General features: G+C 37.4%; 1 protein-coding gene across 1 annotated transcript; it reads left to right on the forward strand.

Annotated features, from left to right (window-relative positions):
• Positions 1-60,459: 60,459 nt before the first annotated feature.
• QRFPR (pyroglutamylated RFamide peptide receptor) lies at positions 60,460-114,710 on the forward strand. The gene is made up of 6 exons (XM_002745437.6): positions 60,460-61,164; positions 101,626-101,784; positions 105,318-105,379; positions 109,292-109,527; positions 111,785-111,882; positions 112,601-114,710. Exons 1-6 carry the CDS (start codon positions 60,825-60,827, stop codon positions 112,999-113,001), a joined length of 1,296 nt encoding a protein of 431 aa, XP_002745483.3. The 5' UTR covers positions 60,460-60,824; the 3' UTR covers positions 113,002-114,710.
• The last annotated feature ends 29,469 nt before the right edge of the window (positions 114,711-144,179 follow it).

Below are 144,179 nucleotides of genomic sequence, written 5' to 3' on the forward strand. Positions count from 1 at the left end.
GGGAAAAAATAAAATAAAAAAAGGTTTATGAGTTCTGCTGCAGCAGACTTAAACGTACCTGCCCAGCAGCTCTGAATGAACAATTGAGCTCACAGCTCAGCACTTTAGCTCCTATAAAGGACAGATTGTCTCCTCAAGCAGCTCCCTGACCACTGTATATCCAAAGAGTCACCTCATAAAGGAGAGCTCAGACTGACATCTGGTGGGTATCATTCTGGGACAAATATAGCAGAAGAAGAAACTGGCAGAAACCCTTACTGTTCTGCAGCTGCTGCAGGTGATCCCCAGGCAAGCAGGGCCTGGAGTGAACCTCAGCAGTCCTATAGCAGAGGGGCCAGACTGTTAGAAGGAAAACTAAGAAACAGAAAGAAATAACTTCATCACCAACAAACTGGATGTCCACTCAGAGACCCAATCTGAAAGTCAACAACTACAAAGACGACAGGTAGATAAATCCACAAAGATGGGAAGAAACCAGCACAAAAAGGATGAAAACACCTGAAACCAGAATGCCTCTTCTCCTATAAGGGATCACAACTCCTCACCAGCAAGGGAACAAGGCTGGATGGAGAATGAGTGTGATGAATTGACAGACTCAGGCTTTAGAAGGTGGTTAATAAGAAACTTCTGTGAGCTAAAAGAACATGTTCTAACCCAATGCAAAGAAACTAAGAACCTTGAAAAAAGATTTGATGAAATGCTAACGAGAATAAACAACTTAGAGAGGAATATAAGTGAATTGATGGAGCTGAAAAACACAACACGAGAACTTCGCGAAGCATACACAAGTTTCAGCAGCTGAATTGACCAAGCAGAAGAAAGGATATCAGAGGTCTAAGATTAACTCAATGAAATAAAACAAGAAGGCAAGATCAGAGAAAAAAAGGGTAAAAAGCAATGAAGAAAGTCTCCAAGAAATATGGGACTATGTGAAAAGACCTAATTTACATTTGATAGGTGTACCTGAATATAATGAAGAGAATTAATCCAAGCTGGAAAATACTCTTCAGGATATTATCCAGGAAAAATTCCCCAACCTAGCAAGGCAGGCCAGTATTCAAGTCCAGGATATACAGAGAACACCACAAAGATATTCCGCAAGAAGAGCAACCCCAAGGCATATAATCATCAGATTCACCAAGGTTGAAATGAAGGAGAAAATGCTAATGGCAGCCAGAGAGAAAGGTCAGATTACCCACAAAGGGAAGCCCATCAGACTCACAGCAGATCTCTCTGCAGAAACCCTACAAGCCAGAAGAGAGTGGGAGCCAATATTCAACATCCTTAAAGAAAAGAACTTTCAACCCAGAATTTCATATCCAGCCAAACTAAGCTTCATAAATGAAGGAAAAATAAAATCCTTCATGAACAAGCAAGTACTCAGAGATTTCGTCACCACCAGGCCTGCTTTACAAGAGCTCCTGAAAGAAGCACTACACATAGAAAGGAACAACCAGTACCAGCCACTCCAAAAACATACCAAATGGTAAAGAGCATCAACACAATGAAGAAACTGCATCAACCAATGGGCAAAATAGTCAGCTAGCATCAAAACGGCAGGATCAGATTCACACATAACAATGTTAACCCTAAATGTAAACAGGCTAAATGCCCCAGTCAAAAGAGACAGACTGGCAAATTGGATAAAAAGCCACAACCCGTTGGGTTGCTGTATCCAGGAAACCCATATCACATGCAAGGATACACAAAGGCTCACAATAAAGGAATGGAGGAAGATTTACCAAGCAAATGGAGAGAAAAAAAAAAAAGCAGGTGTTGCAATTCTTGTCTCTGATAAAAATGGACTTCAAAACAACAAAGATCAAAAGAGACAAAGAGGGACATTATATAATGGTAAAAGGATCAATGCAACAAGAAGAGCTAATGATCCTAAATATATACGCACCCAATACAGGAGCACCCAGATACATAAGGCAAGTTCTTAAAGACTTACAAAGACTTAGAATCCCATACAATAATAGTGGGAGACTTTAACACCCCATTGTCAATATTAGACAGATCAACGAGACAGAAAATTAACAAGGCTATCCAGGACTTGAACTCAGACCTGGACCAAGCAAACCTAATAGACATTTACAGAACTCTCTACCCTAAATCCACAGGATATACATTCTTCTCAGCACCACATCACACCTACTCTAAAATTGACCACATAATTGGAAGTAAATCACTCCTCAGCAAATGCAAAAGAATGGAATTCATAAAAAAGAGTCTCTCAGACCACAATGCAATCAAGTAAGAACTCAGAATTCAGAAACTAACTTGGAACCACACAGCTTCATGGAAACTGAACAACTGGCTATTGAATGTTGACTGGGTAAACAATGAAATGACGGCAGAAATAAAGATGTTCTTCAAAACCAATGAGAATGAAGACACAACATACTAGAATCTCTGGGACACATTTAAAGCAGTCTCTAGGGGAAAATATATAGCAACAAATGCCTACATGAGAAGCAAGGAGAGATTTAAAATCGACACCCTACCATCAAAATGGAAAGGACTAGAGGAGCAAGATCAAAAAAACTCAAAACCTAGTAGAAGACAAGAAATAACTAAGATCAGAGCAGAACTGAAGAAGATAGAGACACAAAAAACCCTTCAAAAAAATCAATAAATCCAGGAGCTGGTTTTTTGAAAAGATCAACAAAATAGACAGACCACCAGCCAGATTAATAAAAAAGAAAAGAGAGAATAATCAAATAGATACAATAAAAAACAATAAAGGGGATATCACCACAGATTCCACAGAAATACAAACCACCATCAGAGATTATTATAAACAATTCTATGCACATAAACTAGTAAACCTGGAAGAAATGGATAAATTCCTGGACACTTGCATTCTCCCAAGCCTAAACCAGGAAGAAGTCAAAACCCTGAATAGACCAATAATGAGGTCTGAAGTTGAGGCAGCAAATAAGAGCTTACCAACTGAAAAAAGCCAAGGTCCAGATGGGTTCACAGCCGAATTCTACCAGACTTACAAAGAGAAGCTGGTAACATTCCTTCTGAAACTATTCCAAACAATCCAAAAAGGGGAAATCCTTCCCAAATCATTTTATGAGACCAACATCATCCTGATACCAAAACCTGGCAGAGACTCAACAAGAAAAGAAAACTTCAGGCTAATATCCATGATGAACACAGATGCAAAAATCTTCAATAAAATACTGGCAAATGGATTGCAACAGCACATCAAAAAGCTTATCCAACATGATCAAGTAGGCTTCATCCTGGGGATGCAAGGCTGGTTCAACATACCCATGTCTATAAACATAATTCACCGCATAAACAGAACCAAAGACAAAAACCACATGATTATCTCAACTGATGCAGAGAAGGTCTTTAACAAAATTCAACGGCCTTTATGCTAAAAACCCTCAATAACCTAGGAATTGATGGAACATATCTCAAAATAATAAAAGCTATTTACGACAAACCAACAGCCAATATCGTACTGAATGGGCAAAAACTAGAAGCATTCCCTTTGAAATCTGGCACTAGACAAGGATGGCCTCTCTCACCACTCTTATTCAATATAGTACTGGAAGTCCTAGCCAGAGCAATCAGGCAAGAAAAAGAAATAAAGGGTATTCAAATAGGAAAGGTGGAAGTCAAACTGTTTCTATTTGCAGATGACATTATTGTATATCTAGAAGACCCCATCACATTGAGATACCATCTCATGCCAGTTAGAATGGCAATCATTAAAAAAATCTGGAGACAACAGATGCTGGAGAGGATGTGGAGAAATAGAAACACTTTTACACTGTTGGTGGGAGTGTAAATTAGTTCAGCCATTGTGGAAGACAGTGTGGGAATTCCTCAAGGACCTAGAAATAGAAATTTCATTTGACCTTACAATCTCATTACTTGGTATATATACAAAGAATCTAAATCATTCTATTATAAAAATACACGCACATGTATGTTTATTATGGCACTGTTTACAATAGCAAAGACTGGAATAAACTCAAATACCCATTGATGATAGACTGGACAATGAAAATGTGGCACATATATTCCATGGAATACTATGCAGCCATAAAAATGATGAGCTTGTGTCCTTTGTAGGGACATCGATGAATCTGGAATGCATCATTCTTAGCAAACTGACACAAGAACAGAAAATCAAACACCACATGTTCTTACTCAGAGTTGGGTGCTGAACAGTGAGAACACATGGACACAGGGAAGGGAGCATCACACACTGGGGTCTGCTGGTGGGGTTAGAAGAGGGACAGTGAGGACAGGGATGACATGGGGAGAAATGCCAGCTATAGGTGATGGGGGAATGGAGGCAGCAAACCACATTGCCATGTACATACCTATGCAGTAATCTTTCATGATCAGCACATGTACTCTAGAACCTACAGTACAATTAAAAAAAAAAAAGATGAACAGAGACTGAAAATAAAGTGACAAAAAGATATTCCATACAAATAGAAAGCAAAAACAAGCAATAGCAGCTATACTTACATAAGACAGATTTTAAGTCAAATACTATATAGAGATAAAGAACTAGTTATTATAGAAAGTTAAAGGAGTCAATTCAGAAGGATGTAACAATTGTAAATATATATACACCCAACACTGGAGCACTCATATATATAAAGTAAATATTATTAGAGACAAAAAGAGATATAGCCACCAACATAATAATAGCTGGAGACTTTAACACTTAACTTTTGGCATTGGACAGATTTTCTAGACAGAAAATAAACAACAAAAAATCACACTTAATCTGCACTATAGACCAAGTATCTAATATCTAAAAGATATTTAACAAACATTATATTTAATGGCTTCAGGATACACACTTTTCTCATTCTCAAGGATAGATCATATGTTAGACCACAAAACAAGTCTCAAACAATTTTTAAAAATTGGAATTATATCAAGCATCTTCTCTGATGGCAATGGAATAAAACTAGAAATCAATAAGAGAAATTTTAGAAACTATACAAACACAGGGAAATTGAACAATATGCTCCAAAATGACCAGTTGGTCAATGAAGAAATTAAGAAGAAAATGGAAAATTTTCTTGAAATAAATAAAAATGGAAACACAACATACCAAAACTCATGGGATATAGTGAAATCAATACTAAGAAGAAAGTTTGTAGCTATAAGCAGCAACATCAGAAAAGTAGAAAAACTTCAAATATACAGCAAAATGATGCAACTTAACTAGAATAGCAAGACCAAACCAAACACAGAATTAGTAGACTAAAATAAATAATAAAGATTATAGCAGAAATAAATGAAATTGAAACAAAATATACAAAAGATCAATGAAACAAAAACCTGTTTTTTCAGAAGAGATAAACAAAATTTACAAATCTTTAGCCAGGCTAAGAGAAAAAGAAAAAAAAGACTCAAATAAATAAAATTAAAGATGAAAAAGGAGTCATTTCAACTGATACTGTAAACATTCAAAGGATCATATATATGCCAATACATTGGCAAACCTAGATCAAATAAATACATTTGTAGACACATACAACCTGCTATGATAGAACCATAAAGAATTCCAAAATCTGAACAGATTAATAACAAGTTATAATATCAAAACTGTTATAAAAAGTCTACCAGCAAAGAAAAGCCTAGGACCCAGTGGCTTCACTGCTGAATTTTATACAACATTCAATGGGGAGCTGATGCCAATTCTATTCAAACTGTTCTGAAAAATAGAGAAGAAGGGAATACATCCAAATTCATTCTATAAGGCCAGTATTACTGTGACATTAAAACCCGAAAAAGATGTATCAAAAACGCAAACAAACAAAAAACTACAGGCCAAAATCCCTGATGGATATGAATGCAAAAATTCTCACCAAAATACTAGCAAAGAGAATTCAGCAACACATTGAAAAGATCATTTATCATAACCAAGTGGGATTTATCCCAGGGTTACAAGGATGGTTGCACATATGCAAATCAATTGAGGTTATTCATCATGTCAACAGAATGAAGAAAAAAAACCCATATGATTATTATAATTGATCCTGATGATCAAATTCCACATCTCTTCATGATAAAAACTCTTTAAAAAACTGGGTATGGAAGGAACATACAGCACAATAAAAGCTGTGTATGACAGACCCACAGCTAGTATTATACTGAATGGGGAAAAACTGAAAGCCTTTCATCTATGATCTGGAATAAGATAAAGGTGCCCATTTTCACCACTGTTATTCAACCTAGTACTGGAAGTCCTAGCTAGAGCAATCAGACAAGAAAAAGAAATAAAGGACATACAAATTGGAAAAAAAAGAAGTCAAATTATCCTAGTTTGCAGATGATACAATTTTAAACTTAAAAATATTCACAAAAAAACCTACAAGAACTGATAAACAAATTCGGTAAAGTGCAGGATACAAAATCAGCACAAAAATTAGTAGCATTTCTATATACAACCAGTGAACAATCTGCAAAAGAAATCAAGAAAGTAATTATATTTACAACAGCTACAAATAATATAAAATATGTAGGAATAAAATTAATCAAATAAGTGAAATATCTCCACAATGAAAACTATAAAATGTGATGCAAGAAACTGAAGGACACACACACACACACACACACACACACTCCATGTTAATTTGGAATGACTGGAAATCAATATTGTTAAAATGGTCATACTACCCAAAGCAATCTATGAATTCAATGCAATCTCTATCAAAATACCAAAGATATTCTTCACAGAAACAGAAAAACTGTACTGTAATTTATATAAAACCAGAAAGATCCAGATTAGCCAAAGCCATCCTAAGAAAAAAGAACAAAACTGAAGAAATCATGTTTCCTGCCTTCAAGTTATACTACAGAGATACAGTAACCAAAACAACATGACATTGGCATTAAAAACAGGCACATAGACCAATAGAACAGAACAGGGAACCCAGAAACAAATTCACACACCTATGGTGAACTCATTTTTGACAAAGTTACGAGGAATGTACACTGGGGAAAAGACAATCTCTTTAATTAATGGTTCTGGGAAAACTGGGTATCCATAGCAGAAGAATACAACTAGACACCCATCTCTCACCACATGCAAAATTTAAATTAAAGTGCATCAAATAATTTAAGACCCAAAAGTATGAAACTACTACAAGAAAACATTGGGGAAACTCTCCAGGACATTGGACTGTTTAAAGATTTCTTGAGTAATACCCCACAAGTACAAGCAATCAAAGCAAAAATGAACAAATGGGGTCACACCAAGTTAACATGCTTATGCACAACAATGGAAATAATCAACAAAGAAAAGAGAACTCATGGAAAGGGAGAAAATATTTGCAAACTATTTGTCTGATAAAGGATTAATAACCAGAATGTGTAAATAGCTCAAACAACTCTATAGGAAAAAAAGATCTGATTAAAATATGGGCAAATAATCTAAATAGACATTCCTCAAAAAAAGACTTACAAATGGCAAACAGATATATGAAAAAGTGCTCAACATAATTGATCATCAAATAAATGCAAATCAAAATTAAAAAGAGATATTATCTCACCTAATTAAAATCATTTTTATCCAAAAGACAGCCAATAACAAATGCTGAGAAGGACAGAGAGAAAAGAGAACTCTCATACACTGTTGGTATAAACATAAATTAGTGCAATTACAATGGAAGACAGTTTGAAGGTTCTTCAAAACACTAAAAGTAGATCTATCATAAGATTCAGGAATTCCACACTTAGGCATATACCCAAAAGAAAGAAAATAGGTATACTGAAGAAATATCTGTACTCCCATGCTTATTACAGCACTATTCACAATAGCCAAGATTTGGAAGCAAACAAAGTGTCCATCAACAGATAGCAAGATAAAGAAAATATGGTACATTTACACAATGGAGTACTATTCAGCCATAAAAAATAATGAGATCCTGTCATTTACAACAACATAGATGAAACTGGAGGACATTATAATAAGTAAAATTAGCCAAGCACAGAATGACATATTTTTCATTTTTCACTTAATTGTGGAAACTAAAAATTAAAACAGTTGAACCTATGAAGATAGAGAGTAGAATGATGGTTACCAGAGACTGGGAAGCATTGTAGCAGGGGGAATTGAGAACATCTAATTGGTACAAAAATACTGTTAGATAGATAGAATGAATAAAATCTAGTATTTGATTGCACAACAGGGTAACTGCAGTCTACAATAATTTATTGTATATTTTAAAATATTTAAAAGAATATAATTGAATTGTTTATAACACACACACACAAATAAGTGCTTGAGATGACAGATGCCTAATATAGTTTGGCTCTGTGTCTCCACCCACGCATTTTGTAGCTCTCATAATCCCATGTGTTGTGGGAGGGACCCAGTTGGTGATGATTGAATCATGGGGGCAGGTCTTTCCCATGGTATTCTTATGATAGAGAATAAGTCTCACAAGACTTGATGACTTTTTTTTTTAAAATGGGAGTTTCCCTATACAAGCTCTCTTCTCTTATCTGCTGCCATGTGAGACATGGCTTTCACATTCTGCTGTGATTGTGAGGCATCCCTAGCTGTGGGGAATGCTCCCGTGTGAGGCCCCTAGGAAATGGGCCTCGCCATACGGTAAGCTTGAGCCCGGACACAGATCCCCGGTTGGGGGAAGTTGAGCTGAGGGAAAGCAGGAACCGAGAGAGAGACTATGCTACTCAAAATAATTAACAGACATTACTTTATAGATATGAGGACATGGGAGGCATTGTGTCCACTTTTGGTTCTTTATGGTTTATTGCTTCATTGTGTTCATTTTTGGATCCTTGCTACAATAGTTGTAAAATAATAACTTAAGTATTTACTGGGTGTAACTTACCTTGTGACTTAACTTAAGTATTTACAATTCTTAAGTATTTACTGGGCATAACTTACTTACCTTGTGACTTAACTTAAGTATTTACAATTGTTAAGTATTTACTGGGCATAACTTACTTACCTTGTGACTTAAGTATTTACAATTGTTAAGTATTCACAACTGTGTGTAACTTACTTACCTTGTCACTTAATTATTACATTATACTTATCTGATGTAAGGAGACTTGTGATTTTATGGTAAAACTTTGTGTTCCCCTTTATCTCATGGAAATAACTTTTGTGTTTTATGTAAGCAACTCTACTTGTAACATATATAGCCAGACCCTGAGCGCAATAAGGTTGTTGGTGCAGCATAGCTTCTCAACCCTCCAGACCTCATCTGTCTGTCATCTTTTATCTTCCGTGCACCCCCCTCTTCAGGTTGGGACCCTCTTGCTGGCCAAGAGACTCCAGCAGACGTGCTGCTCTTCTCACCTAGCGACGTGGAACTGTTAAGTTCATTAAACTATTTTTTCTTTCCAGTCTTGTGTATGTCTTTATCAGCAGTGTGAAAATGGATTAATATAGTAAATTGGTACCAGCAGAGTCAGTTGTTGCTGAAAAGATACCCCAAAATCTGGAAGCAACTTTGGAACTGGGTAAACAGGCAGAGGCTGAAATTGTTTGGAGGGCTCAGAAGAAGAAAGAAAAAATGTGGGAATGTGTGGAGCTACTTAGAGACTTGTTGAATGGCTTTGACCAAAAGCCTGATATTGATATGAACAATAAGGTTCAGGCTAAGGGGGTCTCAGAAGGAAATAAGGAACTGGTTGCGAACTAGAACAGAGGTGACTCTTGTTATGTTTTGGCAAAGAGACTGGGAGCATTTTGCCTCTTCTCTAGAGATTTGTGAAACTTTGAACTTGATAGGGATGATTTAGGGTATCTGGTGAAAATTTCTAAGCAGCAAAACATTCAAGAGGTGACTTGAGTGCTGTTAAAAGCACTCCGTTTTAAAAGAAAAACAGAGTAAAAGTTTGGAAAATTTGCAGCCTAACAATGCAATAGAAAAGAAAATCCCATTTTCTGAGGAGAAATCCAAACTGGCTACAGAAATTTGCATAAGTAATGAGGATCCAAATGTTAATCCCCAAGACAATGGGGAAAATGTCTCCAGGGCATGTCAGAGGTCTTCATGGCAGCCTCTCCCATCACAGGCCCAGAGACCTAAGAGGAAAAAGTGGTTTAGTGGATCAGGACTATGGGCTCCATGCTGTGTGCAGCTTAGGGACTTGGTACTCTATGTCCCAGCCACTCCAGTCATGACTGTAAGAGGCTAATGTAGAGCTTGAACCATGGCTTCAGAGGGTGCAAGCCCCAAACCTTGGCAGTTTTCATGTGGTGTTGAACCTGCCAGTGCACAGAAGTCAAGAAAAGGTGTCTGGAAACCTCCACCTAGATTTTAGAAGATGTATGGAAATGCATGGATGTCCAGGTAGAAGTTTGCTTTAGAGGTGGGGCTCTCATGGAGAACTTCTGCTTGAGCAACGTGGAAGGGAAATTTGGGGTTGAGGCCTTGCACCATGCACCTGGAAAAGCTGCAGAAACTCAATGCCAGCTCATGAAAGCAGGCTTGAGGAAGGCTGTACCCTGCAAAGCCACAAAGGTAGAACTTCCCAAGACTGTGGAAACCTACCTCTTGCATCAGCATGACCTAGATGTGAGACATGAGACATCTAATCAAAGGAGGTAATTTTGGAGCCTTCAGATTTGACTGCCCCATTAGACTTTGGACTTTCATGGGGCTTGTAGCCCCATTATTTTTGCCAATGTCTCGCATTTGGAATTGCTGCATTTACCCAATGCCTATACTCTATTTTATCTAGGAAGTAACTAACTTGGTTTTGATTTTAGAGGCTCATAGGTGTAAGGGACTTGCATTGCCTTAGAGACTCTGGACTATGAACTTTTGAGTTAATATTGAAATGAGTTGAGAATTTGGGGGTCTGTGGGAAGGCATGATTAGTTTTGAAATATGAGGACATAAGATTTGGGAGGGTCCAGGGTGAAATAATATTGTATGGCTCTGTGACCCAACCCAAATCTCATCTTGCAGTCACCATAATTTCCACATGTTGTTGGAGGGACCCAGTGGGAGGTGAGTGAATCATGAAGGCAGGTCTTTCTTGTGATGTTCTTGTGATAGTGAATAAGTCTCATAACACCTGATGGCTTTAAAAAAAAAATGGAGTTTCCCTGCAGAAGCTCTCATCTCTTATCTGCCCCATGTGAGATGTGTCTTTCACCTTCCATGGTTTTGAGGAGACCTCAGCCAGTCTATTAAACCTTTTTTTCTTCTCAGTCTTGAGTATGTCTTCATTTATTTTTATTATACATTAAGTTCTGGGTTACATGTGCAGAATGTGCAGGCCTATTACATAGGTATACATGTGCCATGGTGGTTGGCTGTATTCATCACCCTGTCATCTACATTAAATATTTCTCCTAATGTGATCCCTCCCCTATCCCCCTGACAGGCCCTGGTGTGTGATGTTCCCCTCCCTGTGTCCATGTGTTCTCATTGCTCAACTACCACTTATGAGTGAGAACATGCAGTGTGTGGCTTTCTGTTCTTGTGTTAGTTTGTTGAGAATGATGGTTTCCAGCTCCATCCACGTTCCTGCAAAGGACACAATCTTATTCCTTTTTAATGACTGTATCATATTCCATGCTGTAAATGTGTGCCATATTTTCTTTATCCAGTCTACCATTGATGGGCATTTGGGTTCATTCCAAGTCTTTGCTATTGTGAATAGCAAAACAATAAATATACATGTGCATGTGTCTTTGTAATAAAATGATTTATAATTTTGGGAGATATAAACCCACTAATGGAATTGTTGGGTCAAATGGCATTTTGAGTTCTAGATCCTTGAGGAATTTCCACAATGTCTTCCACAATGGCTGAATTAATTTACACTCCCACCAACAGTGTAAATGTGTTTCTATTTCTCCATATCCTCTCCAGCATCTATTGTCTCCTGACTTTTTAATGATCACCATTCTAACTGGCTATCTCATTGTGCTTTTCATTTGCATTTCTCTAATGACCAATGATGATGAGCTCTTTTACATATGTTTGCTAGCTGTATAAATGTCTCCTTATGAGAAGGGTCATTCACATCCTTTGCCCACCTTTTAATGGTTTTTTTTTTTTTTTGTAAATTTAAGTTCTTTTTAGATTCTGGATATTAGCCCTTTGTCAAATGGGTAGATTGCAAAAATTTTCTCCCACTCTTTAGGTTGCCTGTTCACTCTGATGATAGTTTCTTTTGCTGTGCAGAATCTCTTTAATGAGATTCCATTTGTCTATTTTAGCTTTTGTTTCCATTGCTTTGGGTACTTCAGTCATGAAGTCTTTGGCCATGCCTATGTCCTGAATCGTATTGTCTAGATTTTCTTCTGGGTTTTTTAAGTTTTAGGTCTTACATTTAAATCTTTAATCCATCTCTAGTTGATTTTTGTATAAGGTGTAAGGAAGGGATCCAGTTTCAGCCTTCTGCATACAGCTAGCCAGTTTTCCCAACACCATTTATTAAATAGGGAATCCTTTCCCCATTGCTTGTTTTTATCAGGTTTGTCAAAAATGAGATGGTTTTAGGTGTGGGGCATTATTTCTGAGGCCCTCTTCTGTTCCATTGGTCTATATCTCTGTTTTGGTACCAATACCATGCTATTTTGATTACTGTAGACTTATAGTATAGTTAGAAGTCATGTAGCATCATGACCCCAGCTTTTTTTTTTTTTTTTTTTTTTGGTTCAGAATTGTCTTGGCTATGCAGGCTGTTTTTTGGTTCCACATGAAATTTAACACGTGTTTTTTTTTTTCAGTTCTATGAAGAAAATCAATGGTAACTTTATAGATGATGGGCATAGCAATGAATCTATAGATTACTTTGTGCAGTATGACTATTTTCACAATATTGATTCTTCCTAACCACGAGCATAGAATGTTTTTTCACTTGTCCTCTCTTATTTCCTTGAGCAGTGTTTTGTAGTTCTCTTTGCAAAGGTCCTTCACATCCCTTGTTAGTTGTATTTCTAGGTATTTTATTCTCTTTGTAGCAATTGTGAATGAGAGTTGACTCATTATTTGGCTCTCTGTTTGTCTGTTACTTGTGTATAGGAATGCTTATGATTTTTGCACAGTGATTTTGTATTCTCAGACTTTGCTGAAGTTTCTTATCAGCTTAAGGAGATTTGGGGCTGAGATGATGGGGTCTTCTAAATATACGGTCCTGTGGTCTGCAAATAGAGGCAATTTGCCTTCTTCTCTTCCTATTTGAATACCCTTTATTTCTTTCTGCTACCTGATTGCCCTGGCAAGAAGTCCAGTACTATATTAAATAGAAATGGTGAGAGAGGGCATCCTTGTCTTGTGCCAGTTTTCAAAGGGAATGTTTCCAGTTTTTGCCCATTCAGTATGATATTGGCTGTGGGTTTGTCATAAATAGCTCTTATCATTTTAAGATATGTTCCATCAATATCTAGTTTATTGAGAGTTTTTAGCATGAAGGGCTGCTGAATTTTGTCACACGCCTTCTCTGCATCTATGGACATAATCTTATCATATTTGTCTTTGGTTCTGTTTATGTGATAGATTATGTTTATTGATTTGCATATGCTGAACCAGCCTTGCATCCCAGGAATGATGCCAACTTGATCATTTTGATTATGCTGTTTGATGTGCTGTTGGATTCAGTTTGCCAGTATTTTACTGAGAATTTTTGCATTGATATTCATCAGGGAATATATTGGCCTGAAATTTTTTTTTTAGTAGTGGCTCTGTCAGGTGATGGTATCAGGATGATGTTGGCCTCATAAAATGAGTTAGGGAAGATTTCCTCTTTTACTATTGTTTGGAACAATTTCAGAATAAATGGTACCAGCAACTCTTTGTACCTCTCATTGAATGCAGCTTGAAGCCGTCTGATCCTGGAATTTTTTTTTTTGGTTGGTAGGCTGTTAATTGCTACCTCAATTTCAGAACTTGTTATTGTCCTATTCAGGGATTCAACTTCTTTCTGGTTAGTCTAGGGAGGGTGTATGTGTCCAGAAATTTATCCATTTCTTCTAAATTTTCTAGTTTATTTGCATACAGATGTTTATAGTATTCTCTAATGGTAGTTTGTATTTCTGTGGGATCGATATCCTCTTTATCATTTTTTATAGTATCTCATTGATTCTTCTCTCTTTTCTTCTTTATTAATTTGACTAGCAGTTTATCTACTTTGTTGATCTTTTCAAAAAACAATCAGCTCCTGGATTCATTGTTTTTTGAAGGGTTTTTAGCATCTCTGTCTCCTTCAGTTCTGCTATGATTTTAGTTATTTCTTGTCTTCTGATAGTTTCTGAATTTGTTTCACCTTGCTCCTCTAGTTCTTTTAGTTGTGATGTTAGGGTGTCAATTTTAGATCTCTCTTCCTTTTTTTTTGGCTGGTGTTTAGTGCTATAAATTTCCCTCTACACACTCCTTTGTATGTGTCCCAGAGAGTCTGGTATGTTGTTTCTTTGTTCTAATTGGTTTCAAAGAACATCTTTATTTCTGCCTTCATTTTGTTATATATCCAGCAGTTATTCAGGAGCAGGTTGTTCAGTTTCCAGGTAGTTGTGTAGTTTTGATTGAGTTCCTTAATCCTGAGTTCTAATTTGGTTGCACTGTGGTCTGAGTGACTGTACGTTATAATTTCCATTCTTTTTCATTTGCTCAGGAGTGTTTTACTTCCAATTATATGGTCAATTTTAGAATAAGTGTGACGTGGGGATGAGGAGAATGTATATTCTATTGACTTGGGGTGGAGAGTTCTGTAGATGTCTCTTAGGTCTGTTTGATCCAGATCTGAGTTAAAGTCCTGGATATTCTTGCTAATTTTCTGTCTCAATGATCTGTGTAATATTGACAGTGGGGTATTAAAGTCTCCCACTATTATTGTGTGGGAGTCTAAGTTTCTTTGTAGGAGACTAAGAAATTGCTTTATGAATCTGGGTGGTCCTGTATTGGGTGCATATATATCTAGGATAGTTAGCTTTTCTTGTTGTATGGATCCCTTTACCCTTATGTAATGCCCTTATTTTGATCTTTATTAGTTTAAAGTCTGTTTTTATCAAAGACTAGGACTTCAATCCCTCCTTTTTTTGCTTTCCATTTACTTGGTAGATATTCATTCTTCAATTTATTTTAAGCCTATATGTGTCTTTGCATGTGAGATGGATCTCCTGAATACAGCACACCAATGGGTCTTGACTCTTTATCCAATTTGCCAGTCTGTCTTTTGATTGGGGCATTTAGCCAATTTATATTGAATGTTAATATTGTTATGTGTGAAATTGATTCTGCCATTATGATGCTAGCTGGTTATTTTGCTTGTTAGTTGATGCAGTTACTTTATAGTGTTGAAGGTCTTTACAATTTGGTATATTTTTGCAGTGGCTGGTACCAGTAGTTCCTTTCCATGTTTAGTGCTTCCTTCAGGAGCTCTTGTAAGGCAGGCCTAGAGCCAACAAAATCTTTCAGTATTTGCTTTTCTGTATAGGATTTTATTTCTCCTTCACTTATGAAGCTTAGTTTGGCTGGATGTAGAATTCTAGGTTGAAAGTTCTTTTCCTTAAGGATGTTGAATATTAGCCCCCACTCTCTTCCAGCTTGTAGGGTTTCTGCTGGGAGCCACTGTGAGTCTGGTGGGCTTCCCTTTCTGGGTAACCCCCTGTTTCTGTCTGGCTGCTCTTAGCATTTTTTCCTTCATTTCAACCTTGGTGAATCTGACAATTTTGTGCCTTGGGTTGCTCTTCTAGAGGAATGTTTTTGTGGTGTTCTCTGTATTTCCTGAATTTAAATGTTGGCCTGCCTTGCTAGGTTGGGGAAGTTCTCCTGGATAATATCCTGAAGAGTGTTTTCCAACTTGATTTCATTCTCTCCTTCACTTTCAGGTACACAGATCAAACATAAATTTGGTCTTTTCATGTAATTTCATCTTTCTTGAAGGCTTTGTTCATTTCTTTTTACTTTTTTTCTAATCTTGTCTTACTTTATTTTATTGAGTTGATCTTCAATCTCTGAGATCCTTTCTTCCACCTGATTGATTTGGCTATAGAAATTGGTGTATGCTTCACAAACGTCTTGTGCTGTGTTTTTCAGCTCCATCAGGTTGTTCTTGTTCTTCTCTAAACTGTTTATTGCAGTTAGCATTTCATCTAACCTTTTTTCAAGGTTCTTAACTTCCTCTCATTGTGTTAGGGCATGCTAATTTAGCTTGGAGAAGTTTGTTATTACCCACCTTCTGAAGCCTGCTTCTGTCAATTTATCAAACTTATTCTCCATCAAGTTTTGTTACCTTGCTGGAGAGAAGTTGTGATCCCTTGGAGGAGAGGAGGTATTCTGGTTTTTAGAATTTTCAGCCTTTTTGTGCTGGTTTCTTCCCGTCTTCATGGATTTATCTACCTTTGATCTTTGAGATTGGTGACCTTTGGATGGGGTCTCTGAGTGGACACCCTTTCTGTTGATGTTGAAACTATTTCTGTTTGTTAGTTTTTCTTCAAACAGTCAGGCCCCTCTGCTGCAGGTCTGCTGAAGTTTCCTGGAGGTCTACTCCAGACCCTGCCTGCCTTGGAGTTACCAGCAGAGGTTGCAGAACAGCAAAGATTGCTGCCTTTGGTAGCTTCATCCCAGAGAGGTACCTGCCAGATGCCAGCCAGAGCTCTCCTGTATGAGGTGTCTATTGGTCACTACTGGGAGCTGTTTGTCAGACAGGATACATGGGGATCAGGGAGCCACTTGAGGAGGCAGTCTGTCTCTTATCAGAGCTTGAATACTGTGCTGGGAGAGCTTCTGCTCTTTTCAGAGCTGCCAGGCAGGGACATTTAAATCTGCTGAAGATGTAGCCACCACTGCCCCTTTTCCCAGGTGCTCTGTCTCAGGAAGGTTGTAGTTTTATTTCTAAGTCCCTGACAGGCTGCTGCCTTTTTTTTAGAGATGCCCTGCCCAGCGAGGACATCTACTGAGACAGTCTGCTTACAGCTGCTGAGCTGTAGAGGGCTCCACCCAGTTTGATCTTCTGGCAGCTTTGTTTACACTTTGAGGTTGAAACCACCTACCCAAGTCTCAGCAATAGCAGAAGTCCCTCCCTCCACTGAGCTTAAACATCCTAGGTCAAGTTCAGACTGCTGTGCTGACTGTGAGAATTTCCAGCCAGTGGATTTTAGCTTGCTGGTCTTTGTGGGGGTGGAACCTGCTGAGCCGTCTGGCTCTCTAGCTTCAGCCCCCTTTTCATGGGGGTGAACGGCTTCAGCCCCCTTTCCAGGGCAGTGAATGGTTCTGTCTTGCTGGCACCACTGTGATATGGAAAAAAAATCTGCAGTGTCTAGCTCAGTTTCTGCCCAAATAGACACCCAATTTTGTGCTAGAAACCCAGGGCCCTGGTGGTTGTGTAGGTACTGCAGGAAATCTCCAGGTCTGTGGATTGTGAAGACTGTGGTTAAAGCACGATATCTGAGCCAGAGTGCAGGAAATAGTCCCTAATGACTTCCCTTGGCTAGGAGAGGGAGTTCCCCATCCCCTTGCTCTTCCCAGGTGAGGCAACATCCCACCCTGCTTCAACTCTCCCTCTTTGGGCTGCACCTACTGTCCAACGAGTCCCAATGAGATGAACTAGGTACTTCAGTTGGAAATGTGGAAATTACTCACCTTCTGCATTGATCTCACTGGGAGCTGCACACCAGAGCTGTTCCTATTCAGCCATCTTGTCCAGGGAAAAACTATCAAGTATGTCTTTATCAACAGCATGAACATGGACTAATACAATACCCTATTTACTCTGATATGACCAGTGTGCCTTATATGCCTGTATCAAAATATCTCATGTACTTCATAGATATATACACCAATGTCGTCACAAAAATTTATAAAAATTTTTTAAATCAGTAGTGTTTCTGTATACCAATAATAAATTGTCTAGCTACAAAAATGAAAAAGAAAATACCTATGAATAAATTTAACCAAGGTGATGAAAGAAATTCACAGTGAAAACTAGAAAACAGTGATGAAAGAAATGGAAGAGAACACAAACAAATGGAATAATATACTGTGGATCATAATAATTAATATTTTTAAAATGATCATACTACCCAAAGCAATCTACAGGTTCAAGGCAGTCTCTACCAAATTACCATGTCGTTATTCAGAGAAATAGAAAAATTATCCTAAAATTTGTATGGAACCACAAAAGACTCCAAATGGCCAAAGAAATCTTTTACACAAAGAACAAATCTGAAGGCATCATATTACCTGAATTCAAAATATATGATAAGCTATCATAACAAAAACAGCATGGTACTCATATAAATACATACACATAGACCAATTGAACAGGACAGAGAACCAAGAAATAAATCTATGTATTTACAGCCAACTGATTTTCAACAAAGGCATTAAGAACATTCAAAAAAAGTCTCTTCAATAAATGGTTCTAGGAAAACTGGATACCTATATGTAGAAGAATAAAATGACCCCTATTACTCACCATGTACAAAATTCAACCCAAGATGGATTAAAGACTTAAATGTAAGATGTGAAACTCTAAAACTGCTAGAAGAAAAAATAGGTGAAACACTTCAAGACATTGTCCTAGGCAACAATTTCATGGCTAAGACCTTAAAAGCGCAGGAAATAAAAACAAAAATAGACGAAAGGGACTGTATAAAACTAAAAAGCTTCTGTACAGCAAAAAAAAAAAAAAAAAAAGAAAAGAAAAATTGACAGTGAAAACTGTTGAATAGGAGAAAAAATTGCAAACTATTTACCTGATAAAAGACTAATATGCAAAATATATAAAGAACTCAAGTAATAGTAAAAAACAAACAAGGAAGCAATAGAAAGGGGATAAAGGGCATAATAGACCTTTCTAAAAAGAAGTCATACAAGTGGTCAACAGGTATATGAAAAAATATTCAACCCCAGAATCACCAGAGAAATACAAATCAAAACCACAATGAAATATCTTCTTACCCTAGTTAAAATGGCTATTACTAAATAGATGAAAAAAAAAAAAAAAACAGATGCTGAGGAGAATTCAGAGAAGGGAACACTTATATACTGTTGATGGGAATATAAATCAGTACAGCCATTATGAAAAACAACATAAAGGTTTATTTAAAAATTAAAAAACAGAACTATCATATGATCTAGCAATCCTACTATTGGGTATTTATCCAAAGGAAAAGAAGTCAGTTTATTAAAGGGATACCTGCACTATTATGCTTATTGCAGTGTTATTCACAATAGCAAAGATATGGAGTCAACCTAAGTGTCCATCAACAAACACTTGGGTAAGGAAGATGTGGTATATATGCACAATGGAATGTTAATCAGCCATATGAAATGAAATCATGTCATTTGCAGCAACATGGGTGGAAATGGAGGTAATTCTATTAAGCAAAATAAACCAGGCACAGAAAGATAAATATCACATGTTCTCATGAATATGTTGGAAATAAAAAAGTTGATTTCATAGAGGTAGAGTAGAATGATCCCAGATGACAGGAAGGGTGTGTGGCTGGGAGTGGGGGAGTAAAAGAGATTGGTTATGGGTTACAAACATGCAGTTAAACAGAAATAATAATTTTCAATGATCAATAGCAGAGGAGAGTGACTATGGTGAACAACAGTGTTATCATTTATCTCAAAAAGAAGAAAGGATTTGGAATGCTCTCAACACACAGAAATGATAAATATTGGAGGTGACAGATACATTAAATACCCTGACTTGACCATGACACATTTTTATGCATGTAACAAAATATTATGTATGCCTCATAAATATGTAAAAATATTATGTATCAATAAAATTCCATCAATCGAGTTCAGTAAACCATAGACTTTGTTGTCCTCAGCCAGAAGGAAATGATGAAATGTCTTTTCAGAAGAGAAATGAAAAGAGGTTCTTTTTTTTTTTTAATTTTTTATTGGATTATAGGTTTTGGGGTACATGAGCAGAGCATGCAAGACAGTTGCGTAGGTACACACATGGCAGTGTGCTTTGCTTTTCTTCTCCCCTTCACCCACATTTGGCATTTCTCCCCAGGCTATCCCTCCCCACCTCCCCCTCCCACTAGCCCTCCCCTTTTCCCCCCAATAGACCCCAGTGTTTAGTACTCCCCTTTCTGTGTCCATGTGTTCTCATTTTTCATCACCCACCTATGAGTGAGAATATGCGGTGTTTCATTTTCTGTTCTTGTGTCAGTTTGCTGAGGATGATGTTCTCCAGATTCATCCATGTCCCTACAAACGACACAAACTCATCATTTCTGATTGCTGCATAATATTCCATGGTGTATATGTGCCACATTTTTCCAATCCAGTCTATTATCAATGGGCATTTGGGTTGATTCCAGGTCTTTGCTATTGTAAACAGTGCTGCAATGAACATTCGTGTACATGTGTTCTTATAGTAGATTTTTATCCCTTTCTAGATTGTAGATCTGATAACCATTTTTAAACTTTTTTTTCAGATATGGAAATGGAAGCTCTGGGAGCTCAGTTGTCTTTACTTAACAAAGCTAGCTTATGGCAGTTTCCTGCTAAAGCTAGGTATTCTGACTCTCAGTTTGGTCTCAGACTAGGGCTCTCTCAGCATTATATCCTGTTCTTATTCCTGATCAACTGCTGGAAGAAAGTCCCAAATTGTAACCTAGAGAACAGGATGAGGGTAGGCTCCCGTTAATCTCTGACCCCAATCTTTATTATATGTGCCACAATTCTGCATAGACATTCTGTCTTTGAGAATCAGAGATTTTTTTTTTTAATTTGGGAAATTAAAGAACTCATTGGTGTCCTTTTGCTCCTTCAGAAATCCTTGTCTTCCCTTCTTTCATCCCTAGCTGCCTTGATTGTTCTAACCAATATCATGGCATGTGTGGGTACTTGTGAGTGTGAGAATGTTCTTTTCTTCTCATTACCATGAAATTATTATACTTGTTTTATTTTGATTTTTTATTAATGGGCTACCAGATCTAAACTTTGCTTACTTTTTGCCTGCAGATTATGCAGAGAAAGCAGCACTGTTTCTTAGGGTAATTGTACCTTTGTACATATTTTCACTTATTCTATTCACAAAAGGCTATCATATACTATGTTTGACATCTAGCATAAGGAATAATATCTCTATAGTCCACAAAATATCAAGTACAATGAAAGAAATATAGAATCTGAGGTGAAAGATCCAGATTCTAGTCTTAGCTTTTTTCTGTAACTGTTTTTTCTGGGTAACAACATCTGAGTTTTAATAAAAAAAAAAAAAGATGATTGAACTTGATAAGTCATTCTCAACTTAGACAGTGGCATTTCTGGAAGTCAGTGTAATTTTGTGGAATATGTATTCATTTAATTTTATAAAGTGAGTGGGTAACAAATTTACAAACAGAAAAGAGTAGGTTATATAATAATAAATAACAGTCATTAAAAATAAGAGAACACATTCATTCAATTAGTTATAGGATAACAGCAGAAGATAAAAGACTGAAAGCATGACCAAAAACTTACCAAAAATTATTATTTTCTTTAAAAAGCTTGAAATTCTGAAGATTTTATTTGGTGGTGAAATATTTCTTTGCATTGAAGGAAATGTCAATGTTCAACATGAGATTTAAATTCCTTTGTCCAATGTGCTGAAAACTAGTATTCTAAAGAAGTACCATTTAAGAACTTCTGAATAGCATCTCCCAGCTGTAAAATGTCTGTCTCTGTCCATTGCTTCTTGGTCAAATGTTACTTGTTCTGATTGTAATTGCTTTTCAGATTATGGAGACTGGGCAGGTATATTATAACTTTCTGTATACACTAACTCAAAGCTTTGAATGGGATAATCATTCAGAGTGTAAATTCAGGTAGAAATTGTGCTCTTGACCAAAGCTTCTGGAGCATAGTGCTATCTCCCAGTGCTGCTGAAATCTCTCCATGGAGAGATTTCTTCCTACAGAGGAAAGTAAAGGTGCACTCCACAGTTTAGGCATTCTGAGGTCCATTATAGGTATATGATATCTTTGAAATCTGGATTCTATCTTTAAAATTTATATAAAATTTTCTTACAAAAAGAATTATTCATCACTAGAAATTTTAAAAAGTATGTTCTTTACAGGTGAAGGCAATGTCTTCTTGATCTTTGTATATTTTTAACCACAATATTTTTCATTTAAGTGGTATTCAATTTGTGGACTTCATTACTATTTCAAAAAAAATTCTGAATCTATTATAAATTGTGAGTAATAACTTTGCTTTAACAGAGATCTTTCTTATGGGGTTAACTAAAGAGTCAGGTCTTTTAAGAACAAATTGACCAGTGATTCTCAAACTTTAATGTGAATAGAAACCAATTGTGGATCATGTTAAAATGTAGATTCTGATTCTATAAGCCTTGAGTCTCTGTAATTGTAAGAAACTCCCAGATGATGTCAATGCTGCTGATTCACCAATCACAGTTTGAATAACAAGGTCTTTCAGTTACAAAGAAGAAAAATAAATCACTCTTAACAATTTTATAAACTGCACCTATAATACCTGGCTGGATAATACCCCACTTTCAAGATGCTCACCACATTGCCTTCTGTTCTCTAGGCAAGACAATCTCTCAACCTTTACCTAGATAAGGAAAAATAACAGATTATCTTTAATCCACTCAGTAGATGTTCAGTTGCTACCTGCAGAACTTTAACAGAGAGAAAAATTCTATCTTCACTTACTTAGTACTACTTAATTCCTGGATGCACTGTATTTTCATCTTTGGAATAAGAACAATTAATTCAGTTTTGAAATTTCTTAAAACCTTAGGTTAAGTTTGCTAATAAAGTTTTACAGGCAAAAATAATTTGAAAATTTAAAACATATACAGTATAGTATCTACTAGGTATTATATGTTTCTCAATTTTAATTTTGGAAAAAGAATAGTTAAGATTTTTAAACTGTATTTGGGCATTAAAATGCTTTTAAGATCATGCTGTTTTTCAGTCAGGTATCCTGACAAATAACAGCCTTTCCCATGATCATCCGTGGATAATATCTTTTCCTTTTTATTGCCATGCTAGTGATTGACCAAGACTTGGAAAGCATTTTGGTGTTACTTGATGGAATGAGATAATATGCCCATTCACTGAACAAAAACCTAGACAAAATTTGGTGAAAAATCTCTCCTGCTCTTACATCCATTTACATTTTTTCCTATTTCCTCTAAAAAAAAGAAACTTAACCTTAGGAGTTATCTAAACCAAAGATATCCTGGAAATTCTGCATATACTATTGCATAGTCCTGAAATATAAAAGCTTTTAAATATATTAGAATATTTAAGGTACCACTTAAATATAAAATATAAATTTTTTAAAGACATATGGAATTGCAAAGCCTCTACCTCAGATTTGTAACTATGAGGATTCAACTTTAAGACAAGATAGACAGGATAATAGTGGCTGCCTAAATTTGAGCCTTTCCATCTATCTATCCTACCACCCATCTATCTATCCATCCATCTATCTTTGTATCCATCTATATATGTATGTATATTATCTTTCTCTACCTATATATCTATGGCAAGGGAAATAGCCGACTGCTACATAGCTAAGCCTTTGTAGCATAACTGAGAAACAAATTCTTTAAACTTCAATTTATTTTTGGAAGTGGAAGTAGTCATCCAAGAGCAGTAGAGTTGGCTCTGGGGCTGAGGATTATTTGAAGTCAAGTAGGAATGACACAAAAGGGAGGAGAACACAGATGCAAAGGGGTCATAGCACTAGTAGAAGATAGATAAAATCAATTAGGGTTTACCTGCAGAAAGAGGAGGTCCACTTCCATTGGAAAAAGAATACTGGAAACAGCTGAGCCCTGGTAGGACTTGGCAAGGGCTACAAAAGGAAAATGCTTATAAAGTATATGGAACTAGAGACCAGAGGCATCAGTCTGGAGAAACATGATAGATTGTTTCCGAAGGTGACCATAACAACTCTCCCATATCTCATGCTTTTTTTTTTTTTTTTTTTTTTTTTTTTTGTAATGTGACTTTGGCATTCCTTCCATTAGGAATTAGAGTCGTGAATCTGGGTTTGCACTGTGACTTGCTTTGAACAATAGAATGTGGTAGTGAGACTATACAACTTCTTAGACTAGATCTTAGAGGACTCTACAGCTTGCGTCTGTGCCCTGTTGGAGTTCTGATCACCATGTAAAGAAGTCCAGCTCTCCTGTTGGAGACTGCATGAAGACAAAAGTGACCTGCAATTAGAAATCATGAGAGGAGAGGAGAGTTTGAAAGTCTTTATCCTGTTGGATAAAGTCCTACAGGAGAAAGAGGCCCCAGAACTCCAGCCATCCAAGCTGAGTCGAAGCCATCTTGGATCTTCTAGCCCAAATTGCACTGTATGAATAGGCCCAGTGGACACCATGAGAAACAGAGGGAAGTTGCTCCAAAAAAGCCATGCCCAGATAGTCCACAAAATCATAAACAAATAAACTATTGTTTTTAACCATTAAGTTTTGGGGTTATTTGTTTGCAGCAATAGACAACTATTACAGGAAGATACTGTTTCTGGGATAAGTAGGCTTCTCAGAAAGAGAAGGTATTCTTGAATGTTTGGTGGTGAAGAGGATAAAAAAGGAAGTGATTAAGATGAAATCTTCTACCAAAACAAGCTAGAGTCAAAACTAAGAAAAATACAGAACAACAAAACAGAGGTATTTGTTAAAGAAACTGCACTTTGCTGTAGCAACATTAGAGGGCACTCTTGAAATAGAAAAACTGAGTTAAACTTCCTTGCTATTCTCGTTCATATAGTTGCTACACAAACATGAACAAAAACAAGCAAACAAACAATAAAAAACCACTCAGTACCCACTATAATTTCTGATAATTATAAAGCAGAAAATAATTACCAAAATGTTTTAATAAAAAGATAGAGAAAAAAGCAATAAGCAGAGCAACATTGCAACATAAACAACTTTAAATGTTATTTTATGTTATTGAACAAGCAATTACTAATATGAACAAATAGAAAAATTATAAATTCAAAGGCCAAAAATAGAAATGTAAAAACAAGGTATAAACAGATGCTGAGAAAACTTAAGAAAGAAATTTAGAAAGACAAATACATCTAAGAAATAAGCACTTAATTACAGAGTGCCCAAGGGAGAAAAGATACAATGAAAAGAATGGCAAAGAACAGAAGATGGGGAGAAAAAAGGATTTAAAGATGAAATCTCAGCCAGAGCAATTAGACAAGAGAAAGAAATAAAGAGCATATCAATTGGAAAGGAGAATATCAAATGGTCCCTGTTTGCAGATGACATGATCTTATAGATAGACTAACAGTAAACATTTAAAACTGATAAATTAAGTAAAGCTGTAATATACAAAATCGATCAGTAATGTTTCTATACACCAATAATTAACTGAAAAATAAATCAAGAAGATTCTTCTCTGAAGAAAGCAGATTGCTCAAACAGGACCTGGGAGACACTCCAAATTCAGTAAGTGTCCAAACTGTGGAAGTGAGAAAGGGGGATCATCTGCCCCCAAACACACACCCTCACTGGGGAATCTGAAGGTCTAGGTCACGGGAGAAGACTGTTACCTAGAGCGGAGTCAATTTAGAGACCCAAGCAAAATATAGGGGTAGAAGAAGCAATGGGAAAAGCCCTGTAGGCTTGCTGGCTACCCCAGCAAGTAATTTCTGCCTTGCTTCACAGGGGTCCCTGGGGTGGGCTGCCTGAGGTTCTGGGAGAAGAAGATAGGAAGAAGCAAACCTCTAGCTTAACTGTAACAACTTGAACTGATCAAGAAGTATCCTGGCCAGAACTCAGGAGAGAACGTGGATCTGGTGTGTAGACTCCACAAGTGAGGGAAGCATCAAAGCCCTACTGGCTTTTGCAGCTGGCAAGCAGATAGCTTAAGGAAAGTTCTCAGCCCTGCTCTCCCACTGCCTAAAGATTCGGTGCTGTTGGGGGTGACACAGTAAGAGTGAGACCAGCCCTCTGGGTTGTTTGGAAGCTGGGTGAGGCCTGTGACTGGTGTCGTTCCCCCACTTCCCTGACAACCTTCATGGCACAGCAAATGCAGTCATAATTCTCCGAGGAACATTACTCCATTGACCTCGGAACCTTATCCCAACCCCCAGAGCAGTCACAGCAAGATGCACCAAAGGAGAATCTGAGCTCAGACATGCCTAGCCCTGCCCCCACCCAATGGTCCTTCTTTACCCACCCTGGTAACTGAAGACAAAGGGCTTATACTCTTGGGAGTTCTAGCATCCCACACATTGCCTGTTCCTCCCCTTACTAACACAGTTGATGCCCTCTGGAAAGCACCATCTCCGGGCAGGTGGCCAACCAGTGAATACCCTGTGGGACAAAAGAATCTGAACATCAGCTTTCAGCCCTATACCTTCCCTGTGACAAAGCCTACCCAAATGAGAAAGAACCAGAAAACCAACTCTGGTAATATGACAAAACAAGGCTCTTTAATACACCCAAAAAATCACTCTAGCTCACCAACAATGGATCCAAACCAAGAAGAAATCCCTGATTTACCTGGAAAAAAAAAATTCAGCAGGTTAGTTATTCAGCTAATCAGAGAGGCACTAGAGAAAGACAAAGCTCACTGCAAGAAAATCCAAAAAACAATACAAGAAGTGAAAGGAGAAATATTCAAGGAAATAGCATAAATATTAAAAAGTCAAAACTTTAAGAAATAATGGATGCACTTATAGAAATGAAAAGGCTCCGGAAAATCTCAGCAGTACAATCAAATAAGCAGGAAAAAGAAGTCAGAGCTCAAAGGCAAGATTTTCTAATTAACCTAATCTAACAAAGACAAAGAAAAAATAAGAAAATATGAACAAAGCCTCCAAGAAGTCTGGGATTATGTTAAATGACCAAACCTATGAATAATTGGTGTTCCTGAGGAAGAAGAGAAATCTAAAAGTTTGGAAAACATATTTCGAGAAATAATAGAGGAATACTTCCCTGGCCTTGCTAGAGACCTAGACATTCAAATAAAGAAGTTTAAAGAACACCTGGGAAATTCACTGTAAGAAGATTATCACCTGGGCACATTGTCATCAGGTTAACTAAAGTTAAGATGAAGGAAAGGTTCTTAAAAGATGTGAGGAAAAAGAACCAGGTAACCTATAAAGGAAAAACCTATCAGATTAACAGCAGAAACCATATAAGCTAGATGGGATTGGGGCACTATCTTTAGCCTCCTCAAACAAAACAATGATCAGCCATGAAGTTTGTATTCAGCAAAATGAAGCTTCAAAATGGAAGGAAAGATAGAGTCTTTTTCAGACAAACAAATGCTGAGAGAATTCACTACTATCAAGCCAGCACTACAAGAACTACTAAAAGGAGCTCTAAATCTTGAAACAAATCCTGGAAGCACATAAAAACAGAACCTCTTTAAAGCATTAATCTCACAGGATCTATAAATCCAAAATACCATTAAAAATAAAAAATCGGAAAACCACAGTATTCAGGAAACAAATAGTACACTGAATGGAATGGTACCTCACATCTCAATACTAACATTGAATGTAGATGGTCTAAATGTTCCACTTAAAAGACACAGAATTACAGAATGGATTAGAATTTACCAATTCTTACCTCATGAGTCCTAATACATGAGGACTCACATAAACTTAAGGTTAAGGGGTGGAAAAAGATATCCATGTAAATAGACATGAAAAGCAAGTAGTATTAGCTATTTTTATATCAGACAAAACAAACTTTAAAGCAACAGCAGTTAAGAGACAAAAAGAGACATTATATAATGATAAAAGGCCTAGTCTAACAAGAAATTATCACAATCCTAAATATATATACACCGAACACTGGAGCACCCAAATTTATAAAACAATTACTGAGGAGGGGACTCAAGATGGCGCTGTGAGAACAACCCAGGATTGGAGCCCGCGTTGAATCCGCAAACAGTGAGTCAGTGCTGCATTTCCAGACTGATCTTTGTTGCCCACAGAACGGGGAAACTCCCAAGTATAAAAAGACACGGGACGCCAGGCAGTAGGTCTGCCTGGCGAAGCCGGCAGCCGGGGCGGCGGCGGCCGGCCCTACCCAGCAATCCCCACAGGGCGCGCTTGTCCGGGTGTCTTGTTGAACCGGCAGCCTGAGACTTGAGAGGGCTGGACGTGAGACTGAACGAGACTTGCACAGTAGCCCAGCCCAGGGGATTGCAGGGACAGATCGTTTGGGATACCCAGTGGGATGAACAAAACCGCGATTTCAAACTATCCCGGGCAGACGGTCCGAGACGCTCTGTGGGGGAGGGGCGTCCACCACTACGGAGGCAACCTGCCCCAACGGAGATACACGCCCACTGCTGACGCAGCCAGCCGTTGCCGAGGCAACCCATCCCTACTGAGATACACGCCCACTGCTGACGCAGCCTGCCATTGCTGAGGCAACACGCTACAACGAAGAGACTCCGCCGCAGGGCGTGGCGGAGACCACAGCAGAGCCAGCAGGAACAGCGCGAATCACACAAAAGCAGGGCGGAGCCTCGGCAGCCAAACAGTGGCTAGTCTGCCTTCGAGCTGGGCAGGACACCTGATCGGACATCCAAAAATAAACCCAAACCCCTCAACACAGAGCATTTGAGAAAAAAAAAAGGGTTGTTTAATGAGCTGTGTTGCAGCAGAATCAAACATAGCAGCCTAACAGCCCAGAATGAACAACAGAGTGCACAGCTCAGCAATTAAACCCCTATAAAGTACAAACTGTCTCCTCAAGCAGCTCCCTGACCCCTCTATATCCAAAAGACTGTCATTAGGCAGGCATCATCCTGGGACAAAGAGAGCAGAAAAAGAAACTGGTAGCATCCCTCGCTGTGCCACGGCTACTAGAGGTGCACCCCAGACAAGCAGGGTCTGGAGCGGACCTCAACAGTCGTACAGCGAAGAGGCTAGACTGGCAGAAGGAAAACCAAGCAACAGAAATACTTCATCATCAACATTCTGGGTGTCCACTCAGAGACCCAAACGAAAAGTCAGCAACTACGCAGACGACCAGCGGACAAATCCACAAAGATGGGAAGAAACCAGCGCAAAAAGGAGGAAAACACCCGAAACCAGAACACATCACCTCCTAGAAAGGACCAAAACTCCTCACCAGCAAGGGAACAAAGCTGGACGGAGAATGACTGTGACGAAATGACGGAATTAGACTTCAGAAGATGGATAATGAGAAACTTTTGTGAGCTAAAAGATCATGTATTAAATCAATGCAAAGAAACTAAGAACCTTGAAAAAAGATTTGAAAAAAGATTTGAGGAAATGATAACAAGAATGGATACCTTAGAGAGGAATATGAATGAATTAAAGGAGCTGAAAAACACAATACGAGAACTTCGCGAAGCAAACGCAAGTTTCAATAGCCGAATTGACCAAGCAGAAGAAAGAATATCTGAAGTCGAAGACCAACTCAATGAAATAAAACGAGAAACCAAGATCAGAGAAAAAAGTGCAAAAAGGAATGAACAAAGTCTCCAAGAAATGTGGGACTATGTGAAAAGACCTAACCTACGTTTGATAGGTGTACCAGAAGGGGACGAAGAGAATGAATCCCAGCTGGAAAATACTCTTCAGGACATCATCCAGGAAAATTTCCCCCACCTAGCAAGACAAGCCAACACTCAATTGCAGGAAATACAGAGAACACCACAAAGATATTCCGCAAGAAGAGCAACCCCAAGGCACATAATCGTCAGATTCAACAGGGTTGAAATAAAGGAGAGAATACTAAGGGCAGCCAGAGAGAAAGGTCGGGTCACCCACAAAGGGAAGCCCATCAGACTCACAGCAGATCTCTCAGCAGAAACACTACAAGCCAGAAGAGAGTGGGGGCCAATATTCAACATTCTTAAAGAAAAGAACTTTCAACCCAGAATTTCATATCCAGCCAAACTGAGCTTCAGAAGTGAAGGAAGAATAAAATCCTTTGCGAACAAGCAAGTACTCAGAGATTTTGTCACCACCAGGCCTGCTTTACAAGAGCTCCTAAAAGAGGCACTACACATAGAAAGGATCAATCAGTACCAGCCATTCCAAAATCACACTGAATGCTAAAGAGCTTCAACATAATGAAGAATCTACAACAACTAACAGGCAAAACAGCCACTTAGCATCAAAATGGCAGTATCAAATTCACACATAACAATATTAACCCTAAATGTAAATGGACTAAATGCACAAATCAAAAGACACAGACTGGCAAATTGGATAAAAATCCAAAACCCATCAGTGTGCTGTATCCAGGAAACCCATCTCACATGCAAGGATACACAAAGGCTCAAAATAAAGGGATGGAGGAAGATTTACCAAGGTAATGGAAAGCAAAAAAAAGCAGGAGTTGCAATTCTCATCTCTGATAAAATAGACTTTAAAGCAACAAAGATCAAAAGAGACAAAGAAGGCCATTACATAATGGTAAAAGGATTGATACAACAAGAAGAGCTAATGATCCTAAACATATATGGACCCAACACAGGAGCACCCAGATACATAAGGCAAGTTCTTAATGACTTACAGAAGGACTTAGACTACCACACAATAATAGTGGGAGACTTTAACACTCCACTGTCAATACTAGACAGATCAACCAGACAGAAAATCAACAAGGATACCCAGGGCTTGAACTCAGACCTGGAGCAAGCAAACCTGGTGGACATTTACAGAACTCTCCACCCCAAATCCACAGAATACACATTCTTCTCAGCACCACATCACACCTACTCAAAAATTGACCACATAATTGGAAGTAAAGCACTGCTCAACAAATGCAAAACAACTGAAATCATAACACACAGCCTCTCAGACCATAGTGCAATCAAGTTAGAACTCAGAATTCAGAAACCCACCCAGAACTGCACAGCTTCATGGAAACTGAACAACTGGCTCTTTAATGTTGACTGGGTAAACAACGAAATGAAGGCAGAAATAAAGAAGTTCTTCGAAACCAATGAGAACAAAGACACAACGTGCCAGAACCTCTGGGACACATTTAAAGCAGTCTCTAGAGGAAAGTATATAGCAATAAGTGCCCATATGAGGAGAATGGAGAGATCCAAAATTGACACCCTATCGTCAAAATTGAAAGAGCTAGAGGAGCAAGATCAAAAAAACTCAAAACCCAGCAGAAGACAAGAAATTATTAAGATCAGAGCTGAGCTGAAGGTGATTGAGACACGAAAAACCCTTTAAAAAATCAATAAATCCAAGAGCTGGTTTTTTGAAAAGATCAACAAAATAGACAGACCACTAGCCAGATTGATTAAAAATAAAAGAGAGAACAACCAAATAGATGCAATAAAAAATGATAAAGGGGAAATCACCACAGATTCCACAGAAATTCAAACCATCATCAGAGAATATTACAAACAACTCTATGCACATAAACTAGTAAACCTGGAAGAAATGGATAAATTCCTGGACTCCTGTGTCCTCCCAAGCCTAAACCAGGAGGAAGCTGAAACTATGAATAGACCAATAAAAAGGTCTGAAGTTGAGGCAGCAATTAAGAGCCTACCTCACAAAAAAAGCCCAGGTCCAGACGGGTTCACAGCCGAATTCTACCAGACACACAAGGAGGAGCTGGTACCATTCCTTCTAAAACTATTTCAAACAATCCAAAAAGAGGGAATCCTTCCCAAATCATTTTATGAGACCAACATCATCCTGATACCAAAACCCGGCAGAGACCCAACGAGAAAAGAAAACTTCAGGCCAATATCCATGATGAACATAGATGCAAAAATCTTCAATAAAATATTGGCAAGCCGATTGCAACAGCAAATCAAAAAATTTATTCATCATGATCAAGTAGGATTCATCCCAGGGATGCAAGGCTGGTTCAACATACGCAAGTCTATCAACGTAATTCACCACATAAACAGAACCAAAAACAAAAACCACATGATTATCTCAATTGACGCAGAGAAGGCATTTGACAAAATTCAACAGCCCTTTATGCTAAAAACCCTCAATAAACTCGGTATTGATGGAACGTATCTCAAAGTAATAAAAGCTATTTATGACAAACCAACAGCCAATATCATACTGAATGGGCAAAAACTGGAAGCATTCCCTTTGAAATCTGGTACTAGACAAGGATGCCCTCTCTCACCACTCCTATTCAATATAGTACTGGAAGTTCTAGCCAGAGCAATCAGGCAAGAAAAAGAAATAAAGGGTATTCAAATAGGAAAGGTGGAAGCCAAATTGTCTCTATTTGCAGACGACATGATAGTATACCTAGAAGACCCCATCGCCTCAGCCCAAAAACTCCTGAAACTGATAAACAACTTCAGCAAAGTCTCAGGATATAAAATCAACGTGCAAAAATCACAAGCATTCGTCTACACCAATAACAGACTTAAAGAAAGCCAAATCAAGAGCGAACTGCCATTCGCAATTGCTACAAAAAGAATAAAATACCTTGGAATACAACTCACAAGGAACGTAAGGGACCTCTTCAAGGAGAACTACAAACCACTGCTCAACGAAATCAGAGAGGACACAAACAGATGGAGAAACATTCCATGTTCATGGTTAGGAAGAATTAATATCGTGAAAATGGCTATACTGCCCAAAGTAATTTACAGAATCAATGCTATCCCCATCAAGCTACCATTGACTTTCTTCACAGAACTGGAAAAAACCACCATGAACTTCATATGGAACCAAAAGAGAGCCCGCATAGCCAAGTCAATTCTAAGCAAAAAGAACACAGCGGGGGGCATCACACTACCGGATTTCAAACTATACTACAAGGCTACAGTAATCAAAACAGCATGGTACTGGTACCAAAACAGAGATATAGACCAATGGAACAAAACAGAGGCACTGGAGGCAACACAACATACATACAACTATACAATCTTTGATAAACCTGACAAAAATAAGCAATGGGGCAAGGATTCCATGTTTAACAAATGGTGTTGGGAAAACTGGCTAGCCATGTGCAGAAAGCAGAAACTGGACCCCTTCCTGACACCTTACACTAAAATTAACTCCAGATGGATTAAAGACTTAAACATAAGACCTGGCACCATAAAAACCCTAGAAGGAAATCTAGGCAAAACTATCCAGGACATAGGAGTAGGCAAGGACTTCATGAACAAAACACCAAGAGCATTGGCAACAAAAGCCAAAATAGACAAATGGGACCTAATGAAACTCCACAGCTTCTGCACGGCAAAAGAAACAGTCACTAGAGTGGATCGGCAACCAACAGAATGGGAAAAAATTTTCGCAGTCTACCCATCTGACAAAGGGCTGATATCCAGAATTTACAAACAACTCAAGCAGATATACAGGAAAAAAACAAACAAGCCCATTCAAAAGTGGGCAAAGGATATGAACAGATACTTTACGAAAGAAGACATATATGAGGCCAACAATCATATGAAAAAATGCTCATCGTCACTGGTCATCAGAGAGATGCAAATCAAAACCACATTGAGATACCATCTCACACCAGTTAGAATGGCGATCATTAAAAAATCTGGAGACAACAGATGCTGGAGAGGATGTGGAGAAAAAGGAACACTTTTACACTGTTGGTGGGAGTGTAAATTAGTTCAACCATTGTGGAAGACAGTGTGGCGATTCCTCAAGGCCTTAGAAATAGAAATTCCATTTGACCCAGCAATCCCATTACTGGGTATATATCCAAAAGACTATAAATCGTTCTACTATAAGGACACATGTACACGAATGTACATTGCAGCACTGTTTACAATAGCAAAGACCTGGAATCAACCCAAATGCTCATTGATAATAGACTGGATTGGAAAAATGTGGCACATATACACCATGGAATATTATGCAGCAATCAGAAATGATGAGTTCGTGTCATTTGTAGGGACATGGATGAATCTGGAAAACATCATCCTCAGCAAACTGACACAAGAGCAGAAAATGAAACACCGCATATTCTCACTCATAGGTGGGTGATGAAAAATGAGAACACATGGGCACAGAAAGGGGAGTACTAAACACTGGGGTCTATTGGGGGGAAATGGGGAGGGCCAGTGGGAGGGGGAGGTGGGGAGGGATAGCCTGGGGAGAAATGCCAAATGTGGGTGAAGGGGAGAAGAAAAGCAAAGCACACTGCCATGTGTGTACCTACGCAACTGTCTTGCATGCTCTGCTCATGTACCCCAAAACCTATAATCCAATAAAAAATTTAAAAAAAAAAAAAACAATTACTAATAGACCTAGGAAATGAGATAGACAGCACACTATAATAGTTGGCGGGGGGTGGGGGACTTCAATACTCCACTCCACTGACAGCATTAGGCAGGTCATGAAGACAGAAAGTTAAAAAAGAAACAATGGATTTAAAATATACCCTGGAACAAATGTACTTACCAGGTATTTACAGAATATTCTACCCAACAAGTGCAGAACATACATTGTATTCATCAGCACATGGAACTTCCTCCAAGATAGACCATATGATAAGCCGTAGAATGAACCTCAATGAATTTAAGAAAATTGAAATTATATCAAGCACTTTCCCAGACCACAGTGGAATAAAATGGAAAATCAACTTCAAAAGGAATTTTCAAAACCATGCAAATACATGTAAAATAAATAACTTACTCTTGAATGAGCAAAGGGTAAAAACAAAATTCAGACTGAAATTTAAAAATTCTTTGATTTGAATGGCAATAGTGACACAACCTATGAAAACCTTGGGAATATAGCAAAGGCAGTGCTAAGAGGAGAGTTCATAGCCCTAAGTGCCTATATCAAAAAGTCTGAAAGAGCACAGACAATCTAAGGTCACACCTCAAAAACTAGAAAAACAAAAACAAACAATATCCAAATCCAGCAGAAGAAAAGAAATAACTAAGATTAGTGCAGAATCTAATGAAACCATAGAAAAAGTAGATAAGTGAAACAAAAAGCTGGTTCTTTGAAAAGATAAATAAAACTGATAGACTATTAGCAAGATTAAGAAAAGAGGAGAGAAATTCCAAATAAGTTCATTAAGAAACAAAATAGGAGATATTACAACTGACACCACAGAAATACAAGAGATCATTCAAGGCTACTATGAGCAACTTTAGATGCATAAACTACAAAACCTAGAGGAGATGGAGAATTTCCTGGAAAAATACAACCCTCCAAGCTTAAATCAGGAAGAATCAGATACCCTGAAAAGACCAATAACAAGCAGTGAGATTGAAATAGTAATAAAAAAATTACCAACAAGCAAAAGTCCAAGACCAGATGAATTCACAGAATTCTACCAGACAATAAAAGAATAATTGGTTCCAATCCTTTCCACATTATTCCACAAGAAAGAGAAAAATCAAACTGTCCCTAATTCATTCTATGAAGCCAGCATCACCCTAATACCAAAACCAGGAAAGGACATATCCAAAAAGAAAACTACAGAGCAATATCACTGATGAACATAGATGCAAGAATCCTTAACAAAGTACTGGCTAACCGAACCCAACAACATATCAAAAAGATAATCCACCATCATTAAGTGGGTTTTATACTAGGGATGCAGGGGTTGTTTAGCATATGCAAGTCAATAAATGTGATACACCACATAAACAGAATTAAAAACAAAATCACATGAATATCTCAATAGATGCAGAAAAAGCATTTGACAAAATCCAGCATCCTTTATAATTAAAACTCTCAGCAAAATCAACATGCAAGGGACATACCCGAAAGCAATAAAAGCCATCTATGATAAACCCACAGCCAACATAATACTAAATGAGGAAAAGTTAAAAGCATTCCCTCTGACAACAGCAAACAGACAACCTCAGAGTGAGAGAAAATCTTCACAGTCTATACATCTGACAGAAAACTAATATTTAGAATCCACAACAAACTCTAACAAATCAGTAAGAAAAATACAAACAATCCCATGAAAAACTGGGCTAAGGACACGAATAGACAATTCTCAAAAGAAGACATACAAATTTCCAACAAACATATGAAAAAATGCTCAACATCACTAATGATCAGGGATATGCAAATCAAAACCACAATGCAATACCATCTTAATCCTGCAACAATGGCCATAATAAAAAAAACAGTAGATGTGAGTGTGGATGTAGTGATCAGGGAACTCTTTTACCCTACTGGTGAGAATGTGAACTAGTACAGCCACTATGGGAAAACCATGTGGAGATTCCTTAAATAACTAAAAGTAGAACTACCATTTGATCCAGCAATCCCACTACTGGGTATCTACCCAGAGGAAAAGAAGTCATATGAAAAAATACTTGCACACGCATGTTTGTAGCAGCACAATTCACAATTGCTAAACTGCTAAAATAAATTGTGGAAGCAACCCAAATGCCCATCAATCAATAAGTGGATAAAGAAACTGGTATATACATACAATGGAATGCTACTCAGCCATTAAAAAAATGAATTATCATGTTCAGCAACCTGGACGAAATTGGCGACTATTATTCTAAGTGAAGTAGCTCAGGAATAAAAACTAAACATCGTATTTTCTCACTGATACGTGGGAGCTAAGCTATGAGGACACAAAGGCATAGGAATGATACAATGGAATTTGGGGACTTGGGGGGAAGTTTAGGAGGGGGGCGAGAGAAAAAAGATTACAAATAAGGTGCAGCATATACTACTCAGGTGATGGATGCACCAAAATCTCACAAATCACCACTTAAGAATAAGAACTTACTCATGTAACCAAATACCACCTATACCCCAATAACCTGTGGAAAAATAAAATCTAAAAAAAGACAAAAAAGAAAAGTAATAAAATAAAAAAGAAAGTGATAGATAATAGAAGATGGGGAAAGAAAATTCTGTTTATATTATATATAATTAGAGTTTCTAGAAAGAGAAAAAAATAAAATTAGAAAGAATACTGTATTTAAAACTATACTTGAACTCTTTATATATATATACTTTTTTATTGCACTTTAGGTTCTAGGGTACATGTGCAGAACATGCAGGATTGTTGCATAGGTACATACATGGCAATGTGGTTTGCTGCCTCCACCCTCCCTGTCATCTATATCTGGCTTTTCTCCCCATGTTATCCCTTCCCAACCTCCCTACTCTGTGCTGTTCCTCCACTATTCCCCCCAATAACAGACCCCAGTGTATGATACTCTCCTCCTGTGTCCATGAGTTCTCATTGTTCAACACTCACCTATGAGTGAGAACATGTGGTGTTTGATTTTCTGTTCTAGTGTCAGTTTGCTGAGAATGATGCTTTTCAGATTCATCCATGTCCCTACAAAGGACATGAACACGTTGTTTTTTATGGCTGCGTAGTATTCCACGGTGTATGTGTGCCACATTTTCTTTATCCAGTCTATCATTAATGGGCATTTAGTTGAGTTCCAGGTCTTTGCTATTGTAAACAGTGCTGCAATGAACATTTGTGTGCATGTGTCCTTATAATAGAATAATTTATAATCCTTTGGATATATACCCAGTAATGGGATTGCTGGGTCAAATGATATTTCTAGTTCTAGATCCTTGAGGAATTGCCACACTGTCTTCCACAATGGCTGAACTAATTTACACTCCTACCAACAGTGGAAAAGTCTTCCTATTTTTCTTTTCTAATGCACACACACATAGAGACACATAGCGTTACATTTACATGTTGAAAGTGCCCTTGTTTCCACTAAATACCTGATAATGATCCAGAAGTTCATTTCTGATTCATATTCTAGTAAAACAATGAGATCTCCAAGACAAAATAATTATCTGGCTTCTAAGCAAATAGATGAAGTTTCTTAGAAAGGAAAGAAAAACAGGTTTCTGTAAGAATGCTTTTCAACAGCAGCATACTAAAGGAGACAAAAGGTTTGTATGAAAGCTGTTATTTGCCCCCTCCAAACCTCATGCTGAAAGTTTATCTACGATGTTTTAGTTGGGACCTTAAGGCAGGTGTTTGGGTCATGGGGACAGATTTCTCATGAATTAGTGCCTTTCCGAGGGAATAATTTCCCACTCTATTAGCTTCTGTGAGAGCTGATTGTTAAAAAGAGAGTGGTACCTCCTACCTCCTTGTCTTGTTTCCTCTCACCATGTGATCTCTGCATGTGCTGGCTCCCTTGCACCTTCCACCATGACTGGATGCAGCCTGTGGCTCTCCCTAGATGCAAATGTACAATCTTGCACTTTTTCAGACATCAGAATTGTGAGCCCTATGAACCCTTTTTTCTTTGTAAATTATCTAGTCTCCAGTATTCCTTTATAGCTACATTGAGCAGACCAAGACAAAGGCCATAGTAAAACATACAAGAACTCAAGAATATATTTCATTTACATGTTCTTTCTAAGGAATCAACTAGATGAACTTCATCAGAGTTGATCAGGGAACCCTCTACAGAAAACTACTAGTGAGAACTTAGATTAAAACAAATGTGTAATAAAAGCTTATATGCTTTAAAAACTGAAAAAATGAAAAGAGAAGGGAAAAAAGGAGAAGACAAATTAGCTCATGGATTGGCACACAAATAATATATAGTATTTAAAGGATATTTTTTAAAGCTAATAAATGTAATAATAAAAGTCTGAATAAAGAAAAAGGAAGGCTAGAGAAATATATAAAAGTATTAGGCTAAAAATCATTGGTACAAAAATATGCTCATTTATGCCAAAATATTTAAAATAGAATAAACAAAACAGACTATTCAATGAAAGACACATGGGAAATACGACATAAGATAATTGGAAAAATAGAGATAAAAAATTGGTCATATTAATAAATGCAAATGGTTCAATTTACCTATTAAAATAAATAAGATCTTCTTAAAAGCAAAATTCAACTCTATGCCACATACAGACAATACACTGAAAATGAAATTATTCAGAAATTCTAAAAGTAGATGAGTAGAAAGTGTACCAGTCAAATGCAAATGAGAGTAGAGTTTAGATTTATAGTCCTGAAATCTAGGTAGTAGTCAGTAAAATCATTAATAGAGAAAAAGAATCTTTCTAATGTGAAAACTGCCATTTACAATGGAGATATAAATATCTATGCATGGTTTGATGCGGAAGCAATCTATATAAAGCAGAAATTTTGAAAAGGAATAGACAGAAAAACCCTAAAAGGTAGAGACTGTACCATACTACTTTTGGTCTGAAGATCAAATGGACAAAATACTAGGTAAGGATATAGAAGATCTAACAACATAATGAACAAAGAAGGTCTGATGAGTACATAGACTATTTTGAACAATAATAGAGAACAGAGCTTTCTTTTTCTAGTGCGCATGGGCTACTTTAAAACTTTACCATGTGTTAAGTCCAAAAGGAAACATCAATCAGTTCCTGTAGTAGGCAGAACGACCTCCAAAAGCTGTCTATGCCATAATTCCCTAAATTCTGTGAATATATTACATGGCAAAAGCCACTTTGCAGATGTAAATAAAGTTATAAACCTTAGAATAGGGAGATTATTTGGAATTATGTGGCTGTGCCCAATCTAATCACACGAACACTTAAAAGCAGAGAACTTTTTCCAGGTAAAGTGACGGTGACAAGGTAGAAGCTGAATTCAGAGAGATTCAAATCCTAAGACAGGCTTGCCTTGTTATTTGCTGGAAGAAGCCACATGGAAAGTAAGCATGAGGAGGAATATGGGCAGCCTCCAGGAGCAAAGACTGGCCTTTAGCCTCTAGCTACCAATGTCATCGGGACCTCAGTTGTATAACCACATGGAACTGAACTCTGTCCCCAACCTAAATGAGCTAGGAACCAGATTCTCCTCCAGAACATCCATATAAAAGCCCAGTCCAGCCGATGTCTTCATTTCAGGCTGGTGAGAACTCAAGCAGAGAACTCACCAAGCTTAACTTATGACATACAGAACTGTAATAAAATTACTTCATCTTATTTTAAGATGTTAACTGTGTGGTAATTTGTTATGGCAGCAGTAGGAAAATAATAAAATTCCATAAAGCAGAAGTTACAAACAACAGTGTGTGATCACAAAATATAGTAAGATTAGGTTGGTGCAAAAATAATTGTGGGTTTTGTCATTGAAAGTATGGCAAAACCTCAATTATTTTTTCACCAACCAATTAATTAAAAACAAAAATTGGGGGGTCAAAAGGCAAACACATCCCAAACTACAAAATTTCTAAAGCAAAGCTAAAATAAAAATCTGGTATATCTGAATCTTTAAAGCACTAATAAGAAAATCTAAAACCTTGAATAGTTATGTCAATAAAACCAAGAGTAAAACATCTAACTCATAAAAGTAAAAAAGAGTATCAAAATAAACCAAACAAATTAACAATATATAATAAATCTGATTCTCTGAAAAAAATACAATGGAAATTAATTATTAGTTTTCTTAACTAAGTAAAAATTTTAAAAATCCCATAAATACACAAAGAAATGAAAGGGGGAGATTACTATTGAAAAAAATCACTGATTCCATAAGAAACAATTTACACAACTCCTAGTGAATACATTTGACAACCTAAGAAAGCAGGCAGTTTTCTAGAAAATATAATGTATCCAAAATTGACAACTATAAAGATAGAAAGTTCAAAAATTTTTATTAAAAAATTAGAAAATAGAGAAAATTATGCAAGGGCTACCGTATTAGTTCTCACACTGCTAATAAAGACCTACCCAAGACTGGGTAATAAATAAAGGAAAGAGGTTTAACGGACTCACAGTTTCACATTGCTGGGGAGGCCTCACAATCATGGCGGACAGCAAAGGAGAAGCAAAGATACATCTGACATGGCAACAGGCAAGACAGCATGTGCAGGGGAACTCCCATCTATAAAACCATCAGATCTTGTGAGATTTATTCACTACCACCAGAACAGTATGGGGGGCGTGGAAAATCCCATCATGATTCAATTATCTCCACCTGGCCCTGCCCTCGACATATGGAGAGTATTACAGCTACTCTCCACCCCCACCAAAAGCAACAGGCTCATATGGTTTTATGGAAGAATTATGCCAAATATTTAAAGACCACATAGCTCAAATGAAAATCAAACTTTTCAAATAAAATAAAAGGAAATTTCCAAATTATTTTTATAAGAAAAGTTTGACAACTAAGCCTGATAAAGCCTTTTTCTCAAATATTAGTGAAAACTCCTAAAATAGAAGGTTGGCAAACAGAATCCACTAGAACATTAAACAATCATGAACCAAGTAGGCTGTCTTTCATTCTGCAAGAAATTTTTTAAATTACAAAATGTATTAATATAATCAATTATATCATTAGATCAAAGAAAAAATATTTTAAGATACTGCAATGATATAGAACTAAATTTAATATTTATTCCTGATACATTAGTAAACTAAGAGTCAGTGAATAATGCCAGATTCTCTCGTAATGTGGGAAAATCAGAAGCATCCTGCTAAAGCCAGGAACAAGAAAGACACCGTCTTCCTACCTTAAAGTTTTTTTTGTGATTGGATGTGAACATCCTTGGAATTCATTTGTTTAAATTTTCTAGTCAAAAATGTTTAGTGGGCAGGAAATCTAGCCTCCAGTTTTAGGGAAAAACCATAGACACATTTTAGAATATTTATTTGTTCATAAAAATATACATTATAGCACATGCTATATTACCTATTAGGAATAAAATGGTAAATTAGATACAACCTAATCCTAGATGGTAGAGCCTTTTTGCCTTCATAAAAATATTAGAGGCCTTCATATAAATATTAGAGACAAATTAGAATCACCTGGGGAGCTCTTAACACCAAAGCTCAGGCCCTACCTGCAGATGTTCTGAGTTAATTAAAAAGTGATTCAGGTGGCACTGATATGCAGCCACAGCCTGAATGTTTGTGTAGAAAGAAAGGAAGGTTTGAACTGGTTGGAAGCTAGTCAGTGATCTTAGAAGCGAATGGCTTGCCCTAGCAGATACAAAATCATAAAGCCTCTATAATTAACACAGTGGATATAGACACATGAAAAGACAGACAGACATCAGAGTAAAGGGCAAAGCCAAGAAATAGACCCAAGTACATATGAAGTAAACCCAGATACAAAGCAATTTAACACTATAAAGTACTGCGTAAGAAACCTTGGTAGACATATATAGAAGCATACATTGCCAATGAATGCTGAAGAGATGAAGACGATGTTTGATGATTGTGTACTCGATAAAGACGAACTTTTTAATTAGTGAGTTTGGGACAAGTAGTATCTTTCGAGAAAAAGAAAAAGTTACACTATAGATTAAATCTCAAATTGAACAGCAATCTAAACATTAAAAATGAAATCATACAAGTATAAGAATAACCCATGGGTGAATTTATTTCTTGGAAATGAAGACAGTCTTCCTAATATGACTCAAAATTGTAAATATGTAAAGAAAAGGTTATAAATTATTTTAATCAAGCTCCATATACATGGCTTAAAAACTGTTTAGCCATTTGCCTTAAAATACAATCATTTTCAACATGAGGCATGTTCGTTTTCCTTTTATCCTACTCGTTTTTTCTACAAATTGCAAATACTTCGCTTTTGTTAGACTATCTGTATATTTAGAAATCAATTAAAAATCAACCAATTAGGACATTTGTAGGCAAGTGATAACAGATAGTCATTCTATATTGAAATGGTTTATTTTTGCAAAGAATCATTGTGTTTTATGATTACCATAGTGCTTCAATTCAAATGAATACAATCCTTAAGGAAAGCAAGCTTACAAAAAGGCTTTTATTCTTTTACTTCAATCTTCAAATTAACATTTAACATATATTTTAGAATTAAAGTTTACCACAAATATCACTCCTCTCACTGAGAAGCAATACCTTTAATGAGTAGGCATGAGAATGTAGAAAATGTCTGACTCCCTCTTTATAGGGTAGATATGAAGACAAAAAAAATGATGCATATGAAAGCAATAGAAACACTATATAAAGTATTGGACAAGATATTGTGGTAGACATAATTAGAAGCTAGAAATGTCAATAAATGCTGATGACTCGGCTCTAAAATACCTTCAGAGAATCTAGACATATTTTATAACTTTGATACATATCTATTTTAATAAAAATATATTTATGTGCATAAAGCCAAGATGCTAATGCCATACTATTTTTCAGTGTAATTATAAATACTTACATTTGATAATATTAACTACTTTGTAAAATTAAGCAAAATATAAAATTAGGATGAAAATATGCTATTGTGCAAATATTTTTCCACTGTATTCAGTCCACACAAATTACCATTCTCTAAGGAAGAATGGAAACTTGCTAATTTAAAATGATGGTTTAGAATTTAGAAGCTGGGCAATAAGCATTATACAAAAAGTGATGTGTTGTATGTTCCCATGGTCCTTCCTATGGTGTAGGAGCCCAGTAATTAACCACAGACCGTGAATAATGATCTAAAAGGGAAATTTTGTGCCTAGAAAATAAAGCTTATTGGGTTGGCCAGGCCCTATAAGTAGCACAGTCTCCAGTAGTCATGATTTCATAAGCTTTGGGTCCAATTCTGGGTAAACTCAGTAGACTGGAACCAGCATTTTCAAAGCTGCCAAAACATTCATTTACAGCTCAAACTGGAAAATTTACTCCCTGATTTTTTTTTAATGAAACAAAGTAATTTTTGAGCTGCTTTCTTAATATAAGATCCATTTTCTAAGTGATTATTTTAACACAAACCAATCCCATTAAGTCTAGCTGGAAAGAGAAGAGCGAAGAGAGGGAAAGCAGATCCACTATGGGGTGGCAGGGCTCCAGGTCACATGCTCTTCTGGAAAGGTTCCCCAGAAACTCTGGCATCTGTGTTGACCCAGATTCTTGTTAACATTTGTATCATACATATTAAAAAGGAGGAAAACTTTAAAACACTAGTAGGAGGGGTCAGTTGCTTATGTCACCCAGAATACACGGTGCTGTCATGCCTGCCCTTCCTCCTTCTCCAGGCAGGTGTAGCTGGAGGAGGTGCTTAGACCCATCCTCCTGCTGTGAAGGTCTCAGTCATTTTCTCAGATGTGCTATCAACAGTGTCTTGCCACTAAACCTGGCATAGTCACTGGCCCATGAGAGACAAAGCTTGTTACCAGTTAACCAGAGCACTTTGGTTGTAAGATGTTACCAGGTGGTTCCAGGAACCCTTAGGTTCTAACCCCCAGATCAAGGTGAATTTGGGCTTCTGAGTGATATAGAAATACAGGCCCACTAATTGTGGGGATTTGGCCATTGTTTCTTTTCCTTGGTGGTGGACACTGGCCAACATTCATCATTGAAAGAGCCATTTCTGCCCTGAGCTTGCCAACCATAGAAAATACTGAGAAGAATAGGCTTCTGCAATTTCATGGCTATTCTGTGGGTCTCTTCTCAGACTGTAAAAGACCTAAGCATTAAACACAAATCCAAAAAAGCAAACTAACAAATCAATCATCTACCCAAACAAATGCAAACACTGGATATAGTTTTCAGGATTAATGGATAAATTTCATGTGATATTTGGTGTTCAGGGAAACTAAAGGAATGTATTTATAGACTATTTCCTGATACAGGAGAGTAATAGCAAATGACACCAACAGATTCCTAAATTGCATCACTGTCATCCTGGATGTCTCCTGAGTTGAGTGGCTGTTATAACACAGCCCTCACTAAGAAATAATTCTGGCAATATGTTTTCCAGCAAGAAGCAAGGCTTATTTCTTCTATTTCTCAATGCCAGACTTGGGACTTTAATTATCAAATGGGTGTCCCTGGTCCAGGTGTCCATACATAATACAGTCAGAAGGGAGTTTTTAATCTGGAACTTTGTGAAAATTTACTTAAGAAGAATTTCCATAGCTTCTTAAGTAAATTTAAGAGATTTAAATCTAGAAGAGATTCTTCTAGATGATTTTACAACTATGAAGTTATTTAACCCTCATAACACCTTTTTGAGAGAAGGTATTTTTATGGTCTCATTTTGCAGTTGAAGAAACTGTGTCCAAGTTTCCCCAGTGAGAGGATGGTAGAGCCAGGATGAAACCCTGGGCATCTGAGTCAGTTGTACCGTGACACCTCTGGCATGGATCTACTGAGTCTCACTGTAAATACAATCTGTGATGAGAATTACACACATTTAGTCACACATGTGATATACAGAAGATAATTCAGTGGGTGTAAATCATCTCCACCTCCTTCATATTAAAGAACTGGTGATAGGCTTTAGCCAGTGTGGCTAAAATCTCTTCTCTGTCCAATGCATTGGTTACTTCTCACTTCAGAATTTCTAATACAGGTTAGAGAAAATGCCTCTGCCTTTCCCTGTGGTTTCAAATTTGGTCTTCAAAGCATCATGCATTAAATTTCTTCAGAAAATATTTCTTCCTACCAAAATACTGCATGAAATTCTGGCTGCCTGCCTTGCTCACTAATGTCAGGAACTCTGTACATCCCAGCCCTCAAATCTGAACACCTTGTGTCTCCCTGTTATTTTGTGGCTGTGGTCTTTCTACAATCATCAGATTGTTCCATGCTAATAGGCAAAACACTCCCTTTGGTGGAAGAACTATTCGCTATTCAGACTGAATTGGAAACTGATTTTCCATTCTATGGCTCTGGCATTTTCTGGAAAATGGAGCATTAGTAATTATTTTTGTAACAGTACTTCCGAAGTGTCCCTGAGGGAGAATGTTTAAACTAGTGGTGTGTAGGCTACACTATCATGGAAATATGAGTAATTATGTGTTACCCTCATCTGAAACCAACTCAGGGGAGTAATACAGCCTTATTATGTTTATAATCTGCATGAGCACATGCACCATTCTAAGGAGAGGAGCCTTTTCCCTTCTGAGGCTCTCTTGACAAAACATCTGCTCAATCCATCTCTTGCTCCATCTATTCAGTCATTATTTATTGGTTTGCACCATTTTTATGATCCTTCTCATAATATGAGAATCCATAGAACAAGTATTATGGATTCAACACTGTCACCTCCCAAATTTGAGCCACAGAGCTGATTCTCTCCATTGGTTCTACATCTGTAGTTTGATTAGCTGCCCTTAGTGGATATATTAGATTCATTGCCTATTTTGTTATGAAAATTATCCATTTAATTCAATAATAGTCTCTAGTACTTAAAGCAAAGGAGTAGTTATTTATTATACTTTAGCAGCTCTCAAACTTAATTACCCATTAGAGTCATCTGGGGATCTTTTACCATCTCTGATGCTCATGCTACATACAAATTTGTTACATTGCTATCTCACAGGTTGAGATTAAGATATTATACTTGTTATAGTTCCCCAGACAATTCCAACATGGAGCTGAATTTTGGAACTACTGACTTACCGGGAGATTTTTTTAAATGATCCTGTTATTTAACAGGACATAATAGGGAGTATTTGTTACATTATTCTACACTGGCTCTATTACTACACCTTCTTTTATCTGCAATATCTGCATTTTATTATCATTTTATGAATATAACCTCATTTAATCCTCATTACAACGTATTGTTTTGTCCATATTACAGTTGATGAAAATAAGGGGCAGAAATTAACTTGTCTAAAGTTATCCATATGATAAGTGACAGCCATTATTCTTGTTGTCCATATGACTCTTAACCCCTACGCCAGTCTGCTTCCTGTTAAATTTTCCTGTTGTTAGAGCAGCTGTAGCAGCAGCAGCAGCTGGCATTCACAGAACACTACGGTGAATAAGCCACACTTCTAAGTGCTTTATATGGAGGACAATATGAAACTTCCTGATAAATGCCAACTCTTACTAGTAACTGCTTAATTTGATTCTATATTCTATTGTTCTGCACTCAGAAAATACCTCTTTTCCTCTCACCTGCAGTTGTACCACCATGGAATTGGAAACTGCTCTCCAGTGTTTCTTCCCTGTGCTGCTGGCATTCCTTTCTCATGCTCGCTGCCTTCCCGACATTCCTCTTTTACCTCCCTCAGCTTTCTTGACACCCAGTTTCCACAAAGAAACAAACTGTTCATGAGCCCTCAAGACCCAGGGAAGAGAGTTTGCCTTTTTCTGGTGTGTGGTAGGAGGAAGAAAGGATTCTCCTAGCCATAAGCCCTGAGAAGGGCAACTTCTGATTGCCCCCTCCTTCTTGGAATCTATTGCCACTCTGCCTTGTCATGACCAGCTGGGTTCCCTGACAGGAAACCCTTTTGAGGTCCTGCAGCTGGTGCCAATGGATCACAGTGCAGGCCCAGGGACCATTCCTGCACCACAAAAGACACCAGTCACTCAGTGTAAAGTGGATGTACAAATGCTCATGGACAACAGTCTGACCTTTAGCCCACTCTTGAGTACACTGTTGACTTATTTCTGTGGCCACACTCCATGTCTTAGTGTTAAGAATTGTGTCTATTTTTCTCTTCACTCTCACCTTATGTTCATGCCTTTGAATAGGCCCTGACCTGAGATAATGGCCTTGTCCTACTCCCTTAAGCTCCACTAAGGTCTGTCATCTAAGCCCCTAATTCCAGCCCCCAGCCTGGACTGGCCACCTGCCACAGATCTCCTTGACACCCAGCACCTAGTCTTGCCTTATTGCCTGTGGCCCCAGGTGCTCTGATTCCATTTGCCAGTCTCTCAGGGTGTTTTGCATGTCATTACTTACTGTTGACACTTGTCCTGTGACCTCTACCCTGGGCTTCTGGTGTATTTCTGATTATGGGTCTTTTCTAACATGACCTGTCCCAGCACCATTTGAGCCTGAGGTTTGGCAGCCTTCTATCCACTGGTGCTGGTGTTTGTGATAAATTATTTATATCCACATGGGAGCTTGTTTATTGCTGAGCTATGTCATAGGCTTCTAGCAGTTTTCCCCACCAATCTCAGGATGGCTGGCACAGACTGCTCCTTTATTAAAGGGGCCAGGTTTTTTTAGTGAAAACATTAAAAAACTATATTCAAATAAGACAAATCTGTATGCAGGTACACAATATTCCTTAGCTCATCAATGGGCATCATCCCTTCCTACACATCCCACTTCTCTCACCTGTCTCCACAATCGCTGACATCCTCCATCCCAGGCCCATCCTTCCCTGTAGCCCTGGGTGCCCCTCCTCATAGCCCTCATCTGTCAAGTTCAATATCCATTCAGCAAACATTCTACAGGCCGTGGCTGCATATTGTGCCACCTGAATCACTTTTTGATTAAATTAGAATCTCTGCAGGTGGGTCCTTGGCATTGGCGGTGTTAAGAGCTCCTCAGGTGATTCTAATGTGTCTCCAAGCCTGAGATCTTCTGATTTAGGAAAATTAGGCCTCAGTCTTTTATATGAAATTGAAAGGCTCTGCCATCCAGGATTAAAGTGCATCTAATTTACCATTTTATTCCTAATATGCAATATAGCACTTGGCATATCTTGGAAACAATGTGTGTTTGATGAATAAATAAACAGATATCCCAAAATGTGTTTATGACTTTTCTCTGAGGCTGGAAGCTAGGATTTCTGTCCACTAAACCCAATTGACTGAAAGTTAAAAACAAATACATTCCAAGCATGTTCACATCCAACTATAAAAATTTTAAATTTTGACATTCTTGACCCCTCTACTTTTTAAAAGTTGCAAAATTTTCTCGATATATATATATAACTTTATTGTAGGAAAAATAGAAAACACTTGTAACCAAAACAAAGAAACTAAAAAAATCTGTACTTATACCATCTAGAAATAAACTGTTAATCCTTTTCTGTCTCTTCATTCACTATGCATATGTATTCTTGAGTATATTACATTGAATCATCAATTTATTCACTCAGCAATATATAATATGAAATCTTAATCTTATTAATACATAACTTGTAGACAAGTCAGCTAACCATTAGGGTGGTGAAAACTTAAATGTAAAATCCCATAAAAAGACTGTGATATTGTTTGGCTGTGTCCTCACCCAAATCTCATCTTGAATTCCCACCTGTTATGGAAAGGACCTGTTGGGAGGAAATTGAATCATGGGGGCAGGCCTTTTCTTTGCTGTTCTCATGGTAGTGAATAAGTCTCAGGAGATCTGATGGTTTTATAAAAAGGAATTTCCCTGTACAAGCTCTCTTCTCTTGTCTGCTGCCTTGTGAGATGTGCCTTTCACCTTCTGTCATGATTGTGAGGACTCCCCAGCCACATGGAACTGTAAGTTTAATAAATCTCTTTCTTTTGTAAATCATCCAGTCTCGGGTATGACTTTATCAGCAGCATGAAAACAAACTGATACAAACTCTAAGAAGAACTTTCTAAAATTCAGCTACATTATCTCTTTTGTGCTTCATTAGTAATCGAATCCTTAAATAATATTTGTGTTTGAAAGAACAAAGCTTAAGTCCTATGAAATAAAGATATTCCCCAATAGAGAATAAGAAGGGAGCAAAAACAAGAATTTTAATAAGAATGAAAACATTATCTAGGAGTTTTGAGTGTTAAAATTATAAAATTATTTTAAACTTATGATTGCCTTTTGCTTTTGGCAGAAGAAATCATAATAGCTAATTTCTATAACAACTTTTTGTTAGACATTGTGCTAAAATTTTACATTATTTTGTTTACTTCTCAAAACAGATCATTGCATAGGTGTTACAATTCTCAGGTTTTGGTAAAGGAATTTGAGGCTTAGAGGTCAGGAAAGTCACTTGCCTCCTGAGGTTAATGTGACAGCTGGGACTCATGGGTAAACAGGTATCCCATTCTGCTGTTAGTCCAGCTACACTTAAAAAAATGTAGCTACTTTGACAAAACTCGTTGTTACTAAAAACTTGTTTTGATAATCTCCCTCACTTTATTAAGTCATTCTAGAAATCTACTAGAGTTGGCTTCAAATTCACTGTTTAAAATCCCCACTCTCCTTCTTGGGGAAATTGAGAGTTTGCCCGTGTCTAGTCTTCGATGTTTTTCTTGGACGTCTGATTTCCAAAAGATTTTTGGTGATGGTTCTTCAGATATGTTGGTTAAATTCTCTTCGTGCCTTAGTTGTTGATCAGCAACACAGTCTGTTGCTGATCTCCATGGAGAATTGTAAGGATTCACTTGAACAGTGAAACAACACAGCTGAGCCCCTTAACTTTCACAATGAATTCACTCACTGGAAGACACATTATGTCCAAGGTACATGGATCTCTTTTTAATCAACAATAGAGACTACCTCATTTATCTCAATTTAGAACCATCTGCCATGTGGCTCCTGTCCAAAGCCTAACAAAAATAATTGATATTCAGGGGTGGTAGTTTATGAAATATGAAGGGTTAGCTAAGTTTCTTTTTATCAGGTCAAATCACTAGAATGTGAGATACTGTACCTGTATCTTATTTGGCTTTCGGTAAAAATCACTTTATAAACTATGACTTGAGTTATGCCTTCAGCTTGCATTAAGTTTGCTATTAGGAATGGCTGTTAGCAATTATACTTTTACAGAAAGCCCATGGTTATTAAAGATACCATCCATTATGTATTTTAGTGTTTCTTATATGAAGACTAATGTGGTAAACTTTTCTCAGAGGTCAAAATCAGAAGGAAGTTGTTCTCTTTTGACAGTATGCTTCTTTTTTTTTTTTTTTTTTTTTTGTTGAGATAATGAGGATCACGATTCTCCCTTATATTTTTCTTTTGGTCCTGACTGCATAGCTGTCAGAAACTGACACCTAAGTCTTCTAATCCATTACTGTAGTGTCCCGCAATCTAGGTTTGCTGATATAATTATCTGCCTAGCTTTTATCATGACCAACCTCATGTCTCCTCCTTCTCCCTCTCCTTCCTTTTGTTCTGTTTTCATGGTTTATACTTTCTTCATTGGTAGTAAAGACAGTATAGACTTAAGGGTCTGACTGCCTGGAATTTTGAGAAACAAATTACCAGTTTTTGACTGCGTGACCTTGACTAAGTTTCATTATATTCTCTATGCCTCACTTTTTCATTTATTTAAAGAGACTCTAAAAGTACCTACCTCATGTAATTGTTATGAAAATTAAACAAAACAATGCAGACAAAGTATGATTTAAAAGATACTACTTTTGCATATTTTTCTTTTTAAAAGTTGTGATAAAATGCACATAATATAAACAGGGTATACTGTACATTTACCATCTTAGCCATTTTTAAGCATTAAAGTACTATACATGTTGTTTAGCCAATATCCAAAACCCTTTTCATGTTGCAAACCAAAACTTTATACTCCTTAAACGAAAACTTTCCATTCCACTCTCTTCCTAGTCTTTGGGAACCACCATTCCCTATGATTTTGACCATATATAAGTGGAATCATAGAGCATTTGTCCTTTTGTGATGGCTTATCTTGAGGGAATCTGTGGGGATCGCTCCTGTGTGAGGCCCCTAGGAAATGGGCCTTGCCATACGGTGAGCTTGAGCCCAGACACAGATCTCTGGTTGGGGGAGTCGATCTGAGGGAAAGCAGGAAGCGAGAGAGGAACTAGATGTTATTCAAAATAATTAACAGACATTACTTTATGGATATGAGGACTTGCAAGGCATTGTGACCACTTTCGGCTCCTTATGGTTTATTGCTTGATTGTGTTCATTTTGGACCCTTGTTACCTTCATTGTAAAATATTAACTTAAGTATTTACACTTGGTAACTTACTTACCGTAACTTACTAGGTGTAACTGTAACTTACTTACCATAGCTTACAGGGCGTAACTGTAACTTACTTACCATAGCTTACAGGGTGTGACTCTAACTTACTTACCTTGACCTATTGGGCGTAACCTACTTACTGGACTTAACTTACTTACTGGGCGTAACTTAGTGGGCGTAACTTGCTTACTGTAACTTAAGTATGTTGATCTGGTGTAAACAACTTTGACTTCAGAAAAGTATATAATGAAACGTATTGCAAAAATAAAATTGCTGCTTGGACGTAGCCTAAGCCAGCCCTCCAGACTCCGTTTTTCTATTTTCTTTCACTTCCGCACACTCTCTCCCTCAGGTTGAATGAGACATCTACGTTGGCGGTCTTGGGGACTCCCGCAGGTCAGTAGCCCCCCGGCAGACGTGCCGGACCCCAACATTATTTCACTTAGCATAACACCCTCAAGGTTCATCCATATTATAGAATATGTCAAACTCCCCTTCCTTTTAAAGGTTGAATATTATTTCATGGTATATGTATACTTCATTTTATTTATTCTCTAATCTGTCAGTGAACACTTGAGTTGCTTCCACCTTTTGCCTGTTGGGAATAATGTAGCAATAAACATGGGTGTACAAATGTCTCTTCTAGATGCTGTTTTCAATTACTTTGGGTACTCTGAAGTAGAATTGCTGAATTATATGATAATTCCATTTCTAATTTTTTGAGGAATGACCATACTATTTTCTGTAATGGTGCTACCAATTTACATTCCCACCAACAGTGTACAGTGGTTTCCTTTTCTTCACATCCTTGACAACACCTGCTATGTTTTGTCTTTTTGATAATACCCAACCTAACAGGTGTGAGGTGACATCTCATTCTGGTTTTTGATTTGCATTTCCTTAATAATAAATAATGAGCCTCTTTTTGCATGCTTATTGCCCATTTTTATATCTTATTTGGAGAAATGTCTATTCAAGTTCTTTGCTTATCTCTTAAGGAGATTGTTGTTGCTGCTGTTAAATTGTAGGAGTTATTTTATATTTTGAGTATTAAAGCCTTATTAGATATGTGATTTACAAATTTTTTTCCATTCTATAGATTTCCTTTTCACTCTATTGCTTGTGTTCTTTAAGGCATGAAAGTTTTAAATTTTGATATGATCCAAATGATCTATTTTTACTTTTGTTGCCTGTACTTTTAGTGCCAAAAAAGTATTGTTATATCCAATGTCACGAAGGTTTTCCACTATGTTTTCTTCTAAGCATCTTATAGTTTTAGCTCTTATGTTTAGGTCTTTGATTAATTTTGAGTTAATTTTTGTATGTGGAAGGTAAATGTTCAAATTCATTATTTTGCATATCAATATCCAGCTTTCCCAGCACCATTTGCTGAAAGACTGTCCTTTCCCCATTAAGTGGTCTTGGTACCATTATCAGAAACCATTTGACAATGTATGTCAGAGTTTATTTCTGGGGTCTCCACTTGATACTATTGGTCTATATATCTATCTTTATGTCAGCACCATACTGTTTTGATTACTATAGCTCTGTGATGAGTTTTAAAACTGGGAAATGTGAGATCTCCAATATTGTTCTTTTTCAAGAATGTTTTGGATCGTTTCACCCATGCAAAGAAAAACAATTGTTTTGGTCATTCAGGGTCCCTTGAGATTCCATATAAACTTTAGCATAGTCTATTCTATTTCTGCAAAAAGTATAATTGGGATTTTGATAGGGATTATATTAAATATGTAGATTACTTTAGGTAGTGTTGCCATTTTATCAACATTATATTTTCTAATCTATGAACACTGAATGTTTTTCCATTTATGTGTGTATTTTTAAATTTCAGCAATATTTTGTAGTTTTCAGTATACAAGTTTTTTCCTCTTTGTAACATATATTTTTAAGTATTTTATTCTTTCTGATACTATTGCAAATGAAATTGTTTTCTTAATTTCCTTTTCAGATTGTTCTTTTCAATGTATAGAAATGCAACTGATTTTTGCATGTTGATTTTTGTTATCCTGTAACTTTGCTGGATTTGTTTATGAGTTCTAGCAGAATTTGCTTTTAGACTTACACATTTAGCAAACATCTAGTTAACTCCCCATCTCTCACAATTTGGCAATCTTTTCTAAGGAAGGTTTGATCATTCCAACATATCACTGACAAGATAAAGTATAGAACAATCTTATAAAATTACTAGTTGCCTCTTCTTTTGTATTTATCCAGATACTTTCTTCCATGTTCTACCCTTGAGGGTTAAGAGCTCTTTGGTAATTCTCTTTCACCCTGTTAGCTTGTTTATTTTGGAAAATAGACTCTCTGTCACTGTTGTCTTCTAGTCATGAGAATTGCCAATAAGCATCAGAGGCCAATCCTGCCTTTCTGGCTTGCTTTATCCCTATCTCTAACTTAACCATTTCTACTTCTGTGCCTTTGGAGAGGCTACTTACTCAGTGTGAGATAAGTGACCTTTTCTTTTTCATATATCCTTCCTTTTAGGCCTGATTCACACTCCACTTTCTCCACATAGCATGTTTGGATTTACCTTTGCTTGAATTTCCAGAACATGTCCTTTCTGTGTCTGGATGTGGCACTTGTCACCTTAATTGAGCTATGAATATTTCTTCCCATTCTGTCCCACTAACGATGGGATTGGCAAACTGCTTCTACGACGGGTCATGGAGTACATATTTTCTGCTTTGAGAACCATACAGTCTCTATCACAAATATGCAACTGTGTCATAGTAGCATGAAAGTGGCCAAAGATGATACGAACTTGAATGAGCATGGTGTGTTCCAGTAAAATGTTTTTATTTTTATAGTTGAATTTCTATACAATTTTTATGTGTCATGAAAGTTGAATTTCTTACAATTTTTATGTGTCATGAAATATATTCTCTTTATGATTATATTTTAATTATTTGAAAATGTGAAAACTATTCCTTGCCCATAAACCATACAAAAACAGGTAGTGAACCATGTTTGGCCCAGGCTATAGTTTATTGACCCTGAACTAGATAATGAACTACCCAAAGGCTGGGCTGTGTTGCGTGCCCTTGTGGGAGTTACCTCTTAAGGATGGGTCTGTTTCTTCACCATATTATTCTTAATGATGAACACAGTGCCTAGCATACAGCAGACATTCAAAAATGTTATTAAACAGAAGGATAAATATTCATTTACTTATCTAGTTTTCAAACAATAAGCAGGTATTTCAGGAAGTGGTCATGAAGAATTTCTAGGGGGAGAAGGAAAGGTCAGGGGTACTGGCAGTGTCTTGTCAGATTAGCCTAGGGTTGTCTTAGTAGGGCTATTTTCACTGGATAGAGAATTGGATGAGTGAGATGTGGGTGGCTGATATGAAGCAGGTTGGGAGGTTGAAGAGATGAGGGTTGAAAAGGTGTAGACAAGTTGTGAAAATGAAGACTGGTGCAATATCAATAGAGGGAGGAAGACCCAAAAGAGTTTAAAACTTTAAAGGCAAATGTTACTTTTTTGTACACTTAGCTCCAATCAAACTCTAACTTCAATCATGCATTATTTCAAAGAACAGTTCTCATAATCTGGCTCCATAGGCTTTTCAAATATCCCAGGGAGCCACTAAGGGAGTTGATCTTTGCTTTTCAGACTTCCCTGTTTCCCCTATACTCCTTTACTTGTTTTGAAGAGTCCTGAGTAGAATTGGGAGAGTTCAACACTGTTCCTGTCTGTAGTAATGTATATCCACATAAAGCACAAGGAATGAATACAGTCATATGAGAAGGGCAGCACGTCTGCCGGGGGCTCTTGGCCAACAAGAGGGTCCCAACCCGGTAGGGGGGTGCACAGAAGATAAAAGATGACAGACAGATGAGGTCTGGAGGGTTGAGAAACTATGCTTCACCAACAACTTTATTGCACTCAGGGTCTGGTTATATATGTTACAAGTAGAGTTGCTTACATAAAACACAAAAGTTATTTCCATGAGATAAAGGGGAACACAAAGTTTTACCATAAAATCACAAGTCTCCTTACATCAGATAAGTATAATGGAATACTTAAGTCACAAGGTAAGTAAGTTACGCCCAGTTGTAAATACTTAACAATTGTAAATACTTAAGTCACAAGGTAAGTAAGTTATGCCCAGTAAATACTTAACAATTGTAAATACTTAAGTTAAGTCACAAGGTAAGTAAGTTACGCCCAGTCGTAAATACTTAACAATTGTAAATACTTAAGTCACAAGGTAAGTAAGTTACGCCCAGTAAATACTTAAGTTATTATTTTACAACTATTGTAGCAAGGATCCAAAAATGAACACAATGAAGCAATAAACCAAAAGGAACTGAAAGTGGACACAATGCCTCCCATGTCCTCATATCCATAAAGTACTGTCTGTTAATTATTTTGAATAGCATAGTCCCTCTCTCAGTTCCTGCTTTCCCTCAGCTCTACTTCCCCCAACCGGGGATCTGTGTCCGGGCTCAAGCTCACCATATGGTGAGGCCCATTTCCTAGGGGCCTCACACGGGAGCATTCCCCACAGTCATACAAGACCTGCTCTGGCCCTAATAAAGTCCTGAGATTTCTTCTCTGGGTCACCCAGGGCTAAAATCAGCCTGCAGATATGATGCTGACCTTCTTTGATCCTAACACCAAGGACCAGGGAGAGGCAGGGCATGTCTTCCATCTATGTGGCTCCTATGTCATTCGAGAGCCATCCTCTATGACTCAAACCTTCAGCCCCTAGTCAGAGAATTGGACTCACAGATGTGAACCATTGATGCTACAGTGGGTTATGATTGGACAACTTCTCTTAGGTTTCTTTCAATAGTAACCATCTGAACATATTCTTTTTTTTTTTTTTTTTTTGAGATGGAGTTTCGCTCTTGTTACCCAGGCTGGAGTGCAATGGCACGACGATCTCGGCTCACCGCAACCTCCGCCTCCTGGGTTCAGGCAATTCTCCTGCCTCAGCTTCCCGAGTAGCTGGGATTACAGGCATGCGCCACCATGTCCAGCTAATTTTTTGTATTTTTAGTAGAGACGGGGTTTCACCAGGTTGACCAGGATGGTCTCGATCTCTTGACCTCGTGATCCACCTGCCTCGGCCTCCCAAAGTGCTGGGATTACAGGCTCAAGCCACCGCGCCTGGCCCCACATTCTTTACAAATGCCCTTGCAGCATATACCAAAATAGATAATATCCTTGGCCATAAAACAAACCTCAGCAAATTTAAAAGAATTGCAATTATAAAGAAAATATTCTCTGACCAAAAGGGAGTCGAACTCGAAAACAGAAAAATAGCAGAAAGATGTTAAAACACTTGGAAACTAAATAACACATTTCTAATAACCCATGGGTCAAAAAAAATGTGAAAGGAAATTAAAGAGTACACTGAGCTGAATGAAAATGTAAATACAACATATAAAACAAGTGGGACACTGTTAATCCAATGCTGAGAGGGAAATTTATGGCACTAAATGCTTGCATTAGGAAAGAGGAAAAGTTCCAAGTCAATAATTAAACTTTTTACCTCAAGAAACTAGAAAAAGAGTAGCAAAATAAACTGAAAGCAAGTAGAAGAAAACAATAAAGAGAAGAGCAGATAATCAATGAAATTCAAGAGAAAAAAATAGAGAAAATCAGTGAAGCTAAGAATTAATTCTTTGTGAAAAGCAATAAAATAACCAAACCTCTAACTAGATGACAAAAGAGAGAGAGAAGGCAAAAATTATAAAATAAGGAATGAGGCAGGGGATACCCTTTGGACATACAAAGGCTATGAAGAGAATACTATTAGCAACTCTACATACATAAACTAGAAAGAAATTTATCAATTCTTAAAAAATAAACCTCACCCAATATAGAATAGAAAATTTGAATATCCCTATAGTATTAACAAAATTAAATCCAACATTTAGGAACTTCTATAATGCTCACATGGCTTCACTAGAGAATTCTACCAAACTTTTAAAGAAGAATTAATAACAATGCTATATCATCTTTTCCATAAAATAGAAAAAGGGAGAATGCTTTATTACCTGAATGCCAAAATACAAAAAGAAAAGAAATTACAGACCAATAGCTCTCATTAAGATACACATACAATTCTTTAAAATTCTAACAGAATTTAGCAATGTCCATAAAGAATTACATACCATGATTAAGTGGGGTTTATTTCAAATATTCAAGGCTGATTCAATATTCAAAAATCAATCAATGCAATCTACCATTTTAACAGGCTGAAGAAAAATATCACATGATCATATTAATCGATGCAAAAAAATTACTTGACAAAATTTAACAACATTGACAGAATCTCTCAACAAGTTGAGAATAGAGAGTAACTCTCAAGTTGATAAAAAATATCTGCAACTAATATCATACTTAATGGTGAAAGAAGACTGAATATGTCCTCATAAGATTGAGAACAAGACAAGGATGTCCACTCTCCATTGCCATTTAACATGGTAAACCGTGTTCTCCAACCATTGCAGTAAGGCAAAAATAAAAATGAAAAACAACCAAACAAAACAACTAAAACAGAAAATGAAGAGCATGCAGATCAGAAAGGAAGAAATAAAACTGCCTCTCTTCTCAGATAATATGATTGTTTATGTAGAAATTCCAAGAAATCTATCAAAAAAAGCTTCTGTATTAGTCCATTTTCACTCTGCTTATAAAGACATATCCAAGATTGGGCAATTGACAAAAGAAAGAGATTTGTTGGACTTACAGTCCCATGTGGCTGGGGAGGCCTCACAATCGGCAGAAGGCAGAAAGAAGCAAGTCACGTCTTATGTGGAAGGCAGCAGGCAAAGAGAGAGCTTGTGCAGAGCAACTGCTGTTTTTAAAACCATCGGACCTCATGAGACCCATACACTATCATAAGAACATCATAGAAAGACCCACCCCCATAATTCAGTCATCTCCCACTGGGTCACTCCCACAACATATGGGAATTATGAAAAGAACTACAATATGAGACTTGGGTGGGAACACAGAGCCAAACCATATCAACCTCCTAAAATTAAGTGAATTCATCAACATTGTAGGAATCAAGATCAACATACAAAATAAAGTGGATTTCTGTATGCTAGTAATGAACACATGGAACCAAAAATTAGAAATTCAGTACAGTACCATTTACTAATGCCCCTAAAAAATGAAATACTTGGGTGCGAATCTAAAAATATGCACAGGGCTTAAACGCTGAAAACTGTAAAATGCTATTGAAATAAGTAAAAGATCTAAATATATGGAAAGACATTCTGCTCATGGATTGAAAAACTCAACCTAGTAAATGTATCAGTTCCTATCAAAATCCAAGCAAGGTTTTTTTGTAGACATTAACAAGTTGATTGTAAAATTTATATGAATAGGCACAGGTCCTAGAATAGCTACAATAATTTGGGAAAATAAGAATAAAGTAGGAGAAATCACTCTACTTAATTTCAAAACTTATTACATAGCTATAGTAGTCAAGAATGTGGAGGACAGATAGACACAGAGATCAATTCAACAGAACAGAGAGCCCAAAACATAAAATGTAAAACTGTAACACTTCTAGAAAATACCTAAGAGAAAGTTTTTGGGAAATAGGCTTTGGTGAAGTTGTTAGAGTGAACACTTAAAGTTATCTATAAAAGAAAAAATTGATAAATATGACTTCACTAAAACTAAAAACTGTTCTGTGAAAGTTGCTACAGACTGGAAGAAAATATTTGCAAACTACTTACTGACAAAGGATTTGTATGTAAAATATAAAAAGAACTTTCAACAGCAAATAAAACAAACAATACATTTAAAAATGGAAAAAACACATGGAAAGACATTTCACCAGAAGGATAGCAAATAAGCACATGAGATGTTCAATATCACTTGCCATTAGGGAAATATAAATTAGGGCCCTAAAGAGGTATCACTACACACCTATTAGAAAAGCTTAAAAAAATAGTGACAAAACCAAATGCTGGCAAGGATGTGAAGAAACGAAACTTCTCATGCATTGATGTTAGAAACGTAAAATTGTACAGCCACTCTGAAAAGTAGTCAATCTCTTTAAAAATCAAATATACATATTACAGACTCAATAATCAAAATATTTTGGCATTTACCATAGAAAGAAAAACTATGTTCACACAAAAACCTGTACATGATTCTTCATAGCAGCTTTATTTGTAATAGCTCAAAATGGTAATCAAAATGTCCTACCAGAGGTAAATGGTTAAATAAATGGTGATACAGCCTCAGCAATAAAAAGAAACATCCATTAAAACACGCAACAACTTGCATGGATTTAAAGAGCCTTAGGCTAAGTGAAGAAAACTCAATATCAAAAGGAAATATATTGTATGGTTTCCCTTAAATAATGTTCTGATGAAAGTAGAGAGAGAACAGATTAGTAGCAGACAGGACTCAGAGATGGTGAAGAAAGGGGCTGGGTGTGAGTATAAAAAGCACCAGGGAGATTTTTACGGTGATAGAAGAGTCTGTATACCGATTGGGGTGGTGGTTACAGGATTCTATACTTGAGATAAAAATATGCAAACACTGTATCTGTGTTACATTCCTGGATTTTGTATTGTTCGGTAATTAAATAAGGTGTAATGAATGAAGGAAACTGGGTGAAGGGTTGGTACATAGGATATTTACGTATTATCTTTGCAATTTCTCATGTTCTATATATTAACTATTCTAATTATTTTTCAATACAGAAATGATTTCAAATAAACCTTATTTACTTTGGGTAGCTGTGGCTCCCATTATTTCGCAAGAGGAGAAACTTGAAAATGTTGAATCCGCAATACCCACATATAGGCATGCCCTGACTGAGGCCATGCGCTGAGAAAGGCGCTGAGCGGCAGCAAGGTGGGGAGCCAGGGAAGTCTTCCCTCGCCCTGAGGATGCTGCTGCGAAGGTTGGCGCCTCTGAGGGTCCTTGTGAGGGGGGCGTCGCCGAGTTCAGCCCCACCCTCTGCCGCTTCCCCAACTGGTCGGCGTTCGCCTCTCGTGGCCAGAAGGCGGGGAGCCAGAGGCGCTGGGGACCCTCGCGTGGCGCTCCAGCAGCCCGGACCATCGCAGCACCGCACTTTAGGGAAGGGCAGGGAAGGAACTTTCTCGGAACCGCGAACATTTTTGGTCACTGAGATTGAGCCTTCCGGTGCTTTGGCTTCCCGCCTCTTTATCTCGCGTTTGATCCGTGAGCTGCTTTCCTTTCTCGAACCGCCCGGAGTGCCGCCGAAAGCCCTCCCGCGCGCCAGAGTCCCTAGCAGAGGAAGGGAGGCGCGTACCTGCTGGTCCCCCCAAGCCCTCGCCGCGCCACGGACGCGGATGACCGGGCAGTAGTGGGCGGTGGCCCCGCGTCCCAGGAGCGCGCAGCAATGCAGGCGCTCAACATCACCCAGGAGCAGTTCACCCGGCTGCTGCGGGACCACAACCTGACGCGGGAGCAGTTCATCGCTCTTTACCGGCTGCGACCGCTCGTCTACACCCCCGAGCTGCCTGGGCGCGCCAAGCTGGCCTTCGTGCTCACCGGAGTGCTCATCTTCGCCCTGGCGCTCTTTGGCAATGCTCTGGTGTTCTATGTGGTGACCCGCAACAAGGCCATGCGCACCGTCACCAACATCTTTATCTGCTCCTTGGCGCTCAGTGACCTGCTCATCACCTTCTTCTGCATCCCTGTCACCATGCTGCAGAATATTTCTGACAACTGGCTGGGGGGTAAGAGTCCTGCCCGCTCCTTGTCCCGTAACCCTCTGCCTTTCGGGGGACTTCCTTACATTTCTCTGTGAAATGAATCTGGTGCTCTTTCTTAGAACTTCGCCACCTGTGTTCACTTGGACGTAATTTTTTTGCCGCCTCTGATTCCCATCCAGCGCTTCCTCCTTGGGGCTTAGAGACAAGAGGTTGGTGAAAGTCTTGGGAAAAGTCCCGAGCAGTGAGGTGGGAAGTCGCACCTCTCTCCTCTTATTTCAGCTCCCTTTTCCGTAGTTACCAGGTTTTTCTCCCCTAGTTTTCTTACGAAAAGTAAGATAAAAATATTTCAAATAATTGAACAAACCAACGTTAAAAATCTCATTTCATCATTCCCTAAACCTCCTTCCCAGTTGCTTCCAGACAGGTTCTTGTACTTATGAGCATATACATGGATTTTATAATCTTCTAAAACAAATATAATTCATGTGCAGAAAAAAATTGAGCTAGTCCTTTAAAAAACTGTATTAAGTGTCACGCAGGAAAAAGGAACACAAAACTGATGAGCTCTTGACTATTAAAAAAGGAGAATTGACATTCTCCTCCTTCTATATAATGGGAACAAAAACGATAGAGGAGAGGTGGAGTCACTGAGTTGGGAGCAGTGTGTGGAGGTTGGAAAAAAAGACACCATACTTCTCCTGATGATCCAGCCTTTCCAGGGAGACACAGCTGGGGAATGCCCTGGAGTAAACCCATGAGCAGTAGTGTGTGGCATTCTCACCAGTGCCTATGGTGCACCATGGGCCTCCTCATTTTCACGGTTGTGTGTATTCTTGCTGCCCATCAAAATAGATGGAAATGTAAGAGATTTGATGGTAATAGTTGATCAACTATTTCCATCAAAATAGTTGGAAATGGAAGACAAATTGATCATTGTGCCTTCAATCTCTACTATTTCTACCTCTATTACTAATTCCCTTAAACTCATGGAGAGTGTTTCATCCTATTCATCCTACTGTTACCAATTTGAGATAGTGAGCATTGCTTTTTTACCCATTAATTTAAACCAAGTTTGCTGTTAGTGAGTCAGAATGCTAAAGTTTTCTAGTCTTATCCCATCTATAATGTAAATATTTTCAAAAAAGCATTAAACATTGAATACAGAGCATTGACTTGAAAGTAATACACAATGTGGAAAGTAAGACATTGATTTATGGATTAGAAACTTTCTTATGCACACTGATGCAATCATTGTATTTGGGCATTTTAAAGTTGCTCAGTGAAACTAACTTCATAAAATTAATGGATTTTTTTGATTATCATACAGAACTTGGTTTTGGGGGGAAAAGCGCATGAGTTGTCATTTCTAAATGTTTGTGAAACCAGATTTATGAAGCTGATTTGTACTGGGGATGATTATAGTTCTGTTCGTGAAGGTGAAAATAATTATGCAAAGTGGGATTTTATAGTGGGAATTAAAAGACCTGGCTGTAATACATGTTAATTTAGCACGTCTATGTCTCAATTTTTCATTAAAATATTAGGGATTAGAGATGTTTTAAAGTGTAGTGAGTCAGAACTTTAGCTCCTGTTCATATTGGGAAATGATGGCCAAGAATGTCCGTATAGTATATCTTCCTTCCTGAGGGCTTATTTGGGCACTGCTAAGGTTTTTCTCAAGTTTTCTGTTTTCCCCTCTTCTTACTTCATGGAAAACATTTCACTTTAGCTTCTGAATACTGAAGAAGTGTAAAATTGCTCACTTATTTTATAAGATTAATGTGAGAATAAAGTGTGTTAGTAAAGTGCTTTGAAAAAAAAATTCATCATGCCATGAAAGTATAAGGTGTTAATTATATTAAGGGGTGTTCAACTGGAGGTGTCCTATGTTTATCTGGGACCAGATTTATATCATGAATAATAATCTTATAAACTGAGTAAATAATACCATAATTGAAGTGTGAGGGAGAGGAGAGAGCCTGCAGAGGGGCTAGAGATAAATATGAAAAGAGAATTAACTTGTGGATTATAGGACAGGATAGTCATTGTAAGGTTTCCTTGATAAATTAACAAAAGAAAGTTCAAGAGAATGTAAGAGCCAAAAATAAATCCATAATTTGTTATTTTACAAAGCTACTGAGGAGCTTCTATCTGGCAAAATACAAAAGTGAGTAAAGCATATCTGTGCCCTTCAGGACCTCAGAGAATAGGAGATAGCCCCAAAATGAGCAAAAACAGGATTTGATAGAAAAAGAAAGAGGATCCACTCTGCTATAGGAGCACAGAAAAGTCAGGAAGCCTTGTTCAAGGATGTGATGTTCAAGCTGGGTCTTGAAGAATAATTCAGATAATAATTTAGACTGTTTCCAGCAGAGGATGGAATGTGTTCTAGGAATAGGGGTCAGTGCCAAGTTGAAGGAAAGAAAGAAGATGGTGTAGTCCAAGAATACCATGCAAGGCATTGCGAGAATGCACAGTTTATATGTGGGGAATGGCAGGAAATGAGGCAGAAAAGTGGATCTACTTTGCCTCACCTATTATTCACTCACTGAACATGTTCTGTTTCCTCCAGCTAAATGCAAAACAATTGATTTTGCTTGTGACCAGTGCTCCAGAAGTGCAACTGGGGAGGGAAAAAATATATACATATATATATTAACTATGTGTTATATATGTATATATATAATATATATTAACTATGTGTTATATATGTATATATATAATATATATTAACTATGTGTTATATATATATATATTTAATACGTAGTTATGTAAAAACTCAAATATGAATACCCCTCAAATTCCTCCGGGAGTGAGGTAGGAAACGCAAAGCAATGAAGATCACCAGGAAGCAACAGTGGCAAAAGGAAGGATCTGCCTCCTCTGAAGGAGGCAGGATTGCAGCATGAGGGAGTGGTGCCAGGATTATCACATCTTCTTTTGTTGTTGTTATTGCTTTCCCACCTCCCCTTCCGAAAAGCTGGACATACAGATTTTTATGATGCTGGCTTCTAAGTCAAATACAAAAAGTAAAATCCAACTGGGTAAAAGGAAACATCTCTATGGGTGTGGTCACAAATAATTCATGGATTTCCAGTTTGTGACATCTCTACACTGCCTCTCAAATATTTCTGACAATGGTAAGGCTGTGAATGACTTCTCTTTCTTGCTGGGGCCAGCAGCACCTATGGAGTCAAAACATGCATTTTAACAAGGTTCTCAGTTGTTTCACATGCACATTAAATTTTGATAAGCACTACAGAAGTCAGCTCACTTAGGTCTTTAAAAGGAAAAAAAAAAAAGTTTGTTAAGCACTACTTGAGGTAAGTAGTGGTTAGATCTGGCTACACAGAAAATCTCCTGAAGGGCTTTTGAAAATGGCCTGTGCCAGCCCCAGCCCAGACCAGTTACATTTGACTCTGGAGCCAGCCACACTGCCTTACAGAGCCAGGTGTGCATAACTCTACTCAGGTCCCCTTTCAGGGACATGTTGTTAGCTTAAAACTGGTCGTGGTGGGAGTATTCACATCATGGAAATCAGCAGTTTCTAGTAGTCTGTTTTAAAAAGTGAGAAACGAAACAGGAATCAAACAGTTGTTTTCCAGCACACCTCTGAGCAAAGACATTGAGTTTTCTTTTGTACACTGATGGGACTATGAATAATAGGTGAGGCAAAGTAGATCCACAAACATGTTTTTACATGAATTACACTAAAGTTGGAAAGAGATACAGCTGATCCTCTGCATCTACGTGTGCCCAGCATGGAGGCAAGCTGACATTCAATTCCTTTCATCCACCTTGTGTGACCATCATTCCCTTATTGGCTTACCATCTAACAGTTGACTGACTCTCTACTCCCCAGGAGCTAACAAGAGTGAGGATTCTCTGCCCCCAAGTATTATAAACAGCATATGCTTATGAGTTTTTTATTACTCATATGAGGGTGGAGTTGTGCTTTCATGGCACTTTCCTTTAGGAGACTTTTGTCTCTGTGCTCTTCTCTGATTTATTTGGTTGGACTGCAGCCATGGATTTGCCCATTGCCTTCTTAGGGCCACCAAATTTACCTATTTTATCTTCAGCCTGTTTGTCCCCATTTTGTTTTTGATTTTTCCTCCTTTTTATCATTGTCTTCACAATGTCTTAATGTTCCTCCAAATTCACTCACTGAACATGTTCTGTTTCTTCCAGCTAAATGCTAAACAATTGATTTTGCTTGTGACCAGTGCTGCAGAATACCACTCTCTTCTCTAAGTTTCCATGAACTAGTCTTCATTTTTCTTTGTTTCCTTTATGTCTCTATCTCTTTATGTTCTGCCTTTTGAAAATTCTCACACTTTCTCTTATTTTCCAAGTGATTGTTCACTGAAGCTTAGTATGCAATCAGTTTTCTTTCATCATCCATTTATGCATAGAGGTGATAGTCACCACTCTTACTTCTTTTCTGATGATTCTGAAATCAGTCTCTAACTAATATCATAAGCCATGGTCTTTCACCTGATCTGAAGACTTGGCACTTACGCATGAATACCTTACCAGAATCCTTCATTCTCTCATGGTACCTTTGTTCCTCTGCCCAAAGTCTAAACGATTATTATTAATGGCACTATGAGTTATTCTTATATTCAGCATTTCCTTGGTATTGCCTATGTGCACTAGGATATTGCAGGTATTGAGAAAGCTGCATTCTTGTGGAAAATCCATTTCCATTAGACTAAGAAGGGGAAGGAAGCATTCAAAGAAGTGATAGGGAATGCAGGGAATTTTGTTGATGTTAAGGTCCCAGGGCACATAGTACAAGTATTGAGGAGTAGGGGACTTAATCAGATTAGGGGATGTTCACAGTCTGATGGGTTTGAGTCCAGAGTTGAAGGATGGGCTGGGAGAGAATGGGACTCCTGGTAGCTGAGGTAAATGAAAACTTAAAGCATAGGAATATTAATTCTGAACACTTCCTAGAAGGAGGTAGAAAATCAGTTCTAATGCTAGCCTGCTTTATGACTCTAAGCATTAATAAGATGAGATGGGGAGTGTTTGGGGTGTGCTTGGAGTAATGGCATTACTAGGAGCCTGCTGGGCTCTGTGCCCACTTTTATCCTGCTATGGATGCAGGCACAGCCAGGGGGAGGATGATCTCCCCAGATGCACACACAGCTTTGCAGGTCTCCCCAAAATCCTGCTGAAGGCAGTGAAAAGAATTTTCTAATGATGGCTGGCAAATTAACAAAAACCAATTCCAAAAAAAGAGTTTGAAATATATTCTAAGTAATGGCAGCATCACTGGGGAAAGTACACATTCATGCACATTTACTACTTTTGAAGCGCACTAGGGTAAGAAAATACAGAAAATTAATTTTCTTAGCAGCTGATATGAGAATTCCTCTTAGAGTGTTAGTGCTCAATCTTGCCAACATGTAGGAATTATCTGGGAGTTTTTAAAAACACAGATGCCTGTTTCCTATCCCTGGAGATTCTGATTTAATTGGTCTGATTATGATGACTGGTATGGAGTTTTCAAAAGTTCCCCAAGTTTGAAAAGTTATAATTTGCAGCTAGAGTTGCAAGCCACTGATGTAGTGTAAATGCTGACAGCTCCAGAACTCAGGCTGGTATGAAAAGTAAAAGAAATAATAGATGTAAAGTTTTTTTTAAGTACAGTGCCTACCCCAGGTACCAGCTCAATATAGCTATTATATGTTTTAAAAATGACAATGTTAGTCAGAATGCTTAGAAAATCCAAAAGTAGATTGTATTAGTGGAGTCCAACAGGGAGCTCAGAGGCAATTCTTCCATTTTTCTGCAGCCTATTGCATGTTTGCTAAAGCCCTTAACCTTTTTAGCGGCTTACAATATGAATTTGGAAAGAAGTCAAAAATGGTGAAAAGATCGGAATATAAGGCATACAAAGAAATACAAGAAAAACTATTCTCTTGCCTGGAGACTAGAACTTTAGTTATAAATTAGCACACCTCATAACAAAGGTTTTTCAGTCTGTTTTCCCAGGGCCACAGTGACGGATGTGGGCAGGTGATAGAGTGAGAGTAGGCGAGGCTCCAGACTTCATTGTAACAGCTCCTGTCTCTCTTTTTAAGAATTAGAGTTTTGCATGTGACTTTATATGAAAAATGAAAGGGTTTAACTGGAAAGGAAAGAGGGAGAGAAAGAAAAGACAGACTGCACACAACATGAAATGTTAGGGTGTGTTTTTAGAGGTTGAGAGCTGATACATGGTGAAATGAATTAAAGGTGGTTGTTGAACCTCATTTAGTGAAAAGGTGTTAATTTTGAGGGCCAGTTAAGAACAGAGAGCTTAACCTGGATCTTCTTCAATTCCATTTTATTATCTAACCAGTGACTACAAGACATCAGTTACATTTGTTATATAATATTTTTTTTCTTTTCTATATTTCAGAAATGTTAGCATTCCTGGGGAAATTTACATATGGTAAAATTGATGTAAAATCCACAGTTTTGTGGAGGTGAAAAAGTCTTTCAACAGAAGTAATAAAAGCTGTCGATGAAGAATAGTCTTTTAATAAAGGAAGTATAAAAAATAAAAGAAGTAAATTAAACAGAGACCCAATAGCAACAGCAGTTTGTAAGTAAAGTTGAGAATTATGCCATGGACTAGCCTCTGGTTGATCTTTCCTAGAATCAATTATGTGTACACTTTGAGAAGAAAAGATGCTGTAGTTCACTGAATGTTCTTGGTAGGTGGGAGAGTGGCAGTAACAGCAATAGAATTTATATAAAAGATTCTCTCTACGTAGGACAAGAACGGTTTAACATTTAAAATAATGACAGGAAAGGATTTTGCAGTAAGAAAGTTTGAAACATTTCACTGTGTACTTAGGAGGCACAAAATGAATGCCTTTTTAGTTTGCTTTTCTAGAACATAACTCTTCTTTGATCAGTGGTTGATTTATTAGGATTCTTGTGTGTAGGGAGAGAAGCCCAACTTAAACTATCTTAAGAAAAAAAGGGAATATTCTACCTCTTCAACTGCAACGCTCAGAGTTAGGACTAGTTCTAGGCATGACTGGATTTAGGTCTTCAGCAATGATCGTACTCCCCTCTGTGGGCAGTTTCACTTTCCCCTGTATTGTGGTTTCATTCTTCTTCTCCTTTTTGTTTTTTGAGATGGAGTCCCACTGTCTCTGAGACTGGAGTGCAGTGGCCTGATCTCGGCTCACTGCAACCTCCAACTCCTGGGTTCAAGTGGTTCTCCTACCTCAGCCTCCCCAGTAGCTGGGATTACAGGTGGGTGATAGCACACCTAGCTAATTTTTGTATTTTTAGTAGAGACAGGGTTTCTCCACATTGGCCAGGCTGGTCTCAAACTCCTGACATCAGGGGATCCACCTACCTCGGCCTCCCAAAGTGTTGGGATTACAGGTGTGAGCCACTGTGCCGGGCCTGTGGTCTCATTCTTGAGCTGTCTTTTGCCCAAGTGTGAAGGAAGACCCCAGGAGCTATAAGCTTACGTTTTCTTTAAAACTGTTTGTCTCAACCCAAGCACCCATCAACGGACAAATATGCTCTGTATACACAAAATGGAATATTACTCAGCCGTAAAATGGAATGGAGTTCTGATACTACAACATGGACGAAACTTGAAAGCATTATGCTCAGTGAACTAAGCCAGACACAAAAAAACAAATATTGTGTGATTGTACTTACATGAACTATTTACAATAGGCAAAGTAATAGAGACAGAAAAGATATTAGGGTTGCTGGGGCTAGCAGGAGGGCAGAGTGGAGAGTTATTGCTTAATGTCTAAATTTGTTTGGGGTTATGAAAAAGTTTTGGAAACAGGTGGTGGTGATTACTGCTTGACACCGTGAATGTGATTAATGCCACTGAATCATACACTTAAAAACGGTTACAAACATAAATGTTATGTTATATATATTTTACCACAATAAAAAGTTCTAGAATAAAAAAAAACTTTTTATCTCAGGAGGTGAGAGACAATATTTCCTGGTAGCTGCAGAAAATTCTGGAAGGATTCCGCCAGTTCGGCCTTTCTCTCTTACTGATAGAACTAATCATGCACCCCAGGGAGTCCCACCGTCACCGCTATTCAAACACCTGGAGATACCTCCTAGAGCAAAGGGAGAAACGCCTGTTGAGGAGCCACTATGAGGCAGTTTCTTATGCTCGTCTTGTGGAAGACTGACCGTCTCTCTTCTATCTCCCTTTTGGTTTCAGTTGAGTGTTAAGACTTCCCACCTTGCTCCCACTCAAGGTTTAGCTACAGTCTTTTGTGTAAGTCTGTACAATTGCTTGGCTGTAGCTTAAAGGTTGCTCCTCCCCAGCAGAGCAACCCACTGCCATGCTTTCAGTCATCTTGTCCTTCAAGGCTCAGGGCCTTCCTGTGCTGATCTTGCCTTCCTGAATTCACTGATGCTCATTGTCTCCTTACTGACTGAATCCATGGAAGTGTGACAGGCTAACGACTGCAGTAGTGACACTGGGGCCCTGTTAGCCACCCAACCTCCTTGGAAAGGCTGACTGCTTAACACGAACTTCTTCCATAGGAAGGCACTCAGGATAGTTAAATGTGTTTAGCAGAGTTGGCCATATATGTCTACTGGACTGAGTCAACTTATAGGGACTATAAGCTTCCTGTCCATATGTCTCCCCATAGGGCCAAGCCCTGCACTAGGTTTTTCAGGATCAAGCTGAACCAGTGTTTTGAATAACTCCTCCTTGTCTACCTTTTCTGGTTTGGGATGGGGTGCTGGCATCTCTCTCTGCTGCTTCCATCTCATTTATTAATATATACTCCCCAGTGGACCAATTTCCAGGCCACCTATTCCTTCTAGTGATGGACATATGCCTTCTCTCTCTGCTAAGAAATTATTGAAAGGTCAGTGAATGGGAATCTGGAACTTGATCTTGACAGTTCTCTCTCCATCTGTGCCTTTAAGAAAAATTCAGAAGAAGCTGTACTTTTTATTTCCTTTTATGTCTTAAAACTAAAGATTCTTAAGGATGAACTCCGAAGTCTCAAGTAAGTGCTTATTGTTTTTATCTGTCCTTGTAAAACTAAATTAGTCCTACCCATAGCTTGGTTTTGGAGAAATACATTTACCGTCATTTCAGAGAGATTGTAGGCTATTCAAGGTAACAGAAATCTTAAAAGACATCATGTTCCTACATCCTGAAAGAAATAGAAGGATAGATAAACAGTTTGATGCTGTGAAAATGAACGTGGATTGTGGAATCAAACAGTATTGGGTTCTAATCCTGTTTCATTCTTTATTAGTGTTTGTATTAACTAGATTATGAGTTACACGGACTGGCATTAAAGCCTCCCTTATTAGAAGACCAAGGAGAGAAGTTATAAAATAACATTTCACGCTGCCCCCCAGTGGTTGATGTGGCCGCAGGAAATATAACAAAGATAAATGTTTTAGATCAAGCTTGAACAAAAATGTTAATGCGTATGTTGTTCTTCTTATTTTCCCATTTGATTTCTCTATGAAACGTATAGTACTTACATATTTTCATTTATTCATTCTCATGTTAAGGTCACCGTTAATACATGTATAAAAATACGTTAGCATTTTTAAAAATTTCCTCGTGAGATTGAGATGCATTTAAAATCTGCAAATGTTGTAGGTTGGCAAACATAGTGTTTGACTATGGTATAATCATTCAATTTCTTTTTGCTTTGGTGTCCTAATTCGTAAACTTAGGAAAACATATGCCCCCCTTACAGTGCTGCTGTGACAATGAATGACCCCAGGTGTCAAAAGGACCAGCCACCTAGAGGGTACCCGAAGAAAGGAAGCTATAGTTGTTGTTCACAGATTCAAAATTCTGCCACTTAAAGTGTTAGCTGCATTTCTGTGTAGAAGAGTTTTATATACAATAAGGATGTCAGAGAATTTTTTAAAAACGTGTTGCACGGCTAGTAACATCTCAAATGTATTTGATATGCACTTTTACAAAGCAGCTGTAAAAAGCAGGTCCCTTATAGTTTATTTATGTTAAAATACAATAAAGTAGTTATTTCACATAAATACAATTTACCTGAAAATAATTACTTTCATGCTCAAGCAGTGAGGATTTAAATTAATCATTTGTACTCAGAAAACAGAAAATAGTGCTCCTTTCATTTATTTCAGAAGCAGTAATACATCTCGAGAGGAGGATAAAGTGGTAAAAAATTTGTTGGGACTAAAACTGATTTTGTAGTTCCTTTTAAGGCTCATGTGTCTTTCCAGGCCATAGGCACACGTTGCAACACCAATGTTCCTAGGAAGCTATCCCACTGTCTCCTGCCTCTGTCTTGTAATTTAAGATAACTTTTCTCAACCCCTGTGCACCTCACTCCCTATCCCACACCCCAGCAAAACCTCCCTTGATTATGAGCATGTGCAGCCAGTGACCTTGTTGATATTCTTGCTGTTTAGTTCATGGCCTGAAAAGGTATATGACGGCACCTCAATTTGGACACCAGGGCAAGAGTGACTGTAAAACAATGATGTCACTTGTATGAACATTGTCTTTTGACTTTCCTGTGATGCTGGCACAGACTTGCTGAGATCTGGGCAATCCTGGGCACTAGAGCCTTGCTATGTACTTCAGAGAAGCAGAAGTGGGAATAATATGAAAATAGGTATCAAAGTCTTAACATAGAGGTTACTGTGTGCCAAATACAATTTTATTCTCATTTTACAGATGAGAAAATGGAGGCTTAGAGAGGTGTTAGTGCATTAATTAGCTATTCTGCAAAATAAACCACAAAAAATTTGGGTGATTAAAGAATCAGTCATGATTCTACAGGTAACAATTTCAGGTTGGCTCATCTGTTGGTTCTGCTGGCCTCGCCTTGTTCACTCATGGCGCTACATTTATCTAGTGACCTCATGGGGGCTCGTTGTTTTAGGTGACCTCAGCGAGGGACATCTCTGTCCCACATGGTTTCCTTCTTCAGCAGGATGCCCAGAATTCTTTATGTGGAGGCATCACATTCTAAGAGAGAGAGAGTAGAAGCATCAGAATCTCTCAAGACCTAGGATTGAAAGTCCCACAAATATTACTTCTGTGATGAAGTAAGTCACATCACTGGCCCCAGATTCAAAGAATAGGAAAACAGATTCCTTCACTTGATGTGACAAGTGCCAAAATCATGGTTTGGAGAGCTTGCAGAAAGGGATGGAAGCTATCTATTTGTAGCCTTTTTAAAAAAGTCTTTATTTTTTATAGTAAGTAAAATTCCCAAGCTCTTATGGACTGGAAATGCTGGCACCAGGCTTTGACCCAACCAGTCTGCTTCAGTGTTGGGTTTTTAACCACAGTGATTATACTGACAGAGGGAAGAATTTCACTTTCTGCGGTGAATTATGCTTCACCACTTGTTATGCCCTGTTTGTGCAGTGGTGCCTTCAGCAGTTCCGCCCCTTGAACTCAGATACTAGTTTGAGACCTGGCAGACAAATTTCTGTAGTGAAAATTTGCCGTGATCTTTTCCTCAGAGACCTTTGTGAAAATGGATCCCTGTACACTGACTATAAATAACCCTGCTAACAAGTCTACTAAGGAATGCATAGGCCTCTAATACATATACATATTCATAGAAGTCTGTATTGACTCAAGTGTAAAAGTAACAACAAAGGTATTCTACAGATGAAAATACATGCTTGGTTTAAAACAATTTTTTTTACTGTAATTCTACGAACAATAAAGAATTTATTCTTATGAGGAAGAATTTTACTGGATCAAAATCTAAGTATCTATATGAACCTGATCCAAATACTGATTTCCGAGAAAGAAACACTGGTAATATATTTTTGAAGAAGTATTTTACATCTCCTTAGAAATTAGCACTGGTGAAGTGCTTAAAACAAATTAAGTCAGGACTTAATGAAGTAAAATAAAATAAAACTCTGGGCAAGATGTAAATCCTGATAAAATTTTCTATTACCTATAAATAGAATCATTAGGTATAAAATATAGATATTCACACTGTGTTTGCAAGATGCTGAAACAGCTAGTTAGTTCAGCAAGCACATTATTCAAATTATATTTTCAGTATTGCAGAAATAACACATCTGAATTTTATGGCCTTGAAGACATGATTCAAGTAACTATCTATTTTTGGTCACTTCGACTAGAATGTAAGTTGCATAAAATCAAAGACTTGTCTGTTTTGTTTATCCAGCACTTACTGTGTGCCCATCACATAGAGAGTTCTGTTCTCAATAGCACATAGGAGCTTTTAAATATATATATTTGAATGAAATAATGGATATCATCTTATTTGTCATTGTTCTAATGTTTAAGGCTTTTTAGGAATCAGTTATATTTATTTTTTTGTGATGTATGTAAGAATGAGATTGTGTTTATCTTTTTTCAATATTACAGTTTTGCTTTTGGGGTTGTAAGGAACAAAGATTCGACTTATCTAAAATAATTGGAATTATAGGAAGGCTATTTTGTAGCAATGATGGAGAGAGGGATCACTTTTAAATTTAAAGACAGTAGCTAGTAGGTCTTACAGAGACTTAAGTGGAACCCCCAAAAGCAGCTGTATGAAGCTCAGCATAAAGGATTCATGAATCTTCAGGGCTGGGCCATGAATGTGACTCCACTGCTCTCCAGTAGTGAACAAAGACCTGCTTATTAAATATGATTGCTTTTTACTCCTTTGGTGGTTAATCTTTTGGTTTATTCTATGTTTTTACCATCTCATATCCTCCAACTTTCCCTTTACTCTTGTAGGCTGAATAAATCCTAGTGCTCCAGATAACCCAGGCTAGGTACAGTGTCAAACTCAAAGAAACTTAGTCCAGTGACCAGGACTGTACCCCTTTCCCCCAGTCCATTTGAATTTTTTTTCTGTAACTTTCAGTAGCATTCCACGAAACTCTTTCATGCTTTGCAGCTTGTTGAAAGGCTATCTTTTCTCTATTTAGTCTTTGACCAGTACTGGACTAAGATTAAAATAATTTCAATCTTCAATTACATATTTTAGAAAAGCTTTTAAACATTTCAATTAATTAAGCACAAAACAGGTCTTAGAACCCCTTTCTCCCATTCCATTCAAATCTTTTTCTGTTACATTCAGTAGCATTCCACAAAACTCTTTCATGCTTTGAAAGACATGCTCAAGTGTGGAGTGTCTTTCCAAGCCATCCCGGACTGTAGGCACGATGCTACCACACTAGTGTTCATGCAGAGCCATCCTACTAACTCCTGCCCTTGTAATGCACCCTCTAGCTCCCTCAACCCCTGTGTGCCAAGTTACCAATCCAATCCCAACTGAACCTTCCTTGCCAGTTATCTTTTAGACTTTTTTACTGTCTAGTTCCTTTTCTCCATTCCAGTGCAGGCTTCTCTCTCTCTCTCTCTCTCTCTCTCTCTCTCTCTCTCTCTCTCTCTCTCTCTCTCTCTTTCTCTCTCTCTCCCTCTCTCTCTCTCGCTCTCTCTCTCTCTCTCTCTCTCTCAATTCAGTCTTATTCATGCACATATGCCATCCTGGTATTTACCACAATCTGAGTAATTAAATGGTCAGTAGAGGGAAATATTCACCAGGCATTTCTTTTAGTGAAAGCGTGAAGGGTGGAAGAGAGAAAGAAGCTAGGAAAACTCATTACATTAATACATTTTAACCCTGTTATATTAATTGGTCTTCAGGTTTTCTACTTTCTCATAATCCTTGTGGCCCTCACTCTCACTCTTATTGTATGGCTTTTCTATATATCCTTTTAAATTCATCTCCTAACTCTACCCTCATTGTATTTCCTTATTCTTTGTCCAAAGAGAAAGAAGAATCTTATTGGCCTAGATTTGGGGTCCAGTATGGTCCAATCAGAAAAGGGCTGGGGAAAGACCAGGATCATGTGGTGCACATGGGGCCTCTGCCTCAGTAGGATTGGTAAGGAAGGGCAGGGCTTTAGGCTGGCATGATTGACACATGAAGAGGAATGTAATTTTGGCTCTTTTAAGAAATCTCTGATGGATGCAGAATGTACTAGGCTTGCATGGACTCCAGAGAGGTTACATTGTTTCTTTTAAATTTATCTATGAAAGCCTGAAGTTTTTGCAAGAATAGTGCTCCATGATATATTTATAAATTTACTTCAATAACAATAATGGGTATTTCATGTCAGATAAGTATGGTTAGTTATTTACGTCGGATTGGCTTTTATCCTAGGTAGACTTCTTTTTAAATGGTCTTTCTCGTAGTGTCTAGATTCCTTTATTTTTTTTAATGCGGAAGTCCAGTTGTTTCAGTGCCATTTGTTGAAAAGGCTATCATTTCTCCATTTTATTGTCTTTGCTCCTTTGTCAAAGATTGGTTTGTTGTATTTAGGTGATTGCTAGCTCTCTATTCTCTTCTATTAATCTATTCATCTGTTTTTCCCCAACACCACACTGTCTTGATTAATGTAGCTTTAAAATAAGTCTGAAGTCAGATAGGGTCAGCCTTCCAACTTTATTTTTCTTCTTCAGTTTTGTGTTAATTATTCTGGGTCTTTTGCCTCTCCGTGTAAACTTTAGAATCAGTTTGTTGATGTCCATAAAATAACTTGCTGGGATTTTGCCTTTCTTATGTAAACATGCTAAAGAAAGACTTTATAGCAAAAGCAGCTGTGTACGTGTGTCTCCCCCTTTTTTCTTTGCACTTTTTCTTCTATGTATTTTTTCCTGGATAAAAGTACATAGAAGAAAATGCTTTTTTTAAAAAAAGAAAGAACTAAAAAACCCCACCTGTATTGTTCGATTCTGATCAGAAAATCTTGATTTGCAGATGTTACTGAAAAGTGGGGAGCTGACTCTGAGAATGGGATTTTCTTATCCTTCATTAAAAACCTTAAGAAAATCTCTAACAAGAGTTATCGGGTGAGAGGCTTATGAGCCAGAATTATATACTGAGCTACTTGAACTCTGCATGGCTTTCATACATCTTTACACATGTTTTAGCTCCGGGTAGCAGCAAAATAGAATATTGCAGACAATTTCAGTTATTGTATTTTAAAAATTCCTTATATGGAGGTAAATAAAAAGTGGTTGCTTCACTGGTAACTGAAAGACATCTTATTTTGGAATAAACAGTACTGGTTCTTCATAATTTGAAAGGGAACAGGAGCAGTGTTGAGAGTGGGCAAAGCAAAGAAGAGGCCATTCCTTTTATCAAATGGTTTTGCTTCCAGTACTGCATGTCATTAGGTCAAGTTGTCATACTACCAACTTGTAGCCCAGTTACCTTGTGAAAAAAAATATTTTAGTCTGGGAAACATTGTTCCTTAGGAGCAACACGAAGTCTTCAATCTATCATGAACTTTTCTTGCTATTTAAAGCCTGGTCCATGGACACGCAGCATCAGCATCACTTAGAACCTGTTTCGAAATAGTCTCAGGCCTCATCACAGACATACTGAATCAGAATCTGCATTTTAACACAATTCCCCAAGTGGTCCATGTGTTCAGGAAAGTTTGAGACCCAGTGGCCTAAAACATATCATTGTTGTGTTCCACTGTTGCTTCAGAAGAACATAGGATAGATTATTTTGGCCAGTCGTGGTAGGCCACCACTGAGCATTTTTCATTAGCAAATAAACTGTGGCTGCGTATCACTCTGATTATCTGTAATACCAAAGAAGTAGTTGCTACAGCAACCAGGACTCTATGCTTTTAAAACTTAACTTCCACATCATCATTATACCAAGGAGGGCACAGAATGTAATATGCTATCACTTTTACTTGTCTGCTTTATTTGTTGAGGACTGGATCCATGACTCTAATTAAATGGGTGAACATTTCCTCAATGTAAATATCGTCATTATGAAACGATTTACCCTGGTATTCAGAAATAACAAATTTCTCTAATTGCAATTAAGGAAATTGAATGCTTTTTCTCCTCTCTGTAGCCTGTGGCTGGATTTTCAGAGTTAAATCTTTGAGACATTATTGTGACAGTACATCCTTCTGAATAGATTTCCATAGAGGTCTTTTTCCATTTCTTCATTTCATCATTCACTTACTCACTTAACTAACATTTGTTAAATGCCTAATACATGCTAGGCACTATGTTGAACTAGGGATGCAAGGGTGAACAGCACACCGTGTGTGTTGTAAAAGGGTCCTGGGGAGAGACAATAAGCTTTCTGGAAAATGAAAATAGTTCTATGTGCCTGGAGTCTGGCATTCAGAGGGGATGTGGTGAGAAATGAAGTTGGAAGGAAAGGGAAGATGCAGATTCTGAAGAGCTTTCTAGTGCTATGTGAAGGAGTGTGAGCTTCATTTTGGAGCAGAGGCAACACTACTGAGGCAGTGAGTTTCAAACTAGGAGTTGCAACCCATGAATGAGTCATGAAGTCATTTGCTAAGTCAGTATTAGCAGTTTTACAAAATGTAAATAAAGTGGAATAGAAAATATCAAAGACAATTTCTGTTGTAAAAACTTTGGATACACATGTGTGTGTGTGCGCGCGTGTGTGTGTGTGATATCATGGTCAAAACCACTATTATCAGGGGAGTCAGGCTACCAAGGGGAGCCAGGCAAGTGCAGTTGACCTAAAAAATATTAAACCCATCAGAACACAACAGTACTATAACTCTGGTCCATCAAAGTGATAATGCTTTGTTTCAGCCAATTCTCAGAATTGGAATACTAAACTGGAAGAACTGATGTTGCAGTTTATAAAGAACACAACTAATTGAAAATATGATTAGCTGTGGTTAGCTGCTAAGAAAGTACTAAGTTTGTATCCATCTTGTAATGTCTGTATGTGGATGAGCTTATGACAAAGACAACCCATTTCACGTGAGATTATACTAAAAGGTGTAAGTGATGGCTGAGCAGAAGAACCACGATCATCTTTTATATGATATCTGCCTCGGGTTACCTAGCTCTCTGACTGTTTTTGTTACTGTAGTAAACACAGTTACTGAAAACAAATTTGTCATATACTCATTGTGTATAATAAATTTTAATTTTGGACTGTGTTATGTGCAGAGATTACTAACTGATAATAGAGGAAGTCCATTGCTCAAAAAATTTTTGAAAAATGTTACCCCAACAAGATTTGAAAAAAAAATGGTGTTTAGAAAAATGGGGTGGGAAAGGAGCAGGGTCACGTGCAAGTTACTGAGATGAGATGTAGAAAAGAAGGAAAATGGTGATAATAAGCTGTTATACACACACACACATATATATATCTCCTGTTAGTTCTGTCCCTGTAGGGAACCCTGAAACAGGAGTATGTATTATATATACTCCTATATATATGGGATTTATTAAGTATTAACTTACAGGATGACAAAGTCTCACAATAGGCTGTCTGCAAGCTTGAGGAGCAAAGAGAGCCAGTCTGATCTCCAAACTGAAGAACTTGGAGTCTCATGTTGGAGGACAAGAGGCATCCAGCATGGGAGAAAGATGTAGGCTGGGAGGCTAGGCCAGTCTCGCCTTTTCACGTTTTTCTGCCTGCTTTATATTTGCTGGCAGCTGATTAGATTGTGCCCACCAGATTAAGAGTGAGTCTGCTTTCCCCAGTCCACTGACTCAAATGTTAATCTCCTTTGGCAACACCCTACCAGACACACCCCGGAACAATACACAGCGTCCTTCAATCCAACCAAGTTGACACTCAGTATTAACCATCACATTAGCTGTCTTCTAGACCTAAACATATATACAGGTAGAGAATAGAGTTATATTAATTTGGCAAGCAATAAAGTAATTTAAAAGAGATCACATTGATGCTTCCAAATTGTTGAAACACCCTGAATACTTATTTCTTTTGTAAGGGGCCTGTTCTCTACACTAATCATAGAAAACTTGGGATTTGGGGGATGCACTTCCATAGTGGTTACAAACACAGACTTTGGAGCCAGAATATTTGGCTTCATCCCTAACTGGGTATACAAATGACCCTGGACAAGTTGCTTTATTCCTCATTTATCTCTCATACAAGTGGAGATAATAATACCACCTATCTTTTAGTGTTGTTATGAGAGTTTATGAGTTGGTGGTGTTAGTGCTTATTAGATCAGTACTTAGCATCTGGTAAATGCTCAGTAAATGTTTCTAGAGTGGAAATTCGTTTTTTAACTTAGAACATTGTGATCAGTGTGGCTCAGCCATGACTAAGGACATTTCTGGCAAGCTCATGTCATAAACAAGGACAGAAGAAGAGACGGAGCAGGGGGAGAGTAAAGAGGCAATTTCATGCTGTGGCAAAACTCCGCAAGTTTATGAGAGCAGTGCAGGTAAAGAGATGAAAGATGAGTCATCTATAAAACACAAACTTCCTTTCGCAACTACTCTGTCAAAAACAAAGACAATGATTTGGAAACAATAGAGGAGAAAAAAAAGCAAGAATAAATAAATAAAATATGTGTAGAAGTTGGCATTCTTTTCAGTTATCATTTATTTGAACATTTTCAGATAGCCAATGGCATGCTTATGCTAGTTTGTACCAGCCCATGAGAGCTGATCGTGTACATCTCTTCTCAGCTGCACATTCGTTGATATTGTGTTGCTAGTTTTGAAATTGGCCCTGGCAGGAGTATTTACATGAGAAAAATTAGAAAATATTACAGAGCAAGGTCTTCCTTTTTAACTTGGAGCTGCTTAACATTTACCAGTCTACTAATGTAGGTAACTCTTACCTTGCAGACAATAAGCAATAAACAGCATTCTAGGTACTACCTGCTATTATTACTTTAAGGCATGGTTTTCTTTTGTCATGTCACAATCAGCTTTAACCTAGCCTTTTGCTTTTTTAAAAAGTATTTTGGGCCAGGCACGGTGGCTCACGCCTGTAATCCCAGCACTTTGGGAGGCCAAGGCGGGTGGATCACGAGGTCAAGAGATCAAGATCATCCTGACCAACATAGTGAAACCCCGTCTCTACTAAAATATAAAACTTGGCTGGGCATGGTGGCGCGCATCTGTAGTCCCAGCTATGTGGGAGGCTGAGGCAGGAGAATTGCTTGAACCCAGGAGGCGGAGGTTGCAGTGAGCTGAGATCGCGCTACTGCACTCCAGCCTGGCACCTGGCGAAAGAGCAAGACTCTGTCTCAAAAAAAAAAAAAAAAAAAAAAAGGTATTTTGACTACATTCAAAGAGAATTGCTTTGAATACTACTTTGTAATTTTATGGTTATTTGTGAGATACTGTTTCATGTCTAGTCTCCTTCTAGGAAGAGGGACTGGGAGAGTATATGTATTTCACAGCCTGTATTTAAAGAGCCTGGAGTAGTGTATGACCTGTAGATGAGTGAATGAACAAATGTGTGAATGAAAGAGAAGATGAATATAAAATGATAAATCTGAGTAAAAGACAAAGAATATCCTCTCCCCCTAAAGCCCCTTAACCTCTTTCAGTTAGAAGCAGTGTTCAAAAAGTGCTCTTGATCTTAGGGTGCCTCCTAATGCTGATAAGGCTGCAGTGACCACAGGCTTAGATCATTGTACTCAGTCTCTTTTGAATATGTGGAAAGCCCTTTCAAGAATGATAGGTACAAACAAGCCCAGACTGTGAAGACTGGAATAAATGCTGAACTCTTCTATGCCCAGGCATTGACAAATGTTTACAAGCATCAAGAAAATACGACTTCATCAAATGGATTAAATAAGCTATCAGTGACCAATCCTGGAGTGACAGAGAGTTGTGACCTTTCAAACAGGGAATTCAAAATAACTTTTCTGAGGAAGCTCAAAGAAGCTCAAGATAACACAAAGAAGGAATTCAGAATTGTATCAGAGAAATTTAACAAAGAGATTGAAATAATTTTTTAAATATCAAGCAACATTGGAGCACCCAGATACATAAATGTTATTAGAGCTAAAAACAGAGCTAAATAGACTGCAATACAGTAATAGCTGGGCATTCAATACCCCACTTCTAGTACTAGACAGATCATCTAAACAGAAAATCAACCCAAAATTGTCAGACCTAGTTGCACTATAGATCAAATGGATCTAATATACATTTACAGAATGTTTCATTCAACAGCTACAGCTACACATTCTTCTCCTCAGCACATGGAACGTTCTCTAGGATATGCCACATGTTCCAGTATATGGAACATTTGTTTCAGCAACAAAAGAAGTCTCAAAAAATTTAAAAAAAATGAAATTATGTGAAGTATCTTCTCTGACCACCATGGAATAAAACTAGAAATCAATAACAGGAGGAACATTAGAAACTATAAAAACATGTGGAAATTAAGCAGTATGCCTCTCAATGGCCATTGGTCAATAAAAACATTTTTAAATTTTTAAAAAATTTCTTAAAAAAATGAAAATGGAAACACAACAGAAAACTATGGGGTATATATATATCAAAAGCAGTGCTATGAGAGAAACTTAAAGTAATAAAATCCTACATCAAAAAAGTAGAAAAACTCCAAATAAACAATCTAATAATGTATCTCAAAGAACTGGAAGAACAACAACAAACCAACCACAAATTAGTAGAAGGTAGAAAAAATAAAGATCAGAGCAGAAATGAATGAAATTAGGACTTAGGACTTTTAAAAAACACAAAAGATCAATGAAATGAAAAGTCATTTTCTTGAACAGATAAAATCAACAAACCTTTAATCTGACTTAAAAAGGAGAGCAACTCAAATAAATTAAACAAGAGATTAAAAGGGACACATAACAAGTGATACCACAGAAATTTAGATTATCATTAGAGACTGTTATGAGTAACTATATGACAATAAAATGGAAAACCTAGAAGAAATGGATAAATTCCTAGCACCTATAACCTACCAAGATAGAACCATGAAGAAATCTAAAAGCTCAATAGACAAGCAACAAATAATCAGATAAAAGCAGTAACTAAAAGTCTTTCATCAATGAAAAGCCCAGGAGCTGATGGCTTTACTGCTGAATTCTACCAAACATTTAAAGAAGAGCTAATATCAATTCAATTATATTCAAACTGTTACAAAAAATCAGAGAGGAAGGAATACTTCCAGATTCATAACTCAAGGCCAGGATAACCCCAAAACCAAAACCAGACAAAGACACAACAGAAAAAGAAAACTACAGGGTAATATCCCTGATTAGCATAGATGCAAAAACCTCTAACAAAATACTAGGAAACCAAATTCAACAACACATTAAAAAGATGATTCATTATGATCAAGTGGGATTTATTTCTGGGATGCGCAGATATTTCAACATATGCAAATCAATCAATGTAATACATCATATCAACACCACAGAGGACAAAAACCATATGATCATTTCAGTAGATTCCAAAAAGCATTTGATAAAGTGCAACATTATTTAATCATAAAAACTTTAAAAAAATTGAGTATAGAAGGAACGTATCTCAACATGATAGAAGCCACATATGGCAAACTCACAGCTGGTATCATACTGAATGAGGAAACTGAAAACCTTTCCTCTAAGATCTGAAACAAGATAAAAATGCCCACTTTCACCTCTTTTATTCAACATAGAAGTTGAAATCCTAGACAAAGCAATTAGACAAGAGAAAGAAATAAATGACATCCAAATTGAAAAAGAAGAAATCAAGTTATACTTGTTTGCAGATGACATGATCTGAAATTAAAAAAAAAAATCTAAAGACTCCATCAAAAAACTATCAGAACTGATAAACAAATTCAGTAAAACTACAGGATACAAAACCAACATACAAAAATCAGTAGCATTTCTATATGCCACCAGCAAACAATCTGAAAAAGAAATTAATAAAGTAATCTCAATTACAATAGCTACTAATAAGGTAAAATACCTAGGAATAAACATAACCAACAAAATGAAAGATTTCTACAATGAAAATTCTAAAACTTTGGTGAAAAAACTGAAGAGGACCCATACAAAAAATGGAAAATATGCCAAGTTCATATGTCGGAAGAATCAATATTGTTAAAAATGTTCATACTGCCCAAAACAATCTACAAATTAAATGCAATCCTTCTCACAATACTAATGATATTCTTCACAGAAATAGAAAAAAAACTCTAAAATTTATGTGGAACCACAAAAGATCCAGAATTGCTGAAGCCATCTCAAGCAAAAAGAATAAAGGTGAAGAAACCACATTATTTGACTTCAAATTACACGGCAAAGCTGTAGGAAGCAAAACAGTAGGGCATTAGCATGAAAAACAGACACATAGACCAATTGTACTGAATAAAGAACCCAACAATAAATTTATGCATTTGCAGTTAACTTATTTTTGACCAAGGTGCCAAGAATATATATTAGAGAAAGAATAGTCTCTTCAGTAAGTGATGCTGGAAAACTGGTTATCTATATGCAGAAGAAGGAAATAGACCCCTATCTCTTGCCATCATACATCAATCAAAAATGGATTAAAAACATAAATTCATTCCTAGAAGGAAACACTGGGTAAACACTCAGAACACTAATCTTGGCAAAGATTTCTTGAGTAAAACCTCAAAAGCACAGGCAGCCAAAGCAAGAATGGACAAACGGGATCACATCAAGCTAAAAAGCTTTTACACAGCAAAGAACACAATCAACAGAGTGAAAACATAATCCATAGAATGGGAGGAAATATTTGCATAATACCCATCTGACAAGGGATTAAAAACTAGTACATAGAAGGAGCTCAAACAATTTAATAGGAAATAAACAATCTGGTTTAAAAATAGGCAAAAGATCTGAATAGATATTTCTCAGTAGAAGACACACGAGAAGCCAACAGTTATATGAAAAAAATGCTCAACATCACTAATCATGGAGAAATGCAAATGAAAACCACAATGATGGTAGCATCTTATCCCAGTTAAGAGAGACAATAATGAACACTGGCCAGGATGGGGAGAGAATGGAACCCTCATGCACTGTTGGCAGAAATGTAAATTATTATAGCTACTATGGAAGACAGTATGGAGGTTCTTCACAAAACTAACAATAAAACTACTATATGATCCAGCAGTCCCATTGCTGGATATACATCCAAAAGAAAGGAAGTCAATATATTGAAGAGATAGCTGCATTCCCATGTTTATTGCAGCACTCTTAACAATAGCCAAGATACAGAATCAGCCTAAATATCCATCAATGGATGAATGGATAAAGAATATGTGGTACATGCACTCAATGGAATATTATTCAGCCATAAAAAGGAATGAAGTTCTGTTATTCACAACAGCATGGATAGAACTGAAAGAAATTATGTTAAGTAAAATACACCAGGTGCAGAAGGACAAATATCACATTCTCACTCATATGTGGGAACAAAAATTTAAAAAGAACTTTTGGAGATAGAGTAGAATGATAGTTACCAGAGGAAAGGTAGTTTGAAAGAGTAATAAAGAGGGCATGGTTAATGGATGCAATAACACAGATAGAATGAATAAAATGTAGTATTTGGTAGCACAATAGGATGACTATGTTTAACAATAATTTATTATATATTTTAAAATAACTAAAAGAGTGAAATTGGAATGTTCCTTACAAAAAGAAATGATAAATGCTTAAGGTAACCCCAGTGACCATGATTTGATCATTACATATTGTATGCCTGTATCAAAACATCACATGTACCTGATAAATATGTATAACCATTATGTATTCCGTTAATATGTATAACCATAATATGTATAACCAAATAGGTATAACCATTAATTATTTAAGTAATAATTAAAAATAACTTTTAAAAATTTAGGCCAGTGTTTTCATTTTAATTCCCCTTGTCAATGATGATTTTTGGGCATGTAATCCATTCAGGCCATAAAGTCTCAGGTTTTCCTTACTTTTATGAAGGGCTTGAGAAAGTGTATACTTTGTTTTCTGCTTTTGATCTTTGAATCCTGTTTGAGATGCAGTGCTTGGAGATACTGCAGTCATCTTATTTGCCAAAGTGACAATCATAAGGACAAAAGCAAACCACACTGAAAAGGACAAAGTAATCCAGTGGAGAGAATTCGAAACTGTAGTGAAGTCATTCAGCTGTGCCATTTACGACCCTATTACTGCCCTACCTCTGAAATTATTTTTATGTTAGATAACACATTTCCCTCGTTTAAACCAGTTGAATTGAATTTTTTAACTCATAATCCAAAACATTCTAATGAATGTATAGAACAAATACATATAAAGAAAACAAAAAATATTTATTTCAACACCCAGAGGGGATTATGACAATCACTTCAGTGCCTTACATTTAGTGTATTTAGATTATTCCCACATAGGTTTTTAGCAAAATAGAAACCTTTTAGTGTTTGTATATGTCTGTACATAAATATATTATTTGATTACTGTTTAATTTCAGGTTTTTGGTTGTATCGTTAAATATGTTTTGAAAGATTATTAATGATTGAATGATTTACGTTATATTGCATATCACAATTATTTAACCATTCTGTTATTTTTAACATTACTTTATACTAACTTGGAGTTACATCTTTGGTGAACAACTGAGTACATAAATTATGTGTGTTCCTAGCATTTTATTAAGCATTTCTGAGGAAGTTCACTTTATAATGTGCCTTGTTGCCTCATTGACTTTACATTCAAGAAATTATTTCTAATTCTTAAGGTTTTTCCATTTATTTCCTAGTATACAAGAAGAGTCTATCCATTATTACTTCACAATGGGCTATTTTAACGTTTTGAACATAATGAAACTCCATTATTTCTGATTTCTGCTTTATTGTCCTATTGTTTAACCTGGGCTTATTTTATTCTATTATTTGAAAATCTAATTTTTGTCATTAGTGGAAAGTTTAAGCAACTCAGTTACCTTTCTACATTTCTATAGTTGTATTTGTAGCTATTAAAATAATAAAAATTAGAAGAAAAATACCAAAAATACCAGTGTAGACATAATTGTACACTAGGGAACTTGTTTTTACTGCAAATATACACACAAACGGTTCTTAAAAAGTAATAGAAGGAAGCATCTGAAGAGAACTAGAGATTCACATGAGCTGTGGCTCCACAAGTAAAACCTCAAAGTCTGAAATTTGAGAGGCTCACAGTATTAAAACCCACTCATCCTAAGTGAAAGCTTTCCAGGGGACAGCTCCTATCTGTACACAGAGCAGCTAGTGGTTTTTCATACTGCCCCATTCTCAAACATGTAAGAGCAATCAAGGATTGTCAGACAGTTGAGGAAAGCTTTCCTTCTTTCTTTTTTTGTATGTGTTCAAAATGTACAGGTTTGTTACACAGGTAAACATGTGCCATGGTGGTTTGCTGCACATCAATCCGTCACGTAGGTATTAAGCCCAAGAATTAAGGAGAACAAACCAAATGAATAAATGAAACCTGGGAGAAATGGTTAATCATAGAAGGGAATTTGGAAATAAATTCTAATTAGTATTTTTATACGTACAGATACATCCAGAAGAATGTCACCTTGTTTGACATTTTTCTAGTGGAATTGGTATTGGCTTATAAGTCCCAAACTTCTACAATAATATATCACTCAACAGCAACTTTTATATAGAACAAATACATGTAAAGAAAACAAAAAATATTTATTCCAAAAGCCAGACAGAATTATGATGATCACTTCAGTGCATTGCATATAGTGTATTTAGGTTATTCCTTCATATATTTTTAGCAAAATAGAAACACTTTACTGTTTGTATATGTCTGTACATGAATGTATTGTTTACTGTTTAATTTCAGTTTTTGATTACATTGTTAAATATCTTTTGAAAGATTATTAATGATGGAATGATTTACATTATATTGGCATGCCACAGCTTATTTAATCATTCTGCTGTTTACAAATACAAAAAGCAGCTGATATTTATATAAGAGAAATTTAGGCTTCCAAACTCAGTAATGTAATATTCTAAGCAAAACAATAGTAAGAAAAATCTCAAGCTAACTTCCAAAAATAAAATATCTTTCAAATACATCAAAATCACAAGTAGTTGTTTTGAAAAGCGTGTCTAGTGTTCACAGAGCGATGCGTGTGTTGAATGTTTACACTAAGAGTGGTATATCATTTTATGCAACATGAACCATTCTTTGCCATTGTTATTTTTGCAAAGAAGACTAGTTTTGAGATGAGGTCAAGAAAGATATTGAAGGATATTTTAAATGTCATGCTGAGAAATCAAGTACTGAACTTGTTCAGAATGTTAATCTAGAATAGTTGATCATAGTGATAACGTGGACAGCCTTCAATCAAACCACCAGACACCACTTGCTGAAAATAGTATGAGGACTAAACAAATTCAGTGATAAATATTATCCTTGAACCTGGTGGACTGTGAGTCCCTGACTCTTATAACACTATGCAAAAATTCTATAAACATAAACTTAAAGAGAGTTAAGTAAAGCTTGATTCTGTAGTTTTTCAACCTAAAACGATACCTGCATTCCCAAGGTCCATTCATCATTTGTAAGTCCCTGGCCCAGAATGAAAATGACAGTGAATCTCTTCCTGTTTCTTGCATGAAATTGCCCTTTTGTCATCCAACTCACCCATGATGTCACTTTCCACAGGCATTGATAATGACTGCATTTTCACCATCCTTCCCTTTCTACTTTCTTCAAGTATCCAGTCTGCTTTTTTCTTCAGGAGTAATGGGTCTCCCCGATTGCCCTATTTTTATTCTAAATTTAACTTGCATTTTTCTAATGCATTTATTTATTGTTGTGTGCTGGTTGCTATGCGTTATTAGAAAAGAATATTTATGGTGTAACATGAAAAATGGGCATGTGACTGATACAGAGTAGCATGCATACAAACCATTTGATAACCATTCTAATTGCTTTGCAATCAGGGACCAATATGTCAAGATTTTATATTTTAAATGCTGATTTTCCTATGTTTTAGTTATACTTAATGAAATCTGTTAGAAGTTTGATTTGGCCTTTTAAACAATAGGATATAGGTGACCAGGGCACATTTTCAAATAGAATGTCTCATTTTCAGGAACGGGTTTCTGATATTAAATGGGGGGTATGTGTTTGGATTTAAGATGAGACTGACTTTGTAAATTGAGAACAAGCTTCTCTGAAAAGAAACATTTTAAGAGCAAGAAAAGCTTTTGAAAGTAAAAATATGATTGCAGGAATTATGCGTAAATTAGAAGGGTTGGAAGACAAAAACAAGAACGTCTCCATATCGTGGAGCAAATAGGCATATATATATATACGTATATATATATATATATATATATATACGTATATATATATTATATATGTTATAAACATAGGAGGATCAATCCAGGAATTCCAATATGTGATTAATAGGAGTTATTTTTAAAAGGCACAAAGAAAAGCACAGAGGCAAAGGAGTGAGAGTTGCCAAATGTAAAATGCTCACACAGGGCCATGGAGAAAGAATGAAAAAAAGACAAATGTTTCAACACATTGCCCTAACATTTCAGACTTCTAATTACAAAGAGATCAATAAAACCTTCCAAACAGTAACCAGGATATTTATAAGGGAGGAAACATCAAGCTGACAATATACAGGTTAGCAGCAACAGCGGACGCTCAAAGTCAATAAAGTAAGGTCTTCAACATAATAAAGGCAGATGATGCTGCATTTAAGTCAAACTACAGCCGTTTAAGATATATAAGAATGTAAAGAGCTTACTTTCCTTATTTTGAAGAAGTTATTTGAAAAATATTTATGCAAAACATGGGTAAAATACAAGAAATGAGAAACCACGAAATTAAAGAAACCAGAGAAGGAATCATTGAAAATTAATTTAATGATGACAGCTGTAGAGTAGTCATTAAAAACAAAACAGAACAAACTGCAGTCATCAAAACTGGAAGTCAGTGGTCTTCTAGAAGGAAGTCTTAAAACAGCAAACACTGGAATTGATTCTAAGCAGTATATATGTGATATTAAAGTTGAAATGTAATAGTAAAAATGATGATGATGATGATAAGAATAGCTAATGCATTTTCACATAGTACTAGATGCTGGCCTAAACACAGTAGGTTTGTTTTCTTATTTAATCCTTCAAGAGTCCTAAGAGGCAAATACTGTTATTATCATCTACACAGTGAAGTAAGATAAAATTTGCCTTAGGTTACAGTTAGCAACTGATGGATCCATGATTCAAGCTCAGACATCTCAATTCTAGAGTCTATACTCTAAACTACTATACTGTGGTGAAGAAAATATATGTTTCTTTTTCCAACTAGAAGAAAGAAATACAACCCAAAACTCAAAAAAAAGTTATGTCCATATAAAAAGCAGATTGAAATATGGTATACTTTAGAGAAATAAGTATATTCACAAGCATCTTTACTATGAAATCACTGACAAGGGGATGAGTTTAAAACATACACATTGGCATTGTAGTTAATAATAGTTATGTAATTAAAATTCTGTTTATGGTTTTAACATTTTATAATTAAAAAGCAGACCATGGGAAGAAGACTTAATATGGCTGTGAAACAGAATGAAAAGCTGTCAGTCTTTATAGAGTAAATATAAAGGTATAGATAAAAGACATTTGGAGAAAGAAGAATGGGAGAGAAGGAAGGGAGGGGTACAGAGGTGAGGTATCATCATCTCACAAGTGGGGGGCAAGATAAACTGTTCAAATTAATAGACTAATGAAGAGGGTATTTATATTTTATTACTTTAAAAGTCAAAGTAGAAGAAACTACATGCTAGAATTTAAGAAATACATCCCCTAAAGTGTTTCCAAATAAGTTATTGAAGACAGTGTTATAAACGTAAGAAAATTAGAAGCTGTGAGAGAAGCAGCAGTGGGAAATGATAAAAGTGTACCAATAGCCCGTCTACCCAAGAAGGAAATCTGTATATCATCTAAAATCAATAAATCAAAAAAGAAAAGCTGTATAAGGCAATTTAATTAGAGATGGGAGGGCCTCCAGCAGTAGAATTTTTTTAAAAAGTAGTTCTTGGGAAATAGGCAGAGACCTAGTCTATTTTATTATAGCCCTTCTGATTTTAAACCACATGCTCATAATTCTTTGAAAAAAATATATTTTAATGTAAGAGATTAAAGATTGAATTTGTAATTAAAAAGCTCTCAAGAAATAAATTTTCAAGCCCAGGTGATTTCACTGGATAATTTTGCCATTTAAAAATGAATTAACCAATTTTACAGAAACTCTTCCAGAAAACAGAATTGGAAGAAATAATTCCCAACTAATTTTATGATGCCTTCATTATGCTGACAAGTAAACCAGAGAAAGACAGTCCAATAGAAAGCTGCAAACCAATAGCTCTTATGACCTATTGTGGCACAAAAAAATCAATATACTGCCAGATAGAATTCAACAATATATAAAAAGGATTATACATCATGATGAAGTAGGGTTTATGGTAGGTATGCGAGGCTGGCTCAAATTCCAAAATCAGTTTCTTCTACTTTGACTTTTAAAGTCAAAATCATATCCATCAAGCTAAAGAAGAAAAATCATAGGATTACACCGATTAACACAGAAAAACACTTGACAAATTTCAACACCCATCTATGATAAAAATTCTCAGCAAGTTAGTAGTAATACAGAGGAGCTTTCTTAATTTGATAAGAGCATTACAAGAAACCTACAGCTAACATCGTATTTCCTGGAAAGACTGAATGCTTTTCTTCTAAGATTGACAGCAGGGCAAGATGTCTGTTCCCCACCACTGTTATGCAAAATTACACTGGAAGTACAAGCGACTAAGAGAAAGAAGGAAAGTAAGTAAGAGATATGCAGATTGGAAAGGAAGAAATAAAAGTATCTATATTTGCAGATGTCATTACTTTCTACGTAGAAAATTCCAAAGAATCTACAAAAACAGCTAGAGGTAATAAGTGAGTTCAGCAAGGTCGCAGCATATAAGATAAAGACACAATCACATTTCCATATATTAATGATACAAGAGGGGCCAGGGAAGTTCTGGGAAGGGAACGGCATGGTTCCTGGCCAGATCTCTACCCCCAGGCCTGTGCCTATGGACCTAGGTGAAGACAGGCATTTCTGTTTTCATGCCCAAATGTTGCATTTCCCAAGACCACCCTGGCCTGTCACGCCCTCATCCTGTGCCTATAAAATCCCTGAGACCCTAGCGGGCACAGAGGCAAACAGCTGGACCTCAAAAGGAACACAATAGTGGAAGAAGACACAAGCAGCTGGACGTTGAGAGGAACTCGGCAGCGTTAAGAGCACACTGACAGGCACTGGCAGATGCCAGCAGACCATCACCGGGGGAGCAATGCAGAGTTTGTTCAGGGGCAGTCAGAGGACAGCCCAGGAGTCTTATGTAAATCAGCTCCTGCAAGTTTTACACGGGCAGGCTCCCCACACAGCCCGGCCGCTCAACTCCATGGGAAAACCACCTTCCTACTCCATCCCCGTTCTGGCCTCCCATCCACCTTGCTGAGAGCTACCACTCAATAAAAAAACCTTGCACTCATTCTCCAAGCCCACATGTGATCTGTTTCTTCTGGTACACCAAGGCAAGAACCCCGGGATACAGAAAGCCCTCTGTCCTTGCGATAAGCCAGAGAGCCTAACTGAGCTGACTAACACAAGCTGCCTACAAGGGGCAAAACTAAACAAGCACCCTGTAACACATGCAGAGCTTCAGAACTAAACATTCATCCCTAGACACTGCCATCGGGTCGAGTCCCACAACCTGCCGGTCTGCCTGCTCCCCCTAGGGGTTTTGAGCCGCGGTGCACTGAAGAAGCGAGACAAGCCCTCCGAGAGAGGGACAAGGGAAAATTTCCTATTTCATTTACAGGTGACAAGCAGAAACTGAAATGACCAATACAATACCCCCTAAAATTACTCCAAAGAAAATAAAATATCCAGATACACACTTACCAAAACTTGTAAAGATTCTCTATGCTAGGAATTTAAAAAATGCTGATGAAAGAAATCAAAGAATACATAAATAAATGGAGACACTGTGTTTGTGGACTGGAAGATTCAAAATATGAAAGAGGCTAGTTTTCCCAAAATTGATATAGGTTTCATGTAATTTCTCCTAAAACCTCAGCAAGGACTTTTGTAAATGTAGAGAAGCTTATTCTAAAATTTTTGTGAATAGACACAGTTCCTAGAATAGCTAAAACAATGTTGATAAAGAAGAACGAAGTGAGAAGAATCACCCTACTCAATATTAAGGCTTATTATAAAATAAGATGATGTGGTGTTGGTGGAGGAATAGACATAGATCAATGGTACAGAATGGAGAGCCCAGAAATAGATCTACACAACGTAATCAATTGATTTTTTGACAAAGGTGCAGTTCAATGGAGGAGGGATAGCCTGCTGAACAAATGGTATTGGAGCAAATACACATTCATAGGCAAAAACAAACAAAAAACCTTAACATAAATCTCACACCATATACATTTTACTCAATATGTATTACGTAGACTTATTGTAAATATAACACTATAAAACTTTTTTTTAAAAAAATGAGCAAAGTTTAGGACTAGACACAGAGTTCTCAGAATTTTTAACTAACACTAATAGCACAGTGCATAAGAGGAACAATTGATTAATTGAGCTGACTAGCTACAGACAGAGAGGAAATATTTAAAAAGCACCTATCTGAAAAAGGACCATATACAAAGAACTCTCAAAACTCAACAGTAAAAAGCAGTCTAGTCAGAAAATAGAGAAAAGACATGAAGAAACATTTTGTTAAAGAGGATATAAAGATGGCAGAGAAGCACATGAGAAGATGTGCAGCATTATTAATCATCCGGGAAATGCAAATTAAAACCACTGTGAGCTATCACTACATAGCTATCAGAATAACGAAAATAAAAACAGAGACAACACCAAATGCTAGTGAGGATGTAGAGAAACTGAAGCAATTATATATGGCCAGCAAGAATATAAGATGATACTACTCTGGAAAAGAGTTTGGTAGTTTCTTCTAAAGCAATATATGATTACTATACAACTCAGAAATTACATTCTTGGGCATTTATCCAAAGAAATGAAAATCTGTGCTCACATGAAAATCTGTACACAAACAGTTGCTTTATATGTAGGTCAAAAACTGGAATCAGCCCAGACGTGTCCTCCAATGAATGAATGGTGAAACAAACTGTGGTACATACATAGAGTGGGATAAGTGGCCCCCTCAGGGCCAGTAGGGCATCCTCTGTCTCCTTTTATGAATCCAGAAAGAAACCTAGAGAAAAAATGGCTCATCTTCTTCACCTGAAAATTCCCCACTGCACTCTCTTTACTGATCTTTCTTTTGGCACCTGGCAGCCATAGGACTTTTCTCCATTTCCATTCACTCATCAGAAACTGAGGTTCCTTCTGCCTCTTCACATGTCTTCCATTTTACCTTCCCCGGGATAAAATTTTTCCCTCTTTCCTGTTACACAGATAAGAGCATTAGTGGAAAGTTCCTGAGTCACAGGATAATCACTACAGTACTTTGTAATGGTCTTACACCTAATAGGAATAATTACTGGGAGGGCTGAGATTTTAGAAGAGGCCAACACCACATCTGTTTTAAAAATATTTAGCAACTAAAGTTCTCATCTTTAGTTTTTACAGTTTAAATCAGCAGAATATTCCAGTGTATATTGGATGAGTCTACTTTGGGGTCCTATAAAATATTCCCTAAAATTACAGATGCTTTAGATGCTGGAACCCCAGCAAATTACACACTATATACAGTTGGACTTGCTTTATTTGAAGCAGGGCTGGAGCTTGGAGACCCCTCTCCCTCTTCACATTGGGCCTGCCCCTCCCTGTAGGCAGCTCCTACAGCACCCCTTTAGAAATACAGTGCTCCCTGGAACAGTGATGGAGCCAACAGCCTGGATCTTCCCTGAGAGGGCTTTACAGTTGAGGAAGTCCATAGATCTGTTCCTGTGTAGTTCTCAGCCACACTTGTACAACAGTTCTAATCTTGACTATATATATTTAACGTGTTTCCTACTCTTCTACAACAGGATGTGGTTGAGGGGATTGAAATAGGATTCAGGATTTGGTAAATTTCTCATCAGCAGCTGCTTAATTATAAAACACATTAGACACAACTAGAAACCTGCCGGCTGTATTGGGACAAGAGTGCATAGGCTGTTTGAATATGATTTGGTTACTTGGCACATGAAATTAAGGTAATTATATGCCAGATTGTCATATAATCTGTTAGATCATTATTTCAAATAGTGGTTGCATCAAGTAACCTTTCCTTTATGAAACTGCAGGGTGTCTATTCACATTGTTTTTCACCAACCTTGGAACATATTATTCATTGAGTACTTATTGCCATTAGATACTTTCATATAATTATACCTATTATACTATTTTCTAAATTAGTAATGTTTAAAATATTCTCTACAGTTAAAGACTCTGGTTTCTTGCAGTCTGTTCTTTCCATTCAGATCCTTTTTAAAGTCACTATGACACAATAAAGTGAATATAAGCATTGTTCAAATTGTTTTGAATTTTCAAGTGCCATGTTTAGAAATAATGTAGTCTTGCTTCTCTTTGAATTGAGTCCTGCTCTGTGTAGTGGAGGCTGAGTGGATAGGTGAGTGAACACTGTTCTTAATAGAACAAAAGGTTCATGTTTTGGGCAATAAAGTTGTATAAATGAGTTAAAGTTGCAGATGGAAGGCAGTAGATATTAAACCAAAGCAATTGTTCCTAATCCAGTAGGCAAAATAAAACAATTGTACCCTCTTTCTCAGGAGTGAGGCATATTCCCATTATTGGGTATATTTCCAAATGATTATAAATCGTTCTACTATAAGGATACATGCAGACGAATGTTCATTGCAGCACTGTTTACAATAGCAAAGACTCGGGACCAACCAAAATGTCCATTGATGATACACTGGACAGGGAAAATGTGGCACATATACACCATGGAATATTATGCAGCCATCAAAAACGATGAGTTCGTGTCCTTTGTAGGGACATGGATGAACCTGGAAACCATCATTCTCAGCAAACTGACACAAGAACAGAAAATCTACTCAGGAGGCTGAAGCGGGAGAATTGCCTGACCCCAGGAGGCGGAGGTTGCCATGAGCCGAGATCGCGCCATTGCACTCCAGCCTGTGTAACAAGAGCGAAACTCCATCTCCAAAAAAAAAAAAAAGAACAGAAAATCAAACACCACATGTTCTCGCTCATAGGTGGGTGTTGAACAATGAGAACACATGGACACAGGGAGGGAAGCATCACTGGGGTCTGCTGGAGGGAAATAGGAGAGGGATAGTGAGGGGTGGGGAGTTGAGGAGAGATAGCATGGGGAGAAATGCCAGATATAGGTGAAGGGGAGGAAGGCAGCAAATCATGCTGCCATTGTGTACCTATGCAATAATCTTGCATGTTCTTCACATGTACCCCAAAACATAAAATGCAATTAAAAAAAAAGAGTGAGGCATAGTAGAAATGGAAGCAGCAATGGAAGCAAATTGTAGTAGTAGGATTGGGGACTGTATAATCTTAGAGTTAACAGTACACACAGAAATAACATAGCCCATAGTATACTACATTTTTTAAAAAACGACCTTTTCAAGAATAAGGTAGCAAAAGAGAAGTATGCCAAAAGTCTACTTGGTGGCAAGCAACAGTTGACAGCTAAGTAGCTTAAGAGAAGGGAATGTATTGGAAGGACATTGAATGCTCACAGGATCAGTGTGAAGCTGAAGGAATGGACCTACAACAGAAAGCGACCAAAGGAGCTCAGAAGTCAGCAGCAATTACTCAGCGGTGACTTATTATCACTCATGATCTGGTGAGCATGTGACCGCAGCACCCCAAACTCTCTTCCATCCGCATTCAACTCTTTCAACACTAGAGAGGATCTCACCTATTACTGCTTTGTCCTCCTAAGTAGGAGTTCTTACATAACCTGCCCACAGTAGGGGAGAGTTAATGTTCTAAGAAGAAATTGTATTGCCATTTGTAGAAGTGAGGTGGATGCTGGAATATCAAAATATGAGAAATATTCATTCCAGGCTGACTTCAAGAAACATAACTGTGATAATAACATCAGACAGTCCTCTAAGGAAAAAAAAAAGCCATCCCAAGTAAACAGCAAGAAAACAGTGCCCTATGCAGGGAATGTAGGATTATCCCAGTTTAAAATTGCCATATTTATGGGAAGAAATTTCACAAAAGACACATTCTTACAAATAATTTACACCTATACAATTCACACTGGGAAAGATAAAGGGTAGAATAAGCTAACTAAAGAACAATCAGAGAGATTACCAGAAGAAAAAGCTAAAAAAGAAAGGGAGGGTTGATGACAGAGGTTTAACGAAGGGCAGAGAAAAACCAGAACTCTTCAATGTTTATTTTATTTTAGACTTCTAGATCTTGAAAAGTGCTCTCCCAATTAAAAAGGGCAAAGATGGTTAGAATGAAAATAAATATCTAACATAAGTAAGTAGATAGCAGAAAAGCATGTACCTATTTTTAAAAGAATTCAAAACTACATCTAGATAAATTATGTGACATAATATTGAAGAAACTTGGAAATGCTGTCAGTAATTTCTTAGAGAGCTGGTTGGAGAAATGTCAGCAGTAATGAATAAGGCAAATGCTGTCCCAAATTTATTAAAATGGTAAGATGACAGATGATGAAACTACAGCTTGGTGTGAAATTCACAAATGGATTATTAAACAGATAATTTATGAGCAGGTAGACAAGAAAACTGCCATGTAGCATGGGCACAGTAAGATAAGTGAGGGTGACATAACAGAAGGAACTGGAGTCAGGCAACCTGGACTCATTCTGTCAATAAATAGCTGTGTGGACATGAGCACATCATTTAACTTCTTTGAACGGCAATATCTGTATCTAGGAAATAAGGTTATTAAATTAGGTGTCCTTTAATGGTCAGTTTATCCACAGAGAACATGTCAGCCCCAAGTGTGTCAAATTTACCTTGATTCTTTCAATAGGGCTACCCAATGATAAAAGAGCTGCCATTTATTAAAGAATGTATCCCATATTAGGTTACGTCGTTTTATGAAATACATCAGTCCTATGACAGATGGGTGTTATTAATCCCTTTTTTCAAGTCATGAAATTGAGGCTCAGAGTGGCTAAGAAACCAGATAAAGCAGAATCAGAGTGCATCTTGATATCAACGATGCAATTGACAGATATCCTGTGCTATAATATACAAAGTGAATGTATTTAGGATGGATAGCACTATAATGAGATAATGCTACTATGAACATGGCAAAAATTCTTTTTTGTTTGGATAGTTATATGTAAAATATACTCCTTGACAACCAAATTGTTTATAAAATATTAAAGGGTACAAGGTTGTTTTCTTTTTTTTTTTTATTTTTTATTGGATTTTAGGTTTTGGGGTACATGAGCAGAGCATGCAAGACAGTTGCGTAGGTACACACATGGCAGTGTGCTTTGCTTTTCTTCTCCCCTTCACCCACATTTGGCATTTCTCCCCAGGCTATCCCTCCCCACCTACCCCTCCCACTGGCCCTCCCCTTTTCCCCACAATAGACCCCAGTGTTTAGTACTCCCCTTTCTGTGTCCATGTGTTCTCATTTTTCATCACCCACCTATGAGTGAGAATATGCGGTGTTTCATTTTCTGTTCTTGTGTCAGTTTGCTGAGGATGATGTTTTCCAGATTCATCCATGTCCCTACAAACAACACGAACTCATCATTTCTGATTGCTGCATAATATTCCATGGTGTATATGTGCCACATTTTTCCAATCCAGTCTATTATCAATGGGCATTTTGGTTGATTCCAGGTCTTTGCTATTGTAAACAGTGCTGCAATGAACATTCGTGTACATGTGTCCTTATAGTAGAACGATTTATAGACTTGTGGATATATACCCAGTAATGGGATTGCTGGGTCAAATGGAATTTCTATTTCTAAGGCCTTGAGGAATCGCCACACTGTCTTCCACAATGGTTGAACTAATTTACACTCCCACCAACAGTGTAAAAGTGTTCCTTTTTCTCCACATCCTCTCCAGCATCTGTTGTCTCCAGATTTTTTAATATATGAGGCCAACAATCATATGAAAAAATGCTCATCGTCACTGGTCATCAGAGAGATGCAAATCAAAACTACAAGGTTGTTTTCAATAGAAAAAGTTCTGATTAAATTTGCCAGAAAAGAGAAAATACCTAGGATAAATATGCAGATTAATAATTTATACTCATATTCATTTACTCAAGTATCACATCCAAACCAGGATTTGAGGTACACTAATTTATTCACAGTATAGTAAGTATTCAAACACAGTGGAATTTATTAACATTGAAAGTACATTCCTGCAGCTGGCATCTAAACCATCTTTCCAGACAAAACTGGGCCTTAAGTTTGAACAGGATTTTGTCTTGGGAAACTGTAACAAGGAATAGGAGTGAGTGGAATTGGCTCTTGGGTTGCCATTTGGAGCTCCCCAAAAGGATTTGGAAGGAGTAACTAGAGTGATATCTAAATACCTTTTTCCCCTTAGGCATCGGATAGGAGGTAAGGGAGTCTTGGGTTAACAAAATTTCTATTAAAGTGATCCAGTTCATTTCAACTGATTTCAACCATTTAAAAAATCTAGCACAGAAGGCTGATGTAAACATCAGTTTCAGTCACAGAAGAGGGTGTTTAGACTTGGGAAGCCAAAACAGTCCCACAGTTTCTGCCTTGGCCAAGCCACATCCTGAACATTGGTGGGTTCCCTGCTGCCTGGTCCATGGCCCATGGTCCATGGGGGTTCCCTTCTGCATTCACCTTTTTGAAAGTTCTGCAAAGCATAGCAAATGAGAAACAACTGAGACAACTAGAAAAGATGGGTGACATGAAGGCTTCTTTCAAATATATGTGGAGACACTGTTTGGAAAAGATGGTTGGTTCTGAGACTCTGAGAACAAAGCTAGAAATGGGTGGAATTGTAAAGCACTTTTTCCAATTAGAACCTTTCTAAAATGGAATGGTGGCCTTTAGGAGTGATAAGCCTTCTACTCAATTGTTCTTTTCTTTTTTTTTCTTTTTTTTTTTTTAAATTTTTTATTGGATTATAGGTTTTGGGGTACATGAGCAGAGCATGCAAGACAGTTGCGTAGGTACACACATGGCAGTGTGCTTTGCTTTTCTTCTCCCCTTCACCCACATTTGGCATTTCTCCCCAGGCTATCCCTCCCCACCTACCCCTCCCACTGGCCCTCCCCTTTTCCCCCCAATAGACCCCAGTGTTTAGTACTCCCCTTTCTGTGTCCATGTGTTCTCATTTTTCATCACCCACCTATGAGTGAGAATATGCGGTGTTTCATTTTCTGTTCTTGTGTCAGTTTGCTGAGGATGATGTTTTCCAGATTCATCCATGTCCCTACAAACAACACGAACTCATCATTTCTGATTGCTGCATAATATTCCATGGTGTATATGTGCCACATTTTTCCAATCCAGTCTATTATCAATGGGCATTAATATTTATTAAAGGCCTACTGTGCTGCCATTCTTAATGCTGAGAATACATCAATGAAAAACATAGGCAAAAATTCTTGCTCTTGCATTATCTATGTTTTAGTAGGGGTAAATAAATAATAAAATAATTAAAAAATAAAAAACAATTAGCAGCATATATATTATATATCAGTGTGTTAAAATGTGAAAGAATTATGGGAAAGACTAGAATAAAAGAGATAAGGAATGAGAAGAGATAGAGAATGGGACAGGCGTAATTACAAATATGGTTGTTAGAGTAGGACAGCCTCACTGAGAAGGTGACTATATTAGTCAGGGTTCTGCAGAGAAACAAAACCAATAGGATATTCAGAGATATTTAGGAGAGATTAATTATGAGGGATTGGTTCACTCAACTGCAGACACTGAGAAGTTCCATGACCTACTATCTGCCACCTAGAGGCCCAGGGAAGCCAGTGGTGGAGACCAGTTCAAGCTCGCAGGCCTGAGAACCCAGGAGCTGTTAGCGTAGGTCCCCGTCTGAGTCAGAAGGCATGGGAACCAGGAGCACCGATGTCAAAAAGCAGGAAAAGATGCCAAGTTCCACTTTCAGCAGAGAGCAAATTCACCCTTCCTGTGCCTTTATGTTCTATTCGGTCCCTCAGTGGATTAGATGCTGCCTACTCACACTGGGAAGGGAGGATCTTCTCCACTCATCTACTGATTCAAATGCTCATCTCTTCCAGAAACACCCTCGCAGGCACACTAGAAATAAGTTTTGCTAGCTATCTGGGTATTCCTGAAGCTAGTTAACTGGACACATAGAATTAACCATCACAGTGACGTTTGAGCAGACTTCAGGGAAGGATGTGGGGGAGTGATCTTAGGGAAGAGCATTCCAAGAAGCAGGAAAAGCCATGCAAAGACCTGAGGTGGGGCTGTGAAAGCAAGGAGACTTCCCATGTATTACTTCTCTGAAATGCTTGAGACCACAGCTGTTTCAGATTTCAGATTTTGGGGAAGGTTGAAATATTTGTATATACATAATGAGATATCTTGGCAACGAGACTGAAGTCTACACATAAGATTCATTTATGTTTCTTACATACCTTATACACATAGTCTTAAGATATTTACATACAGTATATTAAATAATTTTGTATGTTTTGACTGTGACTTGTCACACGAGAGAAGATGTGGAATTTTCTATGTGTGATGTCATATCAGCACTCAAAAAAGCTTTGGGTTTCAGATCATTTCAGATTTTAGATTTTGGGATTAAAGATGCTCAACCTGTATTTAAGCAGAGTTTGGCAGAGCACTTCAGAGAGAAGTTGAAGAGAGAATTTCTGCCTTTGGTAGAAACTAGGGCTAGATAACCTCTGATGCGTCTTCCAACTTCATATTCCCTGAGTATATGATTCTCTGGTAGTTGGGAATCATGAATTTGGTAGCAGCAAGCAGCATGGGTTAAGACCAGAGGTGCCAGACCAAGGCTCACAAATCCATATGGTGAAGGGGTCAGACAAATAGTATAAACATTTCAAAAGATTGACAATTCATTGAAGATTTAAAACTATTCTGAAAACAAATGAAGTATGTTTTCAGGCCAATTCTTGCCTTGTGGCCACCAGTTTGAGACCGTTGCATTACATAAAGTGAAATCAGGAGTGTAAAGGTGTAATACATATAGAAGTCTTAGACAGGAAGTCAAAGGAGAATAAATGATAAAAGAAGAAATCTGAGAGTCTTTGATGAGAACTATTCCTTTGTTGTGATTTAACAGGAAGCCCAAAGAAAAGACAGAATCAAAGATTACTCTGTAGCACAGAGCCCAGGAGACCAATTCACAATGACTTTGCTCTTCCCCAAGCGAAGGTCATATTGCTTATTTTCCACTATTATCAATGGCCAGATACTGATTTGTCCTCTCATTGTCTATTTATACATAACTGCAGAGTATTTAGGAACTTAGAATTTAGTTAGAGGGAGAAAGATAATCCAGTGCAATCTTTTTCAATTATTTTGTGTCTACAGTGTAATTGCAGTTGTGAAACTTTTTGGCAGAGGCTCAGAAATAACTGACTGTGATAATTACAAAGAGACTGATGAAACCTTCATTCTTTTTGTTTTGATGTATGACTTGTCCTATTTCCTTGCTGCAGGTGCTTTCGTTTGCAAGATGGTGCCATTTGTCCAGTCTACTGCTGTTGTGACAGAAATCCTCACTATGACCTGTATTGCTGTGGAAAGGCACCAGGGACTTGTGCATCCTTTTAAAATGAAGTGGCAATACACCAACCGAAGGGCTTTCACAATGCTAGGTGAGGCCACTGCATGTGTCAATGGCAGTGTGAATGACATTCTTTATTACAGAACAAAGAGAACCATATTTTTAAACTAGAAGAATAGCTTCTTATCAAATTTGATCTCAGTAGGCATTGGAATATAATCTGAGTCTCAGTGCTCTCCCTGTTTGCCTCCATCTCCTCACCATCTATCTCTTTTAGGCCAACCTCAACACTGAAAATATATCATTTTGGATATACTTTTTCAGCTTACATCTTAAATGTTTAAGCGCTATGTTCAGCTAATCCAGGATAACCCCATCAGTGACATTGCCATATTAACATTCATTAGATCAGGAACTGTCATCTTTTGCTTGTTTGCTTTGTTTTTTAAAGACGGAGTATCAACTATGTTGCCTAGCCTGGTCTCGAATGTCTAGGCTGAAGTCATCCCCCTGCCTCAGCCTCCCAGAGTGCTGTGATTACAGGCATGAGCCACTACACCTGGCTGGGATTATTATCTTCCAATAAGAGGACTCTAAGCTAAAATAACAAGGGCAGTTCAATTTTTTTTTTCTTCTTTACACAGGCTTTCTTTCTGTCAGCCAGGTGGCAGTGCAGTGGTATGATTACAGCTCATTGCAGCCTCAACCTCGAGTTCAGTGATCTGATCCTCCCACCTCAGACTCCCAAGTAGCTGGGACCACAGGTGGGCGCCACCATGCCCAGCTAATTGTTTAAATTGTTGGTAGAAACGGGATCTCTCTGTTTCCCAGGCTGGTCTTGAACTTTGGGGCTCAAGCCATTCCCCCTTGGCCTCTCTGTGTACTCCTGTACTCTCCCTATACTCCTTGGTCTTACAGGTGTGAGTCACTGCACCTGGCCAGACAGGTTGATATTGATAGGGAGCAGGAAATGTGTTTTTAGAAAAGTAGAGAACAGGGGTGCTGCCCTTGTGGTGAGAAGAGAGGGGTAGAAGGTGACAGAGTACATGAAAACAGTGGATGCTGAGTGCTGGGGATGCCTGACAAAGGCACATTCCACCCACTTTATACTTTTGCTTTAGGTATTTCTGGATTGTCAGCTTGCTGTAACTATTCCTGAGTCAGCAAGTCACAATGAACACATACCTCATGAAATTGTAAATTTGAAAAAATGTCCTAAAGTCTAACATAGTAAAATGGAAGCATTTCTCTATTCCGTAATTATAATTGAATGATTTAAAACCTTAGTGTGCTTCACAGTGGTTTGAATTTAATGTAGCTAATAATGAGACGTGTAGCAAGCAACTAATGTGATAATCAAAGAAAGCAGTTTTTACTAATAGCTCACTTGAGAAGAATGGGTAAACATTTTTTTCTGCTGTAAGAATTTAGCCAGTATTGGGCTGTGGAATTGCAGAACAAAGCTTTGCAGGCTTTGCAACGCCAAAGTCATTTTAAATAGCTTGAAGGTAATAGCTAAATCATGAGGGGAGAAGGATGTTGGTTTTAGTTAGTTTTAATTTTATGCCATATCTTTCCTACTAAGAATTCCAAGATTTCTGGACTTTTAATAATTGACATCCTTCCAACATCAGAACACTTGAAAACAGCATGTGAGGATGGAAAGCGAGTAAGGAAAGGATTCCATGGAGGAGGGGAGTTACTAAAAATGAAAGAAGTGGCAGGAATGACAACATCTCAAAGCATAGTTGGTAATAGGTCAAGGCAATTCCTACTCAAAAGAGATATAGGAGACAAGAAGGTTTTAAAATCAAATAGACCAATCTCACCACAGGGGCTTTTGTGGACTGTTGTCTAATGTCACATTGTGACACAGCTTTGTCAGTCACTATTTGTCTGTCACGTCCCATTCCTCCTTCCAGCTGAGATTGCCTAGACCTAGACAGGGGGTCTCCAATCTTTTGGCTTCCCTGGCCCACAATGGAAGAAGAAGAATTGTCTTGAGCTATGCATAAAATACACTAACACTAACTATAGCGGATGGCTTTAAAAAAAAATCACAAAAAAACTCATAATAAAGAAAGTTTACAGATTTGTATTGGGCCACATTCAAAGCCTTTCTGGGCCACATGCAGATTGCACAAGCTTGACCTAGACCCTCTAGGCTTTCTTGCCCAGATGTGGTCACTGTATCAGTATTGTTCATCTAACTCTACCCCTTCTATCTCAGAACCATCCAGGGATCCAGGAAGGTAGGCAATGAACTATGCCAGTTAGACCCAATTCGTCCAGAATTTGTCCTAAAGACCAGAAAAATGATTGGTCATAAGATAACTACATGTGATTAAACTATAACAGGTGTGTATGGTAATATGGAGACTGAAAATAGAGAGTGAGAAATAGAGACAGCCAGGACAGACAGACTTGTGAGTCCCACAGCTGCCCGGCATCATTGGATCATGACGAATTTCTATAGGCAGTACCAGATTATGTGTTCCTTTATAATAAACCCCAATTATGGCTTAAGTGAGTCACTGAAACCCAAAGCAATGAACTGTTTTCTTAACATTCCACCCAATATAGAAAGAACAAGCAGAGTTCGAGCTGGAAACTTTTCCCCCAAATCAAAGTTGGGGATCTTGGTTCTGTCCTCTTCCATGTCTGTTAAGACACATGAGTTGAAATTGTTCTTGGTAGTTAATCCTTTTTTTTTTATTATTTTATAAGAGTACATTATTAAAGCAATTCCTTTCAACAAGTTCTTGGAGGACAGGGAATTTGGAAAGAGCATTCTGGTTTCTGAAGTTATTAGTGTTTATTTCCTAAATAAGAAAATAATGCCCATGTTATGGTACTTAAGATAAATGTACATTTGATTTTAAAAAGAGGTGATAGAGGGTGTTGTATGCCATGTTTAAAAAGTTATTCATCCATTCAGCAAATATGGATCAGCCCCTACAGAGGGCCAGGAATTTTCCTAGGACTCTTATTTGAAGAAACACAAAAATAAATAGTATTGTGTTTGCTTTCAAGGAGTTGGGGGAAATTGAGAAGTGAGTAAGGGCAACCAAGACACTGCACTAGAGAGCATGAAGAGACAACAAATTAGTAGTCAGTTTATTCGGAAATAGTGGCGGCCTTCAAAGATTCTCTGGAGAAGGTGATTTCTGAGTCAAGTCCTGGAAACTGAATACAGATAGACACTGGGAATAGGGTGGCCAGGGAGTGGCACAGTGCATTCTGGGATATGGGAACTGAAATCAGCGCTGCAGGCTCCCCAGTAGGGGACTGCAGTGTGAAGAGTGAGCATAGACTGAAATGAAAGAAAAGAGACAGGCAATGGAGATGGTTGAGAACCTAAGGGGCCATGCTAAGAAAACTGGGTTTTATCTTGTAGGCAATAGAATACTATTAAACATTTAAAGCTTGTTTTATAAATTTTATTCCAGCAGCAGTTTTGAGGGTGGTGAAAGAGGGGACGCGTGAACCTTGCGGGAGACCGTGGCACTGCCCTAGGCCAGAGAACAGCTTCTCTCCTATAGGGGACCTTGATGGTTAGAGAATTATGCATGGATGTGTTTTCCTCAACTTAGTCATACTCTGATGACTTACTTACTTCTACAGGTGTGGTCTGGCTGGTGGCAGTCATCGTAGGATCACCCATGTGGCACGTGCAACAACTTGAGGTAGACTCCAGCTGGGATTGATAATCATATTGTTGAAAAATTTTCTCACCCGCCTTCGTTGTAATTATTTTCCTTCCTGCAGGAGCAATACAGCAAATTTTTATGACCTCAAGTATTTCACTGGAGGTCTTTCAAGTAGAATAAAACAATTTTTAAAGGTTGATTTTTCTCTGTTTTATCTAGCTCTTCTTGATATATTGTTAGGACTATAATGCTTAAAATACAATTTTTAAAAACTACACGGGTCACTTTCTACATTTTCCTGCAAGCCAAGCATGCTTTTCCCAGTGCCCCCAAATGTTTTGTTACATTTTAGGAATTGAATGATTGCTCTAGGTTTTTCTTTTAGTTTTCAATCACATAAAAAAATTGTAATAAATTGTCTACTTAGTTGACTCTCCTTCAGAAGTCATTTCTTACCTGCCTCCTATTCAAGACACATTGAAATTCTGATTGGAAACATGTTAGGAGATCATCTTATTCAGCTTGTCTCCTTTCCCCACACCTTTGTCTGACAGGCCCAGCCATGCGTGGGGATTCACAGGAAGGAGAGCACTGAGTTTGTTTTAGGCAGGCCAGCCTGTCTGTTAGGGTGGACTTCAACATGTCTTGGATAGGTGATCTACCCAGATAGCAGTCTTCAAAGACAGCAGGGGGTTGCTTGCATACTCTCTAAGATAATTTTTAAATGATTTATCCCTTTATATCTCTTAAAATAGAGATAGGCAAACGTGAAACTTTACTGTCCATGTCATGTAATCCTCAAGAATAACAAATGAGCCTAAGGTAAGATAGCACTTAAAAAATAGCCTGATTTTTTTTTCATGTAACTGATTTTTTGAATGAGCTGAACTCCATAGGTGAGATGAGAAAGTAACTTTATTTTATACCTTGCTACCTGTAAAAATGCATCTAAGGACTTTTTTAGTCTGCTTGGTGAAATATCATGGATGAAAAAATCTTGAGCAACTCTTCCAGTCAGATAATAAAATTTCTCTGGTCACTTTCACTCACAAGAATAGTGTGAGTTCGGTTATTAAATGGTCCTGTTCAGTACTACAGTTACATAAATCCATACTCTTATTTAACCAGTTTACAATTTTCCCTTTCCTCGGTGTGAATAGTTTTCAGGCCCAGAAATGTGAAGGAGTTATGATCAGCTTCTTCTCTATTTCCTCTTCTTGTGTTTATTTTTCTCTCCCTGTCCCCCATACTATTCTCTGCCTCTCTTTCCTCAGAAGCTAATGAGGAGAACAGGGAAAGGAAGGGACAGATGTCACTGGAATCAGTGCCCTCTAGATGTGGTGGTATTGCCCGTGACTGATTATTTGCTTCAGGACTTCTCAAAGACAACAACACTGAGACCTCCAGCCGGCTGGCAAGGAATCATGCCAGCTCCCTTCTGCGGAGGCTGCCCTTATCTTCAGCATGAAGCCCAGACTGATGAAGCCCTTTTATAAATGACTCACTCTAGTCCTGAATGGTGTGGTCCATTTCTAACCCATAGAAAACAAATATACCCATTTTTAAATAAAATAAAAGTGTTTTATTTTATTTAATATAGAAAAAGTATTTTTATATATTTTAAAAATACTCTAAATATTTTTTTGAAAGCCACTGACTTTATTGATCTAAAAAACTTTACAACAACAGTGACTGTTCTGCCAAAAAAGGAGCCAAATGTTATCACATGGACTGAAAGTGAGGGTGGGGGTGAGGGATAGGGCCAGGAATCCATTCAGGAAAGCCAGTAACTGTCATCAGGGAACTGGCAAGGAAAAAAGGAACAGGGAGGTATGCAAGAGCGAGAATCCAAAAAAGTTGAAATGGTTAGGGGAGGAAACTCCCAAAGACCCTGGAGTACATCGGAGATGATTACGACAATAGTAATCTTTTCCTTTGTAGCGGACAGGGGAGGAGTCCCTACTCAGCTGCAAACTCTGGATGAGGGCTGGGGATTGAGAGCTTCCCAGAGAGCATCACAAGAAGGCGTCACACACTCTCGAAGGCATCCCTTGGCCACCATCTCAGTCCCAAATTCTATTAGGACAAGCAAAGACTTCCTGAGGGTATGCTCAGATGGTTTTATGGAAAATTTCAGATCTTCACTCTTCAATTTCAGATTTTCTATTCTCAAACTCAAACTTCTTGAAATTTCCACTGCCTAATATCATCCTGAGCTTGCAGGGAGTCTGAACTTATCACTGGGATGATACAAAGCACCCTGCCTTCAGCATTTCTCACCACTGCTCTCTGCTTCACTTGCACTGGGCTCTCTCTCATGAGTGATGTATTTGTCAGTTTTCAGGTGATAGAAGCAACGAGATGGTTGAGTTAAAATTGTCATTGCTCCTGCCTCCTTACTGTATGAAAATGGGAATTCACAACTTTGCAACACCAATCAAATACCTTTTTTCTCTGCCAGGCTTTACCCTGAATAGAAATATATTTAAAAGAGAGAGAAGCACAAAGCCTTGCCCTGGGTTTAGGATGCGTTAATCAATGTGGCTTCACTGACATCAGTCATTTGAATTATATCTTTTTCTCGTGCCCCGGGGTAAGAGTCAGTTTGGGTGAGAGATGTGACTTCTGGATGTTGGGAGAAGGGTGATTATGAAAGAGGAAGTGGGAATGAGGACCCAACATGACACTTCAACCTTGGGGACAAGAATTTTAGAGAAGTGTATGTAAAAAGAAGATCTAAAATTGAGGATTAAAGATCTGACATTTTCCATAAAACCATCTGAGCATGCCCTCAAAAGTCTTTGCTTGTCCCTAGGGCTATGTGAATCTGATCCAAGACTCCCAGTCCAGCATGCTCTTAGATATGTCAGTCCATGGCTCCCTGGTCATTGGCCCTTGCAGGCTTTGCTTCCATGGAGTCAGAATGAATGTATTTAACATTCTATTTCCAGAGAGTTTGAATCTTGAGATTATTCTGCAGTAAGTGTTATTCCTAGTTGCATTTGTAAGTAACTCCTAGGTCAGAACTTGAATTTTCTTACCTTTGAAGAGTAACTAAAAAGCTGCTTTTCCACATTCAATTCACATTGAAGATTGGTGATAAAATTTTCTGGGAACATAGGCAGAAATACATCTGAGATCTAAGGATTCACCTCCATAATGAGTAAAATAACAATAGTTTTGGTGACTTCTCTTGTTTTTATTCCTGTTACCCAAAAATGCGACTTTTGAATATGCTTTAAATATTTAGTTTGTTCTCAAAGTAGCCTTTAAGGCACTATCTATTATTTATTATTGTTATTAATAATGCTTTTGAGTTTCTATGGTGAGTCTACTAGAAATAGTATTAATAAACCAGAAGATACAATCTGAATATTTGTATATTTCCAGTAGTTTGAATCCCAATTTCTAATTCATCTCAGGATAAAAGCTGCCAGTTGCCTTTTTAATAACTTTCCAAGCAATCTGATCATTGTAATACATGAAGTAGCAGTAACAAAATACAGCTTTCAGTTTTTCAATTGAAAGATATCTCACGCCTTGTCAAAAATCTATCTCAACAATTGAAGGAGCAAAATAATTTAATAACAAACTAGCTAGCATGTACTGCCAAATATTTTTCAATATATACTTTGGCAAATGTAATGCTGTTTCAGTCAATTGAAAACTTGTGACTAGTGGAAATAAAAGTTGAGAAAGATAAAAAATGAAAGTAAACAGGCTGTGAACCTGAATTCCGTTTAAAATAGAAAAGATGGTATAAAACTCTTAAGAGCTTAAGCAGTGAAGTGGAAAACAACATAAGAACAATGAAAAATGTACATTTAAAATATGTACTGGGGACAAATTTGAAAGAGCTTACAAAATGTATTACTGCAATACTTGGCTGATTTCTGTTCTTTTGATGCTGACTACTGGTTCTTTTAACAAATTATTCTTATTATAAAGATCAAGTATGACTTCCTATATGAAAAAGAACACATCTGCTGCTTAGAAGAGTGGACCAGCCCTGTGCACCAGAAGATCTACACCACCTTTATCCTTGTCATCCTCTTCCTCCTGCCTCTTATGGTGATGCTTATTCTGTACAGTAAAATTGGTTATGAACTTTGGATAAAGAAAAGAGTGGGGGATGGTTCAGTGCTTCGAACTATTCATGGAAAAGAAATGTCTAAAATAGCCAGGTCTGTTTAATGAAATATTTACCTCTTTAAAATATTTTTAATTAGTTGTGCTGGAAGGGATGGTTGCCAGGCCTCTCAGAACCCCTAGGTAATTTAGTCAAAGCAACCTTTGTAATTCAAATTTAGGGCATGGACTGACTTTAAACTCTTGAAGTTTTACATGTGGCAGAAAGAAAGAACAAGCTTACCAGCTCACAAATCAACCTGGAAGTTACAGCTGTACGTAGAAACTGACTTGGAATTTAGAGCATATGTGATGTAGTAGGAAGACTGTGGGCTGGTGTCAGAACTCTGCGGTCCTATGGGTACTCTCTCTGTCACTCACCAGCCATGAGATATACATCAGTCTCACTCCCGAGGCTCTGCTTTCCTCATATGTACAAGGAGCATAATAACATCCATTCTTACTTAATCCCACCCAAGGATGATGCTAAAAGACATGAGATTGATCTGTATGAAAATCTTTTGGAAACCGAAGCTTGTTATTTATTTTAAATTGTTATTATTGATTTATTTTTACCTAAGGGCTTTGCTTTCTGATTTTATTCATTAACAGAAATTTTAAAACACTACTTACTGCTATGGTACTTGTAGTCCATATCATTTATTTAATAATCTACACTGAATGATTATTAGAAACAAAGCAAACAGAACCTTAAATGGAGGAGTCTGGTGATTTGGTGGGATTTTATCATCTTTCCAAGTGTGCAGTGATCCCTAGTGCTCTAGTGCTTAGTTTGAAGAAAGAAATCCTTCCTCTCAATGAACAGGGGCCCCTAGACTATTTAGCACCTTGGGACCTATTGCTAAGTTGTTTCCTCTCCTTTCCTTGGAAGAAAGAGCTGCCATTGTAATAAAAAATAATGGGCCAGGCCTGGTGGCTCATGCCTGTAATCCCAGCACTTTGGGAGGCTGAAGTGGGTGGATCACCTGAGATCAGGGGTTCAAGACCAACCTGGCCAACATGGTGAAACTCCATCTCTACTAAAAATACAAAAATTAGCCGGGCGTGGTGGTGGATGCCTATAATCCCAGCTACTTGGGAGGCTGAGGCAAGATAATTGTTCGAACTCAAGAGATGGAGGTTGCAGTAAGCTGAGACTGTTCCACTTCACTCCAGTCTGAGTGACAGAGCAAGACTCCATTTCAAATAATAATAATAATAATGAGATAAGTATGAGTTTTTATAAACTTAAAGCACCATGCAGATGTATAGAGCTCTTGCAGATGTAAATTCTCTTTACAGATGTCATGGAGAAAATTAGTTTGAAGACCTGGTTAGTCATATTGTTAAGATATATCAGGCTGGGTGTGGTGGCTCACGCCTGGAATCCCAGCCCTTTGAGAGGCTGAGGTGGGAGGATTGCTTGAGCCCAGGAGTTTGAGACAAGCCTGGACAACGAAGTGAGACCCCCCATCTCTACAAAACATTTAAAAATTATCTGGGTGTAGTGGCATGCACTTGTGGTCCAAGCTACATGGGAGGCTGAGGTGGGAGGATCACTTGAGCCCAGGTTGAGACTGCAGTGAGCTATAATTGCACCACTCCTATACAGCCTGGGCAACAGAGTAAAACTGTCTCCAAAAAATCAAGATATATCATATAGATGTGCATTTTAATTCTATCCCTGGAGCTTCTCATATTTCATTTTTCTTTTTTTTTTTGGTAGAGCTGGAGTTTTGCCATGTTGCCCAGGCTGGTGTCAAACTCCTGGATTCACACAATTCACCTGCCTTGTTTTCCCAAAGAGCTGGGATTACAGGAGTGAGTCACTGCACCAGACAAATATTTTATAAATGTTGATATTTTACTACCACAAGAATGAAGGCTCTTTAATATAAAGTAAGAGGTTTATATTGAAGTCAAAGAAGTTAGACTTCCTAAATTCACATCCAAAATACAGCCCTTACTAGCCATCCAACTCTGCAAGTTAATTAACCTTCTGGGTGTCTCAGTTTCTGCATCTATCAAATGGCTTATTGTGAAAATTAATGACATAATTTATCCCATGCATCTAGCAGAGTGCCATATTCATAATGAGCAGACATTCAAAGAACATTTATGATATGGAAAATATTAGGATGGGAGTGACGTCAATAGGAAAGGATGATAATCATCCCACAAATAACCTATCATGAACCTAATGTAAAAATTACATTTGAGTGGACTAGGCTCAGACTTTAATAGCATTGCTATCGGTTTGGCACATTTGCCAAGGAGAAGTTAACTAACACAGTGCTTCTTTCTGGGGGTTAGGAAGAAGAAACGAGCTGTCATTATGATGGTGACAGTGGTGGCTCTCTTTGCTGTGTGCTGGGCACCATTTCATGTTGTCCATATGATGATTGAATACAGTGAGTGTTTGTCATTCTCATTTGATAGACGTTCTCATTCATTTCTTGCTAGAATAGACAGTGAATCCTAGAAATGTGTCACTGTTCACTTGGATAATAAAATACCTAACATTTCATATGTTTTTTTCATGTCTTCAAGATCACAAGGTTATTATGTATGTGGTAGGTCATTATGTATGACTATGACTAAATCTTTAATAATGACAGAAGATAAAGAAAAATTTGAGATTCCTTTCCCATATTACTCCTTCTGTTCTCCCTAAGCTATTTAAACTTTGGGAAAGGAGTGATATTCTATGAGCATTCCCTATTTAGAACCCTGACCTGAACAGTCAGACCTGCGGTATATTCTCTCTGATAGCCCAGGACTTACCACGGTTCTCAGCATGATTTTGTTTCTGTAAGGCCAGTGAACATTTAAAGGGTTACTGCTGCTTACAGCTTACATGAAGCTTGGAGTTATCAAGCTGCAATGCTATGAGCCCCCTACTATGTGTTAGACACCAGGCTATGCTTATAAGCCGAGATTCTCTAAGTGAAGACTTAGCACAAAGGTTATTTTTATTCAGATATCAGATGCCTCTCCCAAAATGACCTTGAGAACTTTTGACACCTTTAGCTACTTATACAAGTGTAAGTCTTTGACAGGTGACAAACAGAAGTTTTATTTTATGCTCATTAAAATACATGTACATTCTAAAATATTACTTTATTTCAGGTAATTTTGAAAAGGAATATGATGATGTCACAATCAAGATGATTTTTGCTATAGTGCAAATTACTGGATTTTCCAACTCCATCTGTAATCCCATTATCTATGCATTTATGAATGAAAACTTCAAAAAAAATGTTTTGTCTGCAGTTTGCTATTGCATAGTAAACAAAACCTTCTCTCCAGCACAAAGGCATGGAAATTCAGGAATTATGATGATGCAGAAGAAAGCAAAATTTTCCCTGAGAGAGAATCCCGTAGAGGAGACCAAAGGAGAAGCATTCAGTGATGGCAACATTGAAGTCAAGTTGTGTGAACGGCCAGAGGAGAAAACAAAGCTCAAACAACATCTTTCCCTCTTTAGGTCTGAACTGGCTGAGAATTCTACTTTAGACAGTGGGCATTAGTCATAACAATATCTTCATAATTAATGCCCTTCAGATTCTAACCCGAAGAGAAAATTACTTTGAGCAAAGGTCAAATACTTATTTTATTCTTGAGATGATGACGAGAAGGAAATAAATCATGTTTCCATTAAAAAATGACACTAGGCTGGTCCAGGTGCAGTGATGTTTACAACCAACTGATCACAACCACTTAACAGATTTCTGTGTTCCTTCTTCACTCCCACTGCTTCACTTGATTAGCCTTAAAAAAGCGACATGGAAATACAATTTTGAAAAATTGGTAAACCATACTTTTAAGATTATTTCAGTGGATTTTAAAAAATCTCGTACAGCAATCAGTGTTTTTAGCTAGCAGTTTTTCTCCCGCACAGTCACTGTAATGTGACTTTCTAGGTATTACTAGATTGGATACAAAAATAACTTAAAATTATATGTTCTTTCTTGAAAATTAAGTTAATAGTTCAAGGCTGTAATGTAATTTTTAGTGCACTGTTGAAATTAGGCGATACAGTCTCCTGGAGATAAGGTCTGTGCCACATCATAGTCAAAGCAAAGGGAGAAGCAGCCAAGTGACAGATGAACGAGACTTAGAGGAAGATGCCTGTACTGGAGCTATAGTTCTGCCAGTTACCTTGCTGCCTTGCTGTGATGACTGGCAAATCACCTAACCTTTTTAAGACTTCGTGTTTTCCTGCATAAACTGGAGGTGATACCTCCTCCACTTCATGGAGTTGCTGTGAGAACAAACTCAGATTTGAGCAAACAAGCCCTTTGAACTCTAAAGCAGCCTCAAGCTCTGATGCATTATCACAACTCCCCATGTCTCAGGTCTCCCCTTTCTGTTCTCTTTTCCTTTCTGATACTTTCCCTGACCCCTGCCCAACTTTCCCCTCATTCCTGTATTGTAACTGGTTTCTCTAACCAAAATAAGCAAGTTTAGGGAGCCTCATTTCTGTGGTATATTTAGGCAAAACTAACTGTCTCATATGGTTATCTTTTTAAGCCCCTTATTTTCATCCATAGGATTTCTTATATAAAAGGAATTTTCTGTGTAGTTAGTAGATGAGGGTATGAGTCAACTCCAGCCCCACGAAATTGTACTGTGCCCAAGGCTGACCTTCAAGAGCTGGGTGAGGAAGAACAATAGAGTTCCCCAATCATATTCCTTCCCCCAACCTCCCTGAAGTGCAATCCCTGTCTCTTCAATCTTCTCTCTGGATCCCAAATGTCATGGATACAGAGGCCACCATCACAGCTCTCTGTAATTTTCCTTTCAACAGCTAAGATTCCTAAAGTCCAGCGTCTGCCTCACAGCCAAAGCGTTTATTCTGCTTCCAGTTTTCCAGCACTTATTCTCTTGACAGGTAATAGAAAGGAAGAGAAGCTTAAGAGTTTATAGGACATTTTACTGGTAAAGCTTTAAGATTTGGGAACCAAGGACCTAACTGTTGGGATCTTCAAGATACAAATATTTAATTTTATATGTGTCAGTGAAGCATGCATGAAAAAGACAAAGATGAAACAGTGTGTAGTATTAGGAAAAATTGTCAATATGACACTGCAAAATTCACAAAGAGAAAAGAGAGACTGATTATTTGATTTCTACTGAAGTGGACTAATTATGGGTTATTTATATAAATTGCCTGTCGTGTCTAGTTATCCTATGGCAAAACATGATTATCATTAAACACCAAACCATTAAAAATGAATTGGATTCACTGATTTTGGTTATTCTTAGTCAGTAAATATTCATATAATTCTTTCTACATTGATGCTCTAAATATGACTTAATGAAAAACAGATAAATCAACACTGTTATTGACCATGTAATTACTAAGATTCGAAGCTTCTTTTAATTCCTAAATATTTAGATACTAGGTAATAATGTAAATATTTACTGTAATATTTCCAGACATCTTATGAAAGCTTTTAAAAAATATTTGCTCGCATTGCATTAAAGCTGTTTTAGAAACAGAAGTAGTAATAGCACACTTTTTTGGTCCTTTAAAAATATCATCCCTCTGCTCTGTTATAAAGGTTCAAAAGGTAAATATGGGTCGATCTGTTCCTGAAAATGTCCTACCATTAGCCAGAGAATCTCTAAATCCCATCTGGACGTTGAATCCAGACACTGATGTAACACAGCCTGTGAGTCCACATAGAGTTCACCCTGGATTTGCAAAATGAACCCTGACTACTGCCTTTTCTTCTATTTTCCCTGACTTCACAGTCCTCTGAGTCTTATACTCCCTTTGTCTTCTACTCAGCCATCTGATTTTTTCCACTTTTGTCTCTGCCATAGGCTGTCTGTCACTCATTTTATTCATCTTATTTTCCTTTACCTGGTGCTTGAGGTAAAAATTGAAAGGCTTTGTGGATCCAGGAGGTAGGGTTTGGAGTGGTACAGAATACTAGTTTTTCATCTATTAGCATTTAGGCAAACCATATGTGAAAACAGTAAAAAGGTACGTTTCACTGCTCAGACCGCTGAGCCTTTTATTTCATTATGGATCACTGTGCCAAAAAGAGGTCAGTATCTTTTCTCACAAATCTCCAATAAGCATATGAAAAGCTGCTCAACACCAGTAGTCATTACAAATGACAAAACAAACAACAGTAATACCCCCAGAATAGTTAAAGTTTAAAAGTGTTGGTAAGGATGTTGAGCAACTGGAATTCCTGTGGCGGGTGGGAATATAAAATGACACAGCTACTTGGGAAACAATTGACTGATAAATTGAATGGTTATTCTACATTCAATTCCATTCCTGGACATTTTCTCAATAGGAATTAAAACACATGAATGCTCATAATTCGTAATCACTAAAAACTGGAAATAGTCCAGATGTTTATCAACTGGTGAATGGATAAACGAATTGTGGTAAAGCAATCCAATTGAATATGACTTACTGACAAAAAATGAATTAACTATTGATACATGGAACAACAAGGACCAATTTCAAAAGTATTCTGCTGAGTGAAAGAAACCAGCCAAAAAAGACTGTATGCTCTATGATTCCATTTACATAAAATTCCAGAGACAACAAAATTGTAGGAATGAAAAATGGGCAGATGGTTGCCAGGGGCTAGTAGTTAAGTTTAGGCAACTGAATGCAAAAGACAGTGACTTTTTTGGGTGATAAAAATGTGCTATCTCTTGATTTCAGTAATGGTCACTTGGCTTCAAACATTTGTCATAATTGATTAGATTTCATACATTAAAAGGATGAGTTTATTGTATACAACTTATATTTTGATTTTTAAAAATACATTTCAAAAAGGAATTTCATTTTGCAATGTAAAAATGTCAACTCTTCATACTGGTTCCTTGACCCGAAGAAGAAAAGTATCTATAATAAGAAAAGCCTAGTGAAGGCTTCTAAAACTGCCCCACCCACCACCACCAGTCAAGAGACTAAATTAAAAATAATATTTTGGCCCTGGAGGAGCAACAGAGATTGTTGCTGCTCTCAGAGGTTTAAATGATGCTGCGTATATACCCACCATATCTTCATTTGATTCACTAGAATGATTCCTGCAAAACCTAGATGGATCGTAATACATGACACAGACTGCCACAAACAAGTAGTAGCCCTAAGAGCTGTGCTGCGCTGCATGTGGTATCTTTACTGGAGCAGATTACCACAGCCTCTAGTATGCTGTATGCAGCTATTGATCAGACCAATGCTTTGTGTTCAATGTCTGTTAAGAAGGAGAATAAGCAGTAATCTACATTCACAACATTCACATGTAATAAACAACAATGTAGATTCTATTGTCTTTTTTTTTTTTTTTTTTGAGACGGAGTTTCGCTCTTGTTACCCAGGCTGGAGTGCAATGGTGTGATCTCGGCTCACCGCAACCTCCACCTCCTGGGTTCAGGCAATTCTCCTGCCTCAGCCTCCTGAGTAGCTGGGATTACAGGCACGCGCCACCATGCCCAGCTGTTTTTTTTTGTATTTTTAGTAGAGATGGGGTTTCACCATGTTGACCATGATAGTCTCGATCTCTTGACCTCGTGGTCCACCCGCCTCGGCCTCCCAAAGTGGATTTTATTGTCTTAACCAAAATTATGTTTATCTGTATGGTCCTTTACAGGATAGTCCAAAGGGACATGATGAAGTGTCTGGATATTCTGCAGAAGATCATATTGGTCTTCTGTGACATTATATTACTTACATCTGATAATATGAATATATATATATATATAGTGTGTGTGTGTGTGAGTGCATATGTGTATACACACACACTTGCTACATGTATATAGCAAGGTCTCTGTGCTATTGGGAAATGTAGAGAGAGTAGGAGATAACAGTGATAAAACTTACAAATTTAGAGGCTGCCACATTGGTGAAGATTTTAGAGGTCTTTCAAAGAAAATTACAGATTTTTTACCTTGAACTTCCTACCACTAACAAAGAAGTACAATGCTTGGGAGGCGTCTTTGGATTTGATACTCTTTTCTAGAGAACTGTTTTGATCCTTTTTTTTGTAAAATGGTAGGCTGCTAGATATGAGTGTGTCCCAGAGTTGGAAAGAGCTCTGTAGCAGGTTAGGTTGTAATCAAAGTAACCCTGTCGTTTGAACCATATGAATTAGAAGATCCAATAATGTAGGTGGTAGTAGGAGAAAAGCCTGTTACTTAGATCATATGATTCATAAAATTCCACAGTACTAAGGCATCTGGGTTAAATAAAGATGCAATGTGGAACATCTGACAGGCCCCAGTTAAGAAATCATAGTTCTTATCGCTGTGTTTCTGAAGCAAGCCCATGGTATTTGCAGCAAATTGTTTACCATCAAAAGGTAGTGCCTGAAATGCTACTGGCCCCTGTAGAGACCAAGTGAGTTACTATCCAGTGACTATGTAGCCATAACTTCCTATCATATGTTTCGTACTGTCTTACCCAACAAGTGTGAAGCATGGACAGTCTCAGAAATAATTAATTCATAATGAAATGGAAGTACTACCTCCAGAATCACATAGACCAGGAAGGCACAGATAAGCTGCACAAGAAGGTGGAACATTGCTCCACATCACTCAGCACTCCTGCGCCTGTGGTCCCCTGTTTGCCTGCATGGTCAGATACTGAGCAAGGTGTGTTAGAGTCTTCTACTATGCCTTATATTGGCTTATCTCTCCTTTTAAAGATGCCAGCTTTTGCTAGTGTGTTAAGGCTATGTTATCAGGTACATGTACATATAGGATTCTCAGATCTTCCTTTATGATTGGCCATTTTATCATTATGAATTGTTCTTTCTTATCTTTTAGCAATGGGGAAGTTTTGCAAGAATGCATTATCAAAAGTCCTCTAGATGTACTGAATAAATTATTTAAAACTATGTATTCTGTTGTTCATAATAGAAACAATAATTCAACAGTAGAAAAAAATTCCTAGTGCCTGCCAGTAGAGGAGTGGCCAAATAAAGCATGTTACATTCTCAATATTTTCAAGGAATGTTTATTGCTACATGTGGCAGGTGAAGTCCTGCTAATAAAATGTGAAAACTAAACATTCAGAAAATTACTCCTAATGCTTAACCTGGTCTACTCCATGCCCATATCGTCTATAAAAATAAAATTCCTTTATTTATCATTCCATAAAGTTTTACATTCTCAGCTTGCCAAAGTAGGCTTAGGATGATTTTCTGCTTTATTGCCCTAAAGTTTAACCTGAAGCCATTTAATTCAATTATCTGTAAGACTAGCATTGTCTTTAAATACAATGATTAAAATGCTATTGCTATTAGTAGAGTAAAAAAGCAGTTCACCTACTTTTCAAATGCCATATTTGTATGTTTTATGGAGAGTACAGGAGTCCTTTACATGTTAAAAAACAAACACCATACCCATTCATTAAAAAGCATAAACTGATAGTATCTTGTTCTCATTGACTTATTCAACAAATATTTTTGGAGCTCCTGCTGTGTGTCAGACCTAGACACCCTAGTTCCCTCTCAAGATCAAGAAAATCCTTTCTACTCTGAACTGTAAAAGATTAAAAAGAGATGACTAGTTAAAGTCATAAAAAACAGGTGATTGATGGCTTTAAAAACAGACATGGTTTTACTGGCTTAGATCTCAGGCCCCTTTCTGCTTTTGTTCACAAAAATTTTTGTTTTCCAGAACTGAGATTATGATGTATCTAAAAAAGAAAAAAGTTAAAAACAAATGAAATAAGATGACAAAAAATTACCCTATTTGAATCATTAAAGTTACCAGAGGACAGAAGTGACTAAACTCCTGTGTTCTGAGTCCTGTGGCTTCTGTCACTATGCCAGAATCTTTGGCTGCTGCCGTGTTTACAAAATCATTTAAGAAAAGTTATACATAAATAAGCTATTTTTAAAATTAATTGTTAAAGGACTGGCAAAGGTGATTTTTAATGAAGGAGTTTCAAGGAAAAGGAGCATCTCTGAAGCATCCAGTTATATCTCTCGTCTGTAGGGAGGAGGCATTTCAAGTATAACAGATGTTCTCTAATCTCCGATAGCCTGAGTGGGTTCAAAAATAATTAAGGAATGATTTCTTACTTAAAATCTCACACTATGTAAACATATTTATTTCTTCTCCCTACTGAGATCCTATCAAAATTAGACCAAAGAAATAGCAAATGTACAGACCCACAAAAAAAATGATGAAAAAGGGAGGGTAGCCATAGTGAATACAAATTTTCAGTGAGTAAGTTGATAAAACCTGCATGTGGATTATAGCATTGAAATCATGAAGGAAAACAGAGAAAGTCACAGGCTATGTCCAGAGCAGACCACAGTAGTGGAAGAATTCATTAATATTTTGATCAGCTTCACATTTCTGCACTCTTAAAGAATCATTGATATTTTAGAAAACCTTGAAAAATGAAAGGAAAAAACTAAGGTGAAGAGATAGAAAACTAACTAGAATAATCAAATAATTCAAGGTGACAAAAAATTAGAAAGAAATTTTATTTGGTATTTTTATAGAGATTTAATAAGATATTTCCTTTATAAAACCATGAATAAAGCATGTTACAAAAAGGAAGAATTGAATTAATAAAGCTTTTAGAAATTGAAAATAGATTGCTTCAATTAAAAACAAATTATTTGCTCATCCTTATGGCCCATATGTTTAATAGAAACCTTCACAAAACTTTCTTCAAAAGTGTTTTCTGATGTATGCTTATATGACAAACCTCTTGAGGCTATGTTTATCATTCAGGGTGCTGTCCAAAAATAGATGACACATTCAATCTGAGTAATTGGAGGAGAGATAAATAAAGGGACTCCTTACAAAGGCTTGAGTAGGATACAGAAAAACAAAAGGATTAGTGTGTCTGGCTGCTAATAACAACAAAACACGCTTTCCACCCCTGGGCCTGAAGGGGAGGCAAGAAGAGGATGGAAGAGAAAGAGAAGGAGGAGGAGGAAGAGAAAAAAAATAGGAGAGCGAGAGAGAGAGAGAGAGAGAGAGAGAGAGAGAGAGAGAGAGAGAAAGAGAGAGAGAGAGAGAGAAAGAGTTGTGTGGAGAGAACTGCTTGTAAGTGCTATTGCCTTGGGTGGAAAAATGCCACCAGCCCTTGCTACCCCTCCTGGAGAGTGTCATAAACATAAATATGCTGACCTAAGGCCTTCCTCCTTCTGATCTGCTAGCAGGTTTCATTCCTCAAACTCAATCAAAAGACAAAGGAGTCTTTTGATTCAGACGTGGAGCACAGTGGTGCAGAATGGGTGGGCAAACAGAAAATATCCAGTACCTGTGTGCCTGAACATATGTTAGTTACAGTTATGCCCTCAAATTTCCATGGTGGTTTAGTTTCATATAAAAGTGTAAGTTGTTTTTTTTTTTAATTTTTTATTGCATTTTAGGTTTGGGGGTACATGTGCAGAACATGCAAGACAGTTGCATAGGTACACACATGGCAGTGTGTTTTGAAAAGTATAAGTTTTAAGTTCATTTCCTTCAATACATTTAAATATGTAATACTTTGCCTTTTGATACCAACATGTCTATTTAGACCTCTGATGTCAGTCTGAAAATCTTCTCTTTGATATCTTTTAAAACTTGCTGTTTGTCTTAGAGTCTATATTTTTTCCGATTTATTTATTTTTGATTGATAAATAATTGTATATATTTATGGGGTAAAATGTATACTTGTAGAAAGATTCAATAAAGCTGCTTAACATATCCATTGCCTCACCAATTTATTTATTTTTTTGTGGTGATAATGTTAAAAATCTATTTTTAAAGTAAATTTGAAATACTGTATTCCTCCCTTATCCATGGGGGATACATTCCAAGGCCCCCAGTGAATTCCTAAAACCATAGATAGTACCAAACCCTATATATATCATGCTTTTTCTTATACATATATACTTATGATAAAGTTTAATTTATAAATTAGGCAGAGTAAGAAATTAACAACTATTAATAAAATTAAAAAATTATAAATAAATGTATATACACATTTAAATAGAACAATTTCAAACATATGAATTATTTACATTTGGTATTTTTCTTTAATATTTTCAGACCACAGTAACTGAAACTGAGAAGCAGAACGACAGATAAGGGGGGATTACTGTATTCAGTACATTATCATTAACTGTTGTCACCATGCAGTGCAATAGATCATGAAAACTTATTCCTTTTGTCTAACTGAGACTTTGTACACCCTTTAATTAACGTTTTCCTTTCCTCATCAGTTTCCCTCTTCACCAGCCTTTGGTAATCCCATTTCGCTCTCTTTTTCTGTGACATCAACTTTTAAAAATTCCACACATAAGTAAAATCATGCAGTATTTATCTTTCTGTGCCTGGCTTATTTCACTTAGCATAATGTCCTCCAGTCCCATCTATGTTGTTGTGAATAACAAAATGTCCTTTTTAAAGGTTGCATAGTATTCCATTGCATATATATACGTGTATATATACCATTATTTTAATCCATGTCTCTGTTGATAGACACTTAGGTTGCTTCCATATCTTGGCTATTGTGAATAATGCTGAAATGAATTTGGAAGTGCAGATGTATTTCCCACATACTGGATGTATTTCATTCCAGTAGTGAGACTGCTGGGTAGTTCTTTTTATTTTTTTTAGGAACCTCCATACTGTTTTCCAAAATGTCTGTACTAATTTACATTTACATCAACAGTGTACAAGGGTTCCCTTTTCTCCACATCCTCACCAATACTTTTGTCTTTTGATAATAGCCATTCTGACATTCTCACTGTAGTTTTAATTTGCATTTCCCTGATGATTAAAGATGTTGAACACTTTTTAATGTATCTGCTGACCATTTGTATCCTCTCTTTTAAAAAATATCTGTTCAGATTGTTTGCCCATTTTTAATCAAGTTACTTGTTTTCTTACTATTGAAACTTATCCAATATAAGTTTGTTTCTAGCCTCTTATCAAATGTATGGTTTATAAATATATTTTCCTAATCTGTGGGTTGTCTCTTCACTGTTAATTGTTTCCTTTACTCTGCAGAAGCTTCTTAGCTTGATGCAATCCCATTTGTCTATATGTGCTTTTGTTGCTGTGCTTTTAGAGTCCTATCCAAGGAATCATTCCCTCTTCAGCTGAGCTAAGCCCAGAAAAAATAACAAAAGAAAGAAATACTGCCCAGACCAATGTCATGGAACGTTTCCCCTGTTTTCTTCTAGTAGCTTTACAGTTTCATGTCTTACACTGAAGTCTTTTTTCCATTTTGAGTTGCTTTTGTATATGATGTGAGATAAGGGTCCAATTTCATTCTTCTGCCTGTAGATATTCAGTTTTCTCGACATCAATTATTAAAGAGGTTGTCTTTTTCTTTTTTTTTGAGACAGAGTTTCGCTCTATTTACCCAGGCTGGAGTGCAATGGCGCAATCTAGGCTCACCACAACCTCAGCCTCCTGGGTTCAGGCAATTCTTCTGCCTCAGCCTCCTGAGGAGCTGGGATTACAGGCATGCGCCACCATGCCCAGCTAATTTTTTGTATTTTTAGTAGAGATGGGGTTTCACCATGTTGACCAGGATGGTCTCAATTTCTTGACCTCGTGATCCACCTGCCTCGGCCTCCCAAAGTGCTGGGATTACAGGTGTGAGCCACCGCGCCCGGCCAAGGTTGTCTTTTTCTTATGTGTTCTTGGCACATTTGTTTAAAATCAATTGACAGTAAATATGTCAATTATCTGTGCTTTCTATCCTGTTCCATTGATCAGTATGTTTATTTTTATGCCAGTACAATGCTGTGTTGATTACAATGGTTTATAATATATTTAAAATTAGGGAGTGTGATGCCTGCGGCTTTGTTCTTTTTGCTCGAGATTGCTTTGGCTATTCTCAGTTTTTTCTAAGTCCATACGAATTTTAGGATTGTGTTTTGTATTTCTGTAAAAAATGGCATTAGATTTTTGAAAGAAATTGCACTGACTCTGCAGATTCTATAAAATCTTACTAGCGTGTTGAGGTGTTTTTTTTTTTTTGTTGTTGTTGTTGTTGTTTTGCTTTTGTTTTTGTTTTTGCCCCTTTGGTATTCTGTAAGAACTGTTAGTCTGAGGTTTTTTATTTTTATTTTTGGAAATTTTTACCATTTATTCAAATATTTTCTTTCCTCTATTTTTATCTTTCTTTCTGGAATTTTTATTAAATGGACTTGATATTTCTTTCCCTTTTACTTAATTTTTCATTATGTTTTTCATCTTTTTAAACTTGTTTCTGGGAAAGTTTACTTTTTATTTTATTACTTTTTATTTTTGTTCTGTTTTTTTGTTTGTATGTGTGCATATAGATATATGATATCAAAAAAGCTGAAGAATTTTCATTTTGTCTCTTCTAGGAGAGTTTTAAAATACAATGTTCTTGCTCAATAATTTGGTTTTTTGTGTCCACTCTGTCTTTTCATCCCAATTTATAATATTTTCATTTCAAATTTTATATTCTTTATATCAAAACTGCTTTTTTAATATATAACTTTCAGTTTCCTCTTCATGTCACCAAAATCTGCCTTAAAATTTCTAGGAGGATATTTGTTATGTTTCTTTAAAATTTAAAAGGCAGTTAATACTAGGAAGAAAAGTGTAAGTATAAATGAGAGTTATAAATATTACTATGAATTAATCAAGTCAAGGAGACATTAAGGAGATGATAAGTTTGAAAGAATTAGGCCAGTTGTGGAGTTGAATTGGTCTGAGGAAGAAAGAATATTCCAGGTAAGGAAAATAGTGTATAAAAGATCTTTGGAGTTAGTAGGGAGTATTTTATAAAAATTCAAATGAGATTGTTTTAAGCAACATCATCTACTGTGAGTAAGGATAGTATTTAGAAAGTTAGATTGTGCAGAAATGGTCCAGAACAGTCAACTATAGGGAATGTGTCAATAAAGGATGATTGAAAGAGTATGTGAGTGTACAGCTGGGCCAGATTAAAGTAAGATTTCACAAGTTAGTGGTCAACCGAAAAACATAATCTTAATAATATTTTCTAACAATACCAAAGACTAAATGGGCTTGTCTGGCAAATATAATCAGCAGAGAAGTTGAACACAAAAAGAACACTGAAATAAGAGGTGCTGTCCAGAAATGTGACAGCTGTTCTGTTTTTAATAATGGGAAAAATGATGAGAAAACAGGAGGAGATAGTGGGGAAGAGGAGAACAAATTTGGAAAGGAATGAGTAAATACGATGGATTAATCTATGTTGTAAGGTATAGATAATAGGGCGCTGGACACAGTAGGAGGTTAGTAAGTGTAGTACAGAACACATTGGTAGGGCAGGCATTGACAAATAGATGACATTGAGGGGGATCTGATATCACTGTCCCAGTTGAAAATTTGGTGTGGCTGAGCTTCTAGACACCACCTTATCCTCATCATCCCTGACAGAGGAGAGGAGAATGTTTCTCCCTCTTGGGACTCTGGGTCTTGCCTGTAGTAAAGTCTTCTGAGAACGCAAACTCACTGGGGCTTTCAAAATACAGGAGGAGAAATGTTAGAGCCTAAAATTGCTCAAGAACTGATTAAAGCTTTGTGTTTCCATGGTTATAGATAACATCCTTGCCCTCAGTGCATCTTTCATAAATATGTCAAAAGACAGGTAAGGTAAAAATATATAGTTGAATCACTTCAAGATGTTACTATTTACTGGAGAGAGAAAAGCAAGTAAAAACACATATTTTTATGTTTCTTGCGTCATCTTCCTATGTGAAGGACGCAACATTATTGCCTGTGTTTCTTCCTGAAGAGCTGGACCTGAACTGACTTCTCACCAAAGTCCTAAGGCTCTTTGTACTGATTGCATTGTCTGGCAATTAGTCCTGCTCTGTCTTCTGTTGTTGTCTTAGACCCTGTTAGTTTTCGTGTCCTCCTACAGCATGTGTATATACTGGCAGATTTCTGTCAAAATGACAGGGTGGATGGGCTACTGACCTTATGTTGCCCACTCTGGATACCAGAATCTGAATAACCATAAATATATGAACATATGTGGCAGCAATATTTTTAGAAATACATCATATTTTCATTAATTGATGGTAATCTTATCCATCATGGGTAAAGAAACAAGATTCTGTGCTGTGCAATGTTGGTCTTGGTTCATTGTCTTGTCCACTGAAGCTTTCTCTTCTGATTCCGAGACCCTTGTTAGTAGGTCTTAGGCTTCGTTTTAACTTTTTTGTTCTGAATAGTGAGTTATATATTTTAATACCCCTATCTTAACTCTGCCACCTGGACCACTGAAGGGCTATTGGATATGCTACAGTTCATTTCTCTTATCTGACTACACTATTTCTGTAAGCTTTTCTGTAAATATCAGACCTTTAATGGCCTTCAACAATAATCAAAAGTCATTAAAGGTCTGTAGAGGGCAATTGTGGTTTGTTGTTTTGTAACATACTGATAATATCTATCCTTTTCATGATAAAAAATTACCTTCTGAAAATCACCCCTCCCCAAATTAGACCATAGTATTTGACTAGAAGTGTTCCTGCTTCCAGCTCCAGGAATCTTCCATGATTAGTGTAAGCCATAGTGATTAGCTGAGGGTTAAAGACATGGCCCAATGCTGGCCAATGAGAATTAATCTCAGGATTCTTTTTCCACCTTTGGGATAGAAAAGCTTCTATGGACTCTGGGTAAGTGCTGATGCAGCCATCTTATGAATACTACCAACTGGTGACAACAGTAAGACTTCTGCTGACAATGTGAGACACAAGAGGGAGAAAAAGCAAGCTGGTCCTAGATCAAGGCTTACTCTGAGAACATTGAAATTCCCAAGACATCCTAAAAAAGCCAACTGAATATATTGCTAAAAGCATTAAATATTTTCCTTACCAAATGGCTTAGGAAAATGCTATTTAATGATTCTATGTTCAATATTGGGTTAGTTGCATTTACATCTTATCTTGACAACTAATCTTTAAGGGAAAAGAGTATAAGTATATTCATATATACCTATGAAAGAGAGAGATACAAAAAAGCACAGTGCCTTGTACACCATAGTGGTACAGCCTTTGTTTATTTGAATGGACATGTATCCTAATTCTTTCCACAAGGGTCACTTAGTGGACCTTTTTCCATATTTATAAAGAATGTGAGTCATATAGCTTAGTGGAAATACAGCAGCTCTAAAATTCATGCAATACTAAAGCTTTGTTAAAGAATGCTGTGTAGGAAAACAAAATCGTATGTATATATAAACTGTGATTTGGAATCATTGCTTTTGAGAACTTTTAATAAGTTCTCAACTTGCCTAACATTTTAGATCTTGTTATCATGAAATTCTTGAAAATTTGGATAGTAGGCTTCCATTACTGAAACATTTGTAGTAGTGAGAGTAGGAAGATGGAATAGAGGATTAACAAAAGGTCTGGGTGAGAGTATGAACATTGTTGTCCCACATGGTGTGTGGGAAGAACCAAAGAATGAAGAAGCCCTGATTAATTCACTGGTTATCACGAAGGTTTTATCCAGGGATGATAATGATTTGAGCACTTATTCCAAGAAGGCAGAACTTGCTCATCTGGGTGGAGGGATGTTCACAATGGCCTGGAATACTTTCTCTGTGCCCCTCCCATTCCCTATTTAGTTAGTCATTCACAGAGTAGCGGATATAACACCAGCTATGGTCATATCCTGTGTTCATGTTCCCATCTTTGCTGCTTGTTTGCTGAATTGGCTAGGGCAAGTCACTTTATCTATTTGAATCTTACATTTTTTATTTCTAGAACAAGGTTATAATATAAAGGCTCAATAAAATGGTGGTGGTTAAATGTTTAAAACCCAAAACTCAGAAAAGCATACTATACTACTTTATTTGCCTTTAATTAAATTTAAAAATTAATGAAAGTAAAGCTAACCATTGAGTGCCCATTGTACCAGGTTGGTAGGAAGTTTTTAAACACGGAATCACTCATTGCTTTTACTACCAATATCTATTTATTTATATCTTGCTTGTATGAAAATTTACACCTTGTATCGGTTTAATTTAAATGTCTTCTCGATTTGAACTAAATTTCCTCAGAGCATCAACATTTTTTTAAAAAGACAGATTAGACGCATCATTGAATAAAGATAAAAGAGGCAAATTATAAACTTCTTTGGACTAAAAGAATTGAAAACTGGGCTACGTTTTTGTAGATTTTTAAGAATTCTTTAGAATTTCCCGTATATAATATAATGCCATCTGTGGATAGTTTTACTCCTTCCTTTCCAATCTGGATGGCTTTTATTTATTTTTCCTGCCAAATTGCCCTGGCTAGACCTCTAGCACAATGTTGAATAGAAGTGGTTTGAATGAAAAACTTGTCTTGTTTCTGACCTTGGAGGAAAGCTTTCAGTCTTTTACCATTAAGTGTGATATTTGCTGTGGGTTTTTCAAAATTGTCTTTTATCAGGTTGGATACATGCCTATATATTTATGTAACATCTACTGAGATGTTCATGTGGTTTTTGTCCTTTATTTAATTAATATGTATTATATTGGTTAATTTTCACGTGTTGTACAAATCTTGCATTCCTGGCATAAATCCCACTTGGTGTGTTATACAGTCCGTGTCTGCTGCTGGATTCAGTTTTCTGGTATCTCGTTGAAGATATTTGCATCTGTATTCATAAGCAATATTGGTCTGCAGTTTCCTTTTTTGTAATATCTTTGTCTGGTTTTGATGCCAGAATAATGCTGGCCTCACAAATTTCATCAAGAAACATTCCCTTCTTGTGTTTGTTTGGTTTCTGGAAGAATTTGCAAATGTGTTTTCTTCTTCAAGTATTTAGTAGTATTCACTCATGATGTCATCTGGGCCTGAGCTTTTTTTTGTGGAACTTTTTTGATTACTAATTCAGTTTATTCAATAATCATACACCTATTCAGATTTTTCATTTCTTCTTGAGCTAGTTTCAGTAGTTTGCGTCTTTCAGGGAATTTGTTAATTGCATTCAAGTTATCTGATTTACTATATACTATATACAATTGTTTATAGTATTCCCTCATTATGCTTTATTTATGTATTTATCTGCAAATTCAGAGTAATGCCCATTTTACTGCATAGTCATAGAGAACTAAATGCAGTCACATTTTCTTTAGTTTCTCAGCATTAGGCAAGGGTCTACTCAGACATTCAAAGCACATGGTTGTTGATTTTATACTCAATCTCTGAAAATGGGATACAATTTTTCCTCAAACACTTTTTTATAGTTATTCACAGTTTTCATTATTAATCTGTGTTTTTACTCTCTTATCCTGCATTAGCTAAGGTTCAGTTCACTGCAACAGAACACATAGACTCTAGCCCAGTGTGTTCAAGCAAAACAGGCTTTAAAAAAAAATAAATTCCAGGTAGTCAGTATACAACATTGACGGGTGGGGAATTAAGAGCCAATCCCCACGGCTGGCTCCAGGACCAGATCACTTCTGCCATGATCCACGTCAGAAGAATGGATATCCCATGTTCTGCTGTTCAACACTGGAGAATGAGGAAGCCAGTCCTGGGACCGCAGCTACAGCGGTTGTGGAAAAGCCAAATGCTTTCTATGACTGTCTTTTTTTTTTTGAGTTGAGTCTCACTCTGTCACCCAGGCTGGAGTGCAGTGGGGCATTCTCAGGTCACTGCAACCTCTGCCTCCTGGTTTAAGTGATTCTCCTGCCTCAGCCTGCCAATTAGCTGGGATTGCAGGCACCCGCAACCACTCTTAGCTAATTTTTGTATTTTTAGTAAAGACAGGGTTTCACCATGTTGGTCAGGCTGGTCTTAAACTTCTGACCTCAAGTGATCCACCCACCCCAGTCTCCCAAAGTGCTGGGATTACAGGCTTGAGCCACCGCATCCAGCCTCCATGACTGTCTTTACTGGCAAAATCCAAGTTTTCACCCACTCTAGCTTTATTCATTTTAAAACAGTAATACAGGGGCACACTCAGATTTACTAATTTTAAAATTAGAATTTATTTTAGTCACAATGACTTAAGCCACCCAGAAATGTAAACAAACTTTGAGAGTAATTTTCTTTTTGGATGAAAACATTTGGCTCTGAGACACTAAAATATGTTTCTTATTTCTTTCAGTTTTTATGGTTGTAGAGACTTCTATTATATTCTTCTTCATGCAACTCATGCTATATGACTGCTGGTAGCTGCATGTTTTGATCTTTGACTTAAATCACTTCAACCCCCTCTCTACATCGTTGCTGCCTATTTCTGAGATGAAAAGTGCTTACATTTTCCAAGCATTTTAAAGAATACCTACATTTAAAATGACTGTAATTATGATGATACATTACAAAAATAAATATTTACTTGAAGACAAACAGAAAAGAAATACATTATATGACAAAGGGAGAAACTATAATCTTTACTCAAATCAGTGGGTTAAATAGTCAACTGAGAACCCTGACTAGAGTGTAATTTTCAACAATTGCACATTTTTTTCTTTTGACCTAAATTCATTTGTATTATAGTGCAAAATATAAAGCTCTTGGATTTGAAAAATATATACTCTGTGCCCAGATTCCTGGGGCACAATTGTATAAATCTTTTCCTTTTCTCTTTATTCTGCCTGAATACCTACTTTACATTCATTCCCATTCTTTTCTGGAATATATTTGTCTCTAGCTTAACCCATCTCATTGTGTCCCAGGTTTATCTTAATAAAATCTCTTTGCAGTTTACATTTTTTATTGCAAACTTTCCACTGGAGTATAACATACAGAGAAAGAAGTATACAAATTATAAGCATAGAATTGAAACAATGAAAGGGGTTTTAGCATTTTTTATGCTGATGCAAATGTTGGCTTTATTAGATCAGCTACACCCCATATTTTCATAATTCACATACCACGGTGGCTCAAGCCTGTAATCCCAGAACTTTGGGAGGCCAAGGCGGGTGGATCACGAGGTCAAGAGATCGAGACCATCCTGGTCAACATGGTGAAACCCCGTCTCTACTAAAAATACAAAAAAAAATTAGCTGTGCATGGTGGCGCATGCCTGTAATCCCAGCTACTCAGGAGGCTGAGGCAGGAGAATTGCCTAAACCCAGGAGGTGGAGGTTGCAGTGAGCCGAGATCGCGCCATTGCACTCCAGCCTGGGTAACAAGAGCAAAATTCCATCTCAAAAAAAAAATAAAAATAAAAAATAAAGAAAACAATGATCAATTGCATATATTTAAATGTCTCAAAACTTGATCATCTTTGAACTTCCAGAGAGGCAAATGACTATATTAGAACCTTTGAAAAATAGAAAATACTTACCAGTTTATTATCTTCAGAGTCACTGGCTGACTGGGGAGGCAATTTTATTCTTAATTTGTGGAGGGGGAGGGTGAAACTTAGGATAATAGAGATGCAGCATCTAAAGTCAGACCTGTCTGTAAGAACTGCCCTGTTCCCATGCCCCTAGGTGCTCAGCAGTGGCAGTTGAACATCTTTTTTTAATTTTAATTTTTATTTGTATATATATATGTATATTTTATTGTGCTTTAGGTTCTGGGGTACATGCTCAGAACATGTAGGACTGTTGCATAGGTACATACATAGCAATGTGGTTTGCTGCCTCCACCTCCCCATCACCTGTATCTAGCATTTCTCCCCATGTTATCCCTCCCCAACCTCCCTCCCGCCCACTGTCCTCCCTTTTTCCCCCCAACAGACCCCAGTGTGTGATGCTCCCCTCCCTGTGTCCATGTGTCCTTATTGTTCAATACTCACCTATGAGTGAGAACATGCAGTGTTTGATTTTCTGTTCTTGTGTCAGTTTGCTGAGAATGATGCTTTCCAGATTCATCCATTTCCCTACAAAGTACACAAACCCATCGTTTTTTGTGGTTGCATATGTGTATATGTGCCACATTTTCCTTGTCCAGTCCATCATCAATGGGCATTTGGGTTGGTTCCAGGTCTTTGCTATTGTAAACAGGGCTGCAATGAATATACGTGTGCATGTGTCTTTATAATAGAATGGTTTATAATCCTTTGGATATAGACTCAGTAATGAGATTGCTGGGTCAAATGATATTTCTAGTTCTAGATCCTTGAGGAATTGCCACACTGTCTTCCACAATGGTTGAACTAATTTACACTCCCACCAACAGTGGAAAAGTGTTCCTATTTCTCCACATCCTCTCCAGCATCTGTTAACTCCAGATTTCTTAATGATGGTCATTCTAACTGGCATGAGATGGTATCTCAATGTGGTTGTGATTTGCATTTCTCTAGTGACCAGTGATGATGGGCATTTTTTTCATATGTTTGTTGGCCTTATATATGTCTTCTTTTGAAAAGTGTGTGTTCATGTCCTTCACCCACTTTTGAATGGGTTTGTTTGTTTTTTTCTTGAAAATCTGTTTTAGTTCTTTGTAGATTCTGGATATTAACCCTTTGCCAGATGGGTAGATTGCAAAAATTTTTTGCCATTCTATTGGTTGCCAGTTCACTCTAATGATCTTTTGCTGTGCAGAAGCTCTGGAGTTTATTTATGTCCCATTTGTCTATTTTGGCTTTTGTTGCCAATGCTTTCGGTGTTTTAGTCATGAAGTCCTTGCCTACGCCTATGTTCTGAATGGTTTTGCCTAGGTTTTCTTCTAGGGTTTTTATGGTGTTAGGTCTTATGTTTAAGTCTTTAATCCATCTGGAGTTAATTTTAATGTAAGGTGTCAGGAAGGGGTCCAGTTTCTGCTTTCTGCACATGGCTATCCAGTTTTCCCAACACCATTTATTAAACAGGGACTCCTTTCTCCATTGCTTGTTTTTGTCAGGTTTGTCAAAGATCAGATAGTTGTAGATGTGTGGTGTTACTTCCAAGGCCTCTGTTCTGTTCCGTAACACCTTACAAATATTAGGCTTGGCTGTGATATAAGAATGACTGAAGTTTGGAATACCTTGAAAGCCAGTGGTCCCCAACATTTTTGGTGCCAGGGACTGGTTTCTTGAAAGACAATTTTTCCATTGATAAGGTGGTGGCGGGGCTTCGGAGATGGTTTTGGAATGAAACTGTCCACCTCAAATAATCAAGAATTAGTTGGATTCTTATAAGAAGCAAGCATCCTAGGTCCCTTGCATGCACAGTTCACAATAGAGTTTGAACTCCTATATCTAATGCTGCTGCTGATCTGGCAGGAGATGGAGATCAGTGCTTACTTCCTGCTGTGCAGCCCAGTTCCTAACAGGCCATGGACAGGTACTGGTCCACAGCCCAGGGGACCCCTGCTGTACACTACCAGCTGCCCTTACTAAACCAACTGCCTCTGAAATGAAAGCAGAGTTTAGTGAACTACAGAAAGAACTTACAGGCTGAAAGCATGTGAGGCCAGTACTGAAGTCTGGCTCTCTACCACTGAGAGAGCCAGAATGGAAGCTAAAGACTACATTTCCCAGATGCCTTTAGAGATCTGTCTCCACCACAGGATCTAGCACTGGCTTGGGATCTAGGAGGCACATTCATAGGTTCTAATATAGGTTAGCTGTCACTGTTTAAATCTTTTTAAGAACATAAATAAAACTTACAGAAGAGGAGGCCCCTCTTCTGCTGCTTGTGCTGCCTCTGAAGGCAAGTGGGCCCTGGAAAGCATGTGGTTTTCTGTGGCAGTTGTAGCAAAGGCCCCCTTGACTCATGTCTCAATTCCATCAGTAATCTATTTTATTAATGTGTCATCATATAGAGGCAGGGTTAGGTTGAAGGCAACAGACTATCCTCTAGTCAGTTCATGTAAAAAGAGGCTAATTAGCAGTTTGGAGGTGACTCATCACATTTTTAAAGGACTGGAGAAGCAGCCTCTGGGAGAAGCAAAGTCATGAATTTGCATGAATTACACTCATGAGTTGTAATTGGCCTGAGAAGAAACCACTTCCTCTGCCACAATCTGGAAGACGATGGCGGCATCAAGGAGCTACCACCACAATTGCTGGTCTTAGGATCCTATATAGGTTATCATGACCCATGCACTACATAAATTGTGATTTGTTAATTTCAAATTTATTATCCTCTCTAGGTTTTGCTTGTTTGTTTGTTTGTTGTTTGTTTTTGAGATGGAGTCTCGGTCTGTCGCCCAGGCTGGAGTGCAGTAGCACAATCTCAACTCACTGCAAACTCTGCCTCCCGCGTTCAAGGGATTCTCCTTCCTCAACCTCTCAAATAGTCGAGACTACAGGTGCATGCCACCACTCCTGACTAATGTTTGTGTTTTCAGTAGAGACGAGGTTTTATTATGCTGGCCAGGCTGGTCTTGAACTCCTGACTTTGTGATCCACCTGCCTCGGCCTCCCAAAGGGCTGGATTTTTGTATCCCTTCTTTTTCACATTTTAAAACAAAATAAACTCTTGAAAGTGAAAAATACCGAGCTGCTCTTTAAATGAACAATGACATTATTATCTTACCAAATACATTCAGAAAATGGACTGTAAAGGTTTAAGTGCCTCAAAACTTGATTATATTTGAACTTCCAGAGAGGCTAATTAGAAAAAATCTATTTGTATATTATATATATATATATATATGTATTATATTTATATACTTAAAAATATATGGAGAACCTCTACTAGGGCAGTACAGAAGGGAAATGTGGGGTCGGAGCCGCACACAGAGTCCCTACTGGGGCGCCACCTAGTGGAGCTGTGAGAAGAGGGCCACCATCCTCCAGACCCCAGTGGTAGAGCCACTGACAGCTTGCACCGTGTGCCTAGGAAAGCTGCACTCAACGCCAGCCCATAAAAACAGCCGGAATGGAGGCTGTACCCTGCAAAGCCATGGGGAGCAGCTTCCCAAGACCATGGGAACCCACTTCTTGCATCAGTGTGACCCAGATGCGAGACATGGAGTCAAAGGAAATAATTTTGTAACTTTAATATTTGACTGCCCTGCTGGATTTTGGACTTGCTTGGGGCTTGTAGCCCCTTTGTTTGGGCCAATTTCTCCCATTTGGAATGTCTGTATTTACCCAGTGCCTGTACCTGCACTGTACCTGCACTGTATTTAGGAAGTAACTAACTTGCTTTCGATTTCACAGGCTTATAGGCAGAAAGGACGTGTCTTGTCTCAGATGAGACACTGGACTGTGGCCTTCTGCGTTAATGCTGAAATGAGTTAAAACTTTGGGAGACCGTTGGGAAGGCATGATTAGTTTTGAAATGTGAAGACATGAGGTTTGGAGGGGCAGGGGTGGAATGATATGGTTGGGCTGTGTCCCTACCCAAATCTCAATGTGAATTGTATCTCCCAGAATTCCCACATATTGTGGGAGGGACCCAGTGGGAAGTAATTGAACCATGGGGCCTGGTCTTTCCTGTTCTGTTCTCGTGGTAGTGAATAAGTCTTATGATATCTGATGGGTTTATCAGGGGTTTCTGTTTTTGCTTCCTCCTTACTCTCTCTTGCCACTGCCATGTAAGAGGTGCCTTTCACCCTCCACTATGATTGTGAGACCTTCCCAAGCCACGTGAAACTGTAAGTCCAATTAAACCTCTTTCTTTCATAAAAATACATATTGTATTTTATATATACATATATATATATATGTATTATTCGCCTCTCTGTCCCAAATACGACTTCCACCTAACCAGGTGTCCGTTTTCCTAACATTGATCTGTAGATGGCGCTATTGCGACACAGTGGCAAGTTGGTTGCATGAAAATCTGGCCTTTAAGAGGATTCAGAGAACAGGTTAATCTTAAAGACATCTGGAACCCTGGAACATAGTTGTGTCAGAGCTAAGTATTTTCAAGTTTGGTTTGCGTTTAGATGTTGGTGAGTTGCCTCTAACGTCTGGAAAGCAAAGATTAAAAGAGACTTGGAGGTTGCAATCCACAAGGTGGGTTTGGCCCCAAGGCAGAAGATACAGAGCTCTGAAGTTTAGTGGATGTTCCTGACAGCTCAGTTTATGTCTTGTTTTGCTCCTTTCAGGGTTCACCTGGGCTTGTGTAAAAACGTGTCACCCTGTTCAAGAGTCTGTCTTATCCTGTGGGAAGGTGGGCTAGAAGATTTGCCTGGGAGATGAAGACGAGAGTGTGAGAGTAAGGGAGGTGTTTTTCATCTCATGCAGACTCAGAGTTTTACTTTCAATTGCCCAGATACCCTTTCTTACCTTGGTAACAAGACTTTGTGTCTTTTTTTGACTTTTGTGCAACAAATCATTTTCCTAAAGCTATTCTTTTGGAAGACAAATTAAAGTGAATATGAATGTGAGCAACAATGCACAAATAAAGATAAATTCTGAGACTCATTAACTTACTCAGAAAACAGACAATATAACTGAAGAGAAACAATGGCTATTTTCCATTTCTTTCTGTCCATGTCTCTTTGAGATCCTCTAGCAAATCTGAAAAATATGTGGAAGAATAATAACAGTGCCTAGAAAACCTCAGCAATTCAGAAATTAATTTGATTCACCTATCTGTGAACACATGCAGCTGCATTCATAGCATACTCATAGTGATAAACAGCCCTGCCAACAGACATGCTTAGTAGAGATTCAACCAGCCACAACTCTGTGGGCCAGTTCTCTTTAGGATAACCTTTCCAGCACTGTCATCTGCTGTGTGATTCAAAGAATGTAGTTTTTATAGCATGAGGACATTTTCAGGACCTAGAGGGTTTTTGTTTTGTGCTTTTAAAAAAATAGCGTGGAAGAGCGGTTTCTGGATCTTAAAACAGACTTCCTGAGCCTCATCCACAGATATGATACAGTAGATCTGTGGCAAGACTTGAGATGCTGTATTTCTAATTGCTCTGCAAAATTCTCCAAGAATGTGATAAGTTTTGGAAGCCTAGTTCATAGAGAAGGAATAAGATGCTAAAAAAATTTTTTTAAAAATTTAAAAACAACAACAACAGAAAGAACCTAGGAGTGGCTACACTCTCAAGACTTGTGATACAATTTTTTAAATTGCTACATAATATTTTACCTATTTATGGGATACAGGTGAGTATTTCTTACATGCACAAGACAGAGAATGATCAAGTCAGGGTATGTGAGGTATTTGTCACCTTGAGTATTTATCATTTCTACGTGTGGGGAAATATTTCATGTCCTTTCTTCTAGCTACTTTGAAATATGCAATACATTGTTTCTTACAGTAGTCAACTACTCTGTTATGGAACATTAGAATTTATATCTTATATCTAATATTTGTGCCCATTAACCAACCCCTCTTCATACACCCCTCCCCAGTCTCTGGTATCTCTCTACTTTCAGAGACAATGCATGTTCTCACTCATATGAGGAAACTTGTTTAGTCATTTGCTGCAACATGGATGAGACTGGAGGTCATTACATTAAAAAACCAAAAAAGTTTCCACATGTGAATGAGAACATGCATTGTCTCTCTTTCTGTGTCTGGCTTATTTTACTTAATGTAATGACCTCTAGTTTCATCCATGTTGCTGCAAATGACATGATTATGTTATTTTTATGGCAGAATATTATACTATTGTGTGTATATATATATATATATATATATATATAATATTATTCCATTGTGTGTGTGCATGTGTATATATATATACTACATTATCTTTATCCCTTTGTCCACTGATGGATGCTTAGGTTGAATCCATATCTTTACTACTGTGAACAGTGCCGCCATAAAAAGGGAGTGAAGATATCCTTTTGGTATACTGATTTGTCTTCCCTTGGATAAATGCCCAGTGCTGGGATTGCCAGATCATATGGTAGTTCTATTTTTAGTATTTTGAGAACTCTCCACACTGTTCTTCATAAGGGCTGCACTAACTTGCATTCCCATCAACACTGTATGAGTTCCCTTAACTCTGTATCCTTGCCAGGATCTGTTATTTTTTGTCTTTTTATACCAGCCATTCTGAGGTAAGATATCTTATGGTATTTTTGATTAGTATTTCCCTAATGATTAGTGATGTTGAGCATTTTTTCATATGCCTGGTGGCCATTTTTTTTCTTTTGAATAATGTCTGTTTATGTGTTTTGCCCTTTTTTAAGGGATTATTACTTTTTCACTGTTGAGTTGTTTGAGTTCCTTGTATATTAAAATCACTGCGTTTACAAAATTGGAAATGAATGAAAGGATGGACCTAGGGTGAGAAGTGGAGATTTGTATTTTAAAACTCTGGAATCTAGATTGTTTTGCTGCCTTCTGAAAAAAGAAAATTGCTTTCTCCCTCAAGTTCTTTTTTATATCTTAAGAGTAGAATCTTTCTTACCTTCTGATGAGATCTCGTAGAGGAACAGGGTATACTTTTGGTGAAAAATAGTGATCTTTGAGCTGGCCTGGTTCTTTATGAGCTCTAGCCTCTTTGGTTGTTGGACATGCTACATACTTATCTCACATTTCTTGCTTTTGTAAAATTTTAACTAGATAAAGTGTTAAGTGAACTGAGAAGGCGATAGAATCTAGTGAATGCCAGTGTACAGTTGAAATTGACTTATACAGAGCAATAGTCCCATGTTGTGGACATATTGGTATGCAGTGGGAAATGAAATGGAGACTCACTAAAGAAAGTGTTGTTTCTAACAGCTTATTAAAACAACATGGAAAACCCAAGTAGTCGCTCCTAGTTCAAATAGCTCAACTTTCTATTTTTTAAGTCAACTTTGTATTTTAAAAAAGGTCAAAGTTATACAATCTTTTTATTCTTTACTGACTTAAGTACCTACTTCTTTTGCATTAATCAATTATATTTTCATTACTGGATTTTATCTCAGCTATCAGCTTTTTATTATACATTTTTGTGTTATTTTAGAGGTTACCCTAGAAATCACAAAATGCAACCATATTTTTATCTACTTTTGCCATGTCTCAAAGACTGCAATGAGCAAATATAACAGATACCTGCAGAATAACAGATCCTGGCAAGGATACAAAATAAAAAGAACTCTTATACACTGATAATGGGAATGTAAGTTAGTACAGCCATTATGTTGAGTGCATAGAGTTCTCGAAAAACTAGAAATAGAAGTACCATATGATCTGGCAATCCCAGTCCTGGGTATTTACCTGAAGAAAGAGAAATCAGTATACCAAAGGGATATCTGTACTCGCTTGTTTATGGCAGTACTGTTCACAAGTGCTTTAACTTGTAATAGTTAACCCTTCCTATTCTTTTTTGCTGCTATTGTCAGATTGTTTTACTCCTACATAAACTATAAACTTTTCTTGAACTTCTGTGTTATACTTGCATTCTGTACTTCTGTTCTTCCATCTGGGACCATTATACTTTGACATGAAGAAAATTTCTTTAGTAGTTCTTGTATTAAGCTCTATTAGTGAAAGTTCTCTCACCTTTGGTTATGTGAAAAGGTCTATTTCTTTCTTTTCTTTTTGAAGGATACTTTCACTCCGTATAGAATTCTAAATTGGCAGGTTTGTTTTATTTTTCTCTTTTAGTTACTTAACGACGTCTTCTAGCAGAGTTCTGGTCAGTGGATTTCTTCCTGATATTTCTCCAGAAGCAATATGATTTTTTTTCTTTTAAAGGTCTTCTCTTATTATTTGTTTTTAGAATAAAGCTGAAGTTTTCTTTGTGTTTACCTTGCTTGGGACTCAGTAAATTTCCTGAATTTTGGGGGTTTCTTTGTATGAGATTTGAAAGCTTTTGACAATTATTTCTTCAACTTTCTTTTCATCTCTCTTTTCTCTCCTTGGGATTCTAGTGATATCATGTTAGACTTTTTAACCCTGCTCCACATTTCTTATCTGTTTTGTTTAATTCTTTCTATTCTTTTTCTGTCTGTGCTTCTTGAATATATTCTATTGACTTGAGTCTGTAAATCCTATCTTCCCCTATGTTCAGTCTACTGTTAAACCCATCAAAAGAGTTCTTAATTTCAGATTGTGGATTTTGTACTTCCAGAATGATGTTAGTAAAGATTGTCCAGAGGGAGACAGAGAAAAAATATATGTGTATTTACATATATGTTATATATATATATAACACATATATAATATAATATATAATTATGAATATTTATAATGAAGAATTGGCTCACACATTTCTGGAGGATGAGAAATTTCACAATCTATTGTCTGCAAGCTGGAGACCCAGGAAAGCCAGTGATTCTGTCTGAGTCCCAAGGCTGGAGAACCAGGGAAGCTGGGTATTAATTCCAGTCCTAAAGATGAGATGGGAAGATGAGATGAGATGTCCCAGTCTAGCAGGGAAGCTGGATGATGCCCAACAACATGGTAGGGCAGTCTACTTACTGAGTCCATTCATTCAATGTTAATCTCATCTGGAAACATCTTCGCAGACACATCCAGAAATAATGTTTAATCTGAGGACCCCTGTCAAGTTGACACATAATTGACCATTATAAGAATGTTTGTTTGAGCCTTTTTAAGTACATTCTTTACTTACAAATTCTCTACTGTAACCCTCCATTGCCTTCATCAATGCTGTGCATATTTCCCTCTACTTTATTTAACCTATTAATCATGGTTATCTTGAAGTCTCACCCACTAACTTCAGAATAATCTGAATCATAACTAAGCTTATTTCCCTTGTCTACTTTATTTCATGTCTGCTTTGCATCCGTCATTTTATTTTGGCTTTTAAAGTGTTTTGCATTCTCTTCCATTTTCTATGCCATTTAGTTCTTATGGAATCTATGGATTCACCACTTTATTTTGGTTATTGTAGTATTTCAGGATATCTTCTGTGTTCTATACCATTTATTTATTATAGGTTTGTGTTAGAAGACTAACTTTTTGGTAACAATTTTTAATATCAGTTACAGAGAATCCAAATTTCCCTTTCTTTGTAAGTTGCTGAAAATTTGCATTTTAAAAATAACGTCTTAAGAAATTGCACTTCTGTGTTCTGGCCCCTACATGGACACATGAAATGCTGGTATCCAAGAACTGCTGCTGTTTGACATACTCTACAAAATTCTGATTGCAGCTTATTACTTAGGAATAGCTTTATTTATCCTTGTCACTTTTTCTCTCTGTGGTATTATTATTGTTAGTGCTAAAAAGTATTTGCTATATGCTTTCAAAAATTCTGGAAGGAAAATCTTGCAGATTTTTCCCAAAATGAAAAAGATTCTTTCTGTCAAAAATTATAGATCTTAGAGAATGCATGTTCTTCCTTAATTCATCAGTCCCATTTCTCATGTTCCAAATATTACTTTTTATTATTTAGCCATTTCATAGCCACAGGTGCTACACAAATACTATTTATTTATTTATTTATACACTAATACCAGAATGGTTTATTTAATGATGAACTGAATTTCCTTCTAATAAGCAAATAGGTTATAAGTGTTTTGTACCAGAAAAACATCAATTAAACATTATTTTAGACCCACCTAATTCTAGGAGAGAAAGAGATAAATCTAGGATAATCAAGAGGATGCAATCACTTGGCTCATTTTAAACCAACCTCATACATTTTTAAAAAGACCTGTTTTCTTTGTTTTCCATCAGATTTTATGAAAACTTTAGTCTCAGGAATGATCCATAAAGGAATGTGCCTTCATTATAAGACATTATTTCTTCTATTAGTGTTACTATGACCTTGCAGTATTCTTCTGAACTTCCAGGAAAGATAGCTCGAGATTTATTTGCACATTGTAGGCCTTTGAGGGCACATATAATAACATACATTTATTTTATATTATGAGCCTGATAGATAATTAGCAAGTAGAAACCAGGTACTGAAAAAAAGGTGCCTTTTGTGATATTAGTCTTTATTTTCAAGAAAAGGATTTGTCAAGTTCCAGCCTTTAAGTAGTAAATGGAGTATATTTATTATCCTTGTTATGGCAATGTGGCAGTGAAAAAGTGATTCACCATGTTTTCCCTGTGCCAAAATCATCACCTAGGCTGAGGACGTTAAGACGTTCTAAAGGAGTGAAAACCTAGGTGGTTAGGAGAGTGCATTTTAGAATAAGTACAGACCTGGGATGAAAGAAACTCTCAGGCAATATTTAAGTCCTTATTCAAAGGTGTGTAAGGGAAACTGGATGCAGTGGGAAATGGCTATGGCCCTGGCATGTGTTAGGACTTGCATTTCTGAAAAGATGAAAATATGGGCGAGAATGGCAGTAAGCAGACAGTAAAGTCAAGTTAATTTTCTTAAAAGCTTCAGATTTCTCGTGTGTAAAATAGTAAAAATATTGTTTACATTAAATTTGAATAGAAATTTAATCAAGTAGTATAATTTCCCTAATTTTTACCTAGACTTGGTCAAATAAAAATGCACTTACTAAAGCAAAAATGAACTAGGGCCTCTGGTTTTCTCAGTGACTTCATTACATTATTTTCCCGTTCCTGTCTTGTCCACTTGAACCTAGAGAACCAAAGGCATAGGGGAGGAAGAGGACTCTACAGCCAGCTGTTTTTGCCTTTGGCCATCTCTGGGTTCCACAGATAAGTAGACAACAGAGAAAATTTGAGGGATTTCAGAGTAGAATTTGTCCCCTGGATTCTTTCAACTTGAGGTGTAACTCAAAATATTTAGCCACTCAATGGGGAGTAGGCATATTTAATGTGGAATAGTGGTAGCTTAGAGAATCACTTTGCATCCCAGGTGTTAGACCCTCAGGCTGGGTAGAGGGTCTTATCCTTATATCTGGCTACTGTTTAATTAGGGTTCTGCCAAAATTAGAGATGCCCCCCTTTATGGTCTACCTTGATAGTTGATTCTTTTGATTCTCCTTTTATCCCTCCATCAAATGCAATGCCATATGAATGGCTGCTTTTTGTGCTCTATGGAAGAAAGATATATTTTTTATACCAATGTTTCTGAGCCTTCAGATGGCATTAGTCATTTGTCAGTAGGTGTGAACCTAGATGGGATTTTTTACCCCTCTGCAGATTTAGGTCAATCCATTGTGGCAATAAGTGGAGGGCTATTCCTCCAAATGACTGGGGATGGTAGTCTTCTCATCCTCTTGCTAATTTTTACCATATTGCAGACCCAGGTTGCAGTGAGCCAAGATCACATGACTGCATTCCAGCCTGGGCAACAGAGCAAGACTCCATCTCAAAAAAAAAAAAGAAGAAGAAGAAGAAAGGAAGGAAGGGAGGGAGGGAAAGAAAGAAAGAGAAAAAGAAGAAAGAAAGAGAAAGAAAAAAAAGAAAGAAAATAAAAGCCCTCTTTTTCCAAAGGATGAGTAGCCAGCACACAATAACTCAGTTTTACCAGTTAAGCAAATCTTAGTACTCTGAATATTTTATTTACCCTTTATTGAAACAAAAGTTTAAAATTTTTGTTTTTAACTGAATAGCTTACTTTTTTGACAAAGATGGAACAGGGTACTATCATTTTTCATCATGTAGAAAAATGCTAACTGTGATCATGTAAATAAAAGTATAGTTCCTTCATTGAGCATGAAGCCATGAAGAGCTAACAGCCTGTTCAGGTCTGTGTGTGGGTGTGTGTAAGGCAGTTATGGAGGATGAAAAATATAGCAAGTCACGTCTCCATTCTTTTTAGCCAGATTTCTTTCTAATTTCTTCTTGAACAGATGGTCATAAATTGAATAGTCTATTATTTTTATCCAATTATTTATTGTTAGAAGTTCTATCTTTTTGTCTGAAGAATTCAAGACAACTTAGCAAAGCTGATTTCATTAATGTTCCTTGTATCACAAGGCCAGATGTGTTTTAGAAACATGAGTGATCATATCATTTGTTCCAACATGTAGTTAAGTGGGTCACTTTAACGTAGTAGCATGGAGTTAGGAGGTTGGATTTCAGCTACACATGTGCAGAAAAGCTATTCAGTGCCAAAACTAGGTATATTGTATGATTTATTCTCTACACTGGTTAGTTTATTATCTAAACTAGCTAGGTGATGACTTTTGATGTAGTTAGGTGACGATCTTTGATATTTGGACAAGTACAATCTATTATATAGATAATACACCTTACAGAATAGATAAACCTTACAGAATTTACCACTAGGATTAGGAAAAAAGGAGTCATAGCTGAGCATGTTTTTCAGGAACTGTATCAGAATGTCTACATGTGCCTGGAGTTTGCTTTCTGCCAGAAGATTCCATGATGGGGCCCAACTCACATTTTCTAAATATTCTGGGATTTGGGGCTCTGAGCCTCCATCATCACCAGGATAGGAAATATGTCCTATGGGTCCAAGGAGAAGATTCAAAGTATACAGAATTGTTGCCTGAAAGGGAAGTAGAGAAAACATACAGCAGGAAGAGCTGCTACAGATCCTGAGTTTGCAGACTCAGCAACCGTGTATACAGAAAACGTTTTAAACAGAAATAAAGATTCTCCTTTGGATACCAAATACATCCACTGGGAAACATTGAGCTTCAGAGAAGCCCAGGCCTAGGTAGGTGGTACTTTGGGTTTATGAGATCAAGAAGGAGGTGAAGCAGAGATAAGAACTTAAATGCCGAAGACGGGGGGAGGACTCAAGATGGCGCTGTGAGAACAACCCAGGATTGGAGCTCTCATTGAATCCGCAAACAGGTGAGTCAGAGCTGCATTTCCAGACTGATCTTTGTTGCCCACAGAATGGGGAATCTGCCAAGTATAAAAAAGACATGGGACGCCAGGCAGTAGATCTGCCTGGCGAAGCCAGCAGCCAGGGCGGCGGTGGCCAGCCCTACCCAGCAATCCCCACAGGGCGCGCTTGTCCGGGTGCCCTGTTGAACCGGCAACCTGAGACTTGAGAGGGCTGGACTTGAGACTGAACGAGACTTGGACAGTAGGCCAGCCCAGGGGATTGCAGGGACAGATCGTTTGGGATACCCAGTGGGACGAACAAAACCGCGATTT

The sequence above is a fragment of the Callithrix jacchus genome, chromosome 3, assembly GCF_049354715.1.
Source record: "Callithrix jacchus isolate 240 chromosome 3, calJac240_pri, whole genome shotgun sequence".
Lineage (NCBI taxonomy): Eukaryota > Metazoa > Chordata > Mammalia > Primates > Cebidae > Callithrix > Callithrix jacchus.

Excerpts from the sequence above, each read along its gene's own strand:
- QRFPR (XM_002745437.6), top strand. The coding sequence starts at position 60,825 with ATGCAGGCGCTCAACATCACCCAGGAGCAGTTCACCCGGCTGCTGCGG. Across the intron at positions 105,380-109,291 it reads GGCACGTGCAACAACTTGAG|ATCAAGTATGACTTCCTATA; the intron begins GTAGACTCCAGC and ends CTTATTATAAAG. Across the intron at positions 111,883-112,600 it reads CCATATGATGATTGAATACA|GTAATTTTGAAAAGGAATAT; the intron begins GTGAGTGTTTGT and ends ACTTTATTTCAG.